Raw genomic sequence first — 144,179 nt, forward strand, 5'->3', positions numbered from 1 at the left:
CACTTGATTAACACCTCCATACCAATCTAAGGAACATTATCACTATTCTCTAAGACATCATTATGCCATCGTTAACTCGTCGCTCATAATTCTTACCTGACACGTAACATATCCTTCACTTTCTTTGACAACCTTCTTTCCTTACGTCAAATGTCTTTGAACCTCGATTAGGATCATCAAATGCTATCTCTTACTTATCAAATCATTGTATACGTTGTGCTCTTCGCTTGCCTATTCACTGCATATTAATGGGGAATTTTCCATGGTGTAACATTCTTCCCCTCTTTTGGAACATTCGTCCTCGAATGTTAAACACTCGGGAATTCTAAAGAAATTTCTCCAGAGTTTCCCCTGTAATTTGGCACTACCATCCTACCACAACAACCCATAATAATATTGTCTCTCAGGGCCACAACACAATAGAACTATAAATTGGTCACACACAACCAAAAGAATGAAAAGTAAGCATACATACCTCATATTGTTAGTGTTTCATCTTGAACCTCTTCTGGGGGTTGGAATAAGTGTGGATACTTGATCTTCATACTCTCTTCTGCTTCCCAAGTCATTTCTTCCCGGTTGTTATTTCGCCACAAGACTTTGACTGAGGCTACTTCCTTATTTCGAAGTCTCCGTACTTGCCTGTCTACTATGGCAATGGGCTCTTCTTCGTATGCTAGCCTTTCTGTCACTTGCACATCATCTATTGGAGCAATTTTTGTGGGATCTCCAACACACTTGCGGAGCATTGAGACGTGGAAAACTGGATGAACCGATTCAAGCTCTGAAGGCAAGTCCAGTTCATAGGCTATATGACCCACCTTGCGGATAATTTTATAGGGTCCAATATACCGAGGACTTAACTTCCCTTTCTTTCCAAATCTCATCACCCCTTTCATTGGCGACACTTTAAAAAATACCGAATCATTAATCTGAAATTCTAAGTCTCGTCGGCGGTTGTCCGTATAATATTTTTGGCGACTTTGGGCTGTCAACGATCGATCTCGGATCACCTTGACTTTTTCTACCGCTTGCTGAATCAATTCAGGGCCTATCAGCTGTACTTCTCCTGTTTCAAACCATCCAATTGGGGATCTACACTTCCTTCCATATAAAGCTTCATACGGAGCCATTTGGATACTGGAATGATAGCTATTGTTATATGCGAACTCAACCAGAGGTAAGTGATCATCCCAGCTACCACCAAAATCTAGTACACAAGCCCGTAGCATAGCTTCCAAAGTCTGAATAGTACGTTCGGCTTGCCCATCCGTCTGCGGGTGAAATGTCGTGCTAAGCTTCACTTGAGTACCTAGACCTTCTTGAAAAGACTTCTAGAACTTGTCTGTAAATTGGGCTCCTCTATTTGTGATAATGGATAGTGGAATACCATGGAGCCGCACAATTTCCTTGAGATACAACCTCACATAATCTTCTGCTGAGTATGTGGTTCTGACTGGAAGAAAATGAGCTGCTTTTGTTAATCTGTCCACAATCACCCATATAGAATCATATTTGCCTCGAGAACGAGGTAACCCCACAATAAAATCCATGTTGATCACTTCCCATTTCCAAGTAGGTATTTCCATTGCTTGCAATAATCCTCTCGGATTTTGATGTTCGATTTTCACTTGTTGGTTATTTGGACACTGAGCTACAAATTCTGCTATGTCTCTCTTCATGCCATCCCACCAATATATCAACTTGAGATCATGATACATTTTGGTTTCACCTGGGTGAATAGAATACCGAGAGTAATGAGCTTCTTCTAGAATTTGACGGCGCAATTCTGCGACATTCGGAACACATAACCTGCCCTGGTGCCTAAGAATTCCATCCATGGAAACTTCAAATGGGGACTTCTCTTTTTCATGAGATATGTCTCTGTAATGGCACAATTGAAGATCTTCATACTTCCGCTCTTTTACTTCCATATTCAGGGAAGAAATGGTGGGATCATTAATGCCAATCCCTGCACTACCCGAATCAATTACACACACTCCCAGATTAGCTAATTGGTGGAGCTCATGAATCATCTCTTTCTTTTCCGGGGGAACTTCACATAAACTGCCCATTGATCGGCGGCTAAGCGCATCGGCTGCTACATTTGCTTTTCCGGGGTGGTATAAAATATTCACATTGTAATCCTTCAATAACTCTAACCACCGCCTCTGCCGCAGATTTAACTCCTTCTGTTTGAAAATGTACTGAAGACTCTTGTGATCTGTATAAATATCAACATGCACACCATACAAGTAGTGTCTCCACATCTTTAATGCATGAATAACTGCAGCTAATTCGAGGTCATGAGTTGGATAGTTCTTTTCATGTTTCCGCAGTTGTCTCGAAGCATAAGAAATGAATCTACCGTACTGCATTAACACGCATCCTAACCCAACGCCGGAAGCATCACAGTACACCACATAACCATATGACCCTTCTGGAAGTGTTAAGACTGGAGCTGAGGTTAATCTATGTTACACCTCGGAAATTTCTCCGTACTTGTATGATGAGTGGAATGATGAAGAGTTTGAGTGAATGATGTTTTATTAAGTCGGGAATGGCTAATTAAGAATTTTTTGAAATAAGAAAGTCGTGGAAAAATTTTCAGCCCAGTGGTCGTATATGGCACTATACGGCCCGTAAAGTGATTTACGGACCGTATAGTGCAATCGTCCTCCAGCTTGTCAAAAATCTCAACTTTCTGTAAATGGTGAAAATGGTTAAAAACGACTTGGAGGACGGCCCGTAAACTGGTTTACGGACCGTAAACCTCAGTCGTAAATTGCCATAATCCTCAGCCAAACTTTCTATTTCTGGGATGATTAAAAACGACCATGGAGGACGGACCGTAAACCACAATGCGGTCCGTAAACTGCAATTTACGACCACTGTTCATCCCGACAAATTTTCATTAAAGACCAGATTTTGAATTATTAAAAGGGAACTTAAGCCTCAATTCACGTCATTTTCTTCCACACAACTCAAGAAACTTCTAGACCTCTCCACATACTTCATATATAGAAATCCTAAAGAATCAAAAGAACATCAAGACCAACAACACCAAATTCATGAAATCAAGTGTAAGAACACAACAAAGGATCATCTAAGTCAAGAAATCCCACAAAGGGTGGAACTAGGGTTTTGGTTAATTGAAGTATTTCAACTTAAGGATTGTTCAACCATCCTCCAAGGTAAGTTTCATGATTCTTCCATGTTGTTTGAAGTATTGGAAAGCTTAGACACTTGAAATGTAGAAGAACATAGAAATGGGTCATTATTGAGTGAATAGTGACATAAATGAATGATAGTGGAATTGAACTATGAATATTGAAGTGTTGTGAGTAAAAATACTTTATAAATGATGATTATATCATGAAACAAGCATTAAATGCATGAAAACGCAAGGATGAGCTACAAGTAGAAAGAAGGGAAAATTTGAGGAAAATGGTGGATTTTGCCAAATGTACGTAAATGACGATTGTCGATTATGATATTGTGAGTAATATTATGAATGTTGGGAGTTAATATAAAACATGAGAAAAGTGGTATGAGAGAAGGAAGCGTTGTCCGACTTCTCCTAGAATTAGCGACGCGTTCTTATAGTTAGTTTACTATTGTTGATACAAATTCTCTTATGAAGGTAACAACGTGAGATCGACGGAGAACAAGTGAGCGATATATTAGCTAAACGACCAAGGTATGTGAGGCTAGTCCTTCTTTCTAATGGCATGAATCTTTTAGCTTGAATCCCTATTCCTTTCATGAATTCTTACATTCTAAGAAGTTAAAAGCTTATGCCTATGAATGTCTATATGAGATAAGTTATACAATATGATGACACTAGAATGATGATGATGTTATTCCTTGCCTACACTCACCTTATGTACTAGTCCTTTCAAGGTGAGGCAGAATGTCCATAATGGTTCCATAATGAAATCGGGGGATCACGACCTTACGTCACCCCGATAGAGTAAAGTTGATCATGAGTCTTATATATGCATTATGATAAGATAAGTATTTTATGATAAGCATATTACTACGAGTATTTGCATTAAGCATGTCATGATTGCATTCACACCGGGCCTAGTTGGCCGGGCAGACACCGCTTCGGCGGGCGACGATACGGATACACCACGACCTACGGGCGTGGGCAAACACCACTAGTGGGCGGCATGAGATGGTACCCCAGACGCGGGAGGCCTGGACGCGGGCTAATATTATTTATTATCACACCGTTCCGACATGGACGGGCATCTTGCATATGATGCATACATGTTATGATGATGAGTAAGACATCATGCATTACTTTATTTATGGTTATCAGTCAGATTCAGTTGTCTCATATTGATGTTATCCTCATATTATTGATGTTTCCTTTCATTATGTATGCCTCTCATACTCGGTACAATATTCGTACTGACGTCCTTTCTTCGGATGCTGTATTCATGCCCATAGGTAGACAGGGAGGAGAGCTTGGCCAGGGTCCTCAGTAGCTGTCAGCTGATAGATAGCACTCCATTGTTCGGAGGTGCTTATGGATATTCTTTTGATGTACATTCATATATGCATATTTTGGGCACGACGGAGTCTTGTTCCGTCTATGTATTCATTATGTTAGTAGAGGCTCGTAGATACGCAGTGTGGGTTAGATGATCTCACAAGATGTTTTCACATGTATGTATATTATTTTGATGGCCAAGAGGCAAATGTATATAAAGTATTTATATTTTGATTAAATATGATTTTCCTACAATTGGTATGTAAAATTGATAAAAGAGTATTACATGAGCGAGACAAGTAGTAGAGTGAGCAGTGCTCGGTAACTAGCTCCGGGTACCCGTCGCGGCCCCTAGCTGGGTCGTGACAAATCTGTTCTTCAACTCTTGGAAGCTGCATTCACAAGCATCATTCCACTGAAATTTAACTGACTTCTAGGTTAGCTTCGTCAATGGGGCTGAATTAGAGGAAAATCCCTCTACGAATCTTCTATAGTAGCCTGCCAATCCCAGAAAACTACGGACCTCTGTAGGTGTTGTAGGCCTTGGCCAAGTCTTCACAGCTTCAATTTTTGAGTGTCGACTCGAATACCATCATCTGCAATAACATGGCCCAGAAATGTCACAGAATTCAGCCAAAACTCGAACTTTGAAAATTTTGCATATAATTCTCGGGCTCGAAGAATTTCAAGAACAACATGTAAATGGTTTGGATGTTCTGATTCTGTGCGAGAGTATACCAGAATATCATCAATGAATACTATCACGAATAAATCCAAGAGTGGCCTGAATACATTATTCATCAAATTCATGAACACTGCCGGAGCATTGGTCAACCCAAACGACATCACACGGAATTCATAGTGGCCATATCTCGTTCTGAAAGCTGTTTTAGGAATATCTCCTTCTTTAATTCTCACTCGATGATAACCCGTTCTCAAGTCTATTTTAGAAAACCACTTGGCACCATGTAGTTGATCAAACAAATCATCAATCCTTGGGAGAGGATATTTGTTCTTTATCGTCACCTTGTTCAACTGCCTATAATCGATGCACATTCGTAGGGAACCGTCTTTCTTTCTCACGAACAAGACTGGTGCTCCCCACGGTGATGAACTGGGTCTAATAAACCCCTTCTCAAGCAAATCATTCAACTGTGCCTTTAGCTCTTTCAATTCTGCCAGAGCCATTCGGTAAGGAGGAATAGAAATAGGCTTGGTGTCCGGCAACACATCAATAGCGAAGTCAGTCTCTCTTTCTGGAGGAAGGCCTAGAAGTTCATTTGGGAATACATCCGGAAATTCATTCACTACTGGAACGAATTGGAAAGTTAGCGACTTTGCTTCGGTGTCATGTACTTGGACTAAGTGATAAATGTAGCCCTTAGCTATCATCTTCCTTGCCTTAAGGTAGGAAATAAACCTACCTTTCGGAGATGCTGTATTACCCTTCCATTCAAGCACGGGCTCTCCCGGAAATTGAAATCGAACCACTTTCATTCGGAAATCAACACTAGCATAACATGAGGCCAACCAATCCATACCCATAATCACATCAAAATCTAGCATTTCCAGCTCAATTAAATCAGCTTTGGTCTGGCGATCGCATATCACAATTACACAATTTTTATACACCTGTCTAGCTATCACGGGATCACCAACCGGAGTAGATACCTCAAAAGGTTTAATTGGCTCAGGTTTCACCCCGATACGACCAGCAACATATGGAGTAATATAAGAGAGTGTAGAACCCGAATCTATCAATGCATATACATCATGGGAAAATATGGACAATGTACCTACAACCACATCCGGGGAGGACTCAAGATCCTGTCGTCCGGCTAAAGCATACACACGGGGCTGAGTGGCACCTGAAGTAGATGCTACCACTCTACCTCTACCTCGACCTGCTGACATCTGGGGAGTCTGACCTACCGGGCGCACTGAAGATGAACCAGCCACTGATTCTGTGGGCTGAACCCCAACTCTACCACTCATCGACGGGCAATCTCGCATCATATGCCCAACCCGGCCACAGGCATAGCAAGCATCTGAACCTTGGCGACACCGTCCGGAATGTAATCTACCGCACTGGCTGAATTGCGGTACTGGGGTCTCCTCTGGCTATAATCTCCCCCAAACTGAGAATCTGGGGCCCTCGAACTCTGACCCTGTCCTGAACGAAAGGAGCGATCAAATCTCTTACCTGTAAATCGAGGAGGTGCACTAGTCACCGACTGGCCTGAGTATCTAGAATGTGTCTGCCTTGATCCCCCTCTATAATCACTGCCTGCCCTCATAGATCTGGCCCTCTTGCTTTGCCTCCTATCAATATCACGATCACCTCTTTGTGGTTGTTGTCGTCCCTCTAAGTTCTGGGCATGGGCTTGTATTCGGGAAATATCCATCCCATCTTGCAACGAAGCCGTCAAACAATCCTTGAACAAATGTGGCCCCAAGCCACTCACAAACCTATGTACTCTGTCTCCCATATTGGCCACCATGGTCGGGGCATATCTAGCCAATGAATTAAATTGAAGGCTATATTCCCGGGCACTCATATTTCCTTGCTTTAGATTTAAGAACCTATCCGCTCTAGCTCGGCGGACCTCGGGTGGCAAATAGTGACGGATGAAAGCATCTACAAATTCTTGCCACACGGGAGGAGGCGCATTCTTTTTTCTTGATGCTAGCTAATTATTGTACCACAATACCGCCACATCTCGGAGTCTATAAGATGCCAACTCCACAGATTCGGTTTTAGAGGCATGAATAATCCTCAATGTTCTCAGCATCTCATCAATAAAACCTTGCGGGTCTTCATCCGGCTTTGACCCGAAAAACTCCGGAGGATTCAAACTCATAAAATCACGGGCTCTGGTACTAGCTGCCCGATCACTTGAACTCACATTCTGCCGCTGTGCCTGGGCGGAAACCAACTGTGTCAATAGATGAATGGCCTCGGTCACTTGTTGACCCGAAGCACCCGGTGGAGGAACTGGAGCTGAAGCTCCTCCTTGTTCTTCTACATTGGGCGGGGTAGAGGAAGTGTTAGATAGGGCCTCATTATGTGACTTGCCCTCCTCTACATGCATTGGCGGCTCTCTTTCTACCCAACTTTTTGTCGTAGTTATGCCCTTCTGGGCAGCTGTAGCTTTTCCCTTTGGCGGCATTTCTGAAATCATAGCACACTATTAGGGAGGAGAAAATCTTATAACTCAACTCTATCGCACGATCTCTTAAGATGAAAGATGGTCATTTTTCCTAAATGCCCTGTAGCCTCCTATTTATTAGTGTGGCGTGCAACACACCATAAACAAGACCCTACTAGACACGGCTCGTAGACACTTCCTAGGACTGAACTGCTCTAATACCACTTTTGTCACGACCCGACTAGGGGCCGCGACGGGTACCTGAGGCTAACCACCGAGCACCACTCATTCTACTACTCATCATACCCATTAAGCATTCGTTTATCAATTTCATACTCAATTCATAGGAAAAATCATTTTTCATTTGAGAAAATAAATATTTTTATATACATAAGCCTTTCGGCTAACATAATGATAATATGTATATCTACAGTAGTAACCTTGTGAGACCATATAACCCACAACTGTGTATCAACGAGCCTCTACTAGAGTGTTAGACATAGGGACGGGACAGGACCCCGTCGTGCCCAAATATACATATGTATACAAAAGAATAATCAAAGCCACCTCCGGACAATGGAGTGCTCTCAAGTCAGCTAACAGCTCCTACGAGTCTAGGTCAAGCTCACCTCCCACTCTACCTGTGGGCTTGAACACAGCCTCCAAAGAAAAAGGACGTCAGTACTAACATTGTACTGAGTATGAGAGGCATAAGTAATGAAAATCCATCAATGAGATAAAGGAAGTATCAATAAAGAGCAGTTGTATCTGACTGTCACTTATAAAAGAGATAACACATGCTGGCTTACTTCATAATCATCATCATATCATGTATGCATAAATGTATAAGTGTATAAGCTGCCCGTCCATATAGGTACGGTGTGATAATAGTTAACCTGCGTCCAGGCCTCCCGCGTCCGGGGTATAAGCTGCCCACTATAGTGGTGTGTGTCTGCCCGTCCATATAGGCACGGTGTAATGTCATGAACATATAATCATCATAATGCATGTATAATAACTCAAAGATAGCTATACTTTATCGAGGTGACCTAAGGTCGTGAATCCCCGATTCCATTATGGAACATTTATAAGTACTCTGCCTCACCTTGAAGGAAATAGTATATAAGGTGAGTGTATACAATAAATGACATCATTAACTTAATGCTATTCTGCCTCACCTTGAAGGAAAATAATATATAAGGTGAGTGTATACAATATACGACATCATTCACTTTATGGTACTCTGCCTCACCTTGAAGGAAAGAATATCTATAAGGTGAGTGTATACAATATATGACATCATTAACGTTATAGGAACATCATATCATGAACTCTAGAATCTTTATACTTAACTCATCATCGTCATTATTGAACTCATAATATATCTCTCATCTCATATGGCTATTCATGAACATGGGCTAGTAGTTTTCCGAGATATAGAGGATTCATGAAGAAGAAGGAAAAATCATACCATCGGATTCATGCCATAGAAAGAAAGGACTAGACTAGCCTCACATACCTTTTACGTTTAACTAATCTATCGCTTGCTCGTTCTCCTTCAATGCCCACGTTTCTACCTTCAAGAGAAGTCGCATGAACATTAGCAAATCGATTACTTAAACGTACTTACTAAGGCTAAAGAAAATTGGGCAGTATTTCCTTTGTTTATACAACTTTCTCCATATCATATTTCAACTCCCAAACATCCATATCAACATTCACAATATAATAGGCAACAATCATCATTCACCTATATTATTCGCATTTCAGAATTCCTTTTCAATTTCTCCATAATCGTGGTCATAATTCATTATTGCATTTTCTCACATGTAATACTTATTCCATGTTCTAAATGTCATTCATAACATATTTACAATCACAATACATCAATAATCATGACTAAATCCCAAACTACTGCTCAACAATGACATTATTCACCCATAGATGACCCATTTCCTATATCTTTCTACAATCCAATTGCTTTTAACTTTCAACACCTTAAACAACCAAGAATGATCATAAAACTCACCTTAGATGATGGATGGACAACCCTTGAGTGGAACTTCTCTTCTTGCTCTAAAACCCTAACTCACTTCCCTTGAGTTTTCTTGGTGTAGATGAACTTTTGTTAGGTTTCATACACTTGATTTCATGGATTTGGTGTAGTTGATCATGGTTTTCCCTTGGTTTCTTGTGGATGAATAATAGAGAGTGTTCTAGAGGTTTCTAGAAGAGAGGAGAGTGGAAATGAAATGAAATAATAAGAGAGGGGTCCTTATATTAATTGTTGAAATCTGTCCCGACCAATATATACGGACCAACATACGGTCCGTACAATTTATACGGGCCGTATGTTTGGTCCAGTGAGTGATGCCCCTCTTGGCTAATTAAACGGCCTAACGTACGGCCAGTATAATTTATACGGTCCGTATGTTGGGCCGTATAATGCCCAGCTATTTCGATTTCGTTCTCATGGACTCGTTTGATCTCCAATCCTTATGGAACCTTCTTGACACTTGATTAACAGCTCAATACCAATCTAAGGAACATTATCACTCTTCTCTAAGACATCATTACGCCATCGTTAACTCGTCGCTCATAATGCTTACCCGACACGTAACATATCCTTCACTTTCTTTGACAACCTTCTTCCCTTACGTCAAATGTCTTTGAACCTCGATTAGGATCATCAAATGCTATCTCTTACTTATCAAATCATCGTATACGTCGTGCTCTTCGCTAGCCTATTCACTGTACGTTAATGGGGAATTTTCCAAGGTGTAACACATACCCAGCAAATCAGAAGGGAATACCTCCGCGAACTCGCACACAACGGGCACAGACTCAAGGGGTGGAGAATCAACACTAGTATCACTAACATGGGCAAAGCAAGCCAAACACCCTTTGTCGACTAATTTATTCATGTGTAGTTAGGAGATGATCTTCTTCGTAGTAGGACTCGGAGTACTCCTCCACTCATGTCTAGGAATTCCAGGCATGGCTAAAGTGACTGTCTTGGCATGATTGTCCAAGATCGCGTGGTATGGGGACAACCAACTCATACCCAAAATAATATCAAAACGTACCATATCTAAGATCATCAAGTCTACCCATGTGTCGTACCCCATAAAAGTAACTAAGAAAGACTGATACTCGATCAACCACGACTGAATCTCCAATCAGAGTAGACACATGAATAGGTACATTAAGACAGTTAAAAGTCAAATCCCAACCAATAAAATGATAAGTAGACACATAAGAGAAGGTAGAACCGAGATCAAATAAGACTGAAGATGCCCAATGACGAGCAAAAATGGTACTTGAGATCACAGCATCGGATGCCTCAGCTTGGGGCCTACAGGGAAAAGCATATCAATGAGCACCACTATGGCCACTCTGGCCAGACTGCGCTCCTCCCCTAGAGATTTAGGAATCACCCCTACCGAACTGATGTCCAACCCTGGATGAATGCGAACCACCATGGCCTGAATAAGCATTGCCTTTAGCTGAAGAACCGCCCAGGCTACCAGAAGATGCTGGAGTCCTAGGGGTCTGAAACCGAGAGCCCTGCTGGGTCCCACTCTATCTAGGTCGGGTGCATTCTCTCACGATGTGATCGGGATCACCACAAATAAAATAAGCTCTAGGTGTCGGGGGATGAAGTAGTGAAGTTGAGGAATCGGAGTAACCACCTCGGTCAGCTGGTTGAGCAAATGAACCTCCAGAAGCCTGCACGGACCCATAACCACTCTGTTTGAAGGGCCAACAGAATATGCCTCAAGTGCAGACTGAATGGGGTGGCTAGGGTATGATCGGTCCTGGAAGACTGACCCACGCCTCTAGAACTGGAACCACTATATCTGCTATACTGACGAGGCCTCTTCTCGCTAAACCCTCCAAAAGATCGAGCCTTGGCCGACTCGACACCTGTGGCATGATCCACTACTGCCTGAAAGGAAGACCCTAAGGATACAAGATGAAGACAAGCAATATGAAGTTGAAGCACAAGTCCACTAACAAATCTTCGAACCCTTTCTGCCTCAATCAGAACCAACTGTGTCGTATATCGAGCCAAAAATAGGAATCGAGCCTCATACTCTACCACTGACATACCTCTCTGCTGTAAATGAATGAACTTATCCCTGCGCTGATCCCTCAAAGTACGTTTACGTACTTCTCCAAGAAAGGCTCGTGAAACTGTGCCCAGGTGAGTGGAGGTGAACCAACAAGTCTGCCTCAATAAAAAACCTCCACCACGTCTTTGCATCCCCGCGAAGCTGGAAAGACACATAATCCACACCATGGGACTCCACAATAACCATCTTGTAGAGCCTCTCATGCATATCCATAATAAACTCATACGCGTGCTCACTAAGCGTACAAGAGAATCTGGGTGGCTCCATCTTCAAGAATCTGCTAACAAGCTCCTGATCCCCAAGTGTCATGACTTGGCTTGCTACTGTCCTAGGAGCACCATCAAGGGAAAGTTTACCATCAATGCACGGGGCCATGGCAGCAGCAGGCTGCATTCCCGGTGTTTGTCCCTACTTAGGAGTCCGTACTCCTGCTCTGGTTTGTGAACTACCTGGAGTAGTGGCACCACCCACGGCATGCTGAGCATCGAGATAAAGAAGGATACAACCATAGTGTCCTGGAATACTGGATCGGACATGACCTCGGGGTGAGTTTGGGTTGGCCCTATACCCCTCCCCCCAACGCTAGGGCGCTCTAGCTAATGCTCTAGAGAAGCTGATCGATCGTGCCTCTGTCCAGGCTCAAGGGCCCTGCCCCTAGCCGGTACAGTACCACGGCCTCCAGCTAGGCTGCGGCCTCTAGCCTGTCCTCATTCTCTAGTGCCGGCCCCAGCAGCCGGCTTGGACACCTCGTCCCTCGCGATAATAGCTCGTGTCCTCATCATCTATAAGAGAATGGAAATGAATCATATACCAATTCGAATGTTCTACATACCAATTTGAATAAAGTAGTACGAAAGAATTTGAAGTTTCCTAAATGTCCCATAATCTCTTGCAGATAAGAACGGAGCTCATCGGACCGATCCATAAGACTTTACTAGATATGCTCTTGTACTTATAAACTGGGTAACCTAGGGCTCTGATACTAACTTGTCACGACCCAAAATCACTTAGTCGTGCGGGCACTTACCATTTCCCAACTTGGTAGGCGAACCCTTTCCCAAATCATTAATTCAACAATAATGAAGTAAATAGCACAATAGAAATATAAGTCTCAACGTAAATACAAATAAGTATAGAATACAATGCTAATAAAATTCCAAGGAATCTGGCCTAAAGGCAGTACAAGAGCCACTACTACATCAACAAGTCTGGGATAAGTACAAGTATCAAAATATGAAATACTGTCTCGGAATAACAAGATAAGACAAGTAATAATGAAGAGCCTCCGGGCTGCAGATCCATCAATGTGCTCACCCTAGACACTCGACAGCAAAGGCCTTGAGAATTAGTCGGGAGGAGTGGATGTGAAACCTGTCACGTACTCTGTACTCATAAAAGAATGCAGTAAGGTAGTATCAGTACATACACTATGTACTGGTAGGTATCATAAGCCGACCACAGTTAGCTAACATATATAAAGGAAGAGCCTGAAGAATAGACATGCTCACGATAAAGTACAAACACAACACAATCCAAGAATAACAACTCAAGTACAAAAACATCAAGTAGCTGAATAGTAGGCTATGGTGAACCACCTAAACACAGTCTGCCAAGTTTCCACAATTCCTCAGAATATCCACAAACAAAAGTACAACCAACAAATCCGATCAAGAGATGTAAAATGAGATAAAATGAATGCATATGCAATATGCAATGGCCAATGTAATCTCCGTACAAACATGCTCCAGGCGGAATACCTCCACACCTCGGCAGTCATGACCAATAGGGACCCATGAAGTTCATGTACCACTCTCGCGATCCCAGAACAGACCTCGGGCATTGCACACTCTCTCGATCCCCGTACAGACCTCGGGCATCTGCCTCTCATCTCTCTTATCATCATCAGTACCAAGTCTCAGCTCATATCAGTGTATCATGAAAGATGCGAATGAGTGCCATGCATAATATCAATGATCAATAATAACATATCAAATCAATCGTGCTACACATGGACTCATATCTCAATATCAATAATAAGTCAAGTTCTTTCCTCTATCCAGAATAATACCCAATAAGTGAGAGATAGAAGTTTCACAATCACGATAAGGCAACTAAGTATCAATTCTAGTATCAAACATGTAGCAGCAAGCCAATAGGTCACAACAAGGCGACAAGCCCACAATCAAACAACGGTACCAACCTAGGTAATCTATCCCAACTTCATACCCGAAGGCGTAACATGCTTTCTCCGACAGTCACTAACTCTACATATGCTTCACTAACCGAAGTCTAACTATAAGGTAAGCCGTAATCTACCTAACAGCCGAGCGGGAGCCATGAACAATCAAACCTTCGCCTTGCCTTTCTGGAGAGCCTCCAAGTACTCAAAGTCTATCCATTATTGAATTCTAAGTTAGAAATAAGAAACAACCATACCCATATTTGATATACTATCTTCCGAATCAAAACAACTATGGAAAAGGGGGGGAAACGTGCCCACAAGGGAAAAATGGGTATTTCAAAGGTGAAATCAGTAACCCGGCCTTCTAGAAGTTCAATTCTACTATTCAATTGCTAGATTAACTCCATATTAGGCCAATTTCATCATTCAAGTAAAATCCCCCAATTTGGGTATAAACTCTAACTTTTAATCTTCCAATTCATCAACATAAATGGAAGATTCAAGCCGATTAGTCACTAATTCATCAAATTCCATGCTTAAATTAGTCAAATCCACCGATAAATAAATCTCATTTAGAAAGAATAGAACTCAAATGATGAAGTAAACATCAAGACCCATCTTCCTTGAAGTAAACATCAAGACCCATCTTCCTTGAAGTAAACATCAAGACCCATCTTCCTTCTTAAGTTCTATAGATTTTCTAGTATGGATTCAAGCTTAGGAAATGTAGAAGAATGAAATCTAGGCTAGAAAACTTACCGTCAAGACAAATCTAGTCTAAACCTCCTCAAATCGCCTCAAGGATGCTTAGGAACAATAAATGAAGGGATAGGAAATGAACAGTTTTAACTAGGCAATAAATAGAATTATAGTCCCATCATTCGTTGCAGCTGTTGGCCATCCGCTACAGCGGGCCTGCCACAGCGGCCCTCCTCTCGCTGTCACAAGTCTGCCATAGTGGATCCCCGTCCCCTGTGGCGACTCACCATGAACCGCACACACTCGCCATAGCAGCCAGTCCTCGCTATAGCGGGACCGCTACCACGCACATGGTGCCGCTACAGCGGACACTAGACACCAGAATAATTTTGGTTTTTCACTAACTCAATCCTAAAATCCGACAATCACCCGAGACCTCCCAGATACAAACTAGACATGCAATCGTACATTAAAATACTCACTCGTGGTCTCGAAATTCTCAACGGAGATCTATTTGACCTGGTCAACGCCCAATGGCCTGAGATCAACTTTCCAACCAATAACTCAAAACGCTCCTGAGTGCCTCGAGAACTGAACATCCCACCAAGTCATAATCGATCATCCGGACCTTTCAGAATGGACGAATTTCCGAAAAAGGTCCGTTTACCCAAAAGTCAACTATTGGTTATACGTTTTTCACTTTAAGGCTCTATTTCGCATAAGTTATCATAAAACTCGTCTGACTACCTTGGGAACCGTACCACCCATCCCTGTGGGTCAAAATCGTACTAACAGGGCTTGGGGAAGGGTCAATGGGGTAAATGGGTCAAAAGCGCTATATCGACCAAACAGGTCGTTACAAATAAAAGCACATATGACAATCTTACTTCATTTCCTTTTATCCGTGCCAGATACTAGCTCTGTCTTGGACGAGTCGTGTCCTTGGCAGCTTGCCGGTCCCATGGTTATACTTGACGCCTCATTGAAGCCTTTCTCCTTAATTTTGAATTTTAACTTTTTTGTTTTGAGTTTTTCGATGTATTTTCAATACGAACACATCTGAACCCTTTTTAGTAGTTTAATACCATGATAAAAGCAAATATGACAGTCTTACTTCATTTCCTTTTATCCGTGCTAGGTACTAGCTCTGTCTTGGACGAGTCGTGTTCTTGGAAGCTTGCAGTCCCATGGGTATACTTGATGCCTTTCTCCTTAATTTTGAATTTCAACTTTTTTATTTTGAGTTTTTGATATCTTTTCAATACGAATACATCTAAACCCTTTTTAGCAGTTTAATACCATGGTAAAAGCAAATATGAACATCTTACTTCATTTCCTTTTATCTGCGGCAGGTACTAGCTCTGCCTTGGACGAGTCGTGTCCTTGGCAGCTTGCCAGTCGCATGGGCATACTTGAGGCTTCCTTGAAGCCCTTCTCTTTATCTTTATATTTTCAACTTTTTTGTTTTGAGTTTTTGATATTTTGCCAATACGAATACATCTAAACCCTTTTTAGCAGTATAATACCATGATAAAAGCAAATATGACTATGTTACTTCATTTACTTTTATTAGTGCCAGGTACTAGCTCTGCCTTGGACGAGTCGTGTCCTTGGCAGCTTGCGAGTCCCATGGACATACTTGACTCCTCCTTGAAGCCCTTCTCGTTATTTTTGAAACTTTTTTGTTTTGAGTTTTTCGATATTTTTCCAATACGAATACATTTAAATCCTTTTTAGCAGTATAATACTATGTTAGTATGATATAATAACTAATGTAGCCATCTTTGGCACGTAAAACGAAGTACTCGACACCAGTTAAACATTTATTAGACTTTATAAATAATTTGAAAATTTTCGGGGTACTACAGTCATAGACAAAACCCAATAAAAGGAAATAGAACATACATTAAGATCCACCATTTTATAATCAACTATTTAGATAATTTCTCCGACCTTAATCATCATAAGTATTCTTGAATCAAAAACACATTTCATATTAGCCAAAAAAACAAAACCAAAAAAAAAAAAAAAAAACTTCCAGACACCAGCTAACAACAATTAGTAAACATGAATTGAAAGACAAAACTTTAGGCAATATCAAACCTATCAATCGTGACAATTTATTATTTTCTTTGTCCCAATTTATATGGCACAGTTGGAATTTTGAGATTCAAATGTTTACATTTTGACCTTGAATTCGGAAAAAAGAAGCTTTGAATTTTTTGAAATAAAATTTACTCTCCAACTATACCACGTAAATTAGACGGAGGGAGTATAAACTTTTGCCTCGTAGACAACTCTTACGACTAAAAATATGCTCCCTCTGTCCCAATTTATATGACACCATTTTCTTTTTGGTCTGTCAAAAAAAGAATGTCATATTTTTATATTTAGAAACAATTTAACTTTATGAGATGATTTACAGCCACACATTTATATAAAGACTTGTTTTAGACCACATATTTTAAAAGTCTTTTTTTTTTTAAACTCCGTGTCAAGTCAAATGGTGCCACATAAATTGGGACAGAGGGAGCATGAGGTATTAGCAAAAGCAAAAATGTGTTTTGTTGGAGTGTTTTCAAAGGGGGCGAGTCTCGAGGCGTGATACCAAAAACACGCTGAGGTGTAAATGAAAGGTGTAGATTTATAAGGCATACGCCTTAGAATTTGGGGCGTAAAGTTTGGAGGACTAGTAAATGTGGAGATGGATGATGCAGTGGATTATGATTTCACTTTAAAAATTATCTTGGCTATTGTAATATTTTGTAGCAGCTCTTAAATAAATTGGGAAGCGGGACCAAAACTTCAAGAACACCCTTTTCCTGTCATAATCCCGCAATTTGTTGTAGTATTATTACTTGCACCATCCCGCTTCCATTTCTTAGGAAAGCTAATTAAAAATCAAAATCCGTCGTCACTTCACTTCCTCCATTCTAGTCTATCTCAGCATGTCAGCAACAGGTATCCTAAACCCTCTAATCCCAAACTTCACTCCATTTCCTCTGTCCAAACTCTCTCAACTTCAATTCCTCAACTTACCACCTTCATTTCCAAGAATGTCTTTTCGGTCCCAAATTGCACCCAATTCTCTCAATTTCTCTCTTCAAAATCAACAACAATTCCCCCTCGAAGACGAAGAACACGTAATTGGTGACTGCATAGTATTCGAAGAAGGCATTTTCGATGACCCTTTTGTCCAAAACAATAAACCACAAAACACCAACAACAAGAAAAAAGAAACTGAGGAGGAAAATTTAATACCTGAAGAATGGGTTGAAGTTCAAAGGGAAATTAACATTACTAAGAAGGAAAGACGTAAGCTTTCACAGCAATTGGAGTTTGGGCAACGTGCTGAGAGAAGGAGACTAGATTTAATGCCAATTGGTAATAATAATAATAACAGGAGTAGTATTGAAGAGTATTTGAAAGCCAGAGAAGAAAAGTTGAAGCAATTGAAGCCACTTGTGCTTGCAAACCCGGATTATGGGAAGGAGGTTAAAAGGGATAAAAATGAGGCAAAGAGTGATGGTGAATTGAGTGAAAGTGATGAAGAGGAGAGCGCAAGTGAGTCGAGGGTTTATTCGAGTGGAAGGGTATTGCCAAGAGATCCAAGATCAGCTGTATATGGTGGTGGATTGGAAGATATTAAGGACTTCTTTAATAGTGGCATTTATGATGCCAATGCCGCTAAAAGTCCTGAAGGTATGGAAGCTTTAGATAATTATGTGTACATTTCTGCAACTGCAACTACATAATTTGTACTAAAATTTCAATTTTGGTACTTAATTATATTTACTTAGTCAAAGAAACCAGTGCTTGTATCTCCAAATAGTAAGGGATCGTTTGGTTGCTGGTTAGGAAGTGAATTATTCATGTATTAAAACCAGCATAGCTAGTACCATATTTGGTAGCATTTTAGTTTCCATGTATAAAACATATATAGGGTTATGAGGGAATCTATGTATAATAGAAGATGGAATAACTAAACCATGCATAATTAATCCCTGTATTAGTAATACCTGCATAACTCTAACCAGCAACCAAACGACCCCTATGATAGTGTTATATAAAATGGGATAAAGGAGTACCAAACTCGGGCTCGTCTCTGTTGAACCGAACAGTTGACTGAGTTGTTGGAAAAAGCAGTTTGACTCTCCAATATCATGTAAAGCAGGACGGAGAAATATTAAACTCAGGCTATTCCATCCAATTGAGAGAGGGATGAATTAAGATATATACATGTCAGCTCTTTAAGGAAATTACCCTTTGGACAAAATGTATATTGTATGGAATACTTGTTTTTCTAGACCTTGCGAAAATTGATTTGTTCTAAAAAATGTTATACATACTTATATTAGATTGAGATAATGTTGGTAATCAACAATTCCAGGCTTCCAGCGTTACAAACTAGCCTAGCAAAGCATCTGATAACTAATCTAAGTTAATTGAGTTTTGATTTTTCAAATATTAGGTTTGTTGCTGGGTCATTCAAGTTGATTCTTTCCAACTTGGCATTGTTGACTTGGACTTTTATAGTATGTCAGAAGTGCAAAGAGAAATATAGATGCTGAATATTCATAACAACAACAAACAACAACAACATACCCAGTGTAGTCCCATAAGTGGGGTCTGGGGAGGGTAGGATGTACACAGACCTTACCCCTACCTTTACGGGGTAGAGAGGCTGTTTCCAAAAGACCCCCGGCTCAAGATGCTGAATATTCATGTGTTTCATAATCATCAATTACCTCATTTGTTGATTCATGTTTTTCATAATCATCAATAATCATCAAAAGTGAAGTAACTGTAGATTCATGTGTTTTATCATAGTCTATAGAATATAAGATTAAACCTCATTTCCTTTCTTCTGGTTTGTTATTACTACATGTATATATTGTTTGTCAGTGGTGATATAAGCATTAATTACCACATTAGTTGGGAGTTTGAAAATGTTAAATCTTGAAACACTAGCAGCTATTAGTCTTCCAGTATGTCGAAGTACATTGATGTTTCTAAAAGATAAAACATATGCATGAATTGATCCAGAAGTACTGAAGTAGATGTCTATGGCTCGCATGGAAGCTGTTATCTCATACTTGTAGCATTTTTTCCAATCCCATTACTTGAATGGAATTTAGCAACTGTCCAGAAAAGAAACAAGATTTTGGACAAGATGCAAATCTGCTTAATAATGGTCCCTGTTATATCATAATCTCCTTATTTCTCAACGTTGCCAGCCTGGAGAAGTTGTGAGGAACTCGATTTTCGAAGAAATTCCTCTATCCACATTTTTTATTTTTGTTTCCAAATTTAAGATACAAATCCTTGTCAAGCTTATATTGCTTAAGGCTAATACTTATTTACTGGTGTCTACTATTTGTATTTGCTTAGTGCATATAATGTGTTTTTCCCCTGTCATTAAATTGGACAAATTCAGTAGTGGTGTACACCTTTTATTTTAAACTCTCTTCCACAGGCTGATGTGACCTTTTGGTCATATAATTGAAATGTTATTTGTTGCCCCAAATTCTCATCTTTTTTAGATAAAGTAAGTGCTTATTTGTTCCCTTTATTGGGTGTCATTCTGAACTCTTTAACGTTTTTGGTATACTAATCTATGTAGGTCCTCGTAAGCTTTTCACTAAGGAGGAAAAGGTCCTCTTAAACAAGCGGTTTCCTGATTTGGTGCCTGCTACCTCTGTAAGTTTCTGCCTTCTGTGTCAGCTTATATATTGGTTTTAGTGAAATGTATTTATATGCTTTCTCCTATATTGTCTATTCTCTCTTATACATTGTGTTGAAGCTGATTGTTTTACGCTGTTCTATTTCTACATTTTCGTTCCTGTACAAGCTCTTTTCAATCTTCAATGCACTTTGTGCAAGTACTTAGAAGGTTTAGATTGATTCCTGAATTTCACGAAAACCATGCAGGCAAAGTGGCAGCCTCTACATACTCTAGCTGCCTCAGGAGAGTTTTACTTTCTCACTGCTTTGTTGAAGCACATTGTTGATATTAATGTTCCAGACAAGGTACACAAAGAATGACAAGTACTTGTAGAATACTCCATTCTGCTCCACCATATTTTCTGTTTTTATTACTTAACTTTTAAAGTTCTTATACGGAATAGCCTAGGTATGAAAGTAGTGTCTTCTTTTTCCTAGTTCCTACTGAATTTTGTTTTATTACTTATTTGCAGGATGGATTGACAGCAATCCACAAAGCAATTCTTGGCAAGAAGCAGGCTATATTTAACTTTCTTTTAAGAGAGTCTGCAAATCCACTTATACGTGACAAAGTGAGCACAGGCTTCTAAAAATGCTTGACAATGTACATTTTTTCTGGTTCTTTTTCATCATCATCCATGCAACCATTATCCTTGTGTCATTTCAGATTGAACATCCTTTCCTTTTTTTCCCCCCTCTCCTCTTGTCCAAGACTGTATTGAACCACATATCAGTATTAAGCTTTATCGTCAACCATAAGAATTAGTCATATGATTTCTATTCTTTATAAACTTGGGATAATTAGTGTTGCCATTTGCTATTAGTTTAATAAGATCTTCTTGACTTATTACAGGATGGAGCCACCTTGATGCACTATGCTGTTCGAACGGCATCAACTCAAATGATAAAAATTCTTCTCTTGTATAATGTTGATATAAACCTCCAAGATCATGTATGACCAATTAACTCTTAAATGCCATATTGAAATACTTTTGAGTGTACTCCTATGTGCTCATCTCTAGGTTTATGAACACGGAATGACTTCTTGCAGGATGGATGGACACCTTTGCATCTAGCTGTTCAATCCCGTAGAACTGATATATTGAGGCTTTTGTTAATTAAGGGAGCTGACAAGAATCTAAAGAACAGGGTAAATTCTATTTCTGCTTAATCATTTTGAACCTCTTGTGTCAAGCTTTTGCTTCTTCAGATCTCATAGCTTTGGTGCCTATCTAGAATGTATACGTCCTCTATGATGTTTTAGCATGTTCGCAAATCAAGATGATAATATTTTCTAGTATGGTTTTGTTGCAGGACGGTCTAACCCCACTTGACATTTGCCTCCATTCTGGTCGAGACATAAGGACCTATGAGCTTATCAAATTGTTGAAACAACTTCCCAAGGTTCGTTAGTTGGTCCGACGTAAAAATGCAGCTGTGTATGAAACTGGCCGATGGCTAGCAAGTTGGAAATGCCAGCTTTGCCTTTGGCTCTTTTGTGTCGCACCTGAGAATTATTTTTACAACACACACTTGGCCTGTGAGTTGACCTGAGAAGCTGAATCAGATTTATGCTTACACCAGTAGAGAAGGAAATTTTCTCTTTTTAATTTCGTCACATTGTACTACACTGCAGAATGTGCACCATAGTAAGTGTAAATAGAACTGTATATTGTTACTTAAGACATTGGATAACTTGAAATTTTTGGATTCAAACTCTATAACCTAGGTTTTTCTACTGAGCACATGAAGATTTTTTAGGTTGATCTGTTTTAGGGGCTGGGTTGCTTGAACATTCTGATGGATAGTTGTGATTCTCAAATTAACGAAGTGGAAAATTGACAAGAAAAACAAGACCTTGTAGGCTAAAATTGCGACCATGCATACGAAGCACAAAGGACCTTTATCTGGGATGAAATTTCCATCCCGCCATTCACATAATCTATGAATCTAAAGGCGCAGAACAAATTTTACTTGAATGTGATATTTAAGATGTTAGGGTGGTATTTATTTCTCTGTCTTTTCACTAGTTGTGGAGTGCTGTGAAATATTATAAAGTTGATTATCAAAAATCCTAGGTACTTGAATCTCAATTGTTTGCACTTAATAAAGGTTAATCTTAATTATTCAGATCTCAAGCTTACGTTTATGTTCAATAGACACTCAAGTTCTTTGAACAAATTTGTTCAAACCTCCTGTGATGTGTTTACACATCTTGAGAGATACTTTATTTCAAAGAACTTGATTTATGTACTGTTTAATTCTTTTTGTTAGGAGCAAATTATCAGTTTGTTTTGTTGCTGGGTTTTTACTTGTTTTGTCATAACCTAATTTCTAATCAATCTTTAACCAAAACTACCGAGCGAACCATTTTGACAACTTAACTTTCTATTGGGAAAATTTTTGTTCAAACGATTTTTAAATAATCGAAATCAGCAAACCTTAAATAACTAGAAAATATTGAGAAATTGCCAAATAATGTGATTAAACAATAGATCACTTCTCTAATATTGCCAAAAAAAATTATTATTTAAAAATCATTAATATTGCCAAGCACAAATTACTACTCTCTAAGAAGTCGTCGTTTGGTATTCTGGACAAGCATAAATAGTAATGGAATAAAAATTTAGTACGGTCTTATCCGTGTTTGGTTACTAATCCTGAAATAAGTTATATATCAGGATTAGAAATAGTATCAGGATAAGTTCTCTGTGCCAGATGGTGGAATAATAGTACAAGGATTAGTTATCTCTGAATAAAACAATGAAAATGACAAAATATCCTTGAGGTCCCCTCAAACCCTTTTTCTACTAAATAAGGTGAAACGTATTTTTGTAAACAAACAACTTCTTCTTAGAAATTTATGCAATGCATGTTACTTTTAATGTAACAAACCAAATAGTCAATAAGAAATAATAGCAGGATAACTAATCCCCGCATAACTTGTCTTCAAACCAAGAGGCAGTGGTGGATCTAGAAATTTCATTGAGGGGGTTCGAAGATCACTGAGCCAACCCTTACTCTTGTGTTCAGGGTGTTCAAAATCTATATATGTACATAAAAAATACAAAAATACCTTATATATACAGTGTAATTTTTTGCCGAGGATGTTCGAGTGAACACCCTCACTTGTGTGTAGATCCGCCCCTGCCAAGAGGGTGTTTGGATTGGCTTAGTTTAAGTGCTTTTTGGCCAAAATAACTTTTAAGCTATGTTTATATTTTTTGTATTGTTTGAGAAAGATAAAAAATATTTTTAAACCCTTACTTTTAAGCCAAAAAAGTACGAAAATAAGATTAAAGCCAATCCAAACACCCTCCAAGTAACCCTATACGTATATTTTTTGAAAAACACTTTTGACATAAAAAAAGAACTTAAAATAAGTAAATTTTGAAGCATAGGCAAATATGCTATTAGGTTTTCAGATTTCTAAACTCTTTTTTTTTTCAGAGTGATTTAAGAAAACTTAATTTAACCTTTATATTGTTTAAAAAAGCAGTTCAAGCAAAACAAAAATCATTCGTTTTGGCGCACTCTGCTTTAGAAAGTTTTCAAACAAAAGCCACGTTGCCATCTATTTTGCCTCATGACCAAAGTATAGAAGAAAATAAAAAGAGAGGGAAAGTAATTTAAAGCGTAAATTTATCTCTCTTGGCTCAATTTGCATTTTGAATTATTTGATTTAGTGCGTAAGCCTCCAGGGGAAAACCAGTGTGTCTGCTTTGCTTTCCCAAAAGATTTCATCAACACATTTTGTGAAATTGTTGAGCAATTCTTTGTGACTTCCGTTTTTGTGACCTGCTATAATTAAGTTGCAGTTACTTCAATTTCAACATTTGAGACGAATTACAATTATCAGGTATTCACTATTTATTTTATTGCTTCAGATATCTCGACATATGTATGCAAAAATCTCGTTATTGTTTTAAACTATTTAACTAATTACCTATTCTCTCTTCCCCTATACTTCTTCTCTGTTTGACAGGTTCATTTCAATTAAGGGCCCGTTTGGCCATGCAATTTGGAGCTAAAATTTGAACTTTTGATTTGAAATCAGTGTTTGTTTATGGCATTTGAACTAGTGCAGGTGTTCTCACAAGTCTTACTCAAGATTATGATGCCAAGTACTGGCAGCAACGTTATAGCCTGAAGGATGACATTTCCTTGCAAATGCAGCCGAAACAATTTTGATCACTGGAAAATATTTAAACGTCATGAGACAGTGTGGACATAGTGTTCAGGTTTGACAAGATCTCGTTGCTTTTATATGTTCACCCGATAAAGCTATTCTATATTTATTTGCTTTACAATTCTATTAGTAGTATTAGCAGAAGCTCGTGACCAAATTGTTTTTGTTAGATCCCTGTGGCAGAAAAGTCAAAGTTGACAAGTATAGGCGCAAATCATCACTATTTGGAGTGCATCAAGTCTGCTTATGATTTTGCCAGTGGCGAACTATTAAATCTTGTTAAGAACAAGGTGTGCTGAAGCAAGAAAAGTATTTCTTGACAGCTTTTTTTTCTCCATGTTTCTTGATTGGTGACTGCAAGTTCTTTTATTTTACATGAAACTCCGCTCTGATGAAACCTTTCTCTGGCAGTATGATCTTAGGGGAAAACTGCAATCTATCAAGCACTATCTTCTTCTTGATCAGGTACCAACTAGTGGTTAGCAAATTATATATTTAATCATATGATAGTTTGGGAATTGGGGGGGTTAGATATGGGGAAATACCTGGTAGGAATTTAAAAGCTACATGCAGAGGAATGCTGCGATAAGTTTGTTCTATTAACTCGTCAGCCCCTTCATATTGTCTTTTTTGTAGAAAGAAGATATTTGTTGGGCTATTAGCTGGCATCAAAATGAGTTGCAGAAGGAAGAATATATTAAACATTCTTATCCCTATCTTTTCCAAGCAAGCAAATCAGTCAATAGCGCTATTGTGCTTCAAGCTCTCTGCTATCTGGGCCTGGTTTTGAGTTTTTTCTTTGGTTTCACTCTTTATTGTCTTTATGTGTGCTCTCTCAGGATGGAATTAAAAGTATTATCTCCTGATTCTGTTGCTGGTTTTTGTATGTTTTCAATTAGATGCAGTCTGTCCATTGAGAAATTTATCTTCGTACTCATTGCAACTGGTCATGCAGGGTGATTTCTTAGTTCACTTCGTGGATACAGCTAGAGAGGAGCTCATGAAGAAGCCTGATGAGATCTCCGTGGAGAAGCTACAGGTTTTATACTTAGTTCTTTATTTTCTGCTTTCTGTTACATAGGGAAAACATTTGAAGCTCCTTGTAACATGGTATTCACCTTCTTTTCTTTCTTCTGAGCAGTCTCTTCTAGACCTTGCTTAGCAATATACTGCAGCTGCCGCAGATCCTTGCCATGAGGAATTATTGTGTTGTGTGGTGAGTTATTATTACTTTGGCTTGTTTATCTTCAGACATGGGGATAGTCTGCAGCATGTATGTTAAACATGGTCCATTTTTTCTCAGGAGAGGACTACTTTGAGTACATTGAAAGATCTTGAAATCAGCTGGTCTGCTCCAGATAGCAATGATTTAGAGGAACCACTAAGCATTACTGGCTTGGACACTTTTTCTTTGAATTACAAGGTTTGTATTCTAATGTCTCTTTTCTTCGTTTTTTAGAAGAAATTACACCGCAGCTGCCACACAACAAAAAGAGAAGAAAAGAAAAGAAAGAAGAAATTTGCTTTGTGAAAGCTGTTCTGTATGCCTTCTATATCGATCATAGATCCAGACTGCAGTTGCTTCGTAGCATTGAATTGTAATTTAGAAAGGGCTCAATTTTAGGTTCAAAAAGCATATCCAGATCTTGGCTGTTGTCCCCTTCCTTCCTTGGGCAGTCAAAGAGTCCAAAAGAGAAACTTAGACTTAGTCATATCAAATTAAAACAACTAACAGCGCAAAGACGCTAAGAAAACAGGTAGGATAAAAGACAATGAAATTTAGAAAAAATAAGCAACTAGGAAGTAAAATGTTAAAAAATCGTTGGTGCATATAAAATAAAAACACGTAACAAGAAATTAAGAATGCATGTCGGATTTCGATCATAGAAATAACCGAAAAGGGTCAAATATACCCTTGTACTATCAGAAAAGGGTTAAATATACCCCTCATTATACTTTGAGACCAAATATACCCTTTCCGTTATACTTTGGGTTTAAATATACCCTTTTTTTATACTTTAAGTCCAAATATATCCTTCCTCCGTTAAAATTGTCCAAGGTGGACATGAGATATGACGTGACACTGACAACTCGGTGAGGTGGACACCACATGGCATGCCACCTCACCACCCCAACCCATTTAATTACCCGTCTCTTCCCCTTCTTCTTCCACCACTACCATCTCCTCTCCTGCATAACTTTTGCAACCATTAACACCACCACACCATCACTTTTTAAGGTCCTAAACTTGAAATTCGGTTCTAAACTTAACTGTTATCATTGTATTCATGAGATGGCAAAAAGGTAATAGAAAGCTCTTGTGCTATAGTACTAATTAGCGTTAGACTAATGTATAAAGTTAGTTTGGACTAGTCATGATTTTATGCAGTGATCAATATTCCAAGTTCTAAAATAATTTACGACTTATTTGATGTTGCAGGGCGTGGCAAATTCGAGGAAGTAACTTCAGTTGAGCAATTAAAGAAGTTCTTGACGATTACAAATGTGAAAAACAATCACAAAATTAAGATCAGAAGGAAAAGTTGCATCGAAAAATATAGAAGAAAGAAAGAAACCTAAGTTTACTTGCAACCTGTAAAAAGTGGTGGTGTGGTGGTGCTAATGGTTGCAAAGGTTGTGGAGGGGAGAAGATGGTAGTGGTGGAAAAAGAAGGGGAAGAGAGATGTAATTAAATGGGTTGGGATGGTGCGGTGGCATGCCATGTGGTGTCCACCTCACCGAGTTGTCAGTGTCACGTCATATCTCATGTCCACTTTGAACAATTTTAACGGAGGAAGGATATATGTGGACTCAAAGTATAAAAGAAGGGTATATTTGAACCCAAAGTATAACGAAAAGGGTATATTTGGACTCAAAGTATAACGAGGGTATATTTAGAGCCCGTTTGGATTGGCTTACAGCTTAAAGCTGTTTGCAGCTTATAAGCTGAAAAAAATAAGTTGGGGTAGTCCAACTTATTTTTTTTGGCTTATAAGCTGTTTTCAGCTTATAAGCTGCTTTAGATAAACTAAGTCAAATGGGTCCAATTATTTTTTTGAGCTTATTTTAAGCATAAAATGACTTTAAGCTGGCCAGCCAAACACTCAAAAAAGCTGAAAACAGCTTATAAGCCAACTTATAAGCCAATCCAAACGGGCTCACCATTTTCTGATAGTACAGGGGTATGTTTGACCCTTTTCCGTAGAAATAAAGCAACTGCAGATTCCCAAAGGAAACAAGGAAAAAACCTCCCCTTCTTAGTCCTAGAGTAGAACCTGTCCATCGATCACATCCAGCTACTTCCCCAGTTATACAATCAAAGAGATCAATTGGCATGAGAATGGGAGAACATATCTAATTCTCGGTTTTGGTGTCTTTGCCAACATATTAGTAACTCCTTCGTCCCAGCTCGCTAGACAGACAACTAACATTCCAATGCAGATGCTAATCACCTTGATCTGGATATCTAGGGAGAAATGCATCTACGGACATCCTGATCTGTTCACATAAGGGGGAGCAAATTTCTGGTGGCCCTGCGTTGAAAGGAAGTCTGAGCTAAAAGTTTTATTTTAACAGTGAATGGGTTCCAAGTTCCAACCGGCCGCAATACATTAAATATCATTCAGCTGGACCATGAGGGTGACCATTTCTGTGAAGGGAAAGGCTGTGCAAGTCTTGATAGATACAGGAAGTACACACAACTTCTTAGACTTTAATACTGCCAAGAAATTAGGGATCGTTTGGTATGCGGGATAAGGTGGGATATCCTAGTATTAAGTTTGACATTAATTTTATACTTTATTTGGTACAAGGTATAAATTTATCCCAGGATAATTTTATACCTTGTACCAAACAGAGTATAAATGGGATAATTTTATACCTTGTACCAAACAGAGTAAATGAATTCCAAAACTAATCCTGGGATATCCCACTTTATCCCATCATAGTTGGGATTATGTTATCCCACCTTTCAGATGGGATAAATTAGTCCCAGGATTATAATACAGAGATAATTTAGTCCGCATACCAAACAACCCCTTAGGGTGTAGAAGGACATCTATAACCCCATTTTCTGTGTCAATTGCTGATGGCAATGAGGTCAAGAGCCATTACATATACAAGAAACTAGAATGGAAAATGCAAGGTGTGAAGTTTGATTGTGATATATTGATATTACCAATTGGTGGATGTAGCATGGTTTTGGGAATTCAATGGTTAATCACACTTGGTGATATAAGAATTCAGTTTGAAATGTCAAAAAGTATCACTCAGAGGTATTCAACCTACTGCAGTGAAGATGATTGGGGCTAGAAAAATGGATAAACTCTTGGCTAAACCTCCTGAACTCTATATGATTAGCATGGGAATGTTCCAGGGACAAGATGCAGGGGCAAGTTTATTTTCACTAGAAGGACATGCAGTGGGAGATGATAAAAGACAAGCTCTTGGAGGGGGTATTGGACAAGTATGCAAATTTGTTTGAAACTCCTATTGAACTTCCATCCTCTAGAGATCATGATCTCAAAACCATTCTCAAGGAGGGAACCTTACCTATAAACATTAGGCCTTATACGTATCCTACTATACAGAAAAATGAGATTGAAAAAATGGTGGCTGAGATGTTGGGTTCTGAGTTTATCAGGAGCAGCACTAGTCCACATTCTTCACCTATTGTCATGGTGAAGAAGAAAGATGGGACATGGAGATTATGTGTGGATTATAGAGAATTGAACAGTTGCACAGTATAAGACAATTTTCCTAGTCTAGTTATTGAAGAGCTATTGGATGAACTGCATGGTGCTAGATATTTTTCAAAACTGGATCTCAGATTTGGTTATCATCAGATCAGGATGTGTGAAGGTGACATTCCTAAAACTGCTTTTAGAACTCATCATGGCCAATATGAGTTTTTGGCAATGCCATTTGGCCTGACAAATGGCCGCTCCACTTTTCAAAGTTTGATGAATAAAATTTTCCACCCTCATCTCAGAAAATTTATTCTTGTATTCTTTGATGATATCTTGATATACATTCCTAACTGGACTGATCATTTGATCTATTTAGAAGAGACTTCTAAAATTCTGAGAGCTAATGTCTTGTATGTAAAAAAATGCAAATGTGATTTTGGTGTGACTAGAATTGACTACTTCGATCAAGTGATTTCTGAAGGAGTTGCAATGGACAGGCTTAAGGTTGAAGCTTTCATGGATTGGCCACACCCTAAGACTCTCAAAGGATTGAGAGGGTTCTTGGGATTAACTGGGTACTATAGAAGATTTATTAGAGGTTATGGAGTCATTGCTAGACCATTGACTGGTTTATTAAAGAAGGGGACTTTTCACTGGAATAAGGATGCTGATGCAGCTTTTGAAAAATCGAAACTATCATTAATTACTGCTCCTGTTTTCGCATTTCCTGATTTCTCCAAAGAGTTCACTATTGAAACTGATGCTTCAGGAGAAGGCATTGGTGCTATTCTAGTACAAGATGGCAAATCCATTGCTTTCTTCAATAAAGGGTTGTCTAGTAAGAACAAAGCTTTATTAGTTTACGAAAAAGAATTATTGGCTTTAGTGATAGCAGTTCAGAAATGGAGACCCTGCTTATTGAACAAAGACAAAGTTTGAAGAAGGTTTCCAAAGAAGCACATCCAAAAATTTGTCTTGCGACAGATAATTGGACATTTATACAAAGAATCAACTAATTGTGTCTAACAACTCACTTTATTGATAGAAATTGGACTTTGCAAAAAAGAATTATAAGCTTTTGTCCAATTTCTAGTCATAAGGGTGATGATATGGCGGCTTCCATTACTAAGTGTTTGCTTGAATGGGGTTTGGACAATGTGTTTACAATTACGGATGATAAGGCTAGTTCCAATGATGTTACAGTGAAAGAAGTCTCTAAACAACTGAATAACTAGGCAACTAATATAATGAAGGGTAAACACCTTTATGTGAGATGTATGACTCATATACTTAATTTTATTGTGCAAGATGGGTTGAAAGAAAGCGGCAATTTTCTTAAGTGAGTTAGACAAACCGTGAGATACATCACACAATCTCCCGCAAGAATAAAAAAGTTCAAAGAATGTTGTAAATCTCAAAAGTTAACTTGTAAGAGATCATTATGTTTAGATGTTCCTACTCGGTGGAACTTTACATACTTGATGCTAGATACAACACAACATCTTGAGCTTGCCTTTGATAGATATAGTTCTTATGATACTGGATTCTTGGATTATCGTTGTACCTATGTTTGTGAAGATGGAACTAGTGCAAATGTTCTCACAAGTGTTGATTGGGAAAATGTGAGGTCAATGGTAAAGTTTCTTTATCTACTTACTTTGAAGGTCTATGGCTCAATTTATGTCACTTCCAATGCATACTTTGTTGAGCTTGATCTTATTTTGAAAGAGTTCATAGAAAATGAAGATGCTAGTTTGCAACCAATGGCAACAAAAATGAAAGAAAATTCAACAACTCTTGGGTGAGCCAGAAAAAATGAACAAGATGATATTTATTGCATCTGTGTTGGATCCCCGTAACAAGCTTGACCATGTTCCTTTTACAATGGAGATGATGTTTGGAGAAGAACCTGGGAGGAAACTAATTGGTGAAGAGAATAAATACATGCAATCTTTGTTTGATCATTGTGTTAAGAAAAGATCAAAAGGCTCTCTATTTGCATCATCTTCACCTACTTCATCCGGCAACTCATTGGATGCATCTAGTGTGAGTGGTTATGGAAACTTTCAGAAAAGGGGAATATTGAGAACGAAGCGAGAATTTGAGAGGCATGAAATAGTTAATGGAGGTTTAGGTAGTAAATTAAAGGTAGATAGATATCATGGTGAAGATATTGAGCTAGAGATAGGAAATCTAGGTCCATTACCAAAGATAGGAAATCTTGGTGAAGATATCTCGGTTTAGGTAGCAATTGTCATTTTGATGCGACATTTGAAATGGGAATGGCTGACACTTCACAAGTCATCTTTGCAAGAACAGGAAATCTAGGTTCATTAATTTTTCACCGCATTAATATATCAAAATTCTCCGTCTCTAGCTCAATATCTTCACCGTGAAATCTATCTAACTCCGATTTACTACCTAAACCTCCACTAATTTCTTTGTGTCTCTCAAATTTTTCTTTTGTTCTCAGTGTTTCTCCCTTTTGAAAGTTGTCATAACCACTCACACTAGATGTATCCAATGAGTTGTCATATGAAGTAGGTGAAGATAATGCAAATAGAGAGCATTTTGATCTTCTCTTAACATAATGATCAAACAAAGATTGCATATATTTATTCACTTCACCAATTAGTTTCTTCCCAGGGTCTTCTTCAAACATCCTCTCCATTGCAAGATGAACATAGTTAAGCTTGTTACGGGGACCTGAACATAGATGCAATAAAGATCGTCTTGTTTATTTTTTCTAGTTCACCGCAGTACTTGTTGAATTTTTCCTTTATTTTTGTTGCCATTGATTGCAAACTAGGATCTTCATTTTCCATTAACTCTTTTAGAATATGATCGAGCTAGCAATTTTAAAAAAGTGCGCATTGGAAGTGAAGTAGATTGAACTGGAGACCACCAAAGTAAGCAGATAAAAAGTTTCAAGAAACTTTACCATTGACCTCACATTTTCCCAATCAACACTTGTGAGAACACCTGCACTAGTTCCATCTTGACAAACATAAGTGCAACGATGATCCAAGAAAATCTAGTATCATAAAACCCTAAGTTGTGCGGACTCTTCGTTTTTTATGTTGAACCCGTCTCGACACGAGACTGGGATGAGTACGGGTGCGGGATTCGTCTATGATTCGTTCAACCAACTTCGGATACTTTGACTGGAGTCATGGACAAATTTGATTTTGTTTTTCGACATTTGATTTCTTGAAACAGATTTGAAGAGATGGGAAGCGGAATACCTTTAATTCCTCTTGCGGTTTAGCAATTTATACATTGACCAAGATCCATGAAAAACACAGAGAGGTAGAGAGGCACAGAGCTAGGGTTTGGGGAAGACGACTCTTTTAAGGGGAAAAGTACCCCTTAATTATTTTGACACGTTGCTTTTTTAAGACACATGTCTTTGTTCGAGAGTTTATTGTTTAGGTATTGTGTTTATTTATATATTGTGTTTATTTATGCCTTATATTTAAAAAATAAGCCTGGTGTATTAAATAAAATCTTTGGTATATTGTACATCTAATTAGCAATTATATCAACAGCATAATAATGGTCAATATTTATATATAGAATAAATATATATATCAAATCTAGGTATTTTAATGGGGTGACGGAAGATAAATGGGGTGATTAATTCTAAACTATTGGGGTTTCCGTTTTAAAATTGATTAACTATTAGATTTGCATGTTTTAAAATATGCTCTATATATTATTTAAATATTGAATTATACGATATACATGTAAGTTTTCCACAAAATATCTATCAAAATTTAAAATATCTTTATAGCTCTATTTTTATAAGTTTGAAATTTTTTTAGCCGAATCTCAGCACCTGTATCCATACTTGGATCCGCATCCCCCCCAATCTTAAAATTTAGATTTTGCTGAATCCGACTCTCGGATTCGCACCCGTATCAGATAGTTTCACCTAGGAGGAACATCTAAACATAATGATTTTGAGATTCACAACATTCTTGAACTTTTTAATTCTTGCGAGATCTCACAGCTTATCTAACTCGCTTGATATAATCACCGATTTCCTTCAACCCATCTTGCATAATAAGATTAAGCATATGAATCATACATCTCACGTCAAGGTGTTTACCCCTATTATATTAGTTCCCCAATTATTCAATTGTTTACACTTCCTTTCACTTTAATATCACTGGAACTAGCATGTCAACCGTAATAGTTAAAATATTCTCCAAGCCCCATTCTAGCAAACACTTCATAACGGAAGCCACCATATCATGGCCCATATAACTGGAAATAGGAAAAAAGGTCATGATTCTTTTATTCAAAGTTCAATTTCTATCAATAAAGTGAGCAGTTAGACATATGTAGTTGATTTGTATAGATGTCCAAGTATCTGTTGTAAGACAATTTTTTGGATGTGCTTCTTTCAAAACCTTCTTCAAACTTTGTCTTTGTTCACTACAAAATTCATAACAATCTCTTGTCAAGGTTCTACGAGAAGGAATCTGAAATTCTGGTACTAACTCACACGAAATTTTTAAATCTTCGTTTTCAACAAAACAAAATGGCAACTCGTCCACATATGCCATATGGGCTAAAGCTCTCCTACTTTGTGCTTGATCAAACCCTTTCCTTTGCACCAGTTGAAGATGGTAGAAAACTTATTTGTGTTTGACTATTTCTACGGTATAGGAAAGTTTAGGACACCTCGTCAAATGGTTATTCATTAACGTAGTACCGTTACCTTTTGTAGCAGTTGCATAAGATTTTCCACAATACTTATATTTTGCTCTATTAGCTCCATTTTCTTCAACATACTTTTCAGTATGATCCCAACAACCAGCTCTAGGTTGTATAACTTTTCAAGCTTCAGCTTCAACTAGACTGGGACATGAAGTATTTGACTTAGGGAGGCGATGATAGTAACTGGTGGTGCACCACCGGTATCAATGGTAAGTCGGCCACAACGAGGCTCCAATTTTTGAACCCTAGTTTCTAGAGAGAGCACTGGGTAGCAGAAGCAAACTTGAATAAACTGTAACTTGTAAGTAGGCCTGTGCACAAATCAGTTCAACCCGAATTTCCGAATCGATTCGAAACAATTCGGATAATTTAATTTGAATAATACAATTCGATTTTGATTTACAAATGCAATTGTAAAATATTACGGTTTAACGGTTCAGATACAGTTGGCTTCAATTATCAACCGAACCGATCCGAACAAATCGAATTTATATGTGACTAATGACTAATATGACTAATACTCTAATAGTCTAACTATATATGCGCTTAATACTTATAGTGAAGTAATATTTATTTAACTTCAGAAGTGGTGCAAATGAATGTCTGCATGCACACCTTGCACTAAATATTCATGGCCTTCTTGTTGGCCTCAAGCTAACTTCCCTTTTGGTCTTTCGTCGTTTCAGCGTTCTTCTCACGAGCCATCTTTGCCTTTTGGCCACTGCCTCCACCCATGGCTTTGTTTGTTCTTTGATCTTAGCCTGTACAAATTAGAGTTTTTTTTTTTTTTTTTGATTTTTTTGAGGATGCAAACTGAGTTATTATGCTTGTCTGCTTGAAAGTTGCAAAATGCTGGATTATGAATTTGGAATATGTAATGTGGTGTTGGCGGATTTGTATGCTTGCACAAGTTGTCAAGCTCTTGTTTTGCTATTTATATGCTATTATGCTTGCAAGTTTATGTTTTTTTCTTGGTTAATGTCTTGGTTATAAGGCTGCAAATTTACGATCTCATTATTTTTTTGTTATGTTTACTCTATAACTGAAATGAAAATAGTTACTTGTTTAAATTTCGAACAAACCGAACAAATCAATTTGTGTAACCGAACCGAAATAATAAAAAACGAATCGAATTGAACCTAGAATGGGTCGAATTTGGTTGAGAATTTTAGAAAATCGAAATTCAAAAATTCAACTCAATGATGGCCAAAACTGAACCGAACCGATTCGTGCAGAGGCCTACTTGTAAGTATCTGTCTTAGGCATAGGACTTAGGAGTTGGCTGATTGGTACATTGGGTTGGGTATTTTGTATTTTGGAATTGGGCCTATTTCATTTATTACCTATGGGTTGTGGATTGGGAATTTAGGATAACTGAATTACAAGTATAGCCTAAAAATGACTTGCTAATAAATTTGGGTTTTCCGTTACCCATATTTAAATATTCAATAACCGACAACCTAATCGGATAACTGAACTTTTTAAAATTAAAACTAAAACCGATCGAACAAACCGAAAGACCAAAACATAATTTAAAAAAAATTCAGTTCTGTTGGTTCAAACCAAAATATGCCAGCCTTAGACACAACCAACTTGCAGGGGCATAATAATAAATGATTACCTAATTCTTAAGGGACCTTACTTCTGTAGATTTCTATTTTTGTAGCTCCAAATCTTTAGGAATTTGTTATAACTTTCTCTTCCTATTTAGGCCCTGTTTTGAGAGTAATTATCTTTTTCAAGTTTATCTTTGTTGATACAAGTGTTGTCTTTCTTTAGCACGCTGTGCTAAAAACTTTTCACGCCTAAACTCAGTGGCTTATACTCTGACGCCAACTGCAATTGTAATTCATTCTATGTCATATGAATCAATATATCTTCTCTCTTTATATATCTCTATCTCTCTCCAAGCTCTCGAAGCTTATTGAATCTCTGTTCAGGAGTAATTCCAACATTTACTCTTTAGGAGCATTCTATCACTTTCCCCAATTTACTTGTTAAATTTCTGAGTTGTATCATTGGTATCGGAATAATCAGCTGCAGTTTCCTAGTTTTGATGGTACTGGATTGAGGGACTAGTTGTATAAATGTGAACAGTTCTTTGATGTTGAAGACATTTCTAATGATTCAAGGGTGAAGATAGCACCCTGTAGATTGGAAGGAAAAGCACTGCAATGGCATCAGGCTTATATGAAGCAGAGATTGGCCTAGATGGGGTGAATATGTTAGGTGTTTGTATTCTAGAAATCTTCTTGATTAACTAATTGAACTAACACAATGAAATTGGGAAAGAATACAATGATTGACAATTAGGATCATATCAATACCCCACCCATAAAAATAATCCTTGTCCTCAAGGATTATACTGAGGAAATTTGCTGGTAAAACCCTGCAACTCTTCCCATGAACTATCTTCAGGGTGCAATATTAAACCATTTAACCAGGACTTCAGTGATGGCTCAACCATTCTTCTTAGCCAATCTCCTTTCCAAAATAGCTTCAGGAGTCAACAAAATATGACCAGATTCAAAAAGAACAACTGGCAAAGTCACAGATGCAACATGAGTGCCGTGTTTCTTTTTGAGCTGGGAAATATGAAAAGTAGGATGAACCTTGTTCCAGCAAGGAATGCCAATGTATAGGCTACAACCCCACCTTGGCAATGATTTGAAAAGGACCAAAAAACTTAGCAGACAGTTTTTGAAAAGAATGATCCTTTAAGGAATGTCTATATGGTTAACTTGACAAATACTCAATACCAACAGCATAAGACTTCTCAGTCCTGTGTTTATCAGCCTGTTCTTTCATTCTATTCTAAGCCCTTTCCAAGTGGAATTTCAACTTCCTGATAGTAGCCTCTCTAGCTTGGAGGCTTCTGTCAACCAACTCCAGTTGAGAATCAAAAGGAAGGTAAGGAAGTAGAGAGGGTGGTTTTTGACCATACACAACTTCATATGGGGACATCTTGATAGCAGAATGATATGATGTGTTGTACCACAATTTAGCAAGACCTAACCAACGGGGCCAATCCTTAGGCTTGTCAAATGTCATGCACCTCAAGTAACACTCTAAACATTTGTTAACAATTTTAGTTTGCCCATCTGTTTGAGGGTGATAGGTAGTATAAGTTAACAAAAAAACTTTTTGCAACCTAAACAGTTCCTTCCAAAATTTACTACACAGTGTACCTAACTGAAACAATAGTTTTAGGCACACTATGCAATCTAAACATACCATCCATGAATGATTGAGCTATATAAATGTCACGACCCAACCCCGTAGGCCGTGACTAGTGCCCGAACTGGGCACCCGAACACACTCATCAAATCCGAATCACATACAGATAGCGTATACGGGCACAAATATCACACGCTGCCTCAAATTATGTCAAACTGTCTCAGACACATTTCAAACACAACCATATATGTATATATATATCAGAAGCCGACAAGGCTATCAAATGGCGCAACGGCCCAAAACATATACAAACGCACGCCGACAAGGCTGCTGTCACGACCCAACTAGGGGCCGCGACGGGTACCCGATACTTGTACCGAGCACCCCTTATCTCGTATCGTACTTTTACTACTAGGTGGGCCGTATAGACTATACCGTATCCTTTTTTTTTTGTTACTTAACGCTAACATTAATAGCATAATTGTAAACATGGACTAATAAACTTTGCTAGCACCTTATACAAAGACGAGGACAACAAACGTACAAAACATCTGGCTGTACATATCTGTCTACGAGCCTCTAAACAAAGTACATCCACATATACAAGAAGGGCCGGGTTCTACCGTGCCCGAATATATACACAAAAGTAGTACCAAGAAACCGAGGCTCCGGAACAACTGGAGCGCTGCCACAGTACTGCTGATGGAGCTCCTAGGAGTCAAATCTGTCTACCTGCTGACCTGCGAGGCATGAAACACAGCGTCCACAAGAAGGGACGTCAGTACGAGTAATGTACCGAGTATGTAAGGCATGAATAATAACATACGACAAATATAGAACAGGGATAATGACATAAAAGAGATATAGCGCATGTCATGAGGTAGAAACATAACCTGTACATATAAGTGCACGTTGGCGGATACCATGCATGCTTAGCACTGCAGAACGTGCAGCCCGATCCATATGTGCATATACTATAACATATTGCTGCGGCACGTGCAGCCCGATCCATATACATATAATACTTTGCTTTCTTGGAAAACATTTCTTTTCATATATATATATATAACATAGATCATATCATATTGCCGAGGCGTCGGCTCCGGTCTATTTAACCATATATCCCGCGTCCGGGACGATATCATGTACCATACTCCAACTGATCAGGTGGCTATGCGTCTATAGCGACTTACCTTTCCCCATCTTCCCCATATACATTTACATATACTCATAACATGTATACAGCATGCATGAGAGTCCAAGGAAACCATGTTCGCGTCGGAGTGACGTAAGGTCGGTAGCCCCCGATTACATTATGGAATAATCATGATCGTCATGTCTCACCTTGAAGGAACTAATATTATAAGGCGAGACTATTAATGGAGAGTAATATCATGAGAAAACATAAAACAGGATCATAAGGTGTCGTTTCGTATACTTTGGAATCTTTAAAAATAGTCATCATTCATGAATAGAGTTGAGAATTCAAGAAATAGCTCAACGTTCTCATATCGTCACTGAAATCATGAACTTGGAACCTTTAATCATGGAGTCATCATTGTCATATTCTTCATATAAACATTTTCTTCCTTGACATCATCCATGTCATTGTAGAACATATTCATCGTAATCGTCATAGAAATATTCTCATTAGAATAATTACGACACTTGTGAAGGCTTTAGTGTAATCCGATTTCATTTAACAAGTTGTAGATGTTAGATGCAATTGTTTCAATAAGATAGGAAAAACTTAATTCAATTCTATTGAATGAAAAAGGGCCAATTTCAATCTCGGATTTCTAGGAATAGAATCGTCCCCGAGGCTCGTATTCAAACCTAGTATGTCTAAGACATGCCAAAAGAAGGAAGGGTGAATCCTTACATACCTTTTTCCGCTCCTTATGCTATTCCAAATTCAAGTTCCAAATCCTCCAAAATCTACAAATTGGTCACATTTACCAAACCTTAATTAGAGCATTTAGAAGTGGAATCTTAAAGTAACACTTGTCTACCGAAATTTCGGCAGCACTTCCCCTGTAAATACACCATCCCCAAAATCTAATTTGGCCAATTTCAATCAACAACAATCCGGGAATTCAACCCGGCCAAACTATCAACATAATGTCAACAACCATTCTAACAATTTCCATATTCAATCCAAGATACATTGTAACAACTCAATCAATATACTACTTCCTTCAAGACCTTTCAACCCCAATAAAAACAATAACAACTTAATAATTTACGCACTAACAACATCATATTCCATACACGCAAGAACATCATATTCAATTTACATAATCTCCCAAAACAAGCCTCCAACTACTAAACTTCACTAAGCTCATTAAGCTTTTATTTGCAACAAAAAAAAATCCACAACACAACAACCAAAATACTAAATAAACTTGCTCACCATTCCTTCATGATTCACCAAATATACACGGCTATACATATAATATACAACTCACGGCCAACATCATGCACACATGGCTACAACTTCACTAAAATCATCCAACTTCCATTATTAACATAACACCCACAACAATAACAACCCAATACTAGATAAAATAATTAAAACATGATTTCTACACACACACATACATGCACGGCCACACCCCTATATTCATATTCCTCATGAATTTCATCCATTTTTTGTACACTACAACATGCACCAATATCCATAACATATAAAGAAAGAATTAAACCTTACCTTCTTCCTCACTTCTTCACTTGGATAGAACTCACAACTTGCAAGAATATGGGTTTTTCTTGCTCCAAAGACCACTTCACTTTGCTAGGAACCCTTCAATTAGTAGAAAATGATTTTTAAAGAAATTTTTTTCGAAGTTTCTTGTGGAACTTGCTCTTGGCCGAATGGCCTTGGAAAATTTCTCCTTTTTCTCTTGTTCTTTGTTTTCTTGAAAAGTTTAGAAAGTCCCATGGAAAAGATGACTAAGTCATCTTTTATTTGGTCTCTTAAACTTCTAGTTGGGCCTAAGCCCACTCCAATTAGATGACTCAAATGGCCCATTTTAATTCCCAAGTCCATATATGCATTTGGGTCTTACAACTCATGAAGGATTTTTATTTTTCAAATTCCAAATTTACCCTTAGTCTCTCTCCATATTTCCATGAGTCATATCGCGAATTTCCCTTTTTGCCCCTAGCCTTCCTTAACGTTTCCACTTCAAAATTCTTCATAAGCAACTTGTATGCCAAACAAAATGAAAATAAGGCCTTACTTGTTATCTTCCCGCAGTTATCTTGAATCATCCGATTGCACAAAAATGCGGGATATAACAACTGCCATGGCAAGTGGGATCATACAAACTCACCCGTACAGAAGTAGGCACAACCCACATATACGTCTACAGACCTCTAAACAGACCAACCGAATCATATGGCGGGACAGGGCCCCGCCGTACCCCTGAACAAGTACATACATACGTAGCGAACGAAGATATATACCAAAATGTAGGCTCCGGAATAAGAGGAGCACTCCAAACAACAGAAGAGGGTGTCCTAAACAGCTGGATCACCAAACTATGCGTCTGCACCTGCGGGCATGAAACGCAGCCCCCCCCCCCCCCCCCCCCCCCCGAAGAAAGGTGGTCAGTACGAAATATGTACTGAGTATGCAAAGCAGAAGATACAGAAAACAAATCTGATGCATAAACGAAATAGAAATACAGAACATAAGTGCAAACCCAAAATACCAAAATGTTTACTCTCAAAATATAAGTCATGCATAGGGCACAGAGAATATGGTCGCCCGCCCGTCGATGGCGCCATAACACAGCATAACACCAGAAGGTTTCAAATCTCCGTATCCCCGTCACACATCATAACACAGCATAACGCCATACACAGCATAACACCAAATATAAGTGGAACCCGGCCCTCTAGCGAGTGGCTCGGTGAACCATAAACACAGCATAACACCGGAGTATATCAAAGTGCGCACGACAACAGAACCGGCCCGGGATCCGGCGAAAGATATAACAGAACGCACAAGCAGAGTCGTGAGTAACCATATGCATAAAATCATTATCATGGACTCAAATAAAAGTAAAATGACCATACTTGAAAATCGAAATAACAATCATACCAAATTCTTTCAAAAATCTTCCGAATTACATAAAGGAAAGTCGCGGGACCCACAGACGGGTATCGACCCGAGCCGGGCCCGCCTATGGAGAACATACTCATCATACGCCATACAAACTCCTACGAAGATATCAAAGAAATCCGAGCCTTTATGTGAAAGATACGGCGTCCATAATTACGGAATTCTTTAAAACAAAACTTTTTGTGAAACATTTGAAAATCAGTTATTTCGAAGACATAAGGATTCATATTTCATCACATCAAACATACGAATGCCAAGAAATATATAAGAGTCATAACGTACTCGGATTGCGAATTTAGAATTTCCTCGAGGCTCGTGATATAACCTATGTATAACTAAGGCATGCCAAAAGAAGGAAGGTTTGAGTTTTACATACCTCGTACGCACTCCAAGCTAGCCCAACTCAAGCTAATCCCAACCTACGCCTCGGGCTCCCCAAGGTCTACAAATACGCCAACGAATATCAAACATTAGACATAGGCACTTAGGCGATTTATTCCAAACTAACACTCAATTCTACAGAAATTTGGGCAGCATTTCCCCTGTAAAAAGGCCAATCCCGAGAATTTAACTCGGCCAAATCAACAATCACAACAACAATAACCAACCTAACAACCCCAATGACCAGTCCGAAAGGCAATATAACATTAATAGCTCTTTTTTTCATCATTCAACAACATTCATAATATTCAATTCGACGGCTTACATTCAAGCCACATCACCGCTCATACATTCAATTTCCAACCCGAACCCATACCAACAATATTCAAGGACATTTTAAACAATTTACACAATATTTCCAACAATCCAACAATCGCTCCAATTTTCCCGAAAACAGTCCCAAACCCGAGAACCTCGCTATACACACTTCCGACTTTCGAATCATGATTTGCACCAACAATCCACATTCTAACAATGCTATTCTCATGAAAATAAAAGTTGCATTAATTGCACATAATTCTCCAAATCAGTCCGCAACACTTACCATATCAACTTGCGACATTAAACTCTTATTTCCAACATAAAAGTCATCACAACAACCACTAAAACATTAAGCGACATTAATGCGTTCTTTGGCATATAGTATGACCCACATTCGGCTATCACCACACATGCATATATTAGTGATTCTTAGCCATCCTACACACTACAACAATCAAACATGCTACATAAGATCAATTCATCACCTCCACACCACACAACATACACACACCTCACACGGCTAACACACCAAGCACACGACCCACTTCCAACATACCCTATCTCATGATTTTCATCCATTTTAGCATACCACAACATGCATACAACATTTATAACACATAAAACAAGATCAAATCTTACCTTTCTTCTTCAACTCCACACTTTGCCTAGGGTTTGCGATCTACTAAACGGATGGCTTGATCGCTCCAACAACACTTCCACGTTACTTAGGGACCTTCAATTAGTGGATTTGCACCAAAGAAATATTTTTGGAATGGCTCAAATTGGATTTGGTTTTCCCTAGGCTTGGCCGAATGGTGTTGTTGAAGTTCTTCAACTTCTTGATTTTTATTCTAAGTGTTGAAGTGGTAAAGATGACTTAGAAGTCATCCTTTTAAGCTCCCACATAATTTCACCATGTGTCTTTGGCCCACACATGTGTTGGGCCATTTAAAATTGACCACAAAGTGTGGGACTTCTTGCATGATTTTCAACTTCCAAATATACGACTTTTGGTCCCAACTTTTCCTAAGTGTTCCATGCCAACAATTTCATGAACAACTTATGTCTCAAAATAAAATCGAAGGTCAAAAGTCTCGACTTCAAGTCCCGGAATGGTCTTGGCCCTAACTTATCATAGTTAATCCGGATTGTCCCAATGTATAAAATACGGGACATAACAATAAACAATAGTTTTAGGCATACCCTGCAATCTAAACATACTATCCATGAATGATTGAGCTACATTAAGAGCAGTATATGGATGCTTCAAGGCCATAAAGTGAGCAGCAGGTTTACTTAGTCTGTCTACCACAACAAATATAACTTCTTTGCCAACAACTTTTGGAAGACCCTCAATGAAATCCATTGAGATGTCAAGCCTTGCATTGAGAATACCAGCTTGAAACCTGTGCAACATTCTCACCCTTGCACCTTTGACAAGTATCGCACTCTCTAATGAAAGAGTAAACATCCCGCTTTATTTTTTTCCAGTAAAACTCCTGTTTCAATTTGTGTAAGGAAGCAGTAATACCTGAATGACCCCTCCTCAAGGTAGCATCAGAAACCACTATAATCTTTCTCTTCCTACTCAGAATACCAACTTGAAACCTATAGTAAGGTGTGTGGTTACCTCCTAATTGAATGGAATACATCAACTTCTGTATGTGAGGATCATTGAGCCAAGATTGCTTTACTGTAGTAATAATGTCAGCTTGTACACTAGAAATGCGAAACAACTGATTGAGCACCTCCTTCCTAGATAAAACATCAACAACCATATTTTCTTTGCCCTTCTTATACATGATTCAGTAATCATAGCCAAGCAGTTTTACAAGCCATTTCTGCTCACTAGGGGTAGAAATTCTTTGTTGAAGTAAATACTTGAGACTGTGATGATCAGTTTTATAAGGAAATGCCTACCCACTATAAAGTTCATAGAAATATCTTGTCAAGGTTCAACGAGAAGGAATATGAAATTGTGGTAAATAAAACTTTCCTTTTTAACAAAATTAAATAGCAACTCGTCCACAATTACCATTTGGGCTAAAACTCTCCTACTTTTTTTCTTGATCAAATTTCCAAATGTTAAGTCACCCCTTCCTTGCCAATGATGTATTCATATTTTTCTTTTATTATCAGAAACAAGGATGGTGATCTGCAATTGTCACTACCTCTCAAGCAAAAGAAAAAAAAAATCACCCCTTCCTTTGCTACAGTTGAAGATGGTAGAAAACTTTTGTGTTTGACTATTTTCTATGGTAAGAAGTTTAGGACACTTCGTCAAATGATTATTCATTGACGTAGTATCATTACCTTTTGTAGCAGCTGCGTAAGTTTTTCCACTATACTTACATTTTGCTCTAGTAGATCCGCTTTCTTCAATGCACTTCTCAAAGTGATTGCAACAACCAGCTCTAAGTTGCATGACATTTTTTTGTTCGAAGCTTCAACTTCAAATGGATTGGGACATGAAGTATTAGGTATGCTTTCATTGTACCCCCACCTTCACTTACCCTACTTCCATTTTCTGCCATCTATGGAAACAAACAAGAAAAATAGAACTTAAATGTTCTGCATGAATAATTAAACCTAACAAGGAGACAAACAACACTACAACAGCGCCCTACTAGGAAACAAGGTAATTGCAACAAGAAAGAAATGAACAGCATAATGAATCTACACTATTTCTACTTGATATGATTTTCCACAAGTAAACCGTTAACATGAAATGAAAATATTTCTAAGAGGAAAAAAAAAAAAAAAACACCATGAAACAAATAAGTAGATGTACTGAAATAATTACAGAAACTGAACAAGAAGTCCCACATTTCAACTTTTACGTAAGAAAAGGATTAGTCTCAAACTGAATCAGAAAAGCACAATCCACGGAATAAAGGTTCTTTTCAGAGTTTATTTAGATAGAAAATTGAAGATTTTAAAACCACAAACTCTAGTATTCTGGTGACTTTAATTCCAAGGCAGCTTGAGTAGAAATACCTAACGAGTATACAATTAATCGAGCGAGGAGACAGAAACAATAGAAGATTAATGAGGAGACAAACAACTAATGAGCACAAAATTTATCGAGCAAGGAGACAGAAACAACAGAAGATTAGACGAGTAGACAGAAATGAAAAAGAAAAAAGGCCAGCCCGGTGCACTAAGCTCCCGCTATGCGCACGGTTCAGGGAGGGGGCGGACCACAAAGATCTATCATACGCAACATTACCCTGCATTTGTGTAAGAGACTAATTCCACGACTCGAAATGAGAGCATGAATAATTAAACCAACAAGATTATACAAATAATGCAAGTTAGACTAAGAGACATAAATGAGCACATAATTAATTAAATGAGGAGACAAGATCATAAATCACAAGCAAAATCAAACTTCAAAGGCAAACTAGAACAACTGAAGAGTGAATTGCAAACCATATATCTAATCTTGAGACTGATTTTGTGTTTGAAAATGCTTGTTGAAAGGTGAAAAAAAAAAAGAGAACGAAGATACACACTGAAGCGAGAAATTTTACTCAAAAAAATGTACAGAGAAACTGAGAAAGTCTCAGTAGAAAAATAAACGAGTGAAATATTTAAGCTTATCTGGATAGGATGAGCAATCTGACGAGACGGAAACAATAATTGGTGGAGCACCACCGCTATCAATCGTGAGTAGACGACAAACAAAGGCTCTAATTTCTGACCCCTCGTGTCTATAGAGAGTACTGAGCCGAGGTAGTAAACTTGAATAGGTTGTAACTTGTAAGTATTTGCCTTACGGATAGGAGTTGGATCATTGGGATATTGGGTTGGGTATTTTATATTTGGTCTTATTTGATGCACAATTACAGTGCAATTGATTATTTAATAGTGAATTAACAGATTTAGGAGTATTGCTCGAAGAACTGTAATTGCAAACTCAGGGAAAAGAATTCGAGAAGGAAGCTAATTGAGAGAAATGTATAGATAAAGAAGATATTTGTATTATCATCAATTGTACACTTTTACATTGTATATATGGATCATTAGCATTAACTAATCAACCAACTAACTGAATTAGAATCTATTGCACATTGTAACTAGTGGAGCTTGTAACTAACTTTTGGAACTGATCAACTAACTTCCGGAAGTAACTAACTAACTAACTCGCCAGCCATGGCAGCAACACCTCAGCTGGTATATCAAGTGTATATTAAGGTGTATACTTGCATCAATACCCCTACAGAAGAACAAAATTATCCTCAAGTTTGAAAAGAATGAAATGTGTGCTGTAAATATGACAAGAATTCCCAAGTAGCATCAACTACATCCAAGTCAGTCCATTTGACCACAACTTGAGCCACAGCCTTGTTAACGTTCTTCACCATCCTTCTATCAAGTATAGAATCTAACATAGGACAATAAAGACTAGAAAGATGGAATAGAGGAGGATGATTAATCTCATTGGGAAGTTCATGCACTTTCTCAACTAAGATACCTGGAAAGTATGGTGAATAAACACATCAGCAAGTAAAAGAAGCTTGTAAGCAACAACTCCTACCTTAGCATCAATCAGATATGGACCAAAGTACTTAGCAGCCAATTTATTGAATGGCCTGACTGCAACAGAAATCTGCCTGTAAGGCTGCAATTTCAGATAGACCCAATCTCCTACCTCAAAACTTCTATCAGTCCTGTGTTTTTCAGCTAGATCCCTCATTATTTTTTGTGCTCTTTGAATGTGAAACTTCAAAAGAAGAATAATTGCCTCTCTAGCAACTAGTGACCTGGGTACCATCTCACAAGAAGATTCACTAGCTAACTAAGGAAGACGGATAGGTGGTTTTTGTCCATATAAAACCTCATAAGGGGTGCACCTTATAGCAGTATGATAGGTGGTATTATACCACCACTCAGTTAAGGGTAAATACTTAGGCCAATCTCAAGGACAGTCAGAACAAAAACATCTCAAATAAATCTCAAAAGTCCTATTTAAAACCGTAGTTTGACCATTAATTTGGGGATGATATGCAGTGGATCCGTGCAACTGTAAACCTTGTAGAGTGAACAATTCTTTCTAGAAAGTGCTAAGAAAAATAGGATCTCTATCACTGGTAATTGTAGCAGGCAAACCATGCAACTTAAAAACATTGTCTAGGAAGCATTGTGCCACAGATTGAGCAGTATATGGGTGTTGTAAGAAGATGAAGTGACCATGTTTACTCAACCTATCTACCACAACTAAGATAAAGTCTTTACCTCTAGACTTGTGCAACTCTTCAATGAAATCTGGACAACTATCAGTCCGTACCCCATTAGGAATAGGCAAAGGTTGTAACAACCTAGGATAAGCAGCAGCATCATATTTGTATCTTTGGCATACATCACATTTGTTCATGGAATCTCTATATCGGGAATAAGAGTTTTCCATTAAAATAGTGATTCTAACCTCTTGATAGTAGCATCCATTCTAGAATGACCACCTTGTGTAGAAGTATGCCTAAAATTCATTAATAGTCATCCTCAATTGAGAATCATTTTCAACTACCAATCTACCCTTTCACCTTAACTGATCATTGCACCAAGTGAAAGAGTTGAAAGGTTAAACCAGCAACTTCACAATCAAGTCTTGTAAAATTGTGTCAGTAGTCCAAGTTGTATTAATTTGTTCATGCAATGCATCATTTTGAGTTGCACCAAGTGAAAGACTTGAAAGGTTGAACCTACAACTTCACAATCAAGTCTTGTAAAACTATGTCAGTAGTTCAAGTTGCCTTGATTTGTTCATACAATGCATCATTTTGAGTTACTAATAATAAAGCTAATAACTCAAGACTTAGGCTTCCATGACAAAGCATCTGCAGCTTTATTCTCAGTATCCTTCTCATACTTAATAGAAAAATCAAAGGCCACGAGTTTAGAAATGCCAGCAACTTGGAAATCAGTGTGAATGTGTTGCTCCAACAAATGTTTAATGCTTTTTGATATGTTTTAACAATAAATGGTCTACCCAACAAGTAGTGAGACCACTTAGTAACAACAAAAATAAGGGCCAACAACTCCCTATCATAAACGGACATAGCTTGATGTCTAGGTGCTAGAGATTTGCTTATGTAAACAATTGGATGCCTTTGCTGCATCAAGACAACACCAATACCTTTACCACTTGCATCAATCTCCACCAAGAAGGGTTTAGAGTAATCAAGCATAGCCAAGATTTGTGCAAAAACCAGTGCTTGTTTTAGCTTTTGAAAAGTTGTAGTAGCATCATCAAACCAACTATAACCATCCTTCTTGAGAAGTTCATGTAATGGCTTACACATAGAACAAAAACCTTGAATAAATCTTCTATAGTATCCAGCAAGGCCCAAGAATCCCCTCAAATGCTTAATATTTGTAGAAATAGGCTATTGTCCTACTGCTGTGATCTTCTTTGGATCAGTTGAAACTCCTTCCTTGTTAATGAAATGGCCTAAGTACTCCACCTTAGGTACTCCAAATGCACTTTTAGACATTTTAGCATACAGCTAAAACCTCTGCATCAGATAAAAAATAACCTTTGCATGCTCAATATGATCATCCATACACTTCCTGTATATCAAGATATCATCAAAGAAAACTAACATTGTTTTCCTTATAATGGTCTAAACACTGAAATCACGAGACTTTGAAATGAGGATGGAGCATTGATTAACCCAAAAGGCATTACCAAAAACTTATAGTGACCCTCATGTGTTTTAAAGGTTATTTTATGAGTATCCCCTTCATACATCCTCAACTAGTGGTAACCAGCTCTAAGATCAATTTTAGAGAACGCTATTGCACCTCCTAACTCATCCAATAAATCTTCAATCATTGGGATTTGAAACTTGTACTTTATAGTCAACTAATTCAAGTCTCTGTAGTCAACACATAGCCTCCAACGACCATTTTTTTTGCCCACTAAAACAACTGGCGAAGCATAAGGACTAGTATTGTTCTGTATAACCCCTTGATCCAACATCTCTTGCACAAGTTTCTCTATTATATCCTTCTTAACTCCAAAATATCTGTAAGGTCTCTTACATACAGGATTAGCAGATTCTACTAAGGGAATTATATGATCAAAAGCTCTTCTATGTGGTGGAAGAGTTGTAGGTGGTTCAAGTATGCTTGCATATTGATCAATCAAAGCAGACAATGCAGGTGGAATAGAGTCACCTTGGTTAGCTTGAATGTTATGAAAATGCACTTCTTCTGTGTTTCCAGAAGTCAATGTCATCATTGATACGATATTGATAGGCACAATTCATTCAAGGTACTCCATCCAAGGCCGAGTCAAGGAGTTTCGAATCTTACAAGCAATATAGATGCAAAAAGAGGCTTTGGAGCCCTTTAGAGACCCACACGAACCACATAAGATATGACGTGGGAAAGATTGCTTGGAAGGATGATGAAGGTGGAAGCATGAGAATGGATGCCACAAAAAGTGGCTAGAATTGCAATTGGGCGTGTGAGACCCAATTTTGGTTATTTTCTCAAAAGGCCACTTTTGGGCCTCCAATGTAATAGGAAAGACTATAAATAGATGCCTTGGCCTCATTTTATTCCTTAGATTGAAGTTTTATGAAACTCTTTGAGTGATAGTTTTTTTTTTTCAATTAAAGCCATCTTCCTGGGCTTTCACCTCCCGTGGTGATGGGGGGTTTGGCATTGACCTCTACCATGTATATTACTCTAAAAGAAAATACAATGAGGGGGACATAAAACCTTACCTCCCAAAGGAAAGGAGGTGTTATCAAAATAGGATTCTAAATAAGATCAGAATCCTTATAGTTTGTTTAGCTAGTTAATCATAGTTATCTTACTTAATTGTAGTTATGTGAATCCATTGTTGGAATTGCAAACCTTTGTCCTTGAATTTCATTTGGAGTTGCTCATTTGTGGATTCAAATTTGTGTCTCTTTGTTGAATTCAAATAGAATAGGTTCATTAGTAGGAATCGATTAGGAAGGTTTGGTATAGAGTCCAAATTTGTCTATAATTCCTTTACTAATTGGGTCTTACTTCTATCCCTCTTTTTCTCATCTCAATTTCTTGCTATTTGGTTTGCTTCGTAGAGTTTCACCCTAGGAATCGTATCATTTGCTATCAGAGCAAAGGTAGAAGAGTTGTTCCACTAATTCTTCATCTTTGGTTCTACAAAATATATATAAATAAAATATATGAAAATTTCGAAATCCCAAAAATTTGAGGAACATGGGGTCATGACTTGAAACTAAGAATTCATAGACTTCAAATCATGAGTTTACATGGATTACAAACAGATTTATAGAAGTTAAAATGATATTCATGAATATAAATACTGAAACATGTTTAAGCATGACACGTACTGTATATAATTTCATAAAAGAATGTATCTAGGTTTATCATGAATTGAGACCAAATACCCTAGAATTTGAGACAAACTTGCGTTTCATAAATCAATGTAGTGTGGGGAAGAATAAAGATGTTCCCACATGTGGATAGATGCCCCACATACCTTATTAGCTTAAAAACCCAAAGAAAAATCCAAACTTTTAATGAAGAACTCCAATTCCTTCACTTGAACCCTTGAGAAGGGTTTTCTTGGAAACCCTAGGTCTGTAGCGTAGGATTTCGCTTAGAATTCATGTATAATTGCTAGAATTGCTTAGAAATACTAGAAGACCCATACCTCGATGTGGGAGGATGAGAAGAGGAGAGAAACTTCGTGGTAGGGTTTGAAGAAGTAAAGAATAGAATGAAAATTCAAGAAAACAACACACTTAAAAAGGCTGCAGGGATCGCATGCCTTAGAGGACGGGTTGCATGCTTAGCAGTGTACACTGCCTTGCCTATGCATGCGTGCGCTCGCATACACAATGGGCCTCACTTCACTGCCCGGACGCGCGCGATATGGCTCTTGGACGCCAGTTTGCTCGCGTTGCGAGCCCGTGGACGAGCACCACTGACAACTCTTTAGTAAAACGTACATAACATTTTGTACAGTGATCCGTTTGAACTGATCCTTATGTCGATGGAAAGGTATTTCAAAGGGTTACAACTTTCATCAAGGAAGATTTCCAAATTCCCAACTAATAAGGCGGTTATAGTCTCTTGAAGTAAGCCTTTCGGCAAATTCACTTAAAAACAAGGTCCGTAGTGTAGCTTCCAACTCTAATTTTCCCAAATACTTTTCTTATACCTTTTATAGGTAATAGGTTTCAAGACACTCTTTTTTACCTCCCATATTGGTTCCATTATATTCCATATTACGAGTCAAATCTTAGCCCGAAAGTACGGGGTGTTACACAAATAACATATAATATCATTTTTTGTCAATTGATAAAATCGGATATGGACCCCATTAATCGCTATAAAGGATTTACAGTGGCTTATTACTTTGAATTGAATTTCTGAAAAAGTCAACCTGTGCATTTTACTTGAATAACAGGAATTACAAATGGAACTAGGTTTAGGATCTGAAATAGGAAAGGAAAAGTTATTCAAGATAGTATTTAAAACGCGATGATTAGGATGGCCTAAATGCTGATGCCACAGGTAAATAGGAACAACCACACTGTATTGAGGAGAACAATCTGTTCAACCCTGTGGCCACTCATACAACCCATCTTTATTCTACCCGCGAACTAGATACGCCACCGTACTCAGATCCTTTACAAGATAATGGAAAAGAAAGAATTCAATAGATGAATGATTCATTACAAAATTGAGAAACAAAAATAAGGTTATTTTTTATGATGGGAGCATAAGGTATTGAGATGTTTGAAATGATGATTTAATGCACTTATGTTAGCGTTACCGTATGGGATATTGGATGGTGTTACCATTGCCCATAATTATCTCTTCAATGTCATGGAAGTCATGTACAATGGCTAGGCTTTGCGCAGCATAGGCAATATGATGAGTGGCTCCACTATCCATGATCCAAGGAGTTTGTTGAGGAGAAAAACGAGCAGTAAAGTTTACCTAGGCTTGCAGATGGTATGTGTTGACAAATCTAATTCTATTAAGATTGAATAAAATTCTGATATGATTTTGATAAGATCAGATTCTAAATCATAATTAGACAAATTCTGGGTATGTAGAGGGCGGGGAAACACCAAGTAAGACAGCCAAACTACAAGCACAATAGTTTTCTTCCATAGTAGGACTGGGCTTCAACATCCCGAAGGACGACTTGCCACAAACCTGACTTCAACAACCCGAAGGATGGCTTGTCAAGTTAGTCGGACGGTTTGAAAGATCGTAGATATGAAAGTTTTTCCTACAAAATGGGCTGGCTTCCTAGCCAAGCTACTCAACTCGGAAAAACTTTCGCACTACTACAGACATACTGTCAAAGCTTCGGAAAACTATTGTACTCATAGCAAGCTCAACTTTCCCAATATTTCCTAGCCCTATACTAACTTAGGATCAGCCTTTCCATGCCTTTCAAAGAGAAGAACAAGAGAAATTTAGAAGGCAAACATTTTATTGATATCGGAAAATTTACAGGGAAATTATTTGATGCCTTCTAACTACTACATAGCCTCCTATTTATAGGAGTTGGAGGCTTCCATAAGACTTATCTTACATGGCACACGGGCCCCGCTAGACATGTGAAGGGCTAAATAAAACAAACCTAATAAAAAGAGCCTAATAAGACAACCTAATAAAACAAGCCTGCTAAAACGAGTCTAATAAGACAGCCTAATAAAACACGCCTAATAAAACAAGCCTAGTAAAACGAGGGGAACATTATTTGAAGCATGACAACCATGTGCAAGCATGTGACCGTGGGGTCCGCTTTTGTCTTTCTTGTAAGCACATCAGTAAGCTTTATCGGACGGAGCGGTGCTTGATGGAGTCGACGGCGAAGTTGCGTATCCTTTCTCTATCCACCATTCTGGTCCATGTTTTTGCTTGAATTTTTCTTTGTTTTCCAGACTTCTTTTTCGCGACCTTGTGTAGTAGCATTTTTTGTTGGATGGCCCTGTCGTCTCTGGATCTATTTTTGCTGAATCTTGAGATGGAAAATCCAACCTTATCTTTGTGATAGCCTGAGTGACTTCATCTTTGATTATTTCATTCGGTACTTCTTTGCTGCTTCTCGAACTCTTTCCCAATGGGGATGGTTATCAGTGTAATTCCATCGAGCCCATTCTTTCGGCCATATCTCCTTTGGGATGCACTTATTTTGCTGGAAAATAATTCTCTGTGCTTCGCTGTATTCATCTTCTAAGGACAATACAGAGACGGGGAATTCCCACCATAGTGAAATATCTGGTTGAGCACAGACCTTCCCATCAATAATTTTTATCGGTCGATGTAACATGAACACTTTTGCTGCATAGGAGTCTTGAAAAAATTGAACCCAATATCTTCGTGGTTTGAACCATTGCAAAAACTTTTTGAGAGCAGGTGCAATCTTGTCAAAACATCGGAACATGTCGCACTTGAATTCCATAAAAATATAATACTGGTGACACAAGTACCAGAAAAACCATAATAGCTCCTGTGGAAAATCATTGTGCATGGCTATGAATACATGACAGAATGGGTATTCTGGATTGACTTCGAATGGCTTAAGGATTGATCCTCCATATTTTCTGAAAACTAGGAGCTTATAGAAAGTCCTTCTTTCTGTGAGGATGGATGGATCAAACGGGTCTACAAACTTGCTGAAGAATTCTGGCGGATGATCTGCTATTCTGGATGGACTAGCTCCTGATGAGCTTGTAAGCATGAAAATGTTGCTAGTTAGCCTCTTCTGCAACTTGGCTTGAAAGCTCATCTGGCCTGGATAGGAAATCCGCTAGAATATTATCTGTCCCTTTGAGGTGCTTTACTTGGAATTTGTAAGGGGAGAACCATTGTGCCCATCTGAGAATCTGCGGATTTGGGATAATCTTTGGATTTATGTGGATCATCTTCGGGAAAACTTTCATATCCATCTCGATAAGAAACTCTGTGTGAATTAAAAAGAAATTAAACTTTTTAATCCCATTTTTTACGGCAAGAATTTCTTTGAATGTGGAATGGTAATGTTGTTCAGCATCTTTGAACTTTCCACTGGCATATCCGCATATTTTCCGTTGGCCATCTTCAACTTCAAAAAGTACCGCACTCCAATATTCGTTGCTGGCATCTGTCTGCAATATCTTTTTCCCGTCTGATGGAATATGGAGGGCTTTAACCTCTTTTGAGATTTCTTTTATCTTCTGAACTGCTTCATCCTGTTCCTTTCCCCAACCTTGGGCATTCTTCTTGAGCATTTTTGTAAGTGGAGCAATGTATGTAGAGACATTAGGAATAAAATCTCTAACGTAATTAATCACACCTAAAAACTGTTGGAGCTGCTTCGTTGTAAACTTGGTATCTGGGAATTTGAGCAGTTCTTGACAAATATGTGGCCCTGGGATGTATGTTCCATGAACAAAATGCATCCCCAGAAAATTAATTTCCTTCCTAGCAAGAATCATCTTTTTTTGTGAGAGCATGATTCCATTTTTCTCCACTAGGTCATGGAATTGTTGCAGCAACGTGAGGTGTTCTTCCATAGTGTCACTAAAGAGTAAGATGTCATCAATGTAGACTAGTGATGTATGGAGGATGGGTTGAAATAATTTTATCATGGCCTTTTGGAACAATGAGGGTGCCGTTTTCAACCCAAAGGGCATGACCTTCCATTGAAAGTGGTGATCGGTTATACAAAACCCCGTTTTTGGTCTATCTTCTGGGTGTAACCCAATTGCCAAAACCCCGATTTAAGGTCAAACTTGGAAAAGTATTTAGCTTTGGCTAAGTGTGAAAAAAGGGTGAGTTTATTTGGGATAGGGAATTTATCATCTTGGAGGAAATAATTAAGAGGTTGATAGTTTATGACTAATCTGAGTTTACCTCTTGTTTGTTCTGCCCGTTTATTGACATAGAACGCCTAGCATGCCCATTGTGAATTAGAGGGCTCGATAAGTCCAAACTCCAAGAGCTCTTCGCATTATCTTTTCGCAAGCTGAAGATGATCTGGATTCATGCCGGCGTGACTTGCCTTCGTTGGATTAATGCTTTCATTCTTCTTGAAGGGGAGTTTAATGAAAAACTCCTCATTTAGCCATAGAGGCTTTTTGCATTTTCCCATAAACTCCTTGTGAGAATCCGCACATGAATGCTTCACCAACTGCTTTTCTATCTCCTTGATCTGTTCAGCATCAGTTATTTGGAATAATCGTAAAACATCTGTATATGGCTTGAATTGTTTCTGGAACGTTATTCCATGGGCTTTGATCTGGAGCTGATCTTTAAGTTAGCTGAAGATGTCAAATCCGACAATGAGATCTTTTCCTGGTATATCTGATCCAATCAGCTTTGTTCGAAACTTCAACCTTGGGAAGAATTCAATTGTGATTGGATGCTTTGTGATGACTGTGGTGGTTCGGACTCCAGTCCTAGCAGTGTTGAAATCTTTGAAATGTGGAATCCATTGATCCTCAGGAAGGACGGCTGGGTTTATCAATGAACATGCCGCTCCAGTGTCCATGAAGGAAATAACCTGGATTGGTTTATCCCATTTGGATGGATAAACTTTAAGCTGGACCTGTGGGATCACCGTGATGCTGTTGATATCTTCTTGAGCCTTTCCCTCTGGTTCTGAAATCTGGTAATATTCATCGCCATATTCTTCGTACACATCTATGGAAAAGAGGGTCTTCTCTGTGGGTTCGTCCTTTAATGAGAGTACAGATTCAAGATCGCCATCTTCATCTAGATGGATACCAGTGTAGTCCTCTATTTCAGTAAGAAGCTTGATCGACCTTCTAGATTGGGGACAATTTTTTGCATAATGCCCAATCTTGTTGCAGATGAAGCATCTATCATTTTTTCGGGACTTGCCTGGCCTCTTCCTCCTGAAATATTTCGTGCGCCTCCTGAAATGGGATCCTTCTCGTGAAGTCCTTGGCCATTTGAATCGCTTGAACCTTCCCTTTCGTCTGGGGACATGGCACGAACAGCTTGACCTAGTAATTAGGTCAGACTTTCCGCAAGCTTTATCAAGTGCTGGATTGTTTCGTATGATCTGCTTCAAAACAGATCTCTTTGTGCAGATATCATCTAACGCTAGAAATATGGCTTGCCTGATGTAGCCTATCGGTGGGATCGTTATTGATTGAAACTTCTGCTCAACGATCGTCATGGTCCGGCTTGCTAACATCTTCGGAAGTGATGAAACAAAGGCTTGCTTGAGACTAGCTTCTCCGCCTAACTCAAAGAACATTTTAGCCATCTTCTGAAAATGGATATCGATGGCATCTCTGTCAAATGCTACGCATTTCATTTCAAAGAACTGTCTCCTTAGTTTTTCTTGCCTTTGGCCGGTATCTCCACAAAATACCTCTTGGAGTATTTTGATGTTGTAAGCAAATTCTTGGGATGTGAGAAACATATTTTTGTCTTGTGTCCCAAGTGAATTCCACCAGTCTCGGAGAATTCCGGAGAACCTTGAAGTGAATTCTGACAGGATCATATACTTTTCCCGTTCGACAAGATTCTTTGTCACCATCCAAGTGAAGAAATCTTGGATCCTTTGGGGCCATCTTGATACTTTGATATCATCCAGACTGAAAGTATGGAATCCAGTCCCAACGAATTTTGCTGTTGTTGGTTCTGGCCTTCTTTCTGGAATTGGCTCATCTGTCATCCCGTCCTGATCATCATCTACTTCAGAGATTTCTGGTTCTCTGGGTTGATTCATGAATATTGGCGGGTTATTTTCTTCTGAAGAGTCAACTGAGGAATCTTCGCTTGTCTCAACGCTTGCTTCCGTAGGATCAGTATCATATGAATCTTGGTCACTGGATCATAGGGTATCATCCTCCTCTACATCCTTTGTGGGTCGGGTCACGTAGAGGTTAGGAATATTATGGGCCGAGATCATCAAGTTTTCCAGCTCGGGTTCTTTTGAACCTTCTCCGAGTTCTTTCTTTCGTTTGGACTGCTTTTGGGCCGCCATAGAGTCTTTTGTTTCCCAAACCATTTTTGCAATGTCAAACTCAGGTTCATTGTTTTGTTTTTGGGCAAAAGGCATAGGGTCTCGCTTTGTGGATGGGAGCACAGTGAAAGAATGGTCAAGCTTTGGTGGTGAGTATGTTTGTGAGGATATGGGGAAAAAGGTGGGTTTTGATAGGCAGCTTTGTGTTTATTGCGGTCCAAGGTGACCATATCTCAGTAGCTGTATTTGTTCTTTAAGGTCAGCCATTTCCTTTTGTTGTTGGTTAAAGAAATGGAAAAGGGAAGTGCCTGGTGGACAAATCTCATACTGCATGTTTGTCATTCGCAATTCCAGGGCTTTGATCAGTCCAGTATGCTGAGAAGATGCTTGTTCCACCTTCTTCTCAATTGTCTCCACCCTGCTCATCATCTTATTCTGTGTCTGAGCAACATTTTCTGATAGAAGTGCTAATATTGATTAACACTTTGTTTTGGCAAATGGCATTTTCGGATTTCCAATTGATTGTCGCTTCCACTTCACTTGTTGGTGGCTTTTCTCCCGAGGGCAGCACAACATTTTGTCTTGGAATTTTTGGGGCATGGCTTGCACCATCCTTTTCAAAAGGTTGTTGTGGAGGAAATTCAGTGGTGTGACTGGAGCTGGAGGGGTTCATCATGAATATTTCTGGCTTTGGGATACTTGGGTTTGAAGGTTTGTGATGTAAATTTTGGTTAGGGAGAGATGGCCAATTTTGGGGTTTGTATGAAACAAGGAATTCATATTTTCCTGGACGGCTCAGTGAACCGATAGATGAGTCTCCTTCTTCATACCTTGTTCAGAACTTTCTTTCAGAGTGTACCCCCTTTTTCTTTGATTTGGCTCTTCTTGTATGGTGTTCATCCCATTCAATTTCATCGTCAAGACATTCTTGACAGTCACATTGGATATCCCATGGGCAGTGTCCCGTGAAAGGACATTTGAACCACCATACTTCATGACCTTCATTATCGAACTGCTTTATCCAATCATATTAGCTCATGATACTGGGGAGATGGTAAGCGAATGTTTCAGGGTCATCTTGGTGTGCTTGGTTATGAGTGGGTTGGTACATCTGGAAAGAGAAGGTTGTTTTGTTGGTTTTTTTAAGGTGAGAGTGGTCAAAGCTTATGGAGACTGTTTTATCGGGTTTTTTTGGAAAAAGTGGGTTCAGAAGATTGGAGAGGTTCAACAGGTTGTCTCAGCTTTTCACAATTCGTGACCCATGTATCTGGAAGGACTTTGATAAGTTCTTCTCTAGAAAGCTGTTTTGGGATTTGGGTGCACATGGTAGTTCCGTTGGTGGTATCCACTTTTAAGAGCAAATCATTTTCTCCACCTGGAAGAGAGATATCCATAGCATGATTCTGAACTCGCCAAGCTATTTGGTAGTGTAAAGTAGCCTGAATAGCATTTTTAGCTTGTGGAGCACCTTGAATTTGGACTTGGAGCTTTAAAGCCTCCGTTAGATATGGATCATACAGGGACATGTTAAAATTTGGAAATATAGTGACAAAAACTGTCCCAGCATTTAGAGTGACTTCTGTGGTACCCAAATTCGCATGTTGGTACTCGTTATATCTGGTATCAAGAAGGGCAAGGCGAGCTACAACTGGTTGGCCTTTTCGTCCATGATATGTTAATGCAATTCTAATAGCACCAAAATGGACATGGGTGAAACCATAATGTTTCCACTGTCTAGGAAAATCATCTGGAATCTACAGAGTGATGAATTGTTCCTCCTGAGTTGCTAGAATAGGGTGCTGGTCAAGTTTTGAGGCACCAACATATTCTTTAGCTTCTTTGGGCTTTGGTTGGACTAGGGAACGAATTTGTGACCACGGGGAACATGTCTTTTTAGCAAAGCAGAGTATGGGTTTATGAGGGGTAGGTCGGTGGGAGACACTTTGTTTCCATCAGGTAAAATATCAACTTCATAAAGGTAGTCATATTTGCAAGAAAGGGTTTTATACAGAGTAGGAGACATATTTATTTTGCTAAGGACTTACAAGGGTTGGACGCAGATGGTAACGACTCAGACATATTTTTACTAAACTGCTCCTCTCTCCGAAAGAGATGGCCTGGCTCTGATACCACGGGTATGTAGAGGGCGGGGAAACACCTATAGATATTTTATCTTGTTTCCATAATTGTATATCTCCTAGTTAGGCTTCAGTATTGTGTATAAATACCTCTATAATTGGTTGTATAGACACACTTGAGAATTAATAAAAACTCTCTTCTCAAAGTCTTCATGGTGTTACGCCCTATTTTGAACTGGGTCCAAGATATTTTGCAACTTCCCGGTTCTTCTAATTGGTTTAAAAGTTAGAGTCGCCACCTTATTTTTTAGGAAAATCAGGAAACCTATATGTACTTGTGTGTCTACTCCATTTTAGTCCACGAAACCTATGAGATTCTAGATAAGGTTTTTATTTACCCCGAGGGGAGGTATTAAGCATCCCTCAGAGCCTATCCGAAGACAATCCTTAAACTTAGTTTAACTGAACACTAGAGGGGGATTATTTATCTGTTTATCATTATTATTACCTGTTTTCAAAATGTTATGACTTCATGAAAAGATACACTAGGTGATAATATCCTAAGTATATACAGTGTATAAAAAATGTATTTATATCAAGTATTCATAAAGAATGTATAGTAAAAAAGAATATATAAAAGAGTAAAAAGAGAATGTACCTCGTAAGTATAAAATATATCTGTTAGTACAAAGAGTGTATATATATGTTAGTGTAAAGAATGTGTAACTATATTAAGAATATAAAAAAAATGTAAGACTAAAAAAAAAATATATCAAGGATATAAAGAATGTGCGTCTATGTATATTAAAAGAATGTATGTATATTAAACTATAAAGAACATATTTCAAGTGTAAAAGAGTGTACGTCAAACCTAAAATGTATAAAGAATTGTATAACTAGGTATATTAGTGCATAAAGAATGTAAAAAAATAATTTACGAATATTCATTGGTGTAAAGATTTTATATAACGAAATTATTCAAAAAAGTGAAGTTTATTTGACTTGTTTCTACCGTTTAGTAAAAAAAGAGTGTTTGTTTAATGAATATCCTATCAAAGAATAAGGAATAAAATAATAATAATAAATTATTGGTAAAAAATAAGTATAAGGAATTGTGGATAAAAAATGAGTGAAAAATGTGTAATGCCTCTAAAGAATAAAAGATTTGTAAATGGACGACTTAATATTTGTCTAGCGTCAAAATGTGAATTTAACTTAATTAAAAAATGTATTAGTGTACACGAAACAATATAAAATGTAAGTTGTATTAAGAGTGTATAAAAAATCTAAATTAAAGGATGGACCAGTATTTTTGCCTAATCGTCAAAAGTGTGAATTTATTTAACAAAGTATTTATACCAAGTCAATTTACTAAATGACTGCTAAAATGCAAGGACTCTTTGTCACAAAACTATCCCCTTAATTCAACCAGCTGATCCAACTAAGTATAGCTAAATTAAGTCAAATTGTTCCAAACAAGAAAGAATCACGAATCCCACAAAAAATATTTGTTTTCATCTACTCCCAGCTATGAACACATAAAAAGACAATAAAGCTAGCAACAGATCTTTGAAGAAAATAAAATAAGTAAAAATAAACAAGACCATCGAACTAATTTGACCACACATAATTTAGACGTCCTAAGTCTTGCCTAGAGCGAATGACAATTTTAAGTTTAACAAACAAGGCGACAAGTAAATAAATATATCAACCCGTCATTTCAAAAATAAAGTTTTCACTATACTATGAGTTTATGTTTTGTGCAGTTATATAAAAAGAATGCGGAAAGTAAATACAAACAGTGATTCGATGAAATCCTCGGGTTCCTTCCGAGTGTCGTCTCCGGGATGTATCTCCGGGTACCTGTATAAACACTTAGTAAAAATCTTAGTAAGAGAATAAATAACTATCGGATGAATTAAAGAAATAATGAATAAACTTAAAATAAAAAACCCGTCTTTTGTACATGGGAAGCCTTGAAAATCGACGGAAATTTCTTCATCGGCCAATTGGGTTTAGTATTCGCCCAAATGAGTTTAAATAAATGGTAAAAGGGTAAAAGTGTCAATGACACATGGTAACGTTGGCCGTCGGAATAGTGTTTTCCGGGCACAAAGTCATATTATTAGAAAAAGTGATGTTAAAACAGCCCCAAAACAGCAATACTAACAAAATATTAATCAAACGATGTCGAAGCAACGTAGAACGAGCAGCCCATTAGCAAAATCAGATAAATGCCTGAGCAAGCATATACTACCAGAACTCATTGAAAATTAAGCAAACTTTACAACCAGGTCACAAAAATGTCAATCATTCCAAACAAGCATACACCCCATGTTTTCAACCAAGAATACAACCGGCAGAATGCAAGGCATACAAAAAAAAATCACTTGGACAACAAACTACTCTAGGAACTGACAAACAAAATACTAACAGAAGCTAAAGATCAACCAATTCGGAGAGCACCACAAAGAAAAACCCACCAATCACAATCACGTAAATATGAGGTGGGCTAAAAATGGTAAATACGGAGCAACAACAATGGAGTTTTGCATTTTCCTACCAGCCAGACATCAACGGGAAATCGACCAGATCTGCTGGTCTTTGTTGTAGCTATTATTAAGCCAAAAAAACCAATCAGTAGGGAGAGACGAGAGAGAGAGCATCGGGGAAAAGAGGAAAGGGAATGGGGTTGCGCGTTGGTGGTGGCGCGGTGGTGTTTGGTCGGCTGCTCCAGTTCACCGGAGCTAGATGCTCCTCGCCGGAGCAGCGAAGAAGATGGAATGGGGCTGTTTGGTAAAGTTTGGTTTGTGGGTATGGAGCAGTCGTTGGTGGTGGCTGTTTCGCGGCTACTCCGGTTCACCGGAGCAGCAAAAATGGAGACGGTGGTTGTGGTTGTTTGGTGGAGGTGTGGCGAGGAAGATGAAAAAGGAGGTGTGGGGGTGGTTTTGGTGCGTCGCCGGAGCTCCGAGCTCCGGCGTAGTGGCGGCGGCGGCGGCTGTTGGAGAAGTGAAGGAGAGGAGTAAAAAAAAAATTTGAGAAAAAATTGTGCAAGTGTTGTGTGTGTAGAATATGTATAGAATGAAGATGAAAAAAATAAACTTAAACCGCCCAACTTCTTTTATAACATAAAGTGGCTCATTTTATTGTCCAAAAAATATAAAGCCATACCCCCTTGTCCCCTCAATGCACATTTTAATCCTTGGGTTATTGTCCAATGGAGATTTCACCCTTTTAACCAATGTATAAAAATTTACTAATCAATGGATCAAGAACCCAACCCATCACCTCAAATGTCAACTTTTTTTAAAAAAGGTGACGAGACCTTGACTTGATCGAATTTTTGCTCTGCGTTTAAAAATTAATTGCTTCGATTTTCTGCACTGACGGACTGTACTAAAATATAGTTATTTAATACATGTATAAATAATAATGTAAGTATAAAATTTAAATAATAATGTAAGTATAAAATATAAAAATGTACTGCTATAAAATAAAGAAACAATTATTAATTGCACAAAAATGGTAGTATTATGCTGTACATGTGCAAAATAATGATTCTTGAAAAAAAAAGACAATAAATTGATAAAATCCCTAAAATAAGGATAATCATCAATATAATTGTTGAAAAATGTAAAAATGTGTAAAAAATGTATTTCGAGCTCTTTAACGAATCAGGGCCCCCCCAAAGCGTTAATTTTAAGCACGTCGAGCCAAAATTAGGTGTCAACACATGGTAGCAGAGCTCGTTCGTTTTAAAGAGATAGAGTTTCCTGGCTCCCACACTATTGAGCCGCTGTAAAAATTTTCTCTGATTTTCCTTTTGTTTTCTACTATTCTAGCATTTTTCTTGCCACCATGCCAGAAACTAATCCACACCTACAGATTAGCCCTGTGAAACTTGATGGTAGTGCTACTTACCTTGCTTGGTCTAGATCCAGTTTATTATTTATCAAAGCTAGAAAGTTGCAGGGGTACATTAATGAGGATAAGAAAAACCCAGGTTCCTTTGATCCCGCCTACAGCCAGTGGGACTCAGAGAATTCGCTTGTCATGTCATGGCTTATCAACTCTATATACAACCCCAGATTACCAGACAATATCTATTGCTAGACACTGCTGAAAAAATCTGGAATGCAACTAAGCTCACCTACTCACGCATGGGGAATGAGGCTCAGATCTTTGAGATCCATAACAAAGTCCATGGCACAAAGCAAGACGAGATGTCAATTTCTCAGTATTTTGTTTTAATTGGGTGGTTAGTGGAAAGAGCTAGATTATTATCAAGACTTCCAAGCAAATTATAATAAGGATGTAGTAAAGTTCTAGAAACTGGTTGAAAAGAAGCGGATGTGTGATTTCTTGGTCGGGTTGAACCACAAATTTGACCAGAGAAGGGTTCAAGTACTTGGTAAAACCCCTTTTCCTTCTCTTGAGGAAGCCTATCCCTATGCCCAGCAGGAAGAAGGAGTGCTATGCTCTACACAACACCAATAGAGAAGTCTAGGCTAACTGCTAGTGATTACACAACACCAATTGAGAAGTCTGGATTGAATGCTAGTGATTCTCGTGAGCACATAAAGGCTACCAATTATGATAAAGATCAATTACATTTTGATTATTGTCGGAAGTCGTGCCATACCAAGAAAACTTGCTAGAAGTTACATGGTCGACCCTCTAGAGGTTATGGAGGAAAATGAGTCAACTCAATGAGAGCTCAAGCAAATTTGTCAGAGATAGTAAAGTCATCTAAGGAGACAACCTCGTGATTTTTTCTCTCCTAGTGAACTGAAGCATCTCAAGTCCTTTTTGTCGCAACTAGACTCTTTCTCCGGTGCAACATCTAATTTGGTGAAGTCAGGTACTGCTCATCTTAATTCATGGATTATTGATTCTGGTGTGAATGGACACATGACAGGCTCCTCTAAAGAACTTCGTAACTACTCTCCATGTCTAAAAACAGACAATGTTAGAATATCTGATGGTTCTCTTTCCTGGTAGCTAGAATAGGTTCTGTTTTTTGTGCTCCCAATATTAAGCTATCTTTTGTACTTCATGTCTCTCAGTTTCCAGTTAACCTTTTATCAGTTAGCGCCACCACCAAATTTCTAAACTGCAAAATTGAGTTTTTTCCAGATCATTGTGTCGTTCAGGATCTTCAAACAGGGAAGAGAATTGGCAGTGGTAGAGTGCATGATGGCTTATATACATTGGACAGGAATTAAAGTGATGTTCTATGTCAAATCTTTTTTGGAGAAAATAAGAATTCCCATCAAGAAATAATATGGTGGCATAGGCGGTTGGTGCATTCATTTTTTTTTATCTTAGAAAAATTATAACCTAGATTGTTTTCTAGGATTCCGGTTGATTCTTGTGAGTATACCAAACATACTAGAAAATCTTATCTGTCAAGTAATAATAAAAGCACTGTTCCTTTCATGACTATTCATTCTGATGTTTAGGGGCCTACTCAGACAACCTCTTTGTCCGGTAGTCGATAGTTTGTCACTTTTATTAGGTTCACCTGATAAAAGCAAAAAGTGATGTATTTTCTTGCTTTCAATCTTTTCATAAGATAGCTTGCACTCAATTTGAAACTAAGATAAAAATTTTGAGAAATTGATAATGGCATCGAATACATGGATAGTTGATTTGGTACTTATTTGGAGTCTAACGGGATCATCCACCAAACTAGATGTCCTTACACTAGTAAACAAAATGGAGTGGCTGAACGAAAAAGTAGACATTTGTTGGAAGTTGCTAGATCCCTCATGTTCACTATGAATCTCCCAAAACCTTACTGGGGAGATGCAATTCTAGCAGCTGCTTATCTTATCAATAGAATGCTTCTCAAAGCACTCAATTTTAAGAGTCCTTCAGAGATTTTATGATGGAATAATGTCTATACTGTTCCTCCAAAGGTGTTTGGGTGTGTTTGTTTTGTTCATAGTAGGAATGCAGGAAAACTAGATCTGAGGGCCCTTAAATGTGTGTTTGTTAGGTATTCTCCAGCACAGAAAGGTTATCGGCGTTACTATTGTTATGACCCGTAATTTTGCACATTCTGAAAAATTCGAAATAGTTGTGACTTGTAAGAAATAAGGCCACATGTTAATTTTTATTTAATATATATGTTGTTCATGAAAAATATTGACGCGGAAATATGGAGGCAGGTCAAGGGCAAAATGGGGAATTTTGGAAATTAGTTTCGGGAATTTTAAAATAAGACCCGCAACGATTTGGGCTTAATGAAATGAAAAAAAAAAGAAGCAAAAGGCCCAAAATTGTAGGGGGTGGCCGGCCAACCCACCAAGGCCCAAGCCCATGGTCAAAAATAAGAGCAATTAAATACATAGAAGGGCCCTTTTTCCTTAGTCTTCTACACTAGAAACTTCAAGAAGGAAAAAAAAATTTGAGAGCATCAACAAAGGGCCATTCGGCCACTTCAAAAAAAAAAAAAATTAAAAATTTTGTGGAGCTCAAATCTTTGGTTCAAAACTCATCTCCTTTGAATTCCTACTAAGCCCGGAACCCTCTTCAACGTAGTATAAACTTTGAGGCAAGAAAGTACTTTTTTTTACAAAGAGGAGAATTTGGAAAAGGTAAGAATTCTACTCTTTTTAGCTTGGAAGAATTTTATATATGTTGTAGTATGTGGGAATGAGTGTAGAGTATGAAAATTTTGTGTCATGGGTATGTGTGTGTGTGGCCGAAAATGGGTATTGATGGAGAGGAATGATCAAATTTTATTTATTATGTTAATTGTGTTGTGATGGCCTTTTTAATGCAATGGAAGAATTCTAGTTCAAGTTGACATGAAAATTGTTGTTAAGTTGTTGTAGGGAATTTTGTGATTTTATTGTAAATTTATGTAATTATGGAAATGGAATTGTTAAGGTGTAAATTGTGGTTGTTGTTGATGAAATGGGAGGATGAAGAATGTGTTGTGAATGTTGTGTTAAAGGTTGGAGATTTCGAATGAATTCTAGTCTTGGTGGATTTTTTGTATATTTTGTAAAATGGTATGAAATTCTTTGAATTGCACTTGAATGGTTTTGAATTGGTAATGAATGTGTAAGTGTCGATATTGGCTTGAAAAATTCGTAGTTGAATGGAATGTCGGTGAATTATGTTGAAAAGAAGGTTACTAGTGTTGGAATGCATTTTAAATTGGCTTTTGATGTTATTGGTTTGGTTGTTGGTATTGTTGGTATGGTTGTTGATGAATTTGGCCGAGTTTGATTCTCGGGGATGTTGAATTTACAGGGAAGGTGCTGCCGAAATTTCAGTAGACAAATACTAATTAGAATTAAAATTCTAAGTACTAGTAGCTAATGTTTGGGTAATTGATAATATTATTGTAGATATTGGAGAGCCCGAGACTTGATTCGGGATTTGTTTGGCGAGGGATCGAGATTTGGTAGTGAGCGATCGAGGTATGTAAAGTTTACCGTTCTTCCTTTTTGGCATGACCTTTATGCAGTAAACGAATAACATATATGTATGCTCCAAAGAAATATTCTACTCATAGAGCCACTAGGATGGCCTATGTCCTTGATTTCCATAAACTATTCCATATGACTTGTCACATGCCTATGATGTTTGAAGTATTAGTCGATACGTTTCCGGATGTGGTTTGGAAAATATTTGATATGGCCTAAGTTTGGATATGTATATTTCGGATATATATATATATATATATATATATATATATATATATATATATATATATATATATATATATATATATGATTCTAATGCTCCGTTGAAGTACCCTATAATGTTATTTGAAAGTTCCTCAATATGAATGATACTAAATTTTCAGAAAATAACCTATGATGTGTTTTTCGAAAGTTTTGTAATTTGAAAGTTCGTAACTTTTGTATACTAATTCCGATGGACTCGATGCTTACCTTGAGCCTTCTAATATCAGTATGTATATGTATTTATTTGTCGAGTCTTGGAATTCATTTAAATATGTATATGCATATGGTTTTCGCACTACTCCGCTCGTGCCTACTACTATGATATCGTTCGCCGGTTCCCGGGCCGGTTTTGTGATCGTGTGCACTATGTGATATTCGGCAGTATGATGTGTTACGGTTCCCGAGACCTCGCTGTAGGGCCGGGTACCGCTTATATACGGCGTTATGATGTGACATGACATATGATGTGTTCTGATGATGCGATATGTTCTGATGATATGATATGTTCGGAGATTGTACGGAGATTTGAAACTTTCTGGAGTATGATGTGTTGTGGCGCCAGCGTCGGAGCGGCGACCACGTTCCTGAGCCCTATGCACGATTTGTATTTGCATGATATACATATATATTTTCAGCACAGGTTTTGATATACCGATTCTGTATCCATATTCTGTACTCCACACTTCATTTATGATTCTGATTTCTGTATTTCATGCTTTGCATACTCAGTACATATTCCGTACTGACCCCCTTTCTTCGGGGGCTGTGTTTCATGCCCGCAGGTACAGACGTTCGTTTTGGTGATCCTCCGGTATAGGATACATATTCTTCCACGTGGAGTATTCCTTTTTGATCCGGAGCTCATATTTTTAGTACATATCTTCTGTTATGCATATCCTGTATATATGTGACTATTTGGGTACGGCGGGGCCCTGTCCCGCCATATGTTTCTGTTATGGTTTGTAGAGGCCTGTAGTCATATATGTGGGTCATGGGTCATGTTTGTTCGTTGTGATTATGATCTGCGTCTTAATGCGGTCCCGTTTGCTATTATGGCCAAAACGGCCCATTTGTCTGTATATGTGTGTATATCTGGGCGATGTGTATTCCGCCAACTTATCGGATTTGATGTGATGTTTTGTATGGGCGACCGCTTAAGACGACATTTGTTTTAGCATCTGTATAAAAATTTACGTATGTTAAGTTTGAATAAGTCTTTGATATGTCGATCCGGTACGTAAGTCTGTTTGGGTGTCCAACTAGGGCACCAGTCACGGCCCACGGGGCTGGGTCGTGACAACTATCCTCCATCAAGCAAGTATTTTGTAAGTATGGATTTACTTTTAGAGAATCTGAACCTTACTTCAATGGAACCCAATAACCTCTTCAGGGGGAGAGTAATGAAAGAGAAGAGGTGATACCTAGTTCTGTATTTCTTGATGATATTACTCCAGGTGAGAGTACCATCAGAGAGAGTGTTTAGGAGGAAACTGTAAGATGTACTGTTCAGGGGGGGGGGGACTACTGTTCACGAAAAGACTATTGGATGTCTGGACAAACCTGATTTGATGCGATATTCAAAGAGAAACAAGAGACAAGAAGCCATTATGCAACCTACTCCCTGCCAAGAATCGTTCTCTTCTGGTGAGTCATCCTTAATTTTTTATTCTTCTGATGATTTAGATAGACCTATTGCTCAAATAAAAGGGGTCAGATCTTGTACCAAACATCCTATTTCTAACTTTGTGTCCTATGATTCCTTGTCCTCCTCTTATAGAGTCTTTGCCTTGTCCATTTCCTCTTGTCTATTCCACAGGATGTGAGGGAAGCTTTCAAGGATCCCAAGTGGAAATAAGTGATGTTTGAAGAAATGAAGGCACTAGCAAAGAATAAGATTTGGGAATTAGTCATTCCTTTTCTAGACAAGAAGTTGGCAAGCTGCAAGTGGGTGTTCATTGTGAAACATAAAGCCAATGGTACGATTGAGAGGTTCAAGGCTAGATTGGTAACTAAGGGATTCACTCAAACATATGGAGTGGACTACCAAGAGCCATTTGATCCTGTTACAAAGTTGAACACAATCATAATCTTGTTATCTTGTGCAGTCAACCTTGTTTGGGAATTGCAGCAGTTTAATGTAAAAAATGAATTCTTACACGGTGACTCGGAAGAAGAAGTGTATATGGAGATTCCTCCTGGATTTGATAATGAAACAATTCAAGGAAAGGTGTGTAGATTGAAGAAAGCTTTATACGCGCTAAAACAGTCTCCCAGAGTATGGTTTGACAGATTCAACAAAGCTATTTTTTCTTTTGGTTATCAACAAAGCAATGTTGATCATACTCTCTTTATAAGAAATCACAAGGGTAATATCACTCTTTTAATGGTTTATGTTGATGATATAGTGATGACATATGATGACAAAGAAGAGATGGGTCCGCTAAAGAAGTTGTTGGCTCACGAGTTTGATATCAAGGATCTAGGAAAGCTGCAATATTTCCTGGGAATTAAAGTGGATAGATCAGGAAAAGGAATCTTCATTTCTCAGAGGAAATATATTCTAGATCTCTTCGAAGAAACTGGTATGTTGGGTTGTAAACCAGCAGGATCACCAATTGAGGGCAACCATATGCTACAAGCAGGGATAGGAGAGTCGGTCGATAAACAAAGATATCAGAGATTGGTTGGAAGACTCATTTATCTTTCTCACACTAGGCCTGACATAACATATGCAGTTAGCATGGTAAGGCAGTTCATGCATGATCCTCATGAGTCTCATATGCCGACTGTCTTTTGCATTTTGTGATATTTGAAATTTGCTCCTAGAAAAGGTCTTCTTTTTGCCAAACATGGTCACCTCCATATAGAAGCTTTTATGGATGCCGATTGGGCTAGATCTCTAGATGATAGGAGGTCTACAACTGGTTATTGCATACTTATGGGAGGGAACTTAGTCACTTGGAGAAACAAGAAGCAAAATGTAGTTGCTAGATCAAGTGCTGAAACAGAGTATAGAACTATGGCTCAGGGTGTCTGTGAACTTCTGTGGCTGTGAAAGTCTAGAGATAATAAATTATCCTTCTACTATGACAACAAGAAAGCCATCAGTATAGCGCATAATCCAGTACAACATGATCGGACAAAACACATTGAAATTTATCGACACTTCATCAAGGAAAAGTTGACTGATGATACCTTGAGCTTGTTAGAAGTGACATCCAGCAAGAAGCTAGTTGATGTTTTCACTAAAGGGCTTAGCAGTAGAACCTTTCACAACTTAGTTTGCAAGTTAGGCATGTGTGATATCCATACCCCAACTTGAGGGGGAGTGTTGACAATTCTAGTTCTATCAAGATTGAATTAGATTCTGATATGATTTTGATATGATCAGATTCTAAATCATAATTAGACAGATTCTTATCTGCTTTAGTTTCCATTATTATAGATATTTTGTCTTGTTTTTTTAATTGTATATTTCCTAGTTAGGCGTCAGTTTTGTGTATAAATACCTCTGTAATTGGTTGTATAGAAACTTGAGAATTAATAAAATCTCTTTTCTCAAAGTCTTCAGTATGTGACTGCAATCTGTAGACTCTAGCAGAATGACCTACGCGATCACATAGTTGGCAATGAAGGTTTTTGTCAAAGTACTGTGGCTGACTATCTAGTTGTGGACGTCATGGTTGTGCTTGCCATTGTTGATTGTTAGCAGGAGTATTCACACCTAGACGATGATTTCTAGAGTTAGGATTGTTACCCTGGCGAGGGGAAGTAGAAGTCATTTTTTGTGCTATAACAGCAGTAATAAGAGATGACAGCGACTTTTTGTCTCCCTCATGCTTTAGGAAAAACTCATGATATAGAAGCTTCTCATAAAGCTCGTTATAGGAAATCGTAGAATCTTAAGAACGAATGGCAACAAAGAGTTCTCCAAATTCAGATCTTAGTCCACTGGGAATTTTAACAATAAGTTTCGAATTTGATATATGCACACCAGCAGTTGCAAGTTCATCACAAAATGATCGAATAGTTTGTGATCAGATGAGAGTCCTTAGTGAGGTGAGCCAAGCGGTCTTGCAAGCTGAAAATTCTTGTTTTAAATTTGTTCATGTGCATATGCAAAGCATCCCAGACATCTTTGACGGAGATTGCAATAGCAACAGTGGGTGCAAGTGTTGGAACAATGGAGGCCAACAGAGCATTTTGAATTAACTGATCTTAGCGATACCAGGAACCAACTCAGGGTTATAGACATATTGATTGTTTTGAGAGATAGTGCTAGTAGGGGAAGGGATGTAGCCATCGAGATGCCCATAGAGATTCTGACCACACATAAGCATGGACACTTTGAGCTTTCCACTGGGAGAAATTATGATTGCCGTTAAATTTTATAGACAGTTGCATAACAGGATTGAATTGGACAACATTTTTGTGTTGTTGACCCCATCAGCATTGGTTACAGAAATATTAGAGGCCATTTGAATGTTTGGGTGAGTAAGCAAAACAAAGGATAAACTCGTAGGAGTCTAGAGTCGCTCTGATACCATAAAGAGAATAGAAGATGGGAAAACAATGTGTTGTCATTACTAATCATATGGCAACATATTTAAAGAATCTGCACAACACCTTTATCAACAAAGATGAACTTGAAAAAGACAATGACTATCACAACAGAGCCTAAATAAGAGGAGAAAGTTACAACAACTTCCTAAAGATTAGGAATTACAAAATAGAAAGCTACGGTAGTAAGGTCTCTTAAGTCATCAGATAATCATCTGTTATTACACTAATTGTATGCTAATAGTTGACATTGAGGGGGGGGGGGGGCATCTTGTTTTCTTCTCTTCTTTATCTGTTTTGGCGAGAATGACAATGGTAGTTGTAGCATGGAGTAATGATCTTGAAGGTCATGGAATTATATATGCTAGAATCATTGTATTATTGTCTCCTGATCTGGTTGCATTTTATTATGTTTCAGGTTATATGGTCGTTATCTCTTGTAATATCACGGAAAGCCTTGACAAAATACCAGTTGATTTTCATATTCTTATTCCACTGTAAGCATGTTGATAGACAACTATCTGGGGCGTGGAAATTACATCAGGTATGAGCTTTTGATTACTTTTACTAACAGTAGTAAAATTTCATCTCTTTTTCTTTTTGACTTCTGATAGATTTACGCATCTTCTTTTTGTTTCTATAGGGTCTCCGCAAACTTGACATGCAAGGAACTACAGTTTCTGTATCATCTTTGTTATGTCGCAATATGCTAAAGTTCATAAATAGCCTCTTACACTATTTGACATTTGAGGCAAGTTTCACCCTTGCATAAGGCTGCAGTTTCTGTATTATCTCTGTTGGTTCTGCCTGCCTGTGGTACATTGGTTTCTGCTTGAATGCTTTGAGTTTCCCAACTTCTTGTGGTATTCTTCCCTTGTTATTATTTTTTGCAAGTTATACTTCCTTTGTTATATTTATTTCTGGTTGCGTGCTTTGATTTCCCAGTTTTACTTGTTGTTCTTTTCATCATGTCACCGCAGCACCACCAATGTATCCTTCTTGTCTTTCTCGAATGTTCTTCATTTATTGATGTATATTAAACATGTGCTTTAGTACATCCATAAAACTAGTAAAGTCTAGTTGTTCCTTTCTTCTCTTATTAGAATGTTAAATAAATGAATTTTATTGGTTGATATACAAGATGGATGACTGCCAAATTTTTGATATTTTATTGGTTGATATATGCAAGAGGGTTGACTGTAGATTTTTTTGATGTATATTGCTAGTTAGTTTGAACCAGTATCTTATTGTATCTTCAGGTTCTTGAACCTAACTGTGTAACGACCCGCTTGGTCATTATAGTCTTTCCGGCACTTTTGACCTTTCCCCGAGCTTGTTTAGCTCACTTTTCACCTAAGGGGACCGTTGACACACTTCCCAAGGTGTTCGGGGTTGATTTTTGTTACTTTTTGGGAACAAATGGCTTTAAGTGAAAAAGAGTTGACTCAAAGTCGGCTTTTGAATAAATAGACCTTTTTGGAAATTCGTTATTTTCGAGAGGTCCGGATGGTCTTTTAGAACTTGTCTGTATATCTAGTTCGGTTCCCAAAGCACTCGAGTGCATTTTGAGACTTGGGTTGGGAAGTTGGAATTGAGGTATCGGGCATTGACTTGGTCAACGAGACCTCCGTTGGAAATTCCGAGGCCACGAGTGTGTTTGTAACATATTTTTATATGTGTCTGTGTATGTGGTTTGTGAGCAGATGGCCTCGGGTATTAGTCGAGATTTCGGATTGAGATTGTGTTATTTCAAAAATTCTGGTGCTGGTGTCCGCCATGGCGGCACCCTTGCCGTCCCAGCGGCATTACCATAGCGGTGGGATGGGCTGCTGGGGCGGCCAAGTGTAATGGTAGCCGACTGTCTCGACGGTCTGAGAGGCCGTCAGGGCGGGATCGCCGCAGCGGTCCCGCTGCCGCTGTATCGATATCAGGTCTATTATTTCATTTATTTATGTATTAAAAGCCCTTTGACTCTCATTTATTACCATTCCGAAAATTGAGCTATTAGGAGAAATTCTTGGAGAAGATTCTTGGTGGTAAGTCCTTCGAATCTCCTTGCTATTCCATTACTCCTAATCATCTTAGAATCCCTTTAAGTTGTTAGTTCATTAAGTAATGGAAGATTAAAGGTGTGTTTGATGAATATTCTATCTAGGCTTCTAAATCGTGATTTGTTGGTTGGGTTAGCTTCTTTAAGCATTAAATTGATGATTAGAATTCTTCATTTCATAATTTCTTCCTAATTAGATGCTAATTTGTGGAATTGGTAGTTAGGGTTTACACCCAAATTTGGGGGTTTTGCCTAGAATCCTAAATTGAGTGAATTGTTGATTATTCTAGCTTGCTATTGACGGGAATTGATCAGCTACAGGTTTAATTTCATGTTAGGACCTTTAAATCCCTAAATTCACCCTTTTAGTTCATAAACCCTATTTCATAGGTTGGGGATTTGGGTCTTGATAGAAGTAGGGTTGGTTTTGATATTCTTCTTGATTCTAATTCCATGATTCAATTATGCTTAGACTTTCTTGATCTCGAGACTCAAAGGAAAGGAAAGGATAAGGAGTGATTGTTGGTGATAGTGCTGTTCGGCCTTCCAGGTAGGTTACGTTTTACTCTATGGTGAGACTTCATTTAGCGAAGCATATATTTAGACGATATTGTCAGATAAAACATGTAAACCTTTGAGTATGAAGTTGGGTTGGATATTGTCACAGGTTGGGCCCTATATGTGATTGGGGCTAGCCACCCCGTGTGTTGTGACTTAATTTGTTCTATTGTTGTTGGCTTGATGTCGCGCGGTGATTGTAGATATTGGAGACTATTGTTATACTTCTTCATGATATTGAAGTATCTTACTTGTTGACGTTTGATATGAGGATAGTATTTTATATGGCTTGTGTAACCTTTTCATGATATTGTTGGTGTACCTATGCTTGGTACTTGTGATATTGATCCGGTTGTTGATAATGAGATCGTGCTTACCGCTGAGTTGATTTATATAAGTCTTGATAGGGCTTACAATGTTGTTACTTCCATAGAATATTCGTTGGCATTTATTGCAATGATTTAGCCTTTATACATTCAGACATGATGGAAATGGTTTGGAACTGATCAATGAAAGACTTATGGTATCTATAAGAAAAAATGTTTTAAATGCCTGATGGGAAATGGTTCCGGGTGATGTGATATCATATGATATGATTTGATAAAGATCCCCCGTGAGCAAAGATTCGGAGACTCGTTACCGTTGGGAAAAGATCTGTAAAGAGTGGTATATGGAGTTCGCGGGTCCCCCATGGGTTGTGCTGATATGATTTGATAAATATCCTCCATGGGTAAATATTTGGAGACTCGTTACCGTAGAAAAAATCTGGAACGAGTGGAACATGGACTTCACGGGTCCCCCTTGGGTTGTGCTATCGAGTTGTCGATACTTTCGTCTGGAGTACATGTGTACACAGCATTGCATTGCATTGCATCCACATTTCATACACCATGCATTGCATGGCATTATGGCTTGTGTTGATGATCTGGTGATATACGTGTGTTATTTGGATTCGGATTGATTATATTGAGACTTGGCACACTTAGGATTAGATGCTATAACCTAGGTGACGATATGTACATGGTTTCTGATTTGTGTTGACTTATACTTGTGGATTACCTGTTTATCTTATTTTATTCTCTGGATTGTGTTAGCTAAACTTAGTCGACCTATGATACCTACCAGTACTGTGGTTTTGTACTAACCTGCACTTGCTGCATTCTTTTATGAATACAGAATTCCAAGTTAGATCTACCTCTATTTCTCGTGGCTGATAGTAACTCCGAGAGTTTCTTAGAGTCTACAGGGTGAGCACGAGACGTCCGCCGTGTTGAAGACTCTTCTTTATTTATGTCTTACTTTCTATTCCGAGACATACTCATACTTCTAGTTAGATGCTCTTGTATGGATTAGACCAGACTCTGGGGTGTATTTTCCTTACTTCCGCATATTGTCTGTACTATTATTGTCAGAGTTACGTTATTTTATTTCTTCTGCTTATTTAATCAATTAGTTGTATTTTTACTATTGCTAGGTTGAGGGTTCGCCTACCGAGATGGGAAAGGTAGGTTTTCGCGCAACTTAGTTGAATTGGGACGTGACAAGTTAGTATCAGAGCCCTAGGTTACCTGGACTATAATACAAGTACGTGTCTAGGAGAGTCTCGTGGATCGGTACGATGAGCTCCATAGTTATCTGCGAGAGGCTATAAGACATTTAGAAAACTTTGAATTCTTTCATTCTCTTGTGCGACTTTATTCAAATTAGTATGTAGTCGACTCCAATTGGTATCTTGACATTCTTATCTTGATCATCATCGGAAGATTAAAATCCGTCCCTAAATTCTTACAGGAATGGTTGATCTATGACGTGTTATGGCATGTTACGAGATGTGTTATTCTAATTCGGACGCGTGACCCAATTCCGTCACTAGTTATGGCCTGAGGTTTCAATTGTTTGGAGTCGCGATTAGACTCGATTGTTATAAGGATTCACAATTAGGCTCGTCTATTGTGGAGGTTCGGGAGAAATGGGAAAGATAGTTCAGAGGGCTACACGATCTCTATGTTTCAGTGTTGGGTTGCTCGGTGATGTGATTGGTTGACTTCAGCTTCGTCAAGGCATAATGATGGTGTACGTGACACTGGTGTACTAATGACGGGTCAATGATTCAGCAGCGGTATAGGATTAGACTTCGGTATATGGGAACAAGTGTAAGTTCGGTAATGACCATCGAATTGGGCAAACGTATGGTAACCGCGTGTAATAAAGAAAGGATGTTGACAATAAGGACATGAAGGAATACTTTTGTGAAAAGCGTACAGCGAAGTGAGACTTCATAGAATATCTTAGCCATGAGTACTTTTTGAGAGATTGGGAACGAAAATAATTGGTATCTAACATGGTTGTGAGGATAAGGTTGAAATTGATACGAGGGCGAATTTTGTGTTCGGTTGTGAAAGGTAAAGAGGGTTCGGCATGACAGAATGGTACCGATGGAAGTGGTCGTCTGAGCTATGGTTATTATTGAGTATTGAATCTTGTGGAAATAATTAGGCATGGTTGGGTAATGTCACGACCCAACCTCGTGGGCCGTGACTAGTACCCGATCTGGGCACCCAAACACATATATCCAATGCTATCTCAACTGTTATCAAACACATTCAAGTATAAAGCAGAAGCCGTCAAGGCTATATTTCAAATTTAGATAATTTCCAGAAAAATTTTGGCAGAGTTTCCTTTGTTTTACAGACTATCCAAAATAACCCTGCGCACAGAAAATACCAACAAAGGCCACACCGGCCAACAAAGCAACATATAAACATATGCGAACCGGCCGCCGCGGCGAATGGGGTCGCCCCAAACACAACATATACACACATCCGTACAGAAAGACCCTAACCCACAAACATATCTACAGGCCTCTAACAGACTTACAGAGTCATATGACGGGACAGGGTCCCGCCGTACCCGGAGTTGCTATACATACAGAATATACAGAAGACAGAAGGTATATACCAAAAGTACACGCTCCGGACCAAAGGAGCTCTTCAAAATAGCGGTATCTGAGCCCTAGACTGGCGGCGTATCTTCAGGTGCGTCTGTACCTGCGGGCATGTAGCGCAGCCCCCGAAGAACCGGGGGTCAGTACGAAAAATGTACCGAGTATGTAAAGCAGAAACATAACAAACATAATCATAGCATGAACCGGAAGCACAGAAGTATAACGGACAGAACCATAAATCAAACGGACGGACAAAATTATGGTCCAGACGGACGGGCAGAATCACAATCCATACGGGCAGGCGGAATCAGAATCCATATCAGACAGACAAAATCAGAATCCAATCAGACAGACAGAATCATAATAGGGCACAGGAACGTGGTCGCCACTCCTGCCTCTGGCGCCACAACATATCATATTTCAGAAGATTTCATATCTTCGAACATCTCCGTCACATAACACATCATATCATAACCACGGTAACCCCGGGGACAGATCACACGCCGGGAAACCGGACACATCATACTTCGTAACATATACACGGTAACCGGGAACGACATATACCACAGTACCCCGGAACCGGACACCTCATACTTCAGAATTCATACATGGGACCCGGCCCCCGACAAGGGACTCGGCGGCCCATCCGCACGATATAAACCGGCCCGGGATCCGGTGAAAGGAAGCATTGAGACATCCACGAACAGATTAATGAGAATCCACATACATACAGATCGTTATACCGACTCAATCAAACTGAAGTAGGCCAAATGGCGAGTCAAATCAGGGTATTCGGATAGCATTCATAATATGCGCCTATATCCTGCTTGGGAAGGCACGACGGATTATTACCAGAATCAGATTTTCAGATGTCAAAGCCATTTTGTAAAATTTATATAAAAAGTAGTCATATCATGATCAGAATAATAGTCCAGATGTTGTCTGAGAAAGTCGGACAGAAACAAAGTAGTTAAAGTTATACAGAAAGTATCGGGCCTTGAGGGCCCACCTCGGGCCAACCCGAGGAGACGTACGTAAATTACAGATAGTAGACCTTATGAGGTCGTCCATAATCATTTGGAAGTATTCCGACTCCGTTTAGGAAGGTTGCATACTTAAAGCTCACTTTGAAGACAAGTTATAAGGAAAATGATTCAATCTCACTGAAGGAATTGGGGCGGATTTCCATCTCGAATTCCGAGGAACAGAGTCGTATCTAAGGCTCGCGGCCGAGCCTATTATGTTCAAAACATGCCTAAGAATGAAGGGGTAAGCTTTACATACCTCGATTGCGCCTTATGCTCGCTTAGCTTCACTTCCAATTTCGTCCAAAATCTACAATTGGTCATGTTTACCAATTGTCAAATTCAAGCCTTTAAGAATCCAAATTTTATTACTTGCCTACCGAAATTTCGGCAGCATTTCCCCTATGCATATAGCCTCCCCGAGATTCAACTCGGCTCAACACAACCAACAACAACCCAACAACAACATCAACAACATCAACAATTTTCATAATTCACAATATACGCAATTAGTCTACTTTACGACATAATGCAATAATCCTCATTTCGACTTCACACTTCCAAATCAATACCAACATATGCCGTAAAACAGCCCGCACATTATTTTCCAAATTTTCCCAACCAACCAATTCGCGATATAACTATTTAATAATTTCGCAAAGAGGTCAAAATTAACACTAACAACATCAATAACAACATCCTCCACATTCTACAAGTTAAATACATTTGTTTTCATCCAAAATTTTCTTCAAACCCCATTCTACAATTCAGCCATACCAACAAACGAATTTATCACGTTATTTCTTCGTTCTAATCCGTTAAAACTCTAAATAAACTTGTTAACAATAAAAAAAGCCTTATTCATACCTTAAGTGCACAGCCACCACGTCCACCCTCTTATTTTTAGTTGATTTTTAGCTCAAATCGAAGGCAACGCGACGTAGAACACTTTTCTCTTCATGGGCTTCGGGATTCGGGGCTCCGATTTTGGTCAAAAATTGATTTTTTTTCTCTAGACTCTCCTCTCTCTTTTTCTCTAGAGTTTTCTAGGTTTCTTGATCTGAAAATGAGGGAGAGAAACTGATTTTTTTTTCTATTAAAAGCGTGGGTAATGGGCCTGACCCGAATTGGAATCGGGTTGGGCCCATTTCACTGCCCAGCTTGACCTTTTGACCTTAAAACGTCCATATCTCCTTATACCGACGTCGCTCGGGAGCCCATGACCTACCGTTGGAAAGCTATTTCAATTATCTACAACTTTTATTTCTGGGCGTTTTCCCAAATTCCAAACTTATAATGCCGTTTGTGCCCCTCCAAGGCAGGTCATCCGAAAACGTTTTCTTAAAAATATTCGTTTGGAGGGCTTCCACTTTGATTTGGCCCCAGGGCCCTTCAGGGTTGTGTCTAACTTTACATATACGATTCATATAACTTTTCACATGTCCCAAAAAAATCTTGATGTGTGGGCCCCACCTCATCTTACAAATAATTCGACGTTCGAAAATGCAGGATATAAATGGTAACAGTCGTACTTACAGTTTCACGTGACATTTCGTTAAAGTTATTCTTGATATATGCTTGTTTATGTTAAAGGACTACTCAGTTATTAAGTGAATGCTATGGGCACATCGTTTTATCGGTAAATTGACTGGGTTGTAGACTTCTGAGAAGTTAGTAATCGACTGGTGGAGATGACTTTAATTATGGGCATATGCGATGTGTTAATGACTTGAGGAATTACTGGTTGTTTCACCTAGATTTGAGGAGAAATATGGATTTTGTTTGGTGATTCGTTTGGCTTATATGGATGATTAGTTTAGACGATCGAGTGGATTTGAGTGTTTGTTAGTCGGTAGTGATAAGAGATTTGAAATGAAATATGGGAACTGAAGGATTGCGATAAGGCATATTGCTATCGGGTTCAGGGAATTAAGTTTCGTAAGACTTGAGGTAAGGTAACATGGGTACTTGAAATGATAGAATGGGCGATGATGGGTTAACTGAGTTGTGTTCGGTATACATTTCAAAAATTGAGTAAGGCAACTCGGGCAAGGATGCTTCAGTGGGATACATAAGGATATTAATGAGATTATAGGTGTGATACGCTGGATTTAAAGAGTGTTCATGTTCGAGTTGTAAGGTTTAAGGAAACTCTAATGTGCAGAGTGTGTGGTACGATCCTCTCTCCAAGATTAATTCAGCTAATTGCAAGATTTATGATTTTGTGGTATTCAATGGAGTGGATTCGAGGATTGATTACGGTATCGATGATCGTGAAGTGATTAGAAAATTGGGAACTGATGAGTCGATAAAAGGTATAGTTGATTATGAACCGATAAGAAAAAGGTACATCTTGGGGATTTTGGGGCCAGTATGGATTGTGGTGTCGTTTTCTTGTACATTCCAGTGGAGATGTGATTGTTGCGTGAGCTTAAGAAGGAAATCTACAGAAATGGACCATGTGATATGATAGAGTTCCGTGAGGTTCGTGATCAGTGATGTTACATCCGACGTTTTTGCTTATTCGAAAATTCAAGATAAATTGACTTGTAATGAATAAGGCCACAATTGGACATTTCTTGGTGTTAATGTGTCGGTTATAAATACGTTGGTGTGGAATTACGGAAGGAGGCCAAGGGCAAAATTGGAATTTTGAAAACTTGCTTCATGAATTACAAAATAAAGCCAATTGGACTCAAAAAAAAAAAAAAAAAAAAGTGAGGCCCAAATTTAAGGGCCCAACCGGCCACACCATTGATCCAAGCCCATGGATTAATTAAATTCCATGTGACATTATATAATTATCCTAATCTATAGAACATTCAAGAATAAACAAGAAAAACCAAGAACAAGAAAAGAAAGAAGCCAATTCGGCTAGAGAGAAAAAGAAAGAAAGAAAAAAGAAAAAAATCCTTGGAGCTTCAATCTTGATTCAAGAATTCTAATTTTGTTGCAATCTTGCCAAGTGCAAGATTCTCTACAACTTGGTATAATTATCTTGCCAAGAGGACAACTTTAGTGACAAGTGAAGAACTTGAAGGAAAGGTAAGAATTTTGTGCTTTTGTTATGTTGTGAGAGGTGTATGTATGATGTAGTGAGTGGAAATGAATGAAAAGCATGAAAATTTTGTGTGTTGGAATTGGATGTGTGTTGGCCGAATATATGCATATTTATTGCATAGTTATGGTGACTTGAATTCATGTTGAAATCTAGTTGTGATTATGGTAGGACTTGTATTAGAAATGAAAGTTGAATGAATTAGGGAAAGTTGGAAAAAAATAGTATGTGGTCATGAGATGCAAGGAGTGAAATGGAAGTGAATTAAATTTTGTTAGTATGTTAATTGTGTTAATTGAGAAATGAATGAAGGAGTAATGGTTTTTGTTGTTATGGAAGAATGGTTATTAAGTTGTTGAAGGAAATTATTTAACTTTGTTATGGTTTATGTAAAAATGGAAATGAAAGTATCAAGAGGTAAATTATGATTATTGTTGATGAATTTGGAAGATGGAAATGTATAATTAACTTGTATGTTGAAAGTTAGGAAAAATTGGACAAGTAGTGGCTTAATGGAAAGTTGGTATGTTTTGCATATCTTGTGTATATTGTGTGGAAATGGTATGATATGCCTCCGACGTATGTTGTAATGATTTTGATGGATGATGAATATGAGAATAATAAATTTGGGTTGGAAATGTAACGTTGAAACGCAAAATGTTTCGTTATGTCGAAAGGATGGCTAGTGATGCCATATCGTATGTTTAATGCATATTGTTGTTATTGATGCTATTTCTGGATTGTTGTGATGATGAATTGAGCCGAGCTAAGTCTCGGGGATGTCTTATATACAGAGGAAATGCTGCCGAAATTTCGGTAGGCAAGTCTGTGTTAAGTTGAATTATTGAAAAGTTTGAAACTAACAAATGGTAAACTTGACCATTTCTAGATTTTGGACGAAATTGAAGTCGACGCCAAGCGAGCGTAAGGCGCTATCGAGGTATGTGAAGCATTTCCCTTTGTTCCTAGGCATGTTCTGGATGTGATAGGCTCGGCCGCGAGCCTTAAGTACGACTCCGTTCCCCGGAATTCGAGACGGAAAACCGCTCCAATTCCTTCAATTCAATTGAAGCTATTTTCTTACAAATTGCCTTTAAAGTGAGTTTTTGTACAAAACTTCCCTAAACGGAGTCGGAACACTTCCAAACGATTATGGATGACCTCATAAGGTCTATTAGCGATAATTTACATATGTTGCCTCGAGTTGGTCCGAGGCGGGCCCGCAAGGCCCGATATCTTCTGTAATACTTTAAATACTTCCGTTTTGTCCGATTTTCTCAGAAACCATCTGAACTATTATTTTGATTATGATACAACTATTTTTATGAAATTCTTACAAAATGATTTCTGAACATCTGAGAATCTGATTCTGATAATAATCTGTCGTGCCTTCCCAAGTAGGATATAGGCGCGTACTATGCATACTATCCGTATACTCTGATTTTGACTCGCCGTTTGGCACCCTTCAGTTTGATTGAGTCTGTATGTAAGTAGTTTCTCATTTATCGGTTCGTGTCTGTCTCAATGCATTCCTTCACTGCGTCCCGGGCCAGGTTCTGTTATCGTGCATATTTCTCTGCATTGTTCACCGCGTCCCTCGGCGTGCGGGCCGGGATCTGTATGTCTGTATGATATTATGATCTGTGTATGGGGATGGCGGCCAGGATGGCATATGATCTGATCTGATTCTGTCTGTCCACCGCGTCCCGTACTAAGAGGGCCGGGTTCTGTTACCGCGCCCCCAGACAGGGCCGGGATCTGTATGAATGTATGCGTGTGCCATCTGTATTTATTTAAGCACATGCCTCTGTATGATTCTGTATGACTCTGTACTACTCTGCATGCATAATTCTGTCCGACATACTTCTGTCTGTCCGTCTGAATTACGACTATGTCTGTATGTCCGTATGGATTCTGATTCTGTATGTCCGTATGGATTCTGATTCTGTAGGTCAGTATGGCTTATGATTCTGTATGTCCGTAGGGATTCTGATTCTGTATGTCCGTATGGATTTTTATTCGATACGCCCGTATGGACTCCGATTCTGTACGTCTGTATGGATACTGATTCTGCTCGTCTGTCCGTATTATGATTCCGTCTGTCTGTCCGAACCATGATTCTGTTTATCTGTATGAACCACGACTCTGTATGTCTGTCTGGATCATGACTCTGTCCGTCCGTCTGATTTATGGTTCTGTCCGTTATATTTCTGTGACTTCGGTTCGGACTATGTTTATATCTGCTATGTTTCTGCTTTACATACTCGGTACATTTTTCGTACTGACCCCCGCTCTTCGGGGGCTGCGCTACATGCCCGCAGGTACAGACGCACCGGGTGATACGCCGCCAGCGTAGGTTTCTGACTCTGCTGTTTGAAGAGCTCCTTCGATCCGGAGCATATACTTTTGGTATATATCTTCTGTTCTTCCGTATGTTCTGTATGTATGGAAATTCTGGGTACGGCGGGGCCCTGTCCCGTCATATGATTCTGTATGTCTGTAGAGGCCTGTAGATAGATGTGTGGGTTACGGGTTTCGTCGGTATGTTAGCCTTATCGGCTTATATGTAAATGTCTGTATGTTCAGGTATGTATGTATATATATGTATGTTTGCGCGCGTGCCGTATTTGTATCGACCTACTTCTGTAACTTCTGTTAAAAAAATATCCGTATGATTCGAAAGTCGGTCGGGTAGGTATGTACGGGTACCCAGTTAGGGTACCAGTCGCGGCCCACGGGGTTGGGTCGTGACAAAAGTGGTATCAGAGCGGTTAGTCCTCGGTATGTCTATAGGCCGTGTCTAGTAGAGTCTTGTTTATCGATGTGTTGTGCACCACATCTATAAACAGAAAGCTACAGGGCATTTAGGATGTTACCCTTCTTTGGATTCTTAGATCGTGCGATAGAACTGTATTAGTAGGATGATCCTCTCCTAACGATATGCTATGTTTCAGTGATGCCTCCGAAGAAGGCAACAGTTGTCCAGAAGGGCAAGGCGAGGATAGAGGCAGGAGAGACCAGCCGGGCCCCGAGGGTTACCAGGGCCAGTGTACAGCCTGCACTTAAGGATGTGCCCCCGTCGTCTGGATCTGTTACACCCCCCTTGCCGGAGGATATCAGAGCAGCAGAAGCTGCTAATCGGGAGACGGCTCCACCGCAAGCTCCTGAGGTTTCAGTGCCCGAGCCTCCAGCTCCACAGGCAGGGGCGGAGGGTAGGGCCATGCGAGATGCGGTTCAGTTATTGACCACATTGATGGCGGAGCAGGTTCGCAGGCATGGATTTGGGGGTGGTCGTGTGGACAGGTATGAGAGCTCCAGGGCTCGTGAGTTTTTGACATGTAATCCTCCAGAATTCTCCGGGACAAAACTTGAGGAGGACCCCCAGGAGTTCATTAGAAAGATGGAGAGTACAATACGATTGATTAAGGCTTCGCCGATTGAGTCTGTGGAGTTGGCTTCGTATCGATTATATGAGGTGGCGGCAAATTGGTATGAGTCTTGGCAGCTCTCCAGGGGTGACGATGCTCCCCCAGCGGTATGGGCCGAGTTTACTAAGGCCTTTCTTGATCATTTTCTACCACCAGAGCTACAGAGAGCTAAGGTTGATCGGTTCTTGAACCTGAGACAGAATGGTAGAAGTGTTCGCGAGTACAGCCTAGAGTTCGACTCACTGGCTAGGTATGCGCCCGCCATAGTAGCCGAGATGGCCGATAGGGTGCACAGGTATGTGATGGGACTAGACCCTTATCTGATTGACGGTTGCTTGGCCATGGATTCTCAGCCAGGGATGCATGTAGCCCGGGTACAGGCATACGCCCAGGGCATGGAGGACCGACGTAGGGAGCGTCAGCCTGATAGGGGTTACGACAGGGGCCGGCCTAAGAGAGCCAGATCGGCTGGATATTCAGGGGGATTTCAGGGTGAGCCTTCCCAGCGGCAGGGTAACAGGTATTCGTCCCAGCCAGCCTACAGTACACCCCCACAGTTCACGGGACAGAGCTCCAGAGTCCCAGGCCCACAGGTGAGCAGAGGTCCCGGTCAGTCGAGGCCACCCATACCCCCATGTTCTTACTGTGGGAGACCCCACCCGGGGGAGTGTTATCGCGCTACGGGCGCTTGTTATTTTTGTGGGAGCCCAGACCATCGAGTCAGAGAGTGCCCGCTTAAGGGCAGTTCAGGTTCAGCCCGGCCTGCTGGGTCCGTTGCAGGCTCATCTTCTCCTTCGGCGGCCATGCGCCCCACGGGGCGAGGAGCACTGACACCAGCACCAGCGCCAGCGGGTCGTGGCAGAGGACGTGGTGCAGCTTCTGGTTACAGCAGTCCTTCGAACCGCGTGTTTGCTTTAACCGGCCGGCAGGAACCAGGAGCGTCTGCGAGCGCACGCCCAGGTACGCCAGCGATTCTTTTTGAGAGATGTATGTATGGATAAGTCTGTATTTTGTTGCATTACGTGATCTTATACTTCTCGGTATTAGAAATAGTAAGGTAAATGTTAACTTGGTAGGTACCAAGATTCAGAAAGGCAATATGGTAATTGTATGACTTAGCCGGGGGTGGGACCCGCTACAAAAATTTTCTGAAAATTTGCTAAGACCCCGATTTGCTCTAAAATTACGCGACAAAGGTCGTGCGGGGCGATCGACGAAATTATATCAACCCTAACGCGTCGAAATGCATGAAAGTTTTGGAGTTAAGCGTGCTCAAGCCAGAGCAATTCTGGGATGGGTGACCCCCTGGGAAGTAATGCAAAGTTTTGCACAAGTGTAGGTATGATGGATATAAATGAAAAGTTTGGGGTAATCTAAAGGAAAAGAGAATGTGTGGAGTAATTAGTGCCTTTACAAAAGCCACACAGACCGACGCGGAATTAAATGGCAAAAAGAAAAGGGTACAACCCCGCTCGGGAAATTGAGCGAATTCGAATAACAGTCAGAGACGTTCGCCAGTAAGATAGTAGTAAATATATGTGTATGTGTGTATGTGTATGTGTATGTGCGTATGTATGATTTTCGTCTGGTACCCATATGGATTGAAAGCCGAGTCTCGGCAACTAATATCGTGATCGGCGAAAGGTTTTACTAAACCGAATACATGAAACGAAGCGGGGGTGAGGGCACAGATGCTGTCAAGGACTAGAAAAACCCCTATCCCATTATAACTCAGTCTGGTATGACGATGTCTGAAAAGGAAAATGAGTATGGATGGTAGGAAAGACGAAAGATAAGAAATGCGAATAAGCGGAATCTTTGAAAGAGTCGATAAGCGACACGCGAGACGATTTGTATGATAACTTGGCTAACCAGGTTACCAATAAGGGAATTTTCCATAAATCACTGGAGCCTTACTAAGAGTGATCTGATTCGGCTTCAGATTCTATCTGTTATACTTCTGCACTTCCGATTCTGCTATGGCTCTGTCTGTTACGCCTCTATGCTTCTGAACTCGATTATGTTCCCACCTGATAAATCTTTGTACATCCGATTCTGAATATGTTTCTGGTCGACATACTTCTGTATGATTGATTCTGAATACGTTTCTGTCTGACATATCTCTGTACGATTAACTCTGATTACGAATCTGTCTGACACACCTCTGTATGTCTGACTCCGGATATGAATCTGTCTTATATGCCTCTATACATCTGATTTCGATCGCACGCCTGTCTGATACATCTCCGTATGTCTGATCTTGATTACGACTCTATCTAATACATTTCTGTCTGTCTGACTTTGATCATGATTCCGTATGATACATTTTTGTACGTTTGACTCCGATCTCAAATCTGTCTGACATACCTCCGTACCCCTGACTTTGACTACGAATCCGTCCTCCATGGTTTAGTACGTCTACCTCCGATTACGAATCCGTCTGATATGCTTCTACGCGTTCGGTTCTAGTTCTGAATCTGTTGGTATGAAGTGTCTAGTATGAAGTGGGATTACGAAAACGTGGTAGGGATCTCAGGAGTGTAACAAGAAATGATATGGACTATAATGTCTGGAAAGCGTTTGTCTGTTACAAGAATATAGCTTATGGTTTGATGATTATGTGGGGTATGAGAAAATATATTATGAAGGCATTTGAATCAGTAATGTGAAAAATTACCCCATAATGTTGGTAAAGAAGCCATGCCGGAAAGTCAGTAAAGGACGACTATAAAGAGAACCCTCCCGAAGTAGTATGACGCCCCATAAGGTCAATTTAACATTCGAGGACGAATGTTTTTAAAGGGGGGAGGATGTTACATCCGACGTTTTTGCTTATTCGAAAATTCAAGATAAATTGACTTGTAATGAATAAGGCCACAATTGGACATTTCTTGGTGTGAATGTGTCGGTTATAAATACGTTGGTGTGGAATTACGGAAGGAGGCCAAGGGCAAAATTGGAATTTTGGAAACTTGCTTCATGAATTACAAAATAAAGCCAATTGGACTCAAAAACAAAAATAAGAAAGTGAGGCCCAAATTTAAGGGCCCAACCGGCCACACCATTGATCCAAGCCCATGGATTAATTAAATTCCATGTGACATTATATAATTATCCTAATCTATAGAACATTCAAGAATAAACAGGAAAAACCAAGAACAAGAAAAGAAAGAAGCCAATTCGGCTAGAGAGAAAAAGAAAGAAAGAAAAAAGAAAAAAATCCTTGGAGCTTCAATCTTGATTCAAGAATTCTAATTTTGTTGCAATCTTGCCAAGTGCAAGATTCTCTACAACTTGGTATAATTATCTTGCCAAGAGGACAACTTTAGTGGCAAGTGAAGAACTTGAAGGAAAGGTAAGAATTTTGTGCTTTTGTTATGTTGTGAGAGGTGTATGTATGATGTAGTGAGTGGAAATGAATGAAAAGCATGAAAATTTTGTGTGTTGGAATTGGATGTGTGTTGGCCGAATATATGCATATTTATTGCATAGTTATGGTGACTTGAATTCATGTTGAAATCTAGTTGTGATTATGGTAGGACTTGTATTAGAAGTGAAAGTTGAATGAATTAGGGAAAGTTGGAAAAAAATAGTATGTGGCCGTGAGATGCAAGGAGTGAAATGGAAGTGAATTAAATTTTGTTAGTATGTTAATTGTGTTAATTGAGAAATGAATGAAGGAGTAATGGTTTTTGTTGTTATGGAAGAATGGTTATTAAGTTGTTGAAGGAAATTATTTAACTTTGTTATGGTTTATGTAAAAATGGAAATGAAAGTATCAAGAGGTAAATTATGATTATTGTTGATGAATTTGGAAGATGGAAATGTATAATTAACTTGTATGTTGAAAGTTAGGAAAAATTGGACAAGTAGTGGCTTAATGGAAAGTTAGTATGTTTTGCCTATCTTGTGTATATTGTGTGGAAATGGTATGATATGCCTCCGACGTATGTTGTAATGATTTTGATGGATGATGAATATGAGAATAATAAGTTTGGGCTGGAAATGTAAGGTTGAAACGCAAAATGTTTCGTTATGTCGAAAGGATGGCTAGTGATGCCATATCGTATGTTTAATGCATATTGTTGTTATTGATGCTATTTCTGGGTTGTTGTGATGATGAATTGAGCCGAGCTAAGTCTCGGGGATGTCTTATATACAGAGGAAATGCTGCCGAAATTTCGGTAGGCAAGTCTGTGTTAAGTTGAATTGTTGAAAAGTTTGAAACTAACAAATGGTAAACTTGACCATTTCTAGATTTTGGACGAAATTGAAGTCGACGCCAAGCGAGCGTAAGGCGCTATCGAGGTATGTGAAGCATTTCCCTTTGTTCCTAGGCATGTTCTGGATGTGATAGGCTCGGCCGCGAGCCTTAAGTACGACTCCGTTCCCCGGAATTCGAGACGGAAAACCGCTCCAATTCCTTCAATTCAATTGAAGCTATTTTCTTACAAATTGCCTTTAAAGTGAGTTTTTGTACAAAACTTCCCTAAACGGAGTCGGAACACTTCCAAACGATTATGGATGACCTCATAAGGTCTATTAGCGATAATTTACATATGTTGCCTCGAGTTGGTCCGAGGCGGGCCCGCAAGGCCCGATATCTTCTGTAATACTTTAAATACTTCCGTTTTGTCCGATTTTCTCAGAAACCATCTGAACTATTATTTTGATTATGATACAACTATTTTTATGAAATTCTTACAAAATGATTTCTGAACATCTGCGAATCTGATTCTGATAATAATCTGTCGTGCCTTCCCAAGTAGGATATAGGCGCGTACTATGCATACTATCCGTATACTCTGATTTTGACTCGCCGTTTGGCACCTTTCAGTTTGATTGAGTCTGTATGTAAGTAGTTTCTCATTTATCGGTTCGTGTCTGTCTCAATGCATTCCTTCACTGCGTCCCGGGCCAGGTTCTGTTATCGTGCATATTTCTCTACATTGTTCACCGCGTCCCTCGGCGTGCGGGCCGGGATCTGTATGTCTGTATGATATTATGATCTGTGTCTGGGGATGGCGGCCAGGATGGCATATGATCTGATTTGATTCTGTCTGTCCACCGCATCCCGTACTAAGAAGGCCGGGTTCTGTTACCGCGCCCCCAGACAGGGCCGGGATCTGTATGAATGTATGCGTGTGCCATCTGTATTTATTTAAGCACATGCCTCTGTATGATTCTGTATGACTCTGTACTACTTTGCATGCATAATTCTGTCCGACATACTTCTGTCTGTCCGTCTGAATTACGACTATGTCTGTATGTCCGTATGGATTCTGATTCTGTATGTCCGTATGGATTCTGATTCTGTAGGTCAGTATGGCTTATGATTCTGTATGTCCGTAGGGATTCTGATTCTGTATGTCCGTATGGATTTTTATTCGGTACGCCCGTATGGACTCCGATTCTGTACGTCTGTATGGATACTGATTCTGCTCGTCTGTCCGTATTATGATTCCGTCTGTCTGTCCGAACCATGATTCTGTTTATCTGTATGAACCAAGACTCTGTATGTCTGTCTGGATCATGACTCTGTCCGTCCGTCTGATTTATGGTTCTGTCCGTTATATTTCTGTGACTCCGATTCGGACTATGTTTATATCTGCTATGTTTCTGCTTTACATACTCGGTACATTTTTCGTACTGACCCCCGCTCTTCGGGGGCTGCGCTACATGCCCGCAGGTACAGACGCACCAGGTGATACGCCGCCAGCGTAGGTTTCTGACTCTGCTGTTTGAAGAGCTCCTTCGATCCGGAGCATATACTTTTGGTATATATCTTCTGTTCTTCCGTATGTTCTGTATGTATGGAAATTCTGGGTACGGCGGGGCCCTGTCCCGTCATATGATTCTGTATGTCTGTAGAGGCCTGTAGATAGATGTGTGGGTTACGGGTTTCGTCGGTATGTTAGCCTTATCGGCTTATATGTAAATGTCTGTATGTTCAGGTATGTATGTATATATATGTATGTTTGCGCGCGTGCCGTATTTGTATCGACCTACTTCTGTAACTTCTGTTAAAAAAAAAATCCGTATGATTCGAAAGTCGGTCGGGTAGGTATGTACGGGTACCCAGTTAGGGTACCAGTCGCAGCCCACGGGGTTGGGTCGTGACAAGTGACTACTGAGGACTATATTTCAGTGAACCGACCTGTTGGGATTTATAAGAAATGGCTTGCCGGTGCACCGTTGGAAAAGTTCGTAACATTCTACAGTGAATGAGTTAGCGTGCTTTGAGAGAAAGAATTGTGGAATTCCTATCATATGAGGCTAGAGTTATATTTTCGGGGAGGTACCTTACTCGTGGTAATACATTATGATTGCAAGTAATATTAACTGGACAGTTTGGGTAAGAACTTTGGTTATTAAGGACTTGGGGGTAATTGTGTGAGATTTCGAGCAGCGGTGTAAAAATGGGTATTTTCGGAGAATTTACGAGCATATCGAGGTGATACTATAAGAGGTTTAATGGTTATATAATTACTATATAAGGCTTCAGGTTTCATGTTGAAAAGTTCGGGGTTGTATCGGATTTGCGTATCGGGTAACGGTTGAGAAACATAAAGTTTGAAATCATAAGGTATAGCTCTTTGGTACTAAGTTGATAACTTGGATAGGACTCAACTTGTGGAGTCGAAAATATTAGACAGGATTTGTTATGCGTGGTATGACTGTGATTGGTTTCGAAACTCGGAGTCAGTTCTAATGCCTTTTGGTGATATTCGAGAGTTGTGCAATAGTTCAGGGTCAACGTTGTTCGAGTTAAGTTGAAAGGTCTATGATTACACTTCCAGGAAGATATCTAAGGACTCAAAGCATTTCAGCTCAGATTTGAGGTATGACTGACTTACCGAGCTTCTCAGGATTTTCTAGTGGATTTGATGATACTTTTTTAGAACAGTTATTTGGGATAGAATGAGGGTATACAATGAGCCTAGTACAGATTTGAGGAGGAACTGTTGTGCGAGAGGTCTCTATAGTGATCAGTTGGTTGCTCGACGAGATATTAAGTGGTATGGTTCCTGTATTGTGATTGGAAGGTTTAAAAAGATTTGGAACTGGCCAAGTTGGCTGCCGGTAAGATCAGTTTTGATGGAATAGCGTAGAGATCGCAGATGAATCAAGGATTATTTCTGGCGAGAATAAGTCCTGGTTTCAAAAAATTTGTATGTGTGTTCATATGTTTCTAAGAAATCGCGGTGCGAGTAACGGCTTTAGAAGCTGTAGGAGAAGGAGTTAGCGAAATCAGAGTATTTTGTCGATTCAGAATGGGCTCTGGTTTGTGACCATGATTCAGAGGATTGCGTTGGTTTGGTAAAGTGTTTGTGGAGCCTATTAATCACATTCAGAGTTGCGATTTTATCCAATCAGAGAATTCAAGTAAAAGTAATTCATTTATTCGAGGATCAGTTGTGAGGGAAATTTGAATACGGAGTTATGAGAATTAGAGCTTGAGTTGAGTTAGAGAGTTGTGACTGGTAGAGTGAATGATCAGGTTTGGAGGTTACACCTGGCAAAGGTGTCATGCGATTTGGGAAGGAGGGCAAGTGAGCTTGAGGTGTATTGGCCATTTCAGACTACCCGTTATTGGACCCTTTGTTCTATGAGTTAGTTTTTCACCAGGCCGGTCAGGTGTTTATTCTGTCTTCCATGATTCTATGTTGGAGAAGTGCCTTTCTAATGGTTCATATATCATTCGTTGTGATTCAGTTCTGTTCAAAGTGAATCTTTCCTATCAGGAGAAATTCGATATGTGTTCAAGATATGCTTTGTTGTTGCAGGCTCAGGTATCTTTCCCCGTTCCCTTTCTTGTCGTTCGAGGACGAGCGATTGTTTAATTAGTATCTGATGTAATGACTTTCTTGGTCGTTATAGTCTTTCCGACACTTTTGACCTTTCCCTGAGCTTGTTTAACTCACTTTTGATCTGAGGGGACCGTTGACACGTTTTTTGAGGTGTTCGAGGGTTGATTTTTGTGACTTTTTGGGAAAAATTGGTTTTAAGCGAAAAAGAGTTGACTCAAACATTGACTTTTGGATAAACGGACCGTTTTAGGAAATTCATTGATTTCGAGAGGTCCGTATGGTCTTTTAGAACTTGTGTGTATATCTGGTTCGGTTCTCAATGCACTCAGGTGCATTTTGGAACTTGAGTTGGGAAGTTGAAATTGAGGCATCGGGCGTTGACTCGATCAACGAGACCTCCGTTGGAAATTCTGAGGCCACGAGTGCGTTTGTAGCGTGTTTTAATGTGTGTCTATGTATGTGGTTTGTGAGCAGATGGCCTCGGGTATTAGTCGAGATTTCGGATTGAGATTATGTTATTCCGAATATTTAATTAGTAATGTTTCGAGGAAGAGCTACAGGGCTCCTTAGATGGTTAATGAAGTGTTATGCATGTGCCAAGAAGGTTCCACAAGAATTGGAAGTCAAACGAATCAACGAGAGCAAGTTTGAAAAAAATGGGTTGTACGACCAGTTATACGGTCCGTATAACCATTCCAGAGAAGGGGTAATCCCTGGTAGGATTATACGACCACTTATACGGACTGTATAAGTGCCGTATAATCGGGTCGGGTCATTTTATTCCAGATTTTTCTCTTTTTGTATATAGATGACCCATGTTCATTTAATTCATTTCCCACATTTTGCCCATGTCTTGAAGGCTCTAGAACATTCCCCCTACCATATTAACACAAACCCAAGAGAAACCAAGGATTAAATAGCAAGAATCAAGAGAACCAAGTGTGGAGAAACTCTCTAGGGTTTGTAGAGTTCAAGATTTCCTTTGGTGTTGAAGTTGGAGTTTAATTCAAGTGAGATTCATTAATCCAAAGTTCATCCTTGTACAATAAAAGGTGAGTTTTACATCTATTTCATGTTATTATGAGTATTTGGTTGTTGAATATCTTGGGTAAGGGAAGAAAGTAGGAGATGAAGCTCAAATATGGATTTAATGATATTTTGAGTAGTAAACTAACTTGAATCATTGTTCTTAGTATGCCATGAGTATAATCTTGTTGTGGGTGGTACTAATGATGTGGAGGAAATATTGTATAAGTGAATATGGTGTTGTGTTGTAGCCATGGTTATGAATGACCTTAAAAAGGAGTTTTGAGGATTGGACAATGCTTAACTTGAAAGAAGCCCCTTGATTATGATATTATGGATGTTGCTATTGATGTTTGGGAGTTGTTTATTATATGGAGAAAGTTGATGAAACAAAGGACATGCTACCCAAATTCCATTAGCTCTTACTTAGTTTAGTTTAAGCTTAATCATGCTTTTAATGACCTAACCTTAGTACGAATTCTCTTGAATGTAGAGTCGTGAGCTTGAGAGGAGAACGTTTAATCGTTAAGGAGACATAAAGGTATGTTAAGGTTAGTCCACTTCTTTCAAAGGCTAGCCTGGATGCGGGCTAATGATGTTTACACTGTACCTATATGGTCGGGCAGTTTATATATGTTATGATGTTGTTTTAAAAGGTAAAAGTTAGCATGCATGGTTCCGCCTTAAGAGGCAATCAGTTATAGGTTATCTCTTTATCTTATATTTCTTTATTTCTTTATGATGTTATTATTCATGCCTTACATACTCAGTACATTGTTCGTACTGATGTCCTTTCTTTTGTAGACGCTGCGTTCATGCCTGCAGGTAGACAGGGAGAGGGTCCAGATTCCTAGGAGCTTTATGAGCATATTTGCAGGAGCGCTCCACTACTCCGGAGTTGCAGTTTATTGGTATATTCTTTTGTATTCATACTTGGGGCATGGCGGGGTCCTTTCCCGTCCTCATGACTTTCAGTACTCCAGTTAGAGGCTCGTAGACATGTGTGGATATTAGATATTTCATGACCTTATTAGTGTATTTTATGTATATCATTTTGTAGCTTTGCAGGCTTGTTTATATATATGTTTGAGGTGGAATCGAAGAATACTTCGTGACGAGTTTTATTTTTGAGAATGGCATTTATTCAGGGTGAGTTATTTGATAACTAGAGAAGTGGTCCACCGAGGTAGATTGGAAGAAGTCTGATAAGTGGTGCTCGGTAGGCTAGCTCCGGGTACCCGTCATGGCCCTCTGGTTGGGTCGTGACAACAGTTTACCCTATGGTGAGACTTCGTTCAATCAAGCATATATTTAGATGATATTGTCGGAGAAAGCAGAAAAACCTTCGGGTATGATATTGGGTTGGATATTGTCATAGGTTAGGCCCTGGTTTGTGATCGGGGCTAGCCACCCCGTTTGTTGGGACTTGATTTGTTCTATTGTTGTTGGATTGATGCCACGTGGTGATAGTAGACATTGGAGACTTATACTTCTTCATGATATTGAAGTATCTTAGTTGTTGACGTTTGATACGAGGATAGTGTTCTATATGGCTTGTGTAGCCTTTTCATGATATTGTTGGCGTACCCATGCTTAGTACTTGTGATGTGGATCTGGCTGTTGATGATGAGATCCTGCTTACTGTTGAGTTGATTTATATAAGTCTTGATAGGGCTGATAGTGTTGTGACTTCCATAGCATATTCGTTGGCATTTATTGCATTGATTTAGCATTTATGCATTCATACATGATGGAAATGGTTTGGAACTGATCAATGAAAGATTTATGGTATCTATAAGAGAAAATGTTTTAAATGCCCGATGGGAAATGGTTCCGGGTGATGTGATATTATATGATATGATTTGATATAGATCCTCCGCGGGCAAAGATCCGGAGACCTGTTACCATTGGGCTAAGATCCGGAACGAGTTGTACATGGACTCCGTGGGTAGCCCATGGGTTGTGCTGGTACGATTTGATACAGATCCTCCATGGGCAAAGATCCGAAGACTCATTACTGTTGGGAAAAGATCCGGAACGAGTGGTACATGAACTTCATGGGTCCCCAATGGGTTGTGCTACTGAGACGTCGATACTTCCGTCCGGAGCATATGTGTACATAGCATTGCATTGCATCCACATTTCATACATCATTGCGTTGTATTGCATTATGGCTTGTGTTGATGATCTGGTGATATACTTGTGTTACTTGTATTCAGATTGATTATATTAAGACTTTGCACACTTGGGATTAGATGCTATAACCTAGGTGACGACGTGTACGTGATTTCTGATTTGTGTTGACTTATACTTGTGGATTACCTGCTTATCTTACTTTATTGTCTAGATTATGTTAGCTAAAATTAGTCGGCCTATGATACCTACCAGTACTGTGGTTTTGTACTGACCTGCACTTGCTGCATTCTTTTATGAATGCAGAATTCCAGATTGGATCTACCTTTATTTGTCGTGGCTGATAGTCGCTCCGAGAGTTGCTTAGAGTCTACAGGGTGAGCACGAGACGTCCGCCGCCTTGAATACTCTTCTTTATTTATGTCTTATTTTCTATTCCTAGACATACTCAGACTTGATGTATTATTGATATTCCAAACTTGTATATTCTAGTTAGATGCTCTTGTATGGATTAGACCAGACTCTGGGGTGCATTTTTCGTACTTCCGCATATTTTTGTACTATTATTGTCAGACTTACGTGATTTTATTTCTTCCGCTTATTTAATTAATTGGTTGTGTTTTTACTATTGCTAGGTTGAGGATTCGCTTACCGAGCTGGGAAAGGTAGGTGCCCGCGCAACTTAGTTGAATTGGGTCGTCCCAAACAGGCATGAAATGCTCAGTAGACTTCAAACAACGAAAAGCATTGACGAGGTAAAATGATTATGTTAAATTTGTCTTATGTAAAAACTACAAAGGAACCTTGTGTCTAAACACATTTATAGAAGAGATTCCTGCTGAGATGGTCCTTCCATTTTAACTTAATGTATTGTTTCATTTGTTCTTTGATTCTTCTTTGGTGGCCTTTCAGTTACTTTGTTCTTAAATAGAAAATCTTCACAAAAGGTGCTGGTATTGATGATGACTAGCTTTTCTGTAACGTTCAAGAAGAACCTGTTAGTGGGCACATTTCAATAGCAACTGCTAGATTATGTTTTAGGTTTTGAGTCTATCAATATATTTGTTGTTTATCTGCTTACTGAAGTTCCCATTTTCAGGGGATTAATTTTGGTATTTTGTTCTAACTATTTTTTTTCCTCATGAATTTTCTCTAAATGCAGAAGGTGGAGAGTTTCCAATTGATATATCTACAATACGCAGCTGCAACCCAACGGTTGATTATGTCTCAATATGCAGCTACAACCCAACGATTGATTACCTCCTCATTGGATATTGCTGATACTGAGATGTTATCTACTGATTCTCCCAGTATAGATAAATATAAGAACTTGAAACTAATGACCTCATCTCAGATGCTGAGACTAGCTGCTGAAAGCGTCATAGTATTTGAATCTGTTATGTATGTTGTAATGAATTTGTACTTTGGTTTTTAATGTCAAGACCCGACCGGAGGGCCATGACGGGTACCCGGAGCCAACCTAATGAGTACCTCTTAACATACTTCTTATAATCATTTCTAGGTGAGCCACATGGCTAACTCATATTTACCACAACCTGAAGAGACACAATTTCCATCGGACATATGCACGTCTATATAAACTTCATCAACTATGCCTATTTCTACAAGCTAACAAGGCTGCCAAAAATGATATACAAAAATATGAACCGGTAAGGTTATGGAGCACCTAACTATATATATCTGTCTACGAACCTCTACAAGGAGTGCAGAACATCATAAAGATGGGACAGGACCCCACCATGCCTATATATGTACACAAAAGAATAGTACCTGCTAATTTGCAACTCCGAAACAAACGGAGCACCCCTGCACACTCACTGAAGAAGCAGCCTAGGGTCTGGTTCATCACTCTATCTACCTGCGGGCATGAACACAACGTCCACAAATAAAAGGACGTCAGTACGAATAATGTACTGAGTATGTAAGGCATGAATAGCGACATAATGAAAATATGAAGATAACATGAGATAAAGAGATCAATTTATACCTTATAATACCTCTTAAGACGACTGTCGTGCATACTTAACCTTTCTCTAAAGAAAACAAAAACATTCCATACCTACATATATAATGATACCGTACCTGGCCATAACAAGGCTCGGTGTTATCCGTATCCGGCCATAACAAGGCTCAGTGTTATCCGTACCCAACTGTAGTGGAGTGCACATTAGGTGTCATACCTGGTCAAATATGGCGCGACTCGGTGGGAGAACATACATACACATATATAAGGCATAAATAAGAATCCAAAGAAAGCACTACAACTCCATCGGAGTGACACAAGATCAATGAACCTCCGATTTACCATTATGGAATCATCATTTTCACTATATCTTCTCTTTAGGGTCAACTATCATAAGCTGAGATAAAAAATGAGGCACAAGATCAATAATATCATAAGCGCACCAAGAACTATGAGCATTAGTACTTCTAGGAATGGAGTCATCATGGAAGACATTATGAATAGCATGTATAAGTTCACAAAAATGGAATCATGCCTTAAGAAAGAAAGGGATGGCACGTCTCCTTAATTACTTAACCTTCTCCTACCAAGCCCGCAAATCTACATTCAAGAGGATTCATACTAAGGTTAAGTGTGGAAAATACTCTTAAGTTCAAACTAGAGTAATTCAAACTAGAGTAATTAGCGAGCTAGCGGAATTTGGGCAGCACTTCCCCTATTTTATCGACTTCCACCAAACTCCAAAAAAACTCCCAAAAAACAATAATAACATCAAAAATACCATAATTCAAGGAATTATATTCAATTTAATCTTAAATCCATCCAAAATCCCCTTTCAAGTTCACTCATAGTCATCTACTTCAATTCAAGACTTTATGACTTCTCTTCTATGATTCTTTCCGCTCCAAAACTTGATAAAACTTTAAATAAACTTAATCATATAAATAAGATGAAGAGAATACCTCATAATAGAATAAATTCACCTTACTCAACTCCTTCCAAGATCAAGTTTATCACAACATTGAAGAGAAGCACGAAGAATCATCTTCTATCGATTATCTTAGAGTTTTTGATGTTTGATCTTCTCTTTTGATGGTGTGGAAAGTTTTTAAATATTGTGGAGCCTTCAATAACTCTCATTAACTCTCTAATAACGTGGGGAAATAAGTGTGGGAGGTGGATATAAAAATGGGATCTATTGGGACTTAAAAAGGTCTTAAAATCGTCCCCCCGCTACAATTTGCGGTGGATATGCGGCCGTATATCCCCTCCTCTCCTTAGGGAGGAGGTTGGTCAGTGAGTCCAGCCATTTTTGTGTGTTTGTGTCCAGTTTTCTCCATATAAAACTCAGTCTATGGCCGCAAACTGGTCCACAAACTCCGATTTTCGCGAAAATGCGTTCTTTTCGATTCGTTTGACGTCCAATCCTCTTGGAACCTTCTTGGAACTTTTATAAAACTTCATTAACCATCTAAGGGGTGATATAACTCCCCATAAAGGTAATTCAAAGAAATGTATAACTCAAATAACACGTAATCTTCCCAAAACATGACTCAAATTCCAATCGTTCAACGAACTTACTTCTGCCGATTCATTTGACTCCAAAAACTTAAGGTACACACTTAAAATTATCAAATACCATCCTTAACCTTGTAAGGGATTCATTTCCACTTTAGTCTTGTGTTAGTTTACTCATAATGCAAGCGACACAAAATTTCCAAAGTGTAACATTCCTTCCCCTTGAGAACATTCGTCCTCGAATGTTAGACTCTTAGGGATTCTACAAAAATTTCACCAGAGGTGTCCCTGTAAATGTGCCACTACCAACCTTTCACAACAACCCAAAAAATGCAGTGCCTCACAGGGCTACAACAACAACAACAACAGTAATGGTCCCACACGACCAAGAAATCATAAAAAGAAAGCGTTACGCACCTGAAGACAATGTTGGATCTGTTTGAACCTCCTCTGGGAGTGTAAACAAATGTGGATACCTGGACTTCATATCTTCCTCAGCTTCCCAAGTCATTTCTTCCTTATTATTGTTTCTCCATAAAACTTTTACTGAAGCTACATCTTTAGTCCTTAATCTCCGAACTTATCTGTCTAGGATCGCAATGGGAACTTCTTCGTAGGATAATTGCTTAGTGACCTGGATATCATCCACACGTACAATTCTGGAAAGGTCTCCAATGCACTTGTGAAGCATTGATACATGGAAAACCGGATGAACTGACTCCAAGTCTGAAGGTAGATCTAACTCATAAGCTACCTGACCCACTTTCCGTACAACCTTGTAAGGCCCAATAAACCGAGGAATAAGCTTACCCTTTTTACTAAATCTCATGATGCCTTTAATCAGTGACACTTTCAAGAATACCTAATCATTAACTTGGAATTTCAAGTCTCGCCGGCGATTGTCCGCATAAGACTTTTATCGACTTTGGGTTGTCAATAATCGGTCCTGAATAAGCTTGACTTTCTCCACTACTTGCTGGATCAAATTTGGCCCTATTAATTTGGTCTCCCCTACTTCAAACCATCTAATTGGTGATCTACACTTTCGCCCGTATAAAGCCTCATACGGGGCCATCTGAATACCGGAATGATAACTATAGTTGTATGCAAACTCAATAAGTGGCAAATGATCTTCCCAGCTACCTCCGAAGTCTAACACACATGCCCTTAACATATCTTCGAGGGTCTGAATAGTATGCTCAACTTGTCCATCAGTCTGGTGATGAAATGCTATGCTAAGACTCACCTGAGTCCCCAAACTATTTTGGAAAGACTTCCTGAAATTAGCTATAAACTGTGCACTTCTATCAGAGATAATGGATACAGGAACACCATAAAGTCATACTATCTCCTTGACATACAACTTTGCATAATCTTCAACTGAGTACGTAGTTCTGACAAGTAGAAAATGCCCTAATTTCGTAAGTCTATCCACAACTACCCATATAGAATCAAACTTACGCTGAGAACCATGCAAGCATGTAAGGAAATCCATATTAATTACTTCCCATTTCCAAGTCGGAAATTCCATGGCTCGCAACAATCCCTCAGGCTTCTGATGCTCGATCTTTACTTGCTGACAATTTAGACATTGAGCTACGAACTCTGCTATGTCTTTCTTCATTCCATCCCTCCAATAAATTGACTTAACATCATGATACATCTTTTGTCGCTCCCAGATGAACTGAATAACGGGAACAATGGGCCTCTTCCAAAATCTGGTAACGTAATCCTGCAACATCAGGAACACATAATCTGCCTCAGTACCTGAGAACTCCATCTGTAAAAATCTTAAAGGGTGAATTTTTATTCTGAGGAAGTGTGTTTCTATAATGAATTAATATGGGATCCTCATATTGGTGCTTTTCACCTCCAATACTAAAGACGAAACAGCTGAATTCTGGATAGTAACTCCCGTATTGCCCGTGTCCATTAGTCGAACTCCCAAACTAGCTAACTGCTGAAACTCACAAGCTAACTCCCTCTTCTCTAGTTGGACATCACATAAGCTACCCATGGATCTACAGCTGAGAGCATTCGCTATGATGTTCGCTTTCCCCGGGTGATACAAGATGCTAACATCATAATCTTTCAATAGCTCCAACCATCGCCTTTGCCGTAAGTTCAACTCCCTTTGCTTGAAAATATATTGGAGGCTATTATGGTCTGTATAAATATCAACATGAACACCATAAAAATAATGTCTCCACATCCTCAATGCATGAATTACCGTAGCTAACTCTAGATTATGGGTTGGATAATTCTGCTCATGTTTCCGCCACTGCCTCAAAGCATATGCAATAACTTTACCGTACTGCATCAATACACACCCTCATCCAACACCCAAAGCATCGCAATAGATAACATAACCTTCCGATCCTTCTGGAAGTGTCAGAACCGGGGCTGAGGTCAATCTGTTCTTCAACTCCTGAAAACTGCGCTTACAAGCATCTGTCCACTGAAATTTAGCTGATTTCTGAGTCAGCTTCATCAGTGGTACAAAAATAGAAGAAAATCCTTCTACAAATCTTCTGTAATAACCTGCCAGACCCAGAAACCACGAACTTCAGTAGGTGTTGTATGCCTTGGCCAAGTTTTCACAGATTCAATCTTCTGGGTATCTACCCAAATACCATCAGCTGAAATAATATGCCCTAGAAAGATCATAGAATTCAACTAGAACTCACATTTTGAGAATTTTGCATAAAGCTCCCGAGCCTGAAGAACTCTAAGGACAACACGTAAATGATCTGCATGCTCTGCCTCAGATTGAGAATATACCAAGATATCATCGATAAAAACAATCACAAATGAATCTAGAAAAGGCCTGAACACACTATTCATCAAATCCATGAATACCGCCGGTGCATTGGTCAATCCGAATGACATTACCCAAAATTCAAAATGACCATATCTAGTTCTAAAGGCCGCCTTCAGAATGTCCTTCTCTCTAACTCTCACCTGGTGATACCCGGATCTTAGGTCTATCTTTGAGAACCATTCGGCACCCTGCAAATGATTAAATAGATCATCAATCCTTGGGAGTGAATATTTGTTCTTTATTGTCACCTTATTTAGCTGTTTTTAATCAATACACATTTGCAAGGAGCCATCTTTCTTTCTTACAAACAACACAGGTGCTCCCCACGGCGGCAAACTAGGCCTAATAAAGCCTTTCTCGAGCAAATCCTTCAATTGCTCCTTCAACTCTTTCAATTCTTCAGGAGTCATTCTATAAGGAGGAATAGATATTGGTTTAGTAGATGGTAACACATCAATGGCGAAATTAATCTCCCATTCTAGTGGGAGACCTGAGAGCTAGTCCGAAAACATATTTGCAAACTCATTAACTACTGGAATAGAGTGAAGAGTTGGCGACTTTGCTTCTATATCCTGGACCGGCACTAGGTAATAAATATACCCCTTAGCAATCATCTTCCTTGCCTTGAGATAGGAAATGAACCTACCTCTCAGAGATGCTGTATTACCCTTCCATTCTAGAACTGGCTCTCCTGAAAACTGGAAACGAACCATTTTTGCCCTGCAATCAACATTGGTATAATAGGAAGCCAACCAATCCATACCCATGATGACATCAAAATCTACCACACTCAACTCAGTCAAGTCTGCTATGGTGCGCCGATCATAGACTATAACCACATAATTTCTACATACCCGACTAGCTATTACTGTCACCAGCGGGTGTAGACACTTAGAAAGGTTTAATTGACTGAGGTTTCACCCCAAATCGACTAGCAACATAAGGAGTAACATATGACAATGTAGAACCTGGATCAATCAATGCATATACGTCATGAGAAGATATTAATAATATACCTGTGACAACATCAGGGGAAGACTCAAGATCTTGTCATCTAGCCAGTGCATAAATGCAGTGCTGAGGACCACTCGAACTGGACACTCTACCTCTACCAAGGCCTGCTAGTAGCTGTGAGCTTTGCCCCAGTGGGCGTACAGATGATTAAGAACCAACTCCTGATCCTGTGGGCTAGACCATATCTTTACCACCTCTCGAGGGATAGTCACGCATAATATGCCTTGACTGACTGCAGGCATAACAAACATCTAAACCTAATCGACACTGTCCCCAGTGTAATTTACCACACTGAGTACATCGTGGTAAAGGTGGTCTTATCTGGCCTGAATCACCCCTATACTGAGAACCCGAAGCTTTGAAACTCTGACCCAGTCCGGAGTGAATAGGTCTATCAAATCTCTGACCCACAAATTATGGAGGTGCACTAGCCGCTGAATGGCCTGAGTACCGAGAATACTGCTACCTCTGACCCCCTCTGAACTCACTAACAGGACCTGAGGATATGGCCCACTTACTATAACCCCTATCATGCTCACGCTCACCCTTCCGTTATTGCTGTCGTTCTTTGAGATCCTAGGCATGGGCCTATATATGAGAAATATCCATACCTTCTTGGAGTGAGGCCGTCAAACAATCATCAATCAAATGTGGTCCCAACCCATTCATAAACCGGTGGACGCGATCTCCCATATCAGCTACCATAGCTGGAGCATACCTACCCAAAGAATTAAAATGAAAGCTATACTCTCAGGCACTCAGGTTCCCCTATCTGAGGTTCAGGAACCTATCCGCTTTAGCCCGTCGAACCTCAGGCGACAAATAATACTAAAGGAAAGCATTCACAAACTCTTGCCAAACAGGTGGAGGTGCGTTAACCCCCCTAGAAAACATCCAGATAGTACACCAATGAACAACAACATCCCTCAATCTATAAGAGGTCAACTCTACTGACTCAATATCTGAAGCATACACTACCCACAATGTTCTCAACATCTCATCTATAAAGTTCTGCGGGTCCTCATCTGGTTTTGACACAAAGAATTATGAAGGGTCCAAGTTAATGAAATCACGGACTCTGGCACTGATAGACCTGTTACCATGACCCACAACCTGCCGCTGGGCCTGAGCGGCTACTAACTAGGTTAGCAATGGATGGCCTCTCTCATTTCCTGATCTAAGGCATCTGATGGAGGAACTGGGGTGCTGGAGTTGGAGCTCCTCTTTGCTTCTCTGGAGCAGGCGGAGTGTGAGAGGACTGAGATAGAACCTCATTTTGAGACTCGACCTCCTTTACCTCCATAGGTAGTACCCGTTCAGTCCTTCTACCTGCCATTGACTTGCCCTTCTAGGCTGCAGTTGCTTTTCTCTTCATAGGCATTGCTGAAATCATAACACACGGTCAGAAAGAAAGAAAGGTCAATCATTCATAAATGCCCTGCAGCTTCCTGTTTATAAGTGTGGCGTGCTTCACACCCATAACCAAGACTCTACTGGACACGACTCGTAGACACACCCTAGGACGAATTGCTCTGATGCCCTTTTTCAATGACCCAATCGGAGGGCCATGACAGGTACCCGGAGCTAACCTATCGAGCACCTCTTAACATACTTCTTATAATTATTTCTAGGTGAGCCACATGGCTAACTCATATTTACCACAAACTGAAGAGACACAATTTCCATCGAACATATGCAGGTCTATATAAACTTCATCAAGCCGACTACAAGCTTCTACAAGGAGTGCATAACATCATAAAGACGGGACAGTACCCCGCCATGCCCATATATGTACACAAAAGAATAGTACTAGCTAATCTGCAGCTCCAAAACAAATGGAGTGCCCCTGCACAATCACTGAAGAAGCAGCCTAGGGGTCTGGTCCGTCTCCCTCTCTACCTGCAGGCATGAATGCAACATCCACAAAAAAATGGATGTCAATAAGAATAGTGTACTGAGTATGTAAGGCATGAATAACAAAATAATGAAAATATGAAGATAACATGAGATAAAGAGATCAATTTATACCTCATAATACCTCTTAAGGTGACTTCATGTATACTTAATGTCACGACCCGTCTAGGGGCCGTGACGAGTACCCGATACTTGTACCGAGCACCCCTTGTCTATCGTTTTACCTTTACCTCTTAGCAAGCCACGTAAACAGAGCCATTTTTTTTTAACATTAACATTAGCGGCGTCATTCTGAATATAGACTAATAAACTTCGTTATCACTTATACATCAACATTAGCATGCCAAAACACCATATACCTAACTGTACTTAACTGGCTGTACATATCTGTCTACGAGCCTCTAGACATAATATACCTATACATAGAAAGGGTCGAGTACTGTCGTGCCCGAAAATACATACACAAAATAGTACCACGAAAGTGGGGCTCCGGAACAACTGGAGCGCTGTCAACACTGCTGGTAAGGCTTCTAAGGATCAAATCCGCCTGTCTGCTGACCTGCGCGGCATGAAACGCAGCGTCCACAAGAAGGGACGTCAGTACGAATAGTGTACCGAGTATGTAAGGCATGAATAGTAGCATACGGAAAGTATAAAACGCAAATAACGACATAAGAGAATAATAGCACATGTCCTGAGGTAGAAACATAACCTGTATATATATATATACCCTTGGCAGGTGCTATGCGTACTTAGCTTTCCTTTAAGAATCTTTCCTTGTTCATATACATATACATATAAAATAGGACATCTCATATTGCCGAGGCGTCGGCAGCTGATCCATTTAACCATAAATATACACATCCCGCGTCCGGGCATCCCGCGTCCGGGACGATATCATATCATGTAATGCCAACTGATCAGGTGGATATGCGTTCATAACGCTCTGCCCTTACCTCCATTTTCCCCGTATACACATGCATATATCATGTACATATATCAGCGTCTATAGCGCTCTAGCTCTTTTATCATATACATATACGTGTGTCGTGTAGGTACATCATCGTCTATAGCGCTCTGGTGCTTTTATCATATACATATACGTGTATCATGTGCATGTATCAGCGTCTATAGCGCTCTAGCTCTTTCGTCATGTGCATGTTTTAAAAATATATACACATATCTTACATACATTTACATGTCTTATATGCATTTACGTATCCTATATACATATGTCTCATAGGCACGCAGGAAAGCCCAAAGAAGAATCATGTAGTCATCGGAGTGACGTAATGGTCGGTGACCTCCGATTATATTATAGAATACTCGCGATCGCTTTGTCTCACCTTGAAGGAACGTGTTATATCCCGTATTTTTGAACGTCGGATTATTTGTAAGCTAAGGTGGGGCCCACACATCAAGTTTTTTTTTTGGAACATGTGACAAGCTATATGAATCACATATGTAAAGTTAAACACAACTCATGAAGGACCCTTGGGCCAAATCAAAGTGGAAGCCCTCCAAACGAATATTTTTAAGAAAACGTTTCCGGGTGACCTGACTTGGAGGGGCAAAAACGGTATTATAAGTTTGGAATTTGGAAAAATACCAAGAGACAGAAGTTATAGATAATTGAATTAGCTTTCCAACCATAGGTCATGGGTTACTAGGTGACGTTGGTACAAGGAGATATGGACGTTTTAAGGTCGAAGGTCAGTGGGCTAGGCCCAACTCGGGTCCAACCGAATTGGCCCAAAAAAATGAAAAGAAAAAAAATTTAGGCCCAAGTTTGAAGGGAGGCCGGCCAAGCCTTGGCCCAAACCCACAATATGAAATTGTCATGTGATTAGTCATGTGACAATTATATTAAAAAGGGGTCTTTATCCTTTTGAAGCTTCAAGCAAAATTAGATAAGGAGAAGACAAAAGATGAAGAGCAAGAGAAAGGGGCCATTTCGGCCAAGACCATGGAAATTAGGTGCTTTAAAGTTTGTTCCAAAAATTATTTTCTTGTAGTATTTCCACTAATTCAAGGGTCCTCTACAATATAGTATAATTGTTTCGGAAGATAAGTCATCCGTTTCATTGTTTCCGCACTTTGGCCAAGTGAGGAAGTTGAAGAGAAAGGGTAAGATTTAATTCCTTTTTATGTGTTATGAAGGTTTGGTTTATGTTGTGGGAAGTAGAAAGGGTTAAAATTCATGAAAATATGGAAGTTGCATGAATATATATATGTATGAATGTAGCCGTGTACATGTGTGGTTGTGTAGTCAAAGATGAGTTAATTTTATGTTGTATTCTAGTTGTGGTTATGGTGAAATTCATATTGGAAATGACAGTTGATTGAATTTGGTTGAAGTTGGAATTATATGTATTGGCCGAGTGGTATATTGAAATTGGAATGGGAATGAATTGATTTTGTTTAATATGTTAGTTGTGTTGTGGTGATCCTTGCAATGTAAATGAAGGTAAAATGATATAAGTTTGCATTGTAATGGAATGTAGAAGTTTGTGTCACTTTAGTATGATTTTATGACATTATGGAAATGAAGTTGTTAAGGTGCAAATAATGATGATTGTTGATGTAATAGGAAGATGGAAACATGTTATGAATAAGTATGTTAAAGATTAGAAGTTTTGGATGAATTATGACTTTGGTGGAGAGTTTGTATATTTTGTATATCTTGTGAATATTTTGTGGAAATGATATGAAATGCTTCCAAATTATATTGTGATGATCTAGATTAATGATGAATGTGAAACCATCGAGCTTGGTTTGGAAATTTGAAGTTGAAATGGAAGATATTGCACTATGTTGGAAAGGGAACTAGTTGTGCCATATTGAGTGTTTTATAGTGATTGTTGTTGTTGGTGGTGGTGTTGTTGGGTTGTTGTTGATTGTTTTGGTCGAGTTGAATTCTCGGGGATGCTATATGTATATGGGAGATGCTGCCCAAATTTCTGTAGAAAAGTGTTAACTTTAGATTTAAGCCTAAAGCCTTATGGTTAACATTTGGTAAATGTGACCATTTGCAGATTTTGGACGAAACGGGAAGTGAACTTGGAAAGGCGTAAAGTGCATAAAAGGTATGTAAAGCCACCCCGATTCTTCTTTTGGCATGTCCTAGATGTACTAGGATCGGATTCACGCCTCGGAGCATATTCTGCTCATCGGAATCCGCGTCTGAAATTGTCACATTTTCGTTCAATAGAATTGAACCCTTTTAGTATGCTTTAATGAAAAATTATGCAAAATTTCTCCAAATCACTTAGGAAGTTATGGAATGCCCTAGGACCTCTGTAGGTGACCCCATAAGCTTAATACACGTAATTTGAGCCCGCCGCTTTGGTTGTCCCGAGGTGGGCCCGCTATTTCCGATTTTACCCTTATGGTCCTTTGTAACTTGATGTCAAGAAATTTTTAAGGAAACGTCTTATCTACTTTTCCAACTACTAATGATGCTTATTCGGGGTACTATATTGAGTCTCTGTAAAGGTACGATATTTTGTATTGCATTTAGTTCCACTATTCCCGCTTTGCTCTCTTATTGTACTATTGCCTTATTTTCGAACAATATAAAATGAAACGTTTTAACTATCCTTTTAACTACTAAGGAAAATTGTTTTAATGATTCCCTCGAGTCTGGTAAACTATTTTGGAATATGAGAATCACCCCAGAAAGAATATTCTTCCGTAACTCATTATGACATACGACATACACCTACTATGATTCTGTCCGACTTCATTGATTTGATTTGTCATTTTGATATGCCTCATTGAGTCTCTGGAAATCTGTGATATTTTTTTTGTTGCATTTAGTCTCTCACTACTCCATTCGTGGATGCCTCAATGTTTCCCACACTGAGCCCGGGCCAGGATATGTTGTCAAGCGTATTCCAATGCATTGTTCGCCGTGCCTCGATGTGAGGGGGCAGGTATATATGTACATGGGTTTTGGAGTTTGCTGTGCCATGTACACACATTCTGATATGATATGATCTGATATGGCCATCTGATATGATATGATATGTTATGTTACGGGGTTATCCCCTACTCTGTTCCTTATGTATGGTGGCACCAGCGTCGGGGGGTGGCCACGTTCTGTTTCGCCGAGCCCTTGGCAGGGGCCAGACATGATATGGTATATGTTTCTGAACACACTCCTCATGTTTTGAAAATATGCATTTGATACTTCGGATGTCACACTCACTTCTCTGTAAATTCTGTTTCGGTTATGATCTTGTTCCGCATTGGGACCAGGTACGACATATGTTTTCAACAAATACTATTTATACTTTATGATCAACATTTTGCTAATCTGTACATTTTGTCCATTTTCTGTACCTTCTACTTTGATTATGACTTTCTTTACTACGTTCCGTGCTTTACATACTCAGTACATATTTCGTACTGACCCCCTTTCTTCGGGGGCTGCGTTTTCATGCCGCGCAGGTATAGAAGACAGATTTGCTGATCGCCTGCCTAGGACATCTATTCTGCTATATTGGGAGCGCTCTTTTGTTCAGAGCCTGTATATTGGTACAGTCTGCCGCTATATTATATATATGTATGCGATTCAGGGGTATGACGGGGCCCTGTCCCGTCTTATGATTTTGTTATGATCTATAGAGGTCTGTAGACATACTTGTGTGGGTTCTGTATATGTTTGGGTATGATATGATCTGTGACAGCCTCATCGACTTCCATGTACGGTGTTGGTTCATTTATGGCTATTATTAACGCCAAGCGACTTCTATATTTGAAAATATTCTGTCGTTTGCTAATTTGGGTTATTGGGTATGTTTGAGTGTCCAGCACGGACACTAGTTGCGGCCTACGGAGTTGGGTCGTGACAGAACGAGTATTTTAAGGTGAGACTATTAACGGGGAATAATATTAAAGTAAACGTAGAATGAAATCGGGGCATCATAGATGACAGTTCATAGACTTTGCATTCTTTTAGAAAATAAAGTCATAGCTAGGAAATATAAATAATATTCAAAAATTAGTTTATCATTTTCATGTTTACATAAGATACTTAGCTTAGTCATCTTAGTCATAGAGTCGTTCCGGTAGTACGTATCATAGGCATATTCTCTTATCTAACATCATTGTTATCATTATCGTCATGGAAGTGCCCTCGTTAGAGGAGTCATAGTATTTATCATTTGGTAACGAAATCGGGATCAAAGGTTCCCTTTGGATTCACTTCAAGTAAGTCAAGCAAGACTGTAAGGAAAAATCCGAGAGTAGCGGGCCCACCTCGGGCCGGATGGGGTGACGTATATGATTTACATATATTACGTGTCATGTCATTACTTGTGAGGGTCCTAAGGTAATCGGGTCCCACTTAAGCAAGTTCTACGGGTTTAAGAGGTCTTTCCATCATTTGCACACTTTCTAGTTCAATTCTATTGAACAAAAAGTGGAAAACTTTGGATGCGGATTCCGGGGAAGAGAGTTGTCCCCGAGGCGCGTACCCAACTTATTACGTCTAAGACATGCCATAGAAAGAAGGGTGAAACCTTACATACCTCTTTCCGCTTCTTTTGCTATTCCGAATTCACGTTGCAATCTCGTCAAAATCTGCAAATTGGTCATGTTTACCAAAACTCTTATTAGGATACTTAGAGTTGAATTCTTAAGGAAACATTTGGCTACCGAAATTTCGGCAGCACTTCCCCTATAAATACTCCATCCCACCAAGTTCAACTTGGCTAATTTCAATCAACAACAATCCCGGGAATTCAAACCCGGCCAAAATATCAACCACAATTCCAACAACAACAATACTAATAACTTCCATATTCAATCAACTTACTACTTCTTCCAAAAACTTTCTAACTTTAATGAAAACAATCACAACCTCATGATCTATATTCCAACAACATCATACTAACCACATTACCTTCCATGCATGCAAGAACATTACATTCAATTCACATACCTTCTAAAACAAACCTCCACCTACTTCAACTTCACAAGATAATTATGCATTCATTAGCAATCTAGCATCCACAATTCAACTACAACCAAAACATTAAATAGAATTGACTCCTTTTCTTCCATATTACTCTACAACTACACGGCCAACATCAAGCATACACACTACAACCTCTCCAAATTTATTCAACTTCCATTTTCCACATATCATTCACAACAATAACAACCAAACACTAGATAAATTAATTAAAACACAATTTCTACACACATATACATGTTCCATACCTCACGGCCACACCCCTATTTTTATCTCTTTCATGAATTTCATCCATTTTAACATACTACAACACATATAAACCATTCATAACACATAAAGAAAGATCAAAACTCACCTTTCTTCTTCAACTTCTCACTTGACTACAACTTGGCAACTTGTATGATTTTGAATCTTTCTTGCTCCAACAACAACTCCACCTTGTTAAGCACCCTTTACTTGGTAGAAAATGATTTTTGAAGAATTTTTGTCAATTTTTCCTTGGAAAGTTACCCTTGGCCGAAATGGCCTTCAACTTTTCTCCTTCTCTTTCTTGTTCTTCAACTTCTTGAATATTCTAGAGGTTGTGTGATAAAGATGACTTAGTCATCTTATTTATTGACCAAATTTTATGTAATATGGGCTTGGGCCATAACCATGGCCGGTTGGGCCTCACAAATTTGGGCCTTATTATTTTTTTGATTTTTTTGGGCCAACTCGGTTTGGTCCCGAGTTGGGCCTAGCCCACTGACCTTTCGACCTTAAAACGTTCATATATCCTTGTACCGACGTCACCTGGGCACCCACGACCTATGGTTGGAAAGCTAATTCAATTATCTACAACTTCTATTTCTTGGTATATTTCCAAATTCCAAACTTATAATACCGTTTTTTCCCCTTGAAGTCAGATCACCCGAAAACGTTTTCTTAAAAATATTCGTTTGGAGGACTTCCACTTTGATTTGGCCCAAGGGTCCTTCTTGAGTCGTGTTTAACTTCTCATATGTGATTCATATGAATTTTCAGATGTCCCAAAAAAAATCTCGATGTGTGGGTCCCACCTCAGCAAATAATCTGACGTTCAAAAATACGGGATATAACACTTAACCTTTCTCTAAAGAAAACAAAAACATGGCCATACCTACATATATAATGATATCGTACCCGGCCATAGAGGCTCGGTATTATCCATACCCGGCCATAACAAGGCTCGGTGTTATCCGTATCTGGCCATAACAAGGCTCGGTGTTATCCGTACCCAACTGCAGTGGAGTGCACATTAGGTACCGTACCAGGTCAACTATGGCGTAGCTCAGTGGGAGAACATACATACATATATATAAAAAATAAATGAGAATCCAAAGAAAGCACTACAACTCCATCGGAGTGACACAAGCTCAATGAACCTCCGATTTATCATTATGGAATCATCATTTTCACTATATCTTCTCATTAGGGTCAACTATCATAAGATGAGATCAACAACGAGGCACAAGATCAATAATATCATAAGAGCACCAAGAACTATGAGCATTAGTACTTAGTCATCATGGAAGACATTATGAATAGCATGTATAAGTTCACGAAAATGGAATCATGCCTTAAGAAAGAAAGGGTTAGCCTTAACATACCTTTACGTCTCCTTAATTACTTAACCTTCTCCTCTCAAGACCGCAAATCTACATTCCAGAGGATTCATACTAAGGTTAAGTGTTGAAAATACTCTTAAGTTGAAACTAGAGTAATTAGCGAGCTAGCAGAATTTGGGCAGCACTTCCCCTATTTTATCGACTTCCACCAAACTCCAAAACAACTCCCAAACAATAATAATAACATCAAAAATACCATAATTCAAGTAATTATATTCAATTTAATCTTAAATCCATCCAAAATCCCCTTTCAAGTTCACTCAGAGTCATCAACTTCAATTCAACACTTTATGACTTCTTTTCTATGATTTTTTCCTCTCCAAAACATGCTAAACCTTTAAATAAACTTAATCATATAAATAAGATGAAGAGCATACCTTATAATAGAAGAACTTCACCTTACTCAACTCTTTCCAAGATCAAGTTCATCACAACATTGAAGAGAAGCAAGAACAATCATCTTCAATGGATTATATTGGAGTTTTTGATGTTTGATCTTCTCTTTTGATGATATGGAAAGTTTTGGAATATTGTGGAAGCTTCAATAACTTTTAAAAAACTCTCTAATAATGTGGGGAAATGTGTGGGAGGTGGATATGAAAATGGGATATGTTGGGACTTAAAAAGGTCTTGAAATCACCCCCCCCCCCCCCGCTACAATTTGCGATGGAGATGCGGCTCAGCATAATGGATATGCGGCTGCATATCCCCTCCTCTCCTTAGGGATGAATTTGGGTAGTGAGGCCAGCCATTTTGGTGAGTTTGCAGACAGTTTGCGGCCGCAAACTGGTCCACAAACTCTGATTTTCGCAAAAATTCGTTCTTTTCGATTCATTTGACCTCCAATCCTTATGGAACCTTCTTGGCACTTGTATAAAACTTTATTAACCATATAAGGGGCCCTATAAATCCCCCTAAAGGTAATTCTAAGCAATTTATAACTCAAATAACAAAAATCTTCCCAAAACATGACTCAAATTCCAATCCTTCAACGAACTTACTTCCGCCGATTCATTTGACTCCAAAACCTTAAGGTACACGCTTAAAATTATCAAATACCATCCTTAACATTGTAAGGGCTTCATGTACATTTTAGGCTTGTGTTAGTTTACTCATAATGCAAACGACACGAAATTTCCAAAAAGTAACATTTCATCTTTCTATCTTTGTCTCTCATAGTTTACTAATCATCTGTAGGAAATTTGAGAGGGATTTTACATCTGAGATTCATAGCCTGGGACCAATATTAAGCAGTGGCTCTTGGGCAAAACCGTACTTGACTCACCTTGCGCAGGGGATCCTTGGTGTGGGAAAAGACAAGTAAGCAAATTAGTATTTGTTGCCAACAAACTTAGTTCTAAAATTACAGTTTTAGTGATCTTTCTTTTCATGTATTTTATTTGTCTCCTAACCGATTCCTTTCCAGATCATTCCTTTCTCTTCTTGAACTCGGTTGATCTTGTAGAGTGTGATCATTGTTAAATAAAATCAAGCTTTGATGGCCTATTTCCCTTTATCTTAATCTTTTATCTACTTTCTCCCTCAACACTACTTCTGAGAGCTTGTGTTACCTCAAAAAACGTGCATTCAGATATGTGGTTACACGAGTAATATGGACTGAACCCAATATCGTTCCTTCGAGGATTGGGATTGACTATTAAACTAATGATCAAGCTATGCCTAATTATCAAGCAATAAAGAAGTGTGGAAGTTGGCTCGATGATTAACTAGATTAGAACTTTGAAGTAAAGCAATTAAACTTTTTAGGAATTTGATGATTAACAAGCCTAGAGGGAGAAAAGAAAAAAATGAATTTTAAAAAAGAGATTAAAATTTCAAAATAGGGTGAAAAATACCTTTCAACCATGCTATGTAATCTGCTTAGACAAGAATTAAGGTTTAAGATTTAACCCTTATCTAAAGGTAGAAGTGGTCCAATTTTTAGTAGGTGAGCACATTTTTGCTGCTGAAAGATAGCTGAGGGAAAAAATGCTCTATTACTGATAATTAAAGGGAAAATTTGGCCCCTTTCCCTAAAAATAACTAAACAGATAGAAAGACAAATTTTAGAATTCAAATTGTATTAGTATCGTTCTCACTCTTCACTGATCTTTTTGCATGCCTTGATGAAATCACCGTTATGCTTTCTTGGCATGCAGATGTTGTAACACATGGTTTCATTCATACAGATGTTGGTTTCATTCATATCTATTATCCAAACCAAAAAAACCTATTTGTTTTGTCAATCTTTGAGAATATATTTATACATCTTAACCTTCTTTGTATGTGTGGCTGTATTAAAGAACCACCTTCTCTCTCTAAGCAACAATAGAGAAGATAGCTAGTGGAACTTTTACACCTAGTATTGTTAATGCAGGAGTCTGCCAATTGTTGATGCAACAACTCGTCAACTATTGAGTCAACTATCCTTTTGTCATTTTCTTGATAGATCAATTGTCATTCTTATTTTTTTTTTAGTGAGTATGTCCAATTTGATTCTTGAAGTAAAACTACTTAAGATATGAGCTTATTTAAAGGTCATCGGGGACCTTAGGTAAAGATCATCTTATATTTGGTTATAATCTTTTAAATAGAGTTTTATGCTTTAATTTGCTTCTTTTAATAGAGCGTGCTACCTCTTTAGCTAGTAAGAAGCGGAGAGAGTGAGTTGTGCTTAGAAATAACAAAAGGGAGGTTTTTTTTTTTTTTTTGGATAACCGTGGTGTCAGAATCAGCTTCCGTGCACCTCGACTAATTTCAGGCGGTACCTGCCACCTGCCACCAGCAACAAATATCAGGTAACTTTGTCCACCAAGACTAGAATATATGGAAAGAAATCACCTAGTGTTTTTGTCTCTATGGGGAATTGGACGTGAGAAAAAAAATGATTGTAGACCATGTACATGTGGACATTTTGGACGAAATATGGACTTAGACTTTTTGAATTAATTTGAACTAAAAGACTAAAAATAATTAAAAAAAAATGTAAAATATGGATAATAATAGTATGCCAAAAAATGATTTTATAAAACTTAAAACTAAAAAATCTTTTTCTAAACTCGGGTGGGCTTAAGTGGTGTTATACTTAGGTTAACGCCTTTGGGTTTTAACCTAGGTGTTCTAGTCCGAGACCCTTCGCCCAATTTTGGGCAAAACTCTACCGTTTTCATTTCTTGAAAGGTGAGTATTTGCATAAATGACACATCTTTATTTGCGGAAATATAAACAAAAGCAGTTTTTATCATAAACAATTTATATCTACAAGGAATACTATTAGAACCCATAGTTCAACCGTATTTTACGGATCCTTAATACCGGGGTGCCTAACACCTTCTCCGGGGGATCACCAGAACCCTTACCCATACTTTGGTATAGATTGGTTTCTTTTAAAATTTAATCGTTTTAAAAGAACCCTTTCGAACTGGTTTTCCTAACTTACCTATAAGTTAGGTGGTGACTCTAAAACGATGTCCATTTAGAGCACCATTCACGTAGAAGTATATTTTTTCATTTTTCCCGCTACGATTGACAACCGTACTTCCCCAGAATACTTTTCTTTTTAAATGATGCAAGTGCAAATACGAATAGGAAAAAATATGAGCCGCTACAGATAGCGAATCTGCTGGGGACAATTTAAGGTTCTAACCATAAGGGTTCCAATAATTTATGTGTTTGTATGATATAAATTGTTTAAGAGATATAAATTGTTTATGTGTTTAAATTTCCGCAAAATAACTGTCATTCATGCATGTATACTCTGCCACTCCTGGCATTTATTTTACATTTTTTCAAGGGTGATGACGCGGGATGAGCTGCGGTCATTCCTTCACTAAAAAAACCTTTTCTATATTCTTGGAGGTCTCTACGGTCGAGTGGGCATGTGGTCATCCCACAGCCTTAGAGAGCCCACCTCCAGCTTGCCCGCTTGGGTAACCTATGTCATTTGCTTGAAAAACCACTCTAGAATAACTAGTGTAGAGCGAAGCAAAATCCTTACTGATATAGCGCATGCTGACCATAAACCGGTTTGGGTATCTCAGACCTACCTGAATCGGACAGGATAGATACCTTACTGTGTTCAAACGGTGTAAAAAACTGAAGACGCTACATCCCACTACTTGCTATCTGGAAGCATTATTATGCCTTGTGTGAAATAAATTGTTGTTCTTGGAGGTGGGGAACTAACAGTGTTCTGTCTTGCAGATGTCTCCTAATATGCAGTTTGATATGATTGTGGGTCCACCACCGGGTTTGGTGATGTGGTGGGAAGGTTTGACTAATGATCAGAAGAAAGAGATAAAGGCTTGTATAGGGCATCTACCTTCGTTGATGAGTATGACTGGGGATCCAGGTTTGTTAGAGATTATTACTGGTTATTGGGATAATGACAGAATGGTGTTCAGATTTGGAGAAACAGAGATGACTCCCACTTTAGAAGAAATTATAGATGTCTTGGAAAGCGTGGGAAGCACTATCAGGTCCAAAAAGAAGTTAGCTCAAAATATCCTCATCCCTCACAAACTCACCCCAAAAGAAATCAAAGACATGTTTGTTGTCAACAAAGTCGATTGGGCACAGGGACCCACTACAGCCTTTAGAGAGTTATATGGGAGGTATTCATCCAAACAGGGGTACGAAAATCACATTCTTGAGTTTTCTTCAATCCAGTCTTGGGAAGCTAACCAAACGCTAGCCTTTATCACCAGCCTATTGGGAACCATGGTATTTCCACTAAATGTCTCCCTAGCTATCGACACCCTAGTTGTCTTTGTTGCCCATGCTATTCTTAGGGGAGTTACAACTAATGGGCTTACCAAATATTTTGACATCATCCCTACTATCCTATCAGATATATACCGAGCTTTGGAAAAGTCAACCATTATTAATACTTCCAGGGTTGCAACCTCTTAGTCTAATGGTGGATACTAGAACATTTAGATATTAGTGGTTTTTTTTCCTGCCGAGATCCAGCCCTGAGGGAGGATGATTTGGGAGTCACTGTTGTGCTTTGTGGGGTTCAAGATAAAAGAGGATGGGCTCACATCTTTTCCAGACTGAGAGAAGAGCATATCAGGTGGAGAGTACTTGATTTTCATTCCAAGACTGTTTGTGTTAAGAGCCGTAGGCATCCCTATTTACCGTTTATGGGCATTCGAGGGATCAGACCCTAAGCACCATTGAGAGTACTTAGACAGGTTATTCCATATGTGGGAAATATGAGAGAGTTTGTACGAGATTACGAAGAAGGTCATATCGAGGGTATAAGGGATGCCCAGAAAGATTGGAAGAATGTGATAAGGGAAGATAAGTTGGATGAGGATCCAAACAATCCAAGTCATGAAAAAAACTACTACGAATGGCTTAGGGCTGAGTTAGCTAGTACTGCTACTCTAGGACTGTATCTGTACAAATTCCCCGTATATAGGGAAGCCGCGAATGCAATTCAGGTTAGAAGAATGTAACGACAGGTGGAAGGGTGAGAAGCAGATCATCAGGCAAAAATAGAATATGACCAAGAGATAATTAAGAGTTTAACAGACGAGGTGGATGCCTCATTGAAGAGCTTATAATGGCTTGACACTTTTGGAAGCCATAGATATAGGGATGTCGTTGACTGACGATCAGAGGGGTCAGTGGATCGGGACAGCATTGATGCCAGCCCATGTAGCCATTCAGACCGCCCTTCGAAGGGCTAAGAAGGCACGGACTGAGAGAGAGAGAGAGAGAGAGAGAGAGAGAGAGAGAGAGCAGATTTCGATCCCAGGAGTGGACTTCTTTTGATGATTTACATTTATTTACCTTAAAAGCCTTGTAATCCCACTTAGGAAGATTTTATTAATGAAAACGTTGGGATTTTGTTATTGGGAAAACAGTAAAGTTGTTTTACACATGGCACAATTTTACTCCACTTTTAAAGGTTGATTTGCTAATAGGAAATGGAGACTCCAGACAGCATGAGTGCAACTTCTCCTTATGTCAACCTAGTCAGTGACGATGAGAACATGGAAGCAACAAATAAGAAAAACCAACAGTGGGATAATAGTATGACCCTGGCTACTGCTAGAATGAAAGAAGCTATCCAAACCACTTAGGCGGCCAATGAGAAGATGAAAGAAGCTGAAACTCTCCTGACTTATGTCGAGGAGCTAACTAAGCAACACCCTTCCAATCGGGTAAAATGGGGAAAAACGCCAGAAACACCACTTAGGAGTTACATCCCACTCAGTCAACCAAAAGATCTTGACCCAATACCTTATGGAGATGACGAACTACTTGTCCTCGGCTTGAAAGTCTGTATAGACTCGCGTGAATCTCAGCTCGATGAACCTCCGGTTTCATGTACAATTGTTCTCAAGGGCACAAGATTGCACAGTTGGGGTACGCCAGTAGAAATGTCCAAACAAGAACTCTTAGAGACGTTGGGGAGTTTTGGAGTGTACGTGCAAAGCCCAAATCTGTTGCCGCCGTGTGCTCCATCTATGATTTACAGAAAGTGCCTCTACCACCAAAGTCAGTGAGGCCATACAGCCAATGAGTGGGGAGCATTGGAAAAGAAGCGTATCCAATAGATTGACCAAGGGATAATTAGCCAAATATGGGGGCCCCACTCTTTCCTAGCCCATGACCAAGGGAAAAATCATCCAGAAAGGATATCGAAGGTTAGGTTTTGGAGGAGCGACTGTTCTAAATTCGAGGAGTCATATGCCAGGATTCACTCCTTACTATGTAGTGTGAAGAAGATAAGAGCAGTACCACAAACCTATCTGGCTCGCCCAGGACCTCCAAGAGAAAGGGTTTGCGTGTTTCATCATGGTCGCCCTGGCCACGACATTGAGGAATGTGTGGATTTCAAGCTTGAATTGGAACGCCTCGTGAATAAAGGCCATGTTTGGATTGTCGCAGAAAGACAAGGATAGAAGATGAAGATGAAGAATACAATGAAGACCTGCTTAGTATGACTGCTTAGTATGACTGCTTAGTATAGTTGGGTAGAAAAACATAAGTATCCCTTTATTGTTTTCAATAAAATAGAATATCCCTTTCCCTTTTTATGTAAACGGAACTACGCCATCCTGATGTCTCGTTGGGGATACGTGGGAAGCCTACATAAGGCCTGGACAGGGTAGAAAACTAAGTTTCGGATAGCATAGGAAAAAACCTTTTCTGTGTATGCTTGAACTTACGGATGGACCTGATTTCCCTTTGGCGGGATACGTAGGCAGTCTATTCAAGACTCGGTCCTTTTATAATAAAAATATAAATCCCCCTTAGTACAGGATGGGTAGAAGCGAATCAACCATGAAGAACACTTACCAAAAATCAATATTCCTAAGGACACAAAAATACCAAAATTCCGTTAGAATGTAAATCAATCAAGAGTTGAAAATAAAATATATGAATCTCTGTGCTATAAACTGCGAACAATGTGATATTTTGTATTTTGTGCCTAAACTAACACTAACTTGGGAGCCTTTGAGTTGTTTTCTCTTATAGAAAGGGGTCGATTCGCTGGCACCAGTTACTCGATCAAAAGCTGCTACAGCGTCCTTAAACCCTCAAGAAGAAAACATGCCTGAGACTCCGCCACCAAACAAAACTGCTTTAGTCGAGGGTACGCCAACAGCTGACATAGCTGGAATGCCTTTGGAAGAGGCCGTTAACCTACTAATGAGGCAATTGGCCGAAGCTAGAGAAGAAGCAGCCCGCCTAAGGGCTGAAAAAGAAAATGCTACCAATATTGAGGCTAGAAGACCTGCACCCATTTTCCCAAATATGGACTTACCAATCCTTGACCATTTTCCACAAACCCAGACTGGGGCTACTTCTCAAACCCCACTACGCTGAAACACCACCCATGTGGGGGATTCCTCCCACTAAACACCAACTTTCCAAACACCTGCTCACGCTACAACATCCTATAACACAAACACTTATCAAGCCCCTCGGGCAGTAGGAATTCCCACAATCCACCCCGTGCAACCAAATGTTACCTTTCAAGACCATGTCACCCATATTGACTCCTCACCAGAACTGGAGAACATGGAAATGTTCTTAAAGGTAAGAATAGACAAAATCGAGAAGGAGATGGGGAAGAAAATTGTTGAACTAGAAAAAGACTCTAAAAAGAAAGAGGGGCTGAGATAGTCTGATTTGTGCATACACCCAGACTTGGGACTACCAGAAGGTTTCAAAATTCCCAAATTTGTACATTTCAATGGGTCGGGCAATCCAAGGGCCCACTTGAGAGCTTATTGTGACCAGTTGGTCGGAAATGGCGAAAATGAGACTTTGCTTATGAGATTATTCAGTCGAAGTCTGGTAGGAATAGCCATGAAGTGGTTTATCTCACAAGACATCAGTCGATGGAAAACATGAGAAGATAAGGCAAGTTCATTCATGGAAAGATTCCGCTTCAATGTGGAAAACGTGCCCGATCGCTTCTCATTGGAGAAAATTCGTCAAGAATCGACTGAAACCAACAGAGAATATGCCAGTGGCTAGAGAGATTAGGTGGCGTGTGGGCAACCACTTATGACTAAAGCTGAGCTTGTAGCCGCGTTCATACGGTATCAAGAAACTAATTATTTTGACAAAATGATAACTATGAAAGGGAGCTCATTTGCAGATTTAGACGCCGTTGGAGAAGACATCGAAGATGGCCTCAAGACCGGCAGGATTGTCAGTGTGTTAAACAGATCAAGTGTGTCTGGCGCCGCGAGCGGAAAAAACAAGAGAGAAGATGTAGCTTATGTTTCTAGAGCTACTAGGCCAAAAATCTGAGGAAAGGAGATAACCCACAAAAATCAAGACAACTACCAATCGCCTCCACCAACCAGCTACATAACCACTTCAACCCAATATAGCCCAATGTCTGTATGCTACGCACAACCTGGCTACCAAGCTCCACAACCAAATTACCAAATACCAGCACCTAGCAAACATGGTCCACGACCAAATTACCGAATGCCAACACTCAATAACCAAGCCCCACAAAATCAGACTTTCCAAAACTAGCCTCAACTAATAAACTATGAGGCACCCCAAAAGAAACCTCCGAGGGTGTTCACTCATTTACCAGAAACAAGGGCTGGTTTGTTTGCCAAACTAAGAGATGTCGGTCGAATGAATGTTGTTCCACCAAAACCTGCTAACCCAAGGATCGATGGTACAGGCCAGATTTCACTCGCACCTATCATTCTAACCAAGTTGGCCATACCACTGAATATTGCATAAACTTAAGGCACAAGCTACAAGATATATTGATAATCATGAGCTTATCCTAGAACCAACACCTCCAAATTTGGACACAAATCCTCAACCGAAGCATAGAGAGAATCAAATTCACATGATAGAAAGAGGTGATGAATGGGAAAATATCCCTGCGATCATTCATCTAGATATTGAAGGGTTGGAGAGCACCATCACCTTGTTATGCTTACAAGAGCAAACATAAGTGTTAGGCCCTTTGACAAGGAAATCTGAGATGTCCCAGTCATCTGCTGTAACCAAGAAAGAGCCCTTCATTCTCAAGTATCCCTCAACAGTCGCTCGAATTCAGAACGAGCCGTTCATACTCAAAACATTAGGGCCAGTTGAGAACACACCTTTAGTGATCAAACCACCGCACCTAACGATAGTCAATAGAGGAAAAGAGATTGTTGTTGTGGTTCAGGATATGACCAGGTCTGGAAGATGTTATGCTCCAGAAAAGCCTGTACTCGAAGCACCACGTTGCGAAAATCCTTAGAAAAGACCAATCACTGAAGGCGAAGCTGAAAACTTTTGGAGGCAAATGTCGGTCAAGGATTATTCGATTGTTGAGCACCTGCATAAGACTTCTGCCAAGATATCAGTAATGTCATTATTACTCAGTTCATCTCAACATCACTTAGCCTTAATGAAAACTTTGGATGAAGTCCAAGTGCTCACCGGCACTACGAGTGAAATATTGACCGAGATTGTAGGGTATGTTGTACGAGCGCATAAGCTATCATTTCCTGATGACAAATTACCAAGAGAGGGTAAGACTGACAACAAGGCCTTACACATAACTGTCAAATGCCTCGACAAGATTATCCCTCAAGTGTTGATTGATAGAGGGGCTTGGTTGAATGTATGCCCCGTGATGACTTTGAAACAGCTTGGATATAATGTTAGCAAAATCCGTCAGAGTCGAACCAATGTAAAAGCTTATGGTAATGCAACCAGGGACCCAATTGGAGAAATAGATCTACACATACAAATAGGTCCCGCAGAGTTCGTGGTGGAGTTCGTCATCATGGATATCAAAACAAGCTACAACTTATTATTGGGACGACCGTGGTTGCACGCCGCTGGAGTCGTGGCCTCTTCGTTGCACCAGTCTCTCAAATTTATATAGGAAGATCAAGAAGTCGTGATTTATGGTAAAGGAAGTATTCACAACTATCCAGACAATTCTTTACCAGTCATAGAGAAGTCACCAGTTGCTGCTGATTTTCACACCGTTGAATTAGCCATGATAGATCACAGGGGATATGATGATGAAGATATCCCTATGCCATCGGTCTACAAAATAGTTGCTATGACTATGATAAGAAGTGGGTTTGAGCTCGAGAAAGGTCTGGGAAGGAACTTACAAGGAATTAAAAAACCAGTGAGGCTAAATGGGAAATATCAATTTGAGGTTGGATACGAGCCATGCGAGGCAGAAAAGGAAGAAGCAGAACATGGACTGAGAGGTCCCTTGAAATGAGAAAGCCATTCCCTCATCTATACCGGCCCTTCACAACATGCCCATTTAGTCACAACAGCAAAGATCCAGAAGAGGGTTTAAGGACGCTGTTTTGGGAACAGGAGTGTGCAGCCATCATTGAAGAATGCTTTGAAGCATCAGAGATTCGTCGTGCTGAGCCAGGGGAAACAACAAGTAGATGGACTTTTTCCCTGTTATTCACTCTGCAGTAGAAAGAATGCTCACTTTCAGAAAAACGATGAAAGTCGGCTTTGAGGCCCGGCTTGTCGCCTTTTCATGCTTTCTTATTACGTGTTGTTTAATAACGGAAATGGCTCGATGTTCCATTCCGAGTCAGGACCACAGTTTGTACTCACTCTTTTAAAATTTCAATGAAAACGCCTCAAAGTTTGCAATAAGACAAAATTGTTTTTACATGATGAAGATTTCTTTTACATGATTGATAACCGTGTTATTTTATTTTACAGTAATAATACAGAGGCCACAAATAATTTCATGACATGTTACGAAACAAGTAAAAACGACGACGAACAAAACAACGATCAAGAAGAAGAGATAACTGGATCGAAAGGGTTGATAGATATCGAAGAGGAATATGAAAATAGACTAACACCAAACCTAGAGGAAACAAAGGCAGTTAATCTAGGGAATGAAGAATTGATTCAGGAAACCAGAATAAGTGTACATCCAACAAAGATTGAGAAACAAGGGTATCAGAGCTTGTTGAAAGAATATGAAGATATTTTCGCCTGGTCATACGCCGATATGCCGAGTTTGAGTACGAACATTGTTGCCCATAGGTTGTCGATCCTAGAAGGATTTGCCCCAGCGAAATAGAAAATCAGGCAGCGTAAGCCTGATGTCAGCATCCGAATTAAAGAAGAAGTAGAAAAACAGATTCAGTCGGGAGTTGTGGAGGTGACACCATACCTGACATGGTTAGCGAACATAGTCCCAGTACCAAAGAAAGATGGGAAAATAAGGATCTGTGTGGACTATCGTGATCTTAATCGCGCTAGCCCAAAGGATAATTTCTCACTCCCAAACATTCACATACTCATTTACAACTGCGCCAAGCATGAGGTGCAATCTTTTGTGGATTGCTACGCGGGCTATCATCAGATACTGATGGATGAAGAAGATGCTCAAAAGACGGCATTCATCACACCATGGGGGGTATATCATTACCGGGTCCTTTTGGGCTCAAAAATGCTAGCGCTACCTACATGAGGGTGATGACCGCCATCTTTCATGATATGGTGCAGAGAGAGATCAAGATGTATGTGGATGACGTCGTCATCAAGTCCCGAATAGGTGAGGATCACCTCGAACATTTGAGAAAATTCTTTGACAGACTCTGCAAGTACAATTTGAAGTTGAATCCTGCAAATGCGCATTTGAAGTGCTTGCCAGAAAGTTACTAGGATCCATAGTCAGTCGTCGTGGCATTGAGTTGGATCCCACAAAGATCAATGATATTCAAGAACTCCCACTGCCAAGAACAAAGAAAGAGGTCATGAGCTTCTTAGGAAGGTTGAATTACATTGGATGCTTCATTGCTCAGTCCACAGTAATTGTAGAACCAATTCTCAAACTCCTCAAGAAAGATGCTCCGACTAAATGGACAGAGGACTGTCAAAAAGCCTTTGACACAATCAAAAGATACTTGTCAAATCCACCCGTTTTGGTCCCACCAAGGCTGGAAAGCCCTTTACTGTTGTACATGTCAGTATCAGAGAATGCTTTAGGGTGCATGTTGGCACAAAATGACAAAACAGGCAAGAAAGACATAGCTATCTATTACATCAGTAAGAAGTTCACACCCTGTGAATTCAGATATTCCTTAGTGGAAAAGACGTGTTGTGCTCTGACATGGGTGTCTCAGAAATTAAGACATTATATGGTTGCATACACAACTCGTTTGATTTCAAGAATGGACCCCTTGAGGTACATCTTTCGCCAACCTATGCCGATAGGGAAGCTAGCCAAATGGCAGATGCTATTGAGTGAGTTTGATATCCAATATGTCACACAGAAAGCAGTTAAAGGGCAAGCATTAGCATACTTACTAGCAGGAAGTCCAGTGGACGACAAGCCCATACCTTTATGGACCTACTTCCCAGATGAAGAAGTAATGACAATTGAGGGCGAATAAAGTGAAGATGAATTAGGATAGAAAGTATACTTTGATAGAGCAATCAACTTTAAATGATTAGGAATCGGGGTCGTTTTGGTTTCAGACTCATGCCAATATTATCCAGTGGCCGCCAAGTTGAACATCAGTTGCACCAACAACATGGATGAATATGAGGCATGTATGTTAGGTCTACGTTTAGCCCTTGACATGGATGTGAGAGATCTTCAGGTAATTGGCAACTCGGATATATTAATTCATCAGGTTCGAGGAGAATAGGCCACCAAAAATGAGAAGATCATACCGTATGTTGGACTTGTACAAAGATTGGCAGATCAGTTTCAAGAGGTCAAGTTTAAACACATACCAAGAACCCAGAATGAGTTTGCTGATACATTGGCAACAATAGCATCCATGATTCAGCATCCTGATAGTAGGTATATTGATCCAGTCAAAGTTCAAATCAGAGATCAACCGGCTCACTGTGCTTTTGTAGAAGCAGAGACTGATGGAAAACCTTAGTACGTTGACATTAAAATGCACTTGGATAAAGGAGAATATCCTGAAGGAATCACCATCAATCAGAAGAAGACTATCAGGAAGTTGGCAAATGGTTTCTTCCTCAACAAGAATAATCTGTATAAAAGAACCCGAATTTGGGATTGCTTAGATGCGTTGACTCCATCAAAGCCACAAGATTGATTGAAGAAGTGCATGCTGGAACCTACGGGCCTCACATGAATAGGTTCTTACTAGTAAAGAAAATCTTAAGAACAGGTTATTACTGGATGACCATGAAGAACGATTGTAGCAAATTTGTCCAGAAATGCCACAGGTGTCAAATTCATGGAGACTCGATAAAGGTCCCTCCAATAGAACTGAATGCTATGACGTCGCCTTGGCTATTCGTCGTTTGGGGCATGGATGTCATAGGACCAATTGAACTATCTGCGTCAAACAAACACCGCTTCATTTTGGTTACCATAGACTGCTTTACCAAGTAGGTGGAAGCAGCATCTTACGCATCAGTAACAAAGAAGGTAGTAGCGGATTTTGTGCGAAACAACATCATATGCCTATTCGGCATCCCAGAGTCGATCATAACAGATAATGGAGCTAATCTGAATAGCCACTTGATGAAAGAAATGTGTGCGCAATTCCTAATCACTCACCAGAATTCGACCGCATACCGACCGCAAATGAATAGAGCTGTGGAAGCCACCAACAAAAACATCAAGAAGATCCTAAGAAAGATGATTGATAACTATAAACACTGGCATGAGCAATTGCCCTATGCATTATTGGTTATCGTACCACTTCCAGAACTTCAACTGGGGCCACCCCGTACCAATTGGTGTATGGCACTGAAGCAGTAATACCAACCGAAGTAGAAATCCCTTCACGTTGAATCTTACAAGAGGCTGAATTGGACGATGCGGAATAGATCCGCAAGAGGTATGAACAACTAGCTTTGATGGATGGAAAGCGAATGATTGTTGTTTGTCATGGTTAATTGTACCAACAGAGAATGGCGCGAGCTTTAAACAAGCATGTGAGAACCAGGGTTTTTCAAATTGGGCAATTGGTGCTCAAACGAATATTCCCAAATCAAAAAAAATACAAAGGAAAGTTTGCACCAAACTGCCAACGGCCCTATATGGTGCGAAAGGTACTATCAGGAGGAGCAGTGGTACTTGCTGAAATGGATGGTCAGGAGTGGCAAAGAGCAATAAATTCAGATGCCATCAAGAGATACTACGTGTGAATAAGAATACGATTACGAAGATTCAGAGTTCTTATAGTTTATGTTGCTTTAATTGCATTTCCTTTGCTTGTAATTTTGCATTTTTCTTAGAAAAAACAAATCCAAAATATGTACGAACTACGCCAGGACCTAATCCCCTATACTTATAAGGGGATACGTAGGCGTTTTTCCAAGCTCGGTCACTTTAACCCAAAAAATCCAAAATTATGTATTTTGAACTACGTTATGACCTGATTCCTATTTGGGACACGTAGGCGCTCTTTTGAGTTCGATCTTACCAAAAATTTCCAATATGTTTACCCTGAACTACGTTTTGACCTGATTCCTGAAACAGGATATGTAGGCTCTCTCCCGAGCTTGGTCATTCCAAACAAAATTCCCAATAAACCTTAGGAAACCTCAAAATTGATCTAGCAAGAGAGAGATGAAAGTAACCCCACATAGAGACTGGGGCAGAATTTTTGAGAGGACCTCAAAAATTCTTTAAATATATCAGATCAAAGGAACGAGTTGATTAAAACTTCTACGCTAGGGAGAAATTTTTGAGAAGGATCTCAAAAATTCCCCAGGTGTAGTAAAATTTAGAATCAAGAAGTACACACTTACACCAGGGCAGAATTTTTGAGAGGGTCTCAAAAATTCCTTCGATATAGCGAAATCTGAGTAGGTACAATGATGTATACAAACCGAGGCAAAATTTTCCAAAGGGATTCGAAAATTTTACAAATCGAGATGAAGAAGAAGAAGAAGAGATGGAAGACCTTGTTTGAGTAATTAATATCATGACATTAAAAGGCTATGTATAAAATATATCATTTTCAAAAAAAAAAAAAAAAAACAAATACATATGTTTTCCAAAATCATCGCCAAAAAATTTTCAACTTTGCAAAAAAAAAAAAAGATTTTTAAGGAAAATGAGCATTCTTTCCTGCTGAAGTGTGAACGGAAGAAGTCCATGTGCAGGGAGAGCGGTCGACCGTATAGGAAACTGACGAATTTTTTTCGTGGATGCAAGAACAAACAAGCATGGATGTTTTTACGCTAACCTGTTTGCTAAGATGTTTGAAACAGGATAGCGACAACGAGCAAAGTGAAGAAGAAATTTCAAAGAATAGCGGCAAAGAAGAGTATACGAAAGGGTAACAAAATCCTCCTTAAGTAAAGTTGTTTTACACTGACAAGTTTGTTCGTTTTGCAGAGCACAAAGATTCTTACAAAAAATTTTAAGACTATGGAAAGATATAATCAGGATTTACCGAAGTCTGGTCTCCACTAAACAGTATCGTATCAAAGTACTGAGACCCCGGCCTAGACGTCGCATGGTTTGCCTTGATACAATGACTGATTAGACATCTTAAATTTGGTAAGCACAGTCCTCACCTAAATCAGGTGACGTAATTCTGATATCAAATTAAGATCGTCGACACAGAATGTCAGCAAAGACGGATTAATTTTGACCCGAAGGGTGGTCACAACTTTCATCCTGATAATTTGTGATTTGAAGACGACGCGTTGATATCGGCATTGAAATGTCGTATTCACAATAAAGTCTAGTCCTTTTGAAAAATGTGAACCCTGTCGACGGGCGGGTATTCTTCCTCGAAGTCAAAAAAGGAAGGTGTTAGTCTTGCCACCGAGGTAAGCTTCATTCCTCAAGATGACGATATGGATTAAACGACTACATGCTGAAGGGGCTGAGTCGTCATCCATAAATACTGCCAAAAATAGGTAGCATTATTCCGAGGTTGATGTCCACAATTGTTGAAATAAGAATGTGATTCCTACATCAAGATTTGCGGTCGCTACTGCCGTTTTTTTCAAGTTAACATAATTCTGGTTCAGGGATAGTGGTAGTCATGAGAAATGGCTCCGCACTTGAGTATGCAGTAGTTAACTTGAATATTCTGACTAAATGTTGTAATTCTGGACATAGAGGTTAGTAGTCATAATGAAAGGAATATGATACTGCACTCAGATGTGCAGTCTACACTTGGGTATTTTTGACTATAAGTGATGTAGTCCCGAACTGGTATATCGCAGACTTCGTATGAGGATAACGATGTAATCAACACTAGATTTGCGACAGTCACCGCAGTGTGTGAAAATGATGTGAGTTCAAATTTTCAAAGGTGGCGGATGTCATAAGAAACAAAAATGACCCCTCACTTGAAGACATGGTTTTCATTAATAACATCCTACTTATGAATATGACAACCGAACTTGGGTGTGAAGGTTTCGCAAGAATGCAGTATAGCCCGACCCAGATCCCAACGGAACTTATCATTGAACAATGAAAACATCTGAAAATAACGAGAAAAGAGCCAGCGAAAGTGTCGTGATTATTGTCTGAATTAGTCAAAAAATTATTTTTCAAAAATACACGAAAGTACACACTTACAGGAGAAGAAGAAAGAAAAAACGGACAAGCATTTGCGAAAAGACGAACATAATATCGGAGGAAGACAAGTCAACGTCAGCAAAATGGAAAAATGTTGCTCAGGTATGACTACGTCAAGATCAAATTTTTGATTAACTAACACGCAAGACTCGACATTTAGAGACGAGCTAGAAGCTACCGAGGACGGAAGCAAAAAGCCGAATTCATACATACGGAGCAAACGTGGAACTTTTCTTGGGCAACCGGCCAAAAACCATGTACGAAATTCAAGCTTTCTACACCGGGGTTGAAACATCGCTTCAAGTAATTAAACCCTAAAAATCTTCAAAAAAATCGCTTTCGGTTCGGAGTTTTCAACCGGAAATAGTCAAAGGTATTCCCACATGAAGGGATATTCCTTTTCGGCCTATCGAGTCAAACTACAATTGGCTTGATTCCCGAAGCCAGGGATATGTAGGATACTCAAGTTTCGAGGATCGGCCATATTCCTATAATTATTTCGGGACATCCCGAGATAGTTTAAACAAAACTTCTTTACTTTATAGTCCTCATGGAGTCATAATTACAAGTGGCCTGAATTCTCATATAACCTGAGATATGTAGGAAGCCTAAAAACCGGGGTGGGCCATATTTCCGAAAATTTGCGCAACGAGAGCCATAATTTCCATTATTCCGTAAAAATTACGTTTGCCAAAATTCATAACTCAAGGATGGCTTTGCCATCCTGGAAACTCCAAAGCGGCAGTTGTTGACACCTAATTTTTACCTCATAAGCCGCGTATTTTAATTTTCCAAATTTCCCGAGTCAAAGACGGAGTAAGGATACTTCCTTTCAATTTTAAAATTTTAAAAATCCTGAGAAAATTGCAAAACTGACGTTTAATTATTATTTCCTAAAAATTGACAAATATAAGAAATGCGAGTTATTTTATTTCATCCCGCTCTGTCTAGTCCGGGAAAATTGTTAAATTAAATAACGTGTTAATTACGGCTTATTTTAATTGCTTTTTCACATTTTTAAATAATGCCCGGAACTATGTCAATATTAGGATTGTTTTAAAGCTAATACTTTAACTTTGTGAGTTTTAAATTTTAATTAGCCTAAATAATTATTTTACTTGGTAATATGCATATTTATAATATATAGTTTCTAATTGATTCAAATTAGGGAGGGGGTTCCTATTTGCTTTTTTAAAACTAAGAGGGTGTAATGTTTTTTTTTTTTTAAAAGGGGGTGTGAAGTTTGTTAAAACTAACAAACTTCACCCCCCCCCCCCCCACATTATCATTTCCCTCCACCCGACTACTTCGTTTCCTTCACCAGACGATTTGTGATTTTTAGAGTTTCCTTAACCTTGGCTAACTCATGGTGATTTGCGGCCATTTTTGGCCAAATTCTTTAGGGATATTATGCCCAATCATGAATATTCATGATTTTCAGGTTTATTTTCATTCGAATTTTATTTTTTCATGCCTAAATTGAATTACTAGATTTGTTACTCGGATTATTTATGTGTTTATGGTTACCACGGGCAGGGCCTCGTTCCCTTGGCCATCTTGTGCACCATATGCATTTAAAATAAGGAATCTAGGGGAAACTTCCTAGATGCTTCACGGTTAAGGTGTAAATTTGGGGATTTTATCTTCATTGTATTATTCGGTACAATTGTACCGTTAGAGTAGTACAAAATTTGTTGTATTCGTACTATCCTAGTATTTTTTTTTATTAGATTTTTTGTGGATTTTAGGGTACAATTAGTTGTCATTTTTGTTGTCTTATCTATTGGAAATTCGAATTTGAGGAGATACAAAAAAAATCTGGGGGTTTTGGGGGGGAAATCTAGGGTTAGGTGTCCATTTTCCATTCCTAGCATTCCTTAAAATGTGAAGTCTATAAATATAAAGGGGGAAGATGAAGAGGGGATCCTTTTTTTTTTCTCGAAATTCATGAGGAGAAGCCTTAAAAACCTAAGAGCTATACCAAATCATATACTATATATACTATACATAGGCAGTAAAATAAATACTATAAAAATACTAGAAAAATCAATCAATATACACAGATATATATAAGAAGGAAAGTATTAGAAAGGGTAAGGGGATTTTTTAAGATAAAAAAAAAAGGTTTTTGTTTGCTTGAATTTGGAGTTTGAATCCTTCTTTGGTCTTTAGGTTGCCTCCATAAGAGGTAAATCCTTTTTCCAACCCTTAAGTTTTACTTTCAGTTCTGAATACTTACTATTTTCAACTTGCTTATTATGTGAAATGTTATAAATGTCAGTACTTACTTATGGTGATAGTTCTGTTCATGTTTGAATACTTAAGTTACAAAGAATGAAGCTAAAAGCTAGTTTATGTTATACTAAGTAGATTCTATAACTTGTTAAGCTTGAAAAATGAGAAAGAATGGGCTTAAAGGGACGGATATAATGATTTCAGGATTTAACTTAAGTTTAGCCAATTTAAAGGGTTGTATTAGGTAGTTTTAGTTGATTATAATCGATGTTTGGAGTTTGATTATTATCATTTCCCAAATTTTGTGTCTTGAAGTTTGGATTTTAAAACTGATTCAATAAAATGGTACTATGCAGTCACTATTTAGTAAAAATGAAGTTGCTTTAGAATTTGGAAAACAATGTTTGTGATTTTAGACCTTACCTTGTCCTAACTTAGCCAAATCTGATCTTTGTTAGCTATTTTTTGATTGCTTTCAGTGACATATTTGCTTTATGTGTGGACACTGTTTTATCTTAATAAGTTTTTCGCTTTAAAAAGGATTTTTTTGAGTTACTTGTCAAGTTGAATGAACGGTCTATGAATACTGTCCATATACTGAGTGTATTTTAGCTTGAAGATTGGAATTTGACATCCTGTTGCTATTTAAGTTGTTAAAATATGATACAACACTAGGCTAAATTTTTGATTACTTGATTTGTGAACTATGTAATCTCAGTTTTTTGTGAAAGAAGAAGAGATTTCAAAAGATTAAAAAAAAAACGTTTAGATCATAGTCTGTAAACTTGGGACTTTGAAAACTATCTAAACGATTCATACTATTTTTTAGAAGTGCAAACTGAATGGCCTTATTGACTTTCTTCTTATAAAATTCTGAAATTTAAAAATTGTATAAGTGAGGATTAGTTGAGAAATTGGAGTCTTCTTGCTAAATGGAATCCTATCAGTCTACATGGACCTATATTTGTGCTTATTTGAAACCTTGAGAGTTAAAGTAATATAATAGGTTGGAAATTCCTTCTCATTTTGACATTTACTCTGTTTTAAAATCATTTAAGCCACATAGTTTTGAAAAGTGAATCCAGTTTTCAAAAGGAGGCATAAAAGGTGTAAGTTAGTGTTATGATGGTCATGTAATCTCAAGATTGATAGATAATTCTTCTCCTTTTTCCCTATGAGAAAGTTGTTCCTCCTTATAACTTAATTTCCTTTTAGGTGACCTAGGTGGCCATTGACTTCAAAAGCAATTTGTTTTTATTTTGGAACTTGCATAACTAGACCTCACTAACTAGAAAAATAACTTTGAAATAAGCAAAGTCCTACTGGATTGCAAATTTGACCATCTTTACTTATAAAAATCAGAAAAGATGTAAACTTGTGTATCCTGTCTTTATATAATTTGTTATGTGTTCATTTTCAGTACATCCTTTTGACCTTAGACTGAAGACCATGCACCTCTGAGTTCTTTCCTCTGGATTTTTTGTAAATTGATATAGTTTTGTGGAAGCTGACTGACTATGTGAATAAAAAATGAAAATACTTTCCTTGGAACTTGCTTTTTTAACCATACTGTGTTCATGGAAATGCTATGTGGGATCATTGTGATCCATTTGGAACAGAACTATAACGACCCGTTTAGTCGTTATAGTGTTTTGACCTATTTAACCTTTTTAACCCTTCCCCAAGTCCCGTTAGTATGATCTATGACTTAATGAAGTCATTGGGTTGGTTTCCGCAAGGTTCGAATGTAAATTGAGTCATTGATGGAGAAACTAGTTAAGTTGACTAGTTAGAGTTGACCACGGTCAACGCCGGGTTAGGATGACCCCGTTTCAATGTTTTAGAAATTCCAACATGTTAATATGATGATTTTTAACTTGTCCATAACTTTTGGTGAGGTTCCAAAGAGTTTCAGATGGGTTTGGGTTTTGTCGCGCTTGTATTCCATATTTTTGCCGGAGGTCTGTGGATAGAAATGGCTCCAGACTGATCATCCGACCTTTGTTTTTGGTGAGGTTTAAACCATTAGATCCATATCCAAATTACAAAGCTATAGGAAAAAGAATGGTCGTGTTTGGCCTCCATATGAGGGAGTTATGCCCATTTTAGTGCGGCCTATTCCAGCTGGCGGCTGGCAGCGACCAAAGGGCCACTATAGCGGGACCGCTGCAGCAGCCATGGTGACCACTATAGCAACCGACGGGGGCAGAATGCCCTATTTTTATATTTTAACTCCGAACCATTATTCCCAAGACCCCAAAGTCAGTTTTCAAGAGAGAAAGAGGCAAAATTCATTCCATTCTTTATGAAAGCATGTTAGAGGGTAAGTCCCCATCTTTATTTGTTCCTTTCCCTTTCTTCTTCAAGTTCCATGATTGTTTTAAGGTCCATCAATGGTGGGTGAAAATCCTAGAACCCTAGAATTAGTAAACCCTTAAATAATTGGTGGTTGTTGATTTTGTTGTTGATTAATCATCTAGGAGTATAGATTATCATTTTCTACGAAGGGAATTTGATTTCTTATGGTTGAAATTTGCATGTTGAAACTTAGGGTTCTAATAAAAATGGAAATTTTGTCCTAAAATCTATTTGAAAGGTTAAATTGATTAGAAACCCATGGATTGAAGGTTAATGAGTGTAGAGATAGAAGTTATGATAAATTCACCATTAAAGGATGGTTTCATCCATTGAAGAGGGTAGAAGTAAGTGGGTCTTCTTCCCAAAATTATTGTTCTTGTTTAAATACATGGTTTGTTGCTTAATTAGCATCATATTGTTAGACCTTGATCGTTATGAGGCGCTTCGGAAATAGAAGGCTCGTGTGGAGTAGTTCGTGGCTCCTGTTCTGCATTCCAGGTAGGTTATGGCTTACTTTAGTTAGACTTTGATTAGCGAAACGTATGTATTGCGTAGAATTGATTGGAAAGCATGATTAGGTCTTCGGACATGGTGTTTTGGTTGGATATTAGCTAGGTTGGTATGACTTCTGATTTTTGGGCTCGTCGCCATTACTTTATGTACTACAATATGAGGTGTAGTTGTATTCATACTGTAGCTTTTCGGGATGGATTTCTATTAGGTTGATTGTTGTTGATGGTGGCTCATTGCCCTGTTATTGTGATTAGACTTATTACCTAAATTTTCGTGTTGTACTCAATTCTCTATATTGTGAAACACATCTTCGGAGGAAGGAAGGTTAATAAGTTTAGACTTGGATTGTGATATATACTTATGATAGTACGTAGATGAAAACTTGATGTATGATTTACTGTTGATGATAATGTATAAAAAAAGTGGAGCTTCTTGGTGATACAAGGTTTAGTTGTGAGGCATACTTGCTATGTGTGGAAGTAAAGAGGGACATAGACTCTTATGTTGGTTGAGACGGTTTGTATGATTCATTTCATGGTTAGGTTGATCCAAGTCTTGATATGACTTGTGGCTTGTGACTTGTACCTTCGCTGTTGCTTTATTGGTTTGCACTGATTTACCATGTTTACAACACATGTATGCATTCATACACTCATACATGATGGAAATGGTTCAGAAACATTTCATGGAAGAATTGTGGCATGATGCCTTGTGTTTGACATTGATATCGCAAATTGTTCATAGTCCATACATACTAATGAACTGGAATACGTTGGGACATACATTGTGATATGAAATTATTGAAGAAGTTAATATAATCTTCTTATTGAACTTGTGATATTATTTGATGTTAGTTGTGAGCTTCTGGTCCGAGGTTCGTTCCAAAAATGAGAGGTACATTGATATGGATCCGCGTCCGAGCTTCTTTCCGGAGCGTTTTGTGCTCGGGTCTGAGGAGTGAGTCCGGAACGAGTGGTGCATGGACACCATGGGTCCCCTGCAGGTCATGACTACTGAGCAATGACATCAGTTAGCATGTGTGTACAGTGTGTATTTGGCCATTGCATTGCTTTACATTGCCTTGCACATCACCATATTTTGCATTGCACATCATTACATTTTATTTTGCATTATTATATGGCTCGTTTAGTTATAATTTTTGTGTGGTTTGCTGAAACGACTGTTGTGGTATTGATATAATCATTGACTGAGTTAAATTGTGGATTAGTGACTCTACCTAGGGAAGGGATCTTAGACTTGTGATTATCAGGTGAGATTATTGAAACTTGACAGACTTGTGGGTTAGAAGCTTCATCTTAGGTTGTGACTCTGTTATGGGATATTCTGTAACTTGGATGTGAGTATTAAGTGTCTACCTATTTATCTTGTTGATTTTATGCTTACATGCGTGAACTAATCTTAGTCGGCCTATGATGCTTACCGGTACATGGTGTTTGTACTGATACTACCTTGTTGCACCCTTTTTGAGTGCAGATCGTGTTCCAGAGATTTCATCCAGATAACATCTCTAGCTTGAAGCTAGTTTTCTTGATCAGATCCGAGGGTGAGCTTCTATCCATGTCATGCCACCTGAAGATCTCTCTTTCCAGATGTCTATATTTATTCCAGACATTATTGTTGTTATATTTGAGATATAAAACATTCTTTAGACATTGTTGGTTAGAGTCCTTGTACGATGACTTTTAGATCTTGGGGGTGTAATAGTCAAGACTTCCGCACTTATAGTAATTATTAGTTATGACTTGGTCAGACTAGTTATTCATTTACTTATCTATTGACTGCTAATAAATGATTAAAGAAGTTGAAATTGGCTAATGATTAATGGGTTAACAAATAAGGGTTCGTCTACTAGTGATAATAAGGTAGGTGCCCGCACAATCGGTAATTAGTGTCGTGACAAGAACTGGTTTTTGAATATTGTTGTATGTCTTAGTTAACAGTTTGACACTTTTCTGGACTTGTTATTTGAAAACTGAGATTGCTATTAGCCAAGTATGGCCTTTAAAGACTAAAAATTGTAGAAAGTGGACCTATGTTGAGCTTAGAGTTCTAAACTATGATTATATGCTTTTTGTAACTTGCAGTTTGCTTGTTTCTTTCCTAAAAATTTGAAAGTTCAAAACTGAGTAAAACTAGTTTCTGTGTCATGATTGCTTCTATAGGATCCTGGTTAATTGTTGTCCTGCCATTTAGAATGAACTATAGGATTTAGAGCAGTGCCCTTGCCTTACCTGTTTTGGTCATATTCACAAATTTGATGAAGTTTTGACTTATTTAAAGACTGTGTACATCATTTAGTTGAATAAGGATCATTTTTAGGCAATGAATTAAGAGAATGAATCTGTTCTATTTTTTAAGAAGTAGTCTGTGCCTGGGTCTGTTTGTGTATTTATGTGAATCTCTTGTTGGTTTCAAGACCAAGGTTAAAAGTTGTGGTAAACTTGAAAAATGATTTTAAAACCTGAAAATATTTCCTGTCTGATTCTGTGTGATCCTGTCCATTTTGAATTGAAAGAAATCTAAACTTTTGCTTGTAATGTTCATTTTGAACCCGTCCTCATAATCTGAGGTTGTTGCTTTCAATAATTGTTATATGAACTTGTAAAAAGTGGCTTTCAAATTCTTTTAAAACTGGTATGTGAAGGACCTTTTCCTAAAAACTATTTTTCTGGACTTTGGGTGTTGAAATGAGAACTTTGCTAGTTCTGAGAATCTCTAAAATGGATTTTGACTTCCTTGTTCTTGACTCTGTGACTTTAAAAGATTTGGAAGAGGAATTTATTATCTTATGGCTACTATTTGTTTGGCTTGTACAGTGATTTACCCTTTTGAACCTTGTTAGTTATTTGAAAACTAAAAGTGACTCCCTTGAATTTTCCCAGTTGGATTAGGAGACTGATAAGTTGTGTACTAGTTTAAAATAAGGGCCTAAAATACTTGTAACTTGTCTTGTTAGTTTTTTTTTATAGAGTCTAGAGGTCTAAACATTGTATGATTGTGATTATGCTATTCTTGGGAATTGGAAAAAGAATAAGGGTAAGAAGGTTACAAAGAACTTGGATCTTGTACAAAATTTGAAATAGAAAATTGGAGATAGGTCTATAAGTCAATTGTCTAGATTGCTGAGATTTCCCTTGTGTCCTACTCACTTGTGATGTCCATGAAACCTGCTATCTATAACTCATGCCTTTTACACTAATATAGGACCATAGCATGTTTGAAACCCCCAACCTCACCTAGACCATTAAAAATCAGTAGAATAAGGCTAAGAATAAGGTCAAAACTGTTCTTGGAAGAATTGAGGGTGATACTTATTTGAAAATGCTCATTTCTTTATTGTGTACTTGTTGATTTGAATACCATCTTATGTGCTATTTGCTACTGTCTGAACCATGTCTATGATGTTTATTTTGAGCCTAGGATTGAGTATCATGACTCTTGTACCTTAAAACTAGCTTGGTCTTTCACTTTGCCTTATTGGTTTTTTATTTCTAAAACTGGGAACCAGTGTAGGATCTATGCCCTGTCTTGTTTGCTTCTTTGGCTTGGTTTTGACATGATCTTCCCTTATCCTTTCTTTGTACTATTGTTGTTAGCCCCCCCCCCCCCCCCCCTTCACCACGAATCCTCAATGGTTTCTATGTCCCTACTGTTGTGGGTTCTGTGTTACTTGCAACTTTCGAATACTTTGCCTTACTTGGTTTGGTAATTTGACACCTCTCTAGACTTCTGTTAGCATCCTGGGATCAGTATTGAGACCTTAAATTGAATCTAAATGAATTATAGTAGCTTCTTTGGGTGTTGTGGACTACTGTTTAGCCTTGTTAACTTTAAGACCCTCTGTGCCTTTAAAACTTTTTAGAAGTCCAAAATTTGGGTTAAAAAAAAATGAAACTTCTGGGGGTCCTGTTCTAGTTTTGATTTATGGGAATTGAAATGATCAAATAGGATGTATATCAAGTATATTTGGAGGGTATGCCACTAAGGTTTTGCTCTCTATTGAATGTATACTTGATGTATATCGAGTGTATATCATAGTTTTGAAACTTAGAAAATTTGAGAAGAAAATTGACTGATATATTAGTTGTATATTGTGTATATCACAGCTTGGCACTTAGAAAATTTGAGGAAAGAAATAATTTTGGGCCTGCTGCTTGGGCCTGTCACTCGCATTTCCCACTCAGGTTATTATTATCACTATTTTGGGCCTATTTCTTACCTAGACCATCTGATTGTCTACTGCTGCTAGTTTTAATATATGGGCTTAGCCCAATAATGTTGTAATTCATTTTTTGGCTATGTAATAATTATTGTAGGCTTTAGTTTGTGTATTTAGTTTGATGTATGAGCGTATTCTAATGTTTTGTATACCCATTTGTATCCTTGTCCATCCAAACCCGTTGGTGGGTCCCAACGGATCCCACTAACGTATCTAGATCGAGTCTATCCAACCTTGGAGCAAAATGGAGCATACGTGTTTTGGATCCGAGGCGAACCCGGTTGCATAACATATTCCTATTGGGCTTGGTCGGCCCAATTCCTTATCTCTATTACTTGTGTATTCAATTTGTGCATTTATTCGCTTATTGGAACCCTTTAAAATTGTCACGTATTAGAATCGCCAATAAACCATTTTTAAATACAACACTGATTTTTGACAAATACTAACATGCAAAAAACGTTTTTGAGACTAAAATTGCTACTTATGAATAAAAATGGGTATTTCCTTGAAATGAAAACATGATTTTTAGACAAAAATGGACTTGACTAATTTTATAGACTTGAGAAAAAAAAATGATTGTAGACCGTGTACATGTGAACATTTTTGACGATGTGGACTTAGACTTTTCTGAATTAATTTGAACTAAAAGACTAAAAATAATTTTAAAAAATGTAAAATATGGACAATAATAGTATGCCAAAAAATAATTTTATAAAACTTAAAACTAAAAACTTTTTTCTAAACTCGGGTGGGCTTACGTAGTGTTCTGCTTAGGTTAATGCCTTCGGGTTTTAACCTAGGTGTTCTAGTCCGAGACCCAAAACGCTCAATTTTGGGCAAAACTCTACCATTTTAATTTCTTGAAAGGTGAGTATTTTTGCATAAATATCTTGATTTGTGGAAATATAAACAAAAGTAGTTTTTATCATAAACAATTTATATCTACAAGGCATACTATTAGAACCCATAGGTCAACCGTATTTTACGGATCCTTAATACCGGGGTGCCTAACACCTTTCTCGGGGGATCACCAGAACCCTTACCCATACATTGGTATAGATTGGTTTCTTTTAAAATTTAACTGTTTTAGAAGAACCCTTTTGAACTTGTTTTCCTAACTTACCTATAAGTTAGGTAGCGACTCTAAAATGATGTCCATTTAGAGCACCAATCACGTAGAAGTATATTTTTCCCTTTTTCCCGATACGATTGACAATCATACTTCCCCGGGACAATTTTCTTTTTAAATGGAGCAAGTGCAAATACGAATCGGAAAAAATACGACCCGCTACACATATTTCACCCATATATAAGGGGATACCAATTAAGAGATGAGATTTCACTAATCTTAATTGAAAATGTGAATATTGACGAAGTTGATAATATTGTGGTGGTCAATTGTTTGTATAGGCCAAAGATGTTCAAGATTGAATTGAAATAGTAACTAACTACAATCCAAGAGACGTTATTCTGAAATTGATCAAGATATTAAATCCCCAGCTGTCCGTCCATGGAGTCGTTAACACCTTGAATGCCACCTTTTTTTTTGGTGAACCAGATATTAGTAATATTAACATATTCACAAAGCTACATTAGTTTATGGCATTTATCACAACCCATTTTGCTTAGGCCACGCGGGCACTTACCTTCACACCTCGGTAAGCGAACCCTTATCTCAACAATGAACCAGTACATAAATTAAAGAAAGTCAAGTAGCGGAAGTCAATAAATACGTAAGTCTTACCATATACAAAGATAAATAGTAGTAAAAAGTGCGGAAGACATTAAATACCCCCAGGTCTAGTATGAATAATACAAGAGCATCTAGGGAGAATAATACAATCTGAAAGTACTAATACAAAATATCTATGTCTCTGGAATAAAAGTAGGACATATAATGAGAAAGTCTTCAAGGTCAACGAACGCCATGCTCACCCTAGAAACTCGAGTGGAAGCTGAAGAGTCGATCAGCCACGGGTCAGAGAAGTAGATCCGACCTGGTACTCTACATTCATAAAAGAATGCAGCAAGTGCAGGTCAGTACAAACAATAGTACTGGTAGGCATCATCGGCCAACTAAGTATAGTTAACACAATTCAGAAGATAAAGCAGACAAACAAGGAATCTAACAAGTATAAGACAATATAATCACAACCATATATCCATCATTGCCTACGTAAAGCATCTAACCCGAAATCTGCCAAGTCTGAATGTATCCGATCCAATCCAATCACCATAATAGTATCATCACGATCCATCATCATAACAGAGTCACCACAATCCAATCATCATAACATCTCAATCAAGTCATAATGCAATGCAGTGCAATAATGGTATGAATGAGATGCCATGCCATGCCATGCAAATGAGGTGTACACATGTACTCCGGACGGAAATATTGATGTCTCGGTAGCATAACCCAGCGTGACTCGCGAAGTCTAAGTGCCACCCGTCCCGGATCTTTGCCTAACAGAAAGACGGGACCCTGGCTAATTGCTCACAGGGGGAGTCTCACCGGCACCACCCCGGGGGATCCGCGGAGCCCATGCACTAACAACGATTCCGGAATAACATCGGAATCGGCCATGCAACAACGATGCCAGAATAGCTTATCGGGCATCGGCCATCTCACAGTCACTCAAGTAAAAAAGTTCATCAAAATATCAGTTTCATATAATCAACGATTCCGGAATAGATCTTCGAACATCGGCCTTTTTACAATCACTCAAGTAAAAGAGTTTATCAAATATCATTTTCGCTCAATCAATGATACCGGATCATCACCGGGTATCAGCCATGCATGAATATGAGAGAATGCGTGCAATGCATATGTAAATCGGTCAGGTTAAATATCACAAGTACCACAACGGGGTACGCCAATAAGTATCACATCGCAATACCAACAGTGGGTATGCCAACATATATCAATAAGCCAAGTACCAACAGTGGGTACGCCAACAATATATCCAAGTACAAATACCAACCACGGGTATGTCAATTCTATCCAAATCAAGACGACAAGACAGAACTCGATATCTACCAACTACACATGGCATCAACCATCAAAATGGAACAATCAAGCACACATAACGAGGTGGCTAGTCCCTACACATATCAGGGCCCAACCTAAGGCAATATCCATCCCAACTTCATACCCGAAGGTTCACATGTTGTCTCTGACATTATAATCTAAATATGTGATTCACTATACAAAGTCTCACTAAAGATAAGCTATAACCTACCTGGACAGCCGAACCGTAACACCAACAAGTCACTCTTTTTCCTTGCCCTTCCTCTGAAGCTCAGAACCAAAGTAGTCTAAGCATAATCGAATTCTACATTGGAAATCATGAAGAATGATACCCATATTGCTACTATTTCAATTAGGTCAATTCTAACCCTAGAAATTGGGGAAACGGGCCCACAAGGGCAATACGGGAAATTCGCGAGAAAAATACCAAATTAAGTACTAGCTGATCATAACCCAACCACTAATTGTTGATTTAACTCAAGAATTAGCCTAAATCCGATTTCAAGTAAAAACCCCCCAAATTGGGTATAAACCCTAAGTCTCCAAATCCGAAATTCAACGTTAAAAGTGGAAGATACGTGATTAATGAACTTAGATTCTTCAAATTTTAGCATAACCATCATCAATTTATCATTAGTGATCTAGGGAAATGTTCTTCAAAAACCCTCTCTCAAATTCCATCTCTAAAGGATTGTTAAAGGGAATGGGGAAATCTAAGATGATTATGATTAAGGAATGGTAAAGGATTAAGAAAATTTTACCTCCAAGAATTTCTTCAAATTATCTCCAAGAACAGTTTCTCCAAGCTCAAATATCGAGATAAGCAATAATGAGGGTCTAGGACTTATTTAAGACATATTTAATGAAAACTGACTGCCCGTCACCGCCACGGTTGTAGGGTTGCCGCTGCGGTGGTGCCGCTACGGCTGCTGGGATGCCGCCACAGCGGTAGGGCCATCATTACACATGGCTGCCCCAGCGGTCATGACACCGCCACAGCGGTACCGCTGGGGCGGCTTTGGTGACGCCTTTGCGGGCACCAGACACCAGAAATCCCCGAATTTTCTAAGTCTTTAATCGAAATCCCGGGTTATTCCCGAGGCCACCTGCTCACAAACCAAACACACAAACCCACACAAAATTACGCTGCGAATGCGCTCATGGTTTCAAAATTTCCAACGGAGGCCTCGTTGACCGAATCAACCCCCGATGCCTTAATCATAATTTGCTATCCCAAGTCCCAAAATGCATTCGAATGTATTGGGAACCGAACCAAATACCCATATAGGTTCTAAACAACCTTCCGGACCTCTCGAAATCGATGAAATCTTGAAAAAGGTCCGTTTGCCCATATTTTCACCAAAGCTGCCCGAATTCGGTCTAGGCACCCCGGGAAGCATATCAGCGGTCCTCTCAGGTCAAAAACAAGCTAATCAATGCTCGGGAACGGGCGAAAATATCGAAAGGACTATAACGACTAAACGGGTCATTACAGCATTGGAACCATTTAGCAGTTTATAGTAGCCACCCATTTGGGCATTACATAATAAAATGTTTCATAAGCTAACTCCTAACATATCTACCAAAAACACTCTATTCACAAACATAAGAGGAACTGAGAGGATTGTTGCCCGTCCAAAAAGCTGCTGCTTCCCGACTTCTTTCGCTAAAAGATCTACCACTTTGTTCTGCTCATGGTAGCTATGTATGAGAACATAATGCCCCAGCTTTGCCATCAAGCACCTGTATTCAGAAATGATAGAGTTATTAGGCAAATGTCCTTTTTTTATTATTTTTATTACCTCTGTTGATTCAGTGTTGATCTCAGGAGGTGCCAACCTATTTTCCAATGCAATCTTTAGTCCCTGTATAATGCGGGTTAATTTAGCAAGATTGTTAGTATTATAGGGATGACCTTTCATGTATCCTATAACCCAGTTTCCCCTACTATCTTTGATAACACCACCTATTCCCACCTAAAACATCATAAACATATATATACTGCTTATCATCATTAGCCCGCATCCAGGGTAACCATCTCATGTCTCCTACTAGTGGTGATTGCCCGGCCAACTAGGCACGGTGTTATCCATAAGCCGCCCACTACGCCCAGAGTAGTGGTGTCTGCCCGGCCAACTAGGCCCGGTGTAATCATACATAAAAATAAGCATATATGAGAGTCCAATTAAAAGCTACAACTCTATTGGAGTGACGTAAGGTCGGTGACCTCCGATTTATATTATGGGATAATCATCATCGCTATATCTCACCCCGAAGGAACAATTCATAAGGTGAGATCAACAACAATGGATAAAATCAAGGAATTCATGAAATAACACAATAATCTCATAATGGCATCACAATCATAAGCTTTGGGACTTCTAGAAATAAAATCATCATCATCATGATCATCATAGAAAACATCTCATCTTTAACAACATACGAAGCTTTAAGAATCATTAACTTCTAACTTTTGAAAGTAAAAAAGGTTATGGAAAATATGGATAGAATTACAACGTAGGAATCATGCCTTGAAAGAAGGGG

General features: G+C 38.9%; 1 protein-coding gene, 1 long non-coding RNA gene and 1 pseudogene across 2 annotated transcripts; 2 read left to right on the forward strand and 1 right to left on the reverse strand.

Moving 5' to 3' along the window:
* The first annotated feature begins 17,451 nt into the window (after nt 1-17,451).
* LOC132623111 (ankyrin repeat domain-containing protein, chloroplastic) lies at nt 17,452-22,184 on the forward strand. The gene is made up of 7 exons (XM_060337820.1): nt 17,452-18,369; nt 20,291-20,367; nt 20,599-20,697; nt 20,865-20,963; nt 21,245-21,343; nt 21,443-21,541; nt 21,706-22,184. Exons 1-7 carry the CDS (start codon nt 17,616-17,618, stop codon nt 21,802-21,804), a joined length of 1,326 nt encoding a protein of 441 aa, XP_060193803.1. The 5' UTR covers nt 17,452-17,615; the 3' UTR covers nt 21,805-22,184.
* Nucleotides 21,821-113,547, forward strand: LOC132624201 (gamma-tubulin complex component 2-like; annotated as a pseudogene).
* Nucleotides 51,394-52,487, reverse strand: LOC132623466 (uncharacterized). The gene is made up of 2 exons (XR_009576245.1): nt 51,804-52,487; nt 51,394-51,655 (listed from the first exon to the last, which is right to left on the reverse strand). It is a non-coding gene; the product is annotated as an uncharacterized LOC132623466 (long non-coding RNA).
* Nucleotides 113,548-144,179: the final 30,632 nt, after the last annotated feature.

This window comes from Lycium barbarum, chromosome 12 (genome assembly GCF_019175385.1).
Source record: "Lycium barbarum isolate Lr01 chromosome 12, ASM1917538v2, whole genome shotgun sequence".
Classification (NCBI taxonomy): domain Eukaryota; kingdom Viridiplantae; phylum Streptophyta; class Magnoliopsida; order Solanales; family Solanaceae; genus Lycium; species Lycium barbarum.

What these genes read in the sequence shown, in the direction of transcription:
- LOC132623111 (XM_060337820.1), top strand. Translation starts at nt 17,616, where the DNA reads ATGTCAGCAACAGGTATCCTAAACCCTCTAATCCCAAACTTCACTCCA. An exon ending in ATCCACTTATACGTGACAAA is followed by an intron (nt 20,964 to 21,244) that starts GTGAGCACAGGC and finishes GACTTATTACAG; the next exon opens with GATGGAGCCACCTTGATGCA. An exon ending in ATATAAACCTCCAAGATCAT is followed by an intron (nt 21,344 to 21,442) that starts GTATGACCAATT and finishes GACTTCTTGCAG; the next exon opens with GATGGATGGACACCTTTGCA.